This window comes from Oryx dammah, unplaced genomic scaffold (assembly GCF_014754425.2).
Source record: "Oryx dammah isolate SB20612 unplaced genomic scaffold, SCBI_Odam_1.1 HiC_scaffold_8, whole genome shotgun sequence".
Lineage (NCBI taxonomy): Eukaryota > Metazoa > Chordata > Mammalia > Artiodactyla > Bovidae > Oryx > Oryx dammah.
In genome coordinates this window covers 27,983,743-28,112,279 of record NW_024070192.1, presented here as the reverse complement: position 1 = coordinate 28,112,279, position 128,537 = coordinate 27,983,743, and the positions used below count along the sequence as shown (strand labels likewise).

At 54.1% G+C, this 128,537-nt stretch overlaps 4 protein-coding genes across 9 annotated transcripts; 2 read left to right on the top strand and 2 right to left on the bottom strand.

The window, feature by feature from the left end:
- Positions 1-17,511: 17,511 nt before the first annotated feature.
- LOC120867402 (GRB2 related adaptor protein) lies at positions 17,512-38,737 on the top strand. 2 transcript variants are annotated; one of them, XM_040245842.1, is made up of 5 exons: positions 17,512-17,681; positions 23,625-23,722; positions 28,189-28,311; positions 35,657-35,825; positions 37,602-38,737. In XM_040245842.1, exons 1-5 carry the CDS (start codon positions 17,604-17,606, stop codon positions 37,785-37,787), a joined length of 654 nt encoding a protein of 217 aa, XP_040101776.1. In that variant the 5' UTR covers positions 17,512-17,603; the 3' UTR covers positions 37,788-38,737. The 2 variants fall into 2 exon arrangements, with proteins under 2 accessions (XP_040101776.1, XP_040101777.1); XM_040245843.1 differs by lacking the exon at positions 28,189-28,311.
- Positions 38,738-38,757: 20 nt separating this feature from the next.
- On the bottom strand, positions 38,758-94,202 carry SLC5A10 (solute carrier family 5 member 10). The gene is made up of 15 exons (XM_040245836.1): positions 94,089-94,202; positions 91,083-91,154; positions 90,727-90,831; positions 90,366-90,425; positions 89,622-89,726; positions 85,152-85,257; positions 84,809-84,889; positions 83,057-83,262; positions 77,514-77,649; positions 45,618-45,725; positions 43,051-43,201; positions 39,705-39,873; positions 39,373-39,588; positions 39,176-39,233; positions 38,758-39,060 (listed from the first exon to the last, which is right to left on the bottom strand). The coding sequence occupies exons 1-15, from the start codon at positions 94,200-94,202 to the stop codon at positions 38,954-38,956; spliced, it is 1,794 nt and encodes a 597-aa protein (XP_040101770.1). The 3' UTR covers positions 38,758-38,953.
- Positions 54,525-83,505, top strand: FAM83G (family with sequence similarity 83 member G). The gene is made up of 5 exons (XM_040245835.1): positions 54,525-55,076; positions 67,698-67,865; positions 74,993-75,117; positions 75,772-77,017; positions 82,513-83,505. The coding sequence occupies exons 1-5, from the start codon at positions 54,570-54,572 to the stop codon at positions 82,918-82,920; spliced, it is 2,454 nt and encodes an 817-aa protein (XP_040101769.1). The 5' UTR covers positions 54,525-54,569; the 3' UTR covers positions 82,921-83,505.
- A 3,626-nt stretch (positions 94,203-97,828) lies between the features above and the next one.
- Positions 97,829-120,088, bottom strand: PRPSAP2 (phosphoribosyl pyrophosphate synthetase associated protein 2). 5 transcript variants are annotated; one of them, XM_040245837.1, is made up of 14 exons: positions 119,963-120,062; positions 115,457-115,551; positions 115,084-115,234; positions 114,174-114,226; positions 113,585-113,651; positions 111,638-111,810; positions 109,854-109,969; positions 107,137-107,192; positions 105,883-106,031; positions 104,783-104,853; positions 103,399-103,545; positions 100,164-100,275; positions 99,345-99,425; positions 97,829-98,799 (listed from the first exon to the last, which is right to left on the bottom strand). In XM_040245837.1, the coding sequence occupies exons 3-14, from the start codon at positions 115,200-115,202 to the stop codon at positions 98,780-98,782; spliced, it is 1,164 nt and encodes a 387-aa protein (XP_040101771.1). In that variant the 5' UTR covers positions 115,203-115,234; positions 115,457-115,551; positions 119,963-120,062; the 3' UTR covers positions 97,829-98,779. The 5 variants fall into 5 exon arrangements, with proteins under 5 accessions (XP_040101771.1, XP_040101772.1, XP_040101773.1 ...); XM_040245838.1 differs by lacking the exon at positions 119,963-120,062 and adding an exon at positions 116,864-117,066; XM_040245839.1 differs by lacking the exon at positions 115,457-115,551 and having other exon boundaries at positions 119,963-120,088.
- Positions 120,089-128,537: the final 8,449 nt, after the last annotated feature.

Below are 128,537 nucleotides of genomic sequence, written 5' to 3'. Positions count from 1 at the left end.
AGTCCACCTCCTCGGGGCCGGGCCACCACAAGGTCACAGCCACACAGACACCACCATGCAGCTCCTCTCCTGAGCCCTCCCCTATCATTCCACTGGACCTTCACACCAAACTTTCACACCAACCAGAAGGCACTCTTATGATCCCATTTCACCAACGAGGAAATTGAGGCACAGGCAAGCAAAGTGACACAGCTAGGAGGCAGCAGCCTGGAGCTAGGAGCCCAGTCTGTGCCCTTACCCATTCCCCCATAGACAGAGACTGTCAAGCCTGTCCCATGCTCAGTCTGGGCTCAGGCCGGGAGTGCAGTCATGACTGAAGGTCTGCATTGAACAAGGATTTCCTGCTTCCCTGCGAGGGAGGGTGGAAAGGAATCCGATGGAAGGAACAGCAAGTGCAAAGGCTGAAAGTCAAGAGGATGCAGGACGGCTTGGCTGCTGGACAGTGGGCTGGATCAGGAGGCCACAGAGGCTCAGGGCAGGGAGGTGACCTGCCCAAGGTCACAAGCGCTCACTTTGAACAAAGATTCCAATGGCAGTTGTTGGTTTGGATGTGACTGCAGGAGTCACCTTTAGGCGCATGAGGAAAGAGAGGGAGCCCAGGGCTGTGGGCGCCTGACCCTGCCCTCTGGCTGTGTGGTCCCAGACCAGCCACCAGCCCTCTCTGAACCCAAGTTTCCTCTTCTGTAAAGGAAGCCCCACTAAATATCTCCCAGGAGATAAAAGACTGGGGGGTGTCCTGGGACTGAAAAGGGTCCTGTCTGTGTTCCCAGCCCTGGTCCGAGCTCCGGGAAGCAGGCATGCCCCAGTGAGGGCTCTCTGTGGGTGCTGAAGCCACAGGAGGCAGGCAAAGTGCCCAGGCTGTTACCACAGGGGCCCCGAAGAAACCACATCACGGCCACCACAGCCTCCACCGACCCACGGCGACTTCCGCTGCTGCCTCTCTTAGGGCAGCATCTCCTCCCAGCAGTTAGCTGTCCCTCCATCAGTACCTGCCCCAGGAGGCTGTGCAGCTGCAGGTCCCCTTCAAAACACCGGAGAGACTCCTGTGGTTGAGCCCACATCCCTGCCTTCCAGCGCTTGTGACCTCGGGCAGGTCACCTCTCTGCCCTGAGCCTCTGTGGTCTCCTGATCCAGTCCAATGTCCAACAGCCGAGCCGTCCTGCATCCTCTTGACTTTCAGCCTTTGCACTTACTGTTCCCTCCATTGGATTCCTTTCCACCCTCCCTTGCCACCTAAGTAATGGCTGTTTCTGCTTCAGCAGTCAGGCACTGGCCACCCCCCTCAGACTAGCATGGGGCCCCTTTCACCTACTCTTCCTCGGTAGCTCTGAGCCCAGCTTGTAAGCTGGTGTTTACTCCTCTGATTCCCTCAGTGTGAAACCCAAGAGGGCACAACCTTATCTTGCCTCCTGCCAAAGCTCATGGCCTATGGGGGGACTGGCACCAGCAGGTGCTCAATAAATGCTTGTAGAATAAATGAATTCCTGTCTGGAAACACTTGTCCTTGGTCAATTCCTTGGTCTTCTGAACCAGACTTAAATGTCACCTTCTCCAAGCAGCCTTCCCTGGTTGCTTCCCTGATTCCTCTTCTAAGTTTTCAGAATTCCCTCAAGCTATTTCACAGTCACAGGTCGTCTTGCCTGGGTCCAGTTACCAGGACCCTAGCCGGCTCCCAATCCCCCTTCTGTAAGTGAAAACTGGAGGGGGAGACCTTGTAGAAGGCTGAGGGGCTGAAGTCTGGCACTGACCAGGGTGGAGATGAGAGCAAGACCTGTGACGGGAAGGAGGTGGGGGAGGGACAGGGAGGGGCAGGGGGAGGGTGGTGGCGGCAACAGGACTGCAGACAGCTTGGGGGATGGGGGTGGGTCTGGTATTTCCTGAGATCACCCGGAAATGCCTAGAGCGGACCTGGAGCACTGGGAGAGGACGAGGGGACAGCCCTGGAGGTCCACACCCTCACTCCACGCCCGCAGGGCTTAGGTCACTGCAAGCCTTCCTTCCCATAGCCTCAGGGTGCTGATTGATCAGTCCCTTCAATCAGGAGAAGGAAACAGGCCCAGAGGGCCAGGGAGTCAAAATGTCTCCAGGGCCAGGCTGTGCCCTCCAGGCACCTCCCCATCAGGGCTGCATCACCCACCAGCCTCCCCATACCACCAGAGGTGAGGGACTGGACATGGAGGTGGAAGAGGAGATGGTCACCAGGCTGACCTCTGTCTGCTGGGTCAGCAGAGCGCATCCCAGCCCCCACCAGGACCCACACCTCATTTCACAAGGAGACTGAGGCCCCAAGAGGGGCAGACAGAGGACTCAGAGTCCACCCTGGGCTGGACAGCTTCTGCCTGAGCTCAGGTCCTGTTGTCCAGCCTGTAGCTGTAGGGCCTCCGAACAATCTGCTTTGCTTCTCTGACCCCAGTTACCTCCGGATGGTGGGGATAAAGCCGGGCCTGGCTCAGAGGACTGTGGTGAGAAGTAAGTTGATCTGTGTAAATTGCTGTTGGAACACACAGCATGTGCACAATAAATGCTGGTTATTACAAAAGAAACATGCTTAGACCTCCCTCACCTCCAAATGGAAAGTCTGTCTCCTGGACCTTTACCCTCCAGACTCCTGCCCAGCCTCTTCTTTCCCATACCTTCTGAGTTCTATCAAATACACATTTTCTATACAGTTAAGAATGCATTGGACTACAAAAAAATGGAAAACGGATCAGAGTGGCTCAGGCAGATAGGAGTGCATTTTCCTCCATCCCAATGAACTTGGAGATCAGCTATGGTTAGCATCGCTTTACCTACCAGTCCACTGACGTCAGGGTTCATATCTCTGCAATTGCTTGACTTTACCCTCTTGTTTTCAGTATGGCTGCTACTGTGCCTGGCATCGCACCTGCATTTACATTTAGGACTGGAAGGAAGAGAAATGGTTAAGCTTAGGATGAACTGAAATAATCTGTCTCTTAGCATACAGAGAAATAATTTCCCAGAACTTACCCCTACCTCCCACCCCCCACCCTACAGATTCCTTAGATCTAATTGACCAGAACTATGTCACATGACTACTCCTAACTAACTGCAAGGGAGCCTAGGAAAGCCAGTCATTTCTCTTTTCCAGCCTCTTAAGTGGAAGGCCACAGGGGAGGGTGGGTTGGTGATGGCAGATAGCTAGGTCAGCCAGCTGATGGACCCCTCCCTCCAGCCTCGCCACCCCCCAGGCCGTGGAGCAGGGCCCTCCTGTCAGGTGGGACACAGACTGTTTGCCTCAGTCCCCGCCACTTCCCTTTTTTTTAATTTAAATTTTAATTAATTAGTTTGTTTGACTGTGTTGGCTCCTACTTGTGGCATGCAGTATCTTTCATTGCGGCATGCAGGATATAGTTCTCTGACCAGGGATCGAACCTGGGCCTCCCAAATCAGAAGCATGGAGTCTTAGCCACGGGACCCCCAGGGAAGTCCCTCTACCACTCCTTAATGTCTCAACATATTCATATTTCTTTCCTGATTCTTGTTGGTTCTGGAATTTGCACCCCTGAATTAGTGTATTTATTTTCCCCTCCCTGACCTTATTTCAGAGAAATAACACAGAAACACCCTTTTAGGTATTTCATAAGTGTGCAGCGAAAGTCTTCTTTCTACCACAGACCCCAGGCACCCAGTTCCTCTCCTTAGGGGTAAATAATACCTTGTTTGATTTTTTTAATGCACATATAGGCAATTCTACCTATATTTTCTATCCTTATGGACCCTTTTTAGGTCAAATGTGAACATGTACTATACATTGTCCTATACTTGGTTTTTTCCCCCATTTACAATATCTAACAATATCACTTAGAGATCACTTCCTGGGACTTCACTGGTGGCCCAGTGGTTATGACCCCGTGTTTCTGCTGCAGAGGGGCATGGGTTGGATCTCTGGCTTGGGAAACTGCATGCCATGAGACCAAAACTAAAAACACAAACAGAGGAACTCCCTCTTCAGTCCTTTTTCTGTCTGACTTGCTCTAGCAAGGCCCTCCCTCCTCCTCTTCTTTGAGCCTCTGTTTTTTCCTTCACAGCGGGGGTCTGATAAGCAATACCAACCCCAGAGGACCTGGGAGAATTCAGAAGTGCTGGTTTATGATGTCTCTGAGTCTGGGAGACCAGGCTTAGTGCACACCCTGCTGAAGGTGAGGTGAGAGTTTTCAAAACCAGGAGGGATAGAGCCACGCAAGGGGAGTCCCTGGAAAAACAGCAGTCAGTGCTTCATGCCTATTGTTTTCTCTTTCCTGGTGGCTCAGACAGTAAAGAATCCACTTACCAAAGCAGGGGACTCAGGTTCGATCCCTGGGTTGGGAAGATTCCCTGGAGAAGGGAATGGCTTCCCATTCCAGTATTCTTGCCTGGAGAATCCCACGGACAGAGGAGCCTGGTGGGATACAGTCCATGGGGTCGCAAAGAGTTGGACACGACTGAATGGTGAACACTTTCACATCACTTTCAATCCTCACAACAGTCTTCTAAAGGAGGTGCTCTACAGAAGGGGAGCCAGAGCAGCCAGGTGACTTGACTGGAGTCACACAGCAGAGAGTGCCTCATTTAGGGCTTTAGTCCACAGTGGCCCCTCCAGTGCCAGGACCCAGGCAGCTGGGCACCATGCCCGGACACAGGCCGACTGCCCACATCTGCTGAGCAGTCCCCAGGCTGAAGGGGACCCCCTCCCTGGGCCCTCCAGGTCATTCTGCCTGGGAGGAGACGTCTGGAGCCACATTTGTCCCTGTGCTCAGAGCAGGCGAGGCTCACGGTCTCTCTGTCCGCAGTGTAGAGCCAAGTCTGTTGAGGAACTTAGGGACCCAGAGGCCCAGGAGCCTGGCTGCTTAGCGGCTCTTTTCCCGCAGGGTCAGCCCGGCAGCGCCATCTGGTGGCGGCTGTCAGATCGCAGCGCCCTCCGCCCGCCCGGGACGCAGCCCAGCCCCAAGTTCTGGGCCGGGTTGGGCGGGGGAGGAATCCAGGGTCCAGACCATCAAACGAGAGGGGAAGCCTGGAAAGAGCATCAGAGGGGCCTGGGGTCACAGACCTTGCCATGCCCCTGTCCTGCCGCCTATTCTCTATGTAAGCTCGGGAAGATGGCCCTGCCTCCGTGGCCCGGCTCACTTTCTGCAAAACCCACTCACTGCCCCATCTCTGCATGTGCAGAGATCCCTCCTGGTGCTGATGCTGAGCTGGGCCCTGGGGTAGGGCAGAGCCCAGGAGGAGCGAAGCGGATGCTTCAGAACACAGATGAGAAGCAAGGACAGTCAACTGTGTGAACTCCTTGAGCTGCACATAGGTATATGCCACTTCCGCGGGAAAGTTTCCTGAGAGGATAAAATGAATTAAATACAGGACATGAGCTAAGTATTATAAAAGGAAATGCATTACATCTCCTACCAGTGTTTCTGGAAAAAGATGTTTCAGTTGGCTTTTTAATGGTTTGGCATGAACCACACAGAGTTCCAGGAAAGGCATTTGCATGTGAGCTTATTGCAAGGCCCCTCCCAGTACCCTGGACATCCGGGCAGGTGAGGGCACTGCAGCTTAAGCCTTCTTAGCTTCTCAGTGAACTTGCCCTCATTGCCCGACTGTCACCCCTGGCTTCACCCGACCCCTCCCCTAGCTCCCCCGACACTGGCCTTGTCGCTCCTCGTACCCCCAGCACACTCTCACCTCAGGACCTTTGCATCTGCTGTTCCCTCTGCCCGAAAAGCTCTTCCCCCAGGTCTTCCGGTGGCTCCCTCACCTCCTTCAGGTTCCTGCTCTTGTCACCTCCTCAGGAAAGCCTCCCCTCACCGCTCTACTTAAGGTAATGCTTTTCCTTCCTGACCACCTCTCCACGACATGTCTCATCACCTGCCAAGTCCCATATCTGACTCACCGTGCTCTCATCCATCTGCCCCATGAGAAGGTAGTCCTGTGGTGCAGGAGGTCCGTCTCCTTCACTGGAACACCGCTGTGCATACAGTAGGTGCCTAATGAATGCTTGATGATAGGGGGCTACGTGGGAGGCCACAGAGCCCGGGGAGCCTGATCAAGCCTGGGACGGGGGCAGCGTACTGGTTCCCAGACTGGGAAGTGGTGATGACGCGGACGGGCGAGGGCGCTCAAGAGCAGTGAAAAGGCGCTGAGGTTCTCGAGCCTCCGTTTCCCCACCTGCGGCACCTCGGAGGGGTGTTGGCGAGGAAATGCCTCTTGAGCAGGTGCCCAGTAAGGGCTCAATAAGTGTTAGCTGTGCTGGTCAGGTTGCTTCCCTCCACTGTGAGAGAAACTGTGAGTGGATAATTATAGCTACTACAACAGCTAACCCTGGTCAAGCTCTACTGTCTCAGTTTGTTGTTCATTCGCTCAGTCATGTCCGACTCTTTATGACCCCATGGACTGTGGCACACCAGGCTCCCCTGTCCTTCACCATCTCCCAGAGCTTGCTCAAACTCATGTGCATTGAATAGTCGGTAATGACATCCAACCATCTCACCCTCTATCGTCCCCTTCTCGGTTCTTCTACAGCAGACCTGAGACAAGAATTTCTTTGGGGGCGACCCTCAGAAGCCCTGGCAGAGGCGAGGGGACAGAAAAAGAGCAAAGGAGTGGGTCCTGCTTCTCAGGGCTACCAGGGCACAGGGGCTGGATAGAGCTCACCCCAGCATTGTCCCTCCCATCAAGGGCTGGGAAAGGTGGCCTTTGCCCTCATCGGATGATGTTTGCTCCTGTGCCCTTCACCTGGGCTGAGTGTCCTCAGTTGCCAGAGAAAGCCCTCAGGTGCTCCAGGTGGACTGCCAACTGCAGCCAATGAAAATACAGACTTCCTACTTAAATCTGAACTACAGGTTAACAATGACTGGTTTTTAGCACAAGTATATCCCAAGCAATATTTGAGATAGTCTGAAGAAGGACTTGTTTATCTGAAAATCAGATTTATCTGGTGGCCTGTGTTTTATCTGGCAACCTCTTGAGGTGGGAAGCCAAGTGCTTGTTTGGAAATGCGGGGCTGGCTTGGTGTTGGCAGGGCTGTTACTGGCCACTCAGCACTCCTCGTGTGTCTTCCCACTGCTCTTCCTCATGACCTGGCAGCTCATTCCAAGCACTATGAATCAGAAGTTTCTGGTTCTCTGAAGGTCTGAACTTGGAAGTCCCAGAACGTCACTTCTGATGCATTCTGCTAGTCTGGGCCAGCCTGGATTCAAGGGGTGGAGAAATGGGCTTCAACTCTTGTGGGAATGACAGGCATGTGCAGGGAGGGAGATGTTGCTGGTGGCCATTGAGGGGGTGGTCAACTGCTCTGGAAAAGCACTTCCTTCTTTAGGTCTGTTGATTATATCCGGGTTAATCTCTGTTGATCATGTCCAGGGTAAATTTCTGCACAGCTTAGAGTAATTCGAAATTTCCCAGTTATGAGTAGTGACCCCTTAGTGGGTTGTAAAATCCATGTATAGAATACCAAACTGATGAGTTTTTAAAATTCTTTTTAAATTTTAAAATTAATTAATTGGTCACAAAGCATGTGGGATTTTATTTTTCCCACCAAGGATCAAACCCGTGTCCCCTACAGTGGAAGCACAGAATCTTAATCACTGGACTGCTGGGCAAGTCCCAAACCAGTGAGTTTTAAAATAGTCTTTTAATTTGTAACTTCTGAACATGCACGAAAATAGAAAGTCTGAACCCCCTATACCATCACTCAGCTTCAGTCCCCACCAACATTTTTTTACACATGTACATCTACCTGCCTTTGAACATTAAAAAAATATATATTAAAATGGGGTGGGATACACTAGGAATTTGGAATTAACATATACACACTATTATAAATAAAATGAAAGTGAAAGTGAGGGCCTTCAGCTGTGCCTGACTCTTTGTGACCTCATGGACTGTATGTAGCCCACCAGGCTCCTCCATCCATGGGATTTTCCAGGCAAGAATATTGGAGTGGGTGGCCATTTCCTTCTCCAGGGATTTTCCCAACCCAGGGATTGAACCCAGGTCTCCCTCATTGCAGGCAAACTCTTTATGATTTGAGTTACCAGGGAATCCCATAAATAAAATAGATACATATATTTATACAAGGACCTACTGTATAGCACAGGGAGCTATACTCAGTATCTTATAACAATTTGTAATGAAAAATAATCTGAAAAAGGAATATATATATAAAGAATCCAGACTCCCCTGGTGACTCAGTGGAGGGGACACTGGTTCAGTCTCTGGTCTGCGGAGATTCCACATGCCAGGCCATGCTACACATGTGAGACGTGTGTAGCGTGTACATGTGTACATGCTAACTGGTGCACCACAACTACTGAGCCTGCCTGCTGGGATGAGTGAAGCCTGAGCCCTCTAGGGCCCGTGCTCCACAAGAGAAGTCCCTGCAATGAGAAGCCTGTGCACCGGAACACAGAGTAGTCCGTGGTCACCTAGAGAAAGCCTGAGCACAGCAACACAGACCCAGCACAGCCAAAAATAAAATAAATAAAATTAGATTAAAAAACAAAATAACTTCATTGTATACCTGAAACTAATACAACATTGTAAATCACCTATACTTCAATATTTTTTATGGGAAAAATAGAGTAGATAGAATAAAACAATAGAAAATATCAGAAAATAACGGTATTATTTTGTGAAATTTTTGTTTCATTTTTATGTATGAGTGAGTGAGTGAGTGAAGTCGCTCAGTCGTGTCCGACTCTTTGCGACCCCATGGACTCTAGCCCACCAGGCTCCTCCGTCCATGGGATTCTCCAGGCAAAAATACTGGAGTGGGTTGCCATTTCCTTCTCCAGGTTTTATGTATGGTGTAGGTCAAAATGTTAAAATGTGTTTGAAAAAAAAGCTTTTCTGATACATGATTTCCCTTTGAACAAAGAGCAGGCTATGCACTGGCTTTTGTGAGAAACAGTGTCCAACAGCATTTTATAACATTGTCTTGATTTTACGGTAATTTCCCTGTTATTATGTACAAAGTGACAAAACTTCCACTTAAGAGTAGCACTATGTTACTGACATTTTAAAAAGCGTCCTCAAAAACATTCATCTGTTCATGGAAATTTTCAGTTCTTGTTAAACAGTATCGTTCGGGAAGGTGAGGGGCAGGGATGATGCGAGGCAAAGGCCTCAGCCTGGACCCCCGCCCGGGCGGCTCGGCCCGAGCTGGACCCGAGGTCCGGACTCCGACTTGAATTGCAAGGCGGCCTGTAGTTCCGAGAGATGCCATGAGAGGGCAGACGCGGGGTATGCGGCCGAACCCAGAGGCTCTCTGGTTCGATCCCGGTTCTCCGTTCCCCAGGCTGCCCCTCGACCCCTCCCCCGGTAAAACGGTTTCCTGGAAAGGTTAACTGATGTGAATATGACATATAGTTTATGAATGCCTTCCCCGTACAGCTTCATCTCAGATGGGAACTATGGACCTCCCACAAGGGCCGTGGGCCATTTAATGAGAGGGAAGAATCCAAGGAATTTTTATTTAGCTTGTTTGCCTTGGAAAGCGTGGGAGCAGAGGAACTCGGTGATTAAACAATATGGGGTTGGCGGGGGGGAGGGAGAAAGGAAGAAAAAGGAAAAACGTGCACCTAATGAAAGCTACCTATAATTCTGTTTCTCATCAATAAACATAAGGATATTGGTATAAAGTTTTGCAGTCTTTTATTTTTTTTAACTGCAAACACATACACACATACATAAATATATGAATAATTTATCGATAAACTCAAGGGCATGAGCAATGTCACATTAGTTCGTTAAGAATTTTCCTTTACTTTAAATAATGACTTGTTTTTAGAAAAGTAACACATACTCAACAGAAAGAAATCCAAGCAATTTACAGAGACCATAAGCAAAACAACATCATCACCAGTGGGAGTGTGTATTTCATGACTGTTTCACAGATTTCTCCCTACCCAGCCTCACTCATCTCTATAGAATGAATGAATAGACAGATATGATCATGAAGACTGGGATCATGATCCGCAGCCTGTGTGTGGTTTTAAATTAATTAAGAGATTTGGGGGGAGGGGCAGTTTTAAGTTTATAGAAAAATTGAACCGAAAGGACAGAGAATTCTCATACATCACCTCACATTTTCCTTACCCAGCCATTTTCCTATTAAAATTCTGCATTGTGATGTGGTACATTTGTTACAATTGATGAGCCAATATCAATGCATTAAATAAAGTTCATAGGGTTGCACTAGGGTTCACTTGTTGTGTCGTTCTTTCTGTGGATTTTGACCAGTGTATAATGATATGTATTCACCATTATGATATCACATGGGCAAAGTTTCACTGCCCTCCCCCAAACCCCCATGTTCCATGTATTCATCCTTCCCTCCCTTGAACTCCTCTCCACCACAGATCTTCTTCTGAGTCCTTTCCTGGAATGTTGTATAACTGGAACCTAAAATCATCTAGATTTTCTCCTGTGATGTTAGCCTTGTTATTCACTCAGTCGTGTCCAACTCTTTGTGACCCCATGGGCTGTGACCTGCCAGGCTCCTCTGTCCATGGGATTTCCCAGGCAAGAATACTGGAGTGGGTTGCCATTTCCTTCTCCAATGATAGCCTATGCTTCTCTTAAAATAAAAAAACATTAAAAATAATTTTATTGCAATTTAGAATATGAAGAAGAAAAGTGAAATTGAGTAAATTCTAAATTTGAGATGCATTTTTTGTAACCATAAGAAATGTGAGTAAATGAAAGTAAAATGAGAAGAAGAAAAGAGGAAGAAGAGGAGGAGGAGGGAGAAGGAGAAAGGAAAGTGAATTCCTTACAAAGAATTCCTGTAGAGTTAAGACAGTTTGTGAAAGTCATTAACACATTGGAGTCTTTCTTTTAAACTATACATTTTAAACTTAGATATGAGTGTCTCTCTATAATAAAAGAAGGTGATCCCCCAATTTTTTTTATACTGAGCCCTGGCAACTTCTGTTGCTTTGACTTTGTTAACATGTATAATACATTTATGTCCTGTTCTGCAGCCCTGAGTCTCCTCATTTTGTTTGAGTTCTGCAAAAGGTAAAGAATCTGCCTGCAGTGTGGGAAACCTGGGTTTCATCCCTCGGTAGGAAAGATCCCGTGGAGAAGGGAATGGCTCAGTTCAGTTCAGTTCAGTCGCTCAGTCGTGTCCAACTCTTTGCGACCCCATGAATCACAGCACGCCAGGCCTCCCTGTCCATCACCATCTCCCGGAGTTCACTCAGACTCACGTTCATCGAGTCAGTGATGCCATCCAGCCATCTCATCCTCTGTCGTCCCCTTTTTCTCCTGCCCCCAATCCCTCCCAGCATCAAAGTCTTTTCCAGTGAGTCAACTGTTCGCATGAGGTGGCCAAAGTACTGGAGTTTCAGCTTTAGCATCATTCCCTCCAAAGAAATCCCAGGGTTGATCTCCTTCAGAATGGACAGGTTGGATCTCCTTGCAGTCCAAGGGACTCTCAAGAGTCTTCTCCAACACCACAGTTCAAAAACATCAATTCTTCGCACTCAGCCTTCTTCACAGTCCAACTCTCACATCCATACATGACCACTGGAAAAACCATAGCCTTGACTAGACGGACCTTAGTTGGCAAAGTAATGTCTCTGCTTTGGAATATGCCATCTAGGTTGGTCATAACCCACTCCATTATTCTTGCCAAGAGAATGCCATAGACAGAGGAGCCTGGTGGGCTACAGTCCATGGGGTGGCGAAGAATAGGACATGACTGAGCGATAAACACTTTCACTTTCCATTGGAAGATATTTAGTAGTTACCCTCAGTCCTTTTTGCATCAATTTTTTATTTCTGAGTTCTTTATATCAATTCCTCATATACTGACCAGATTTTATTATTGAGTAGTTTTTGTTTTTGTTTTTGTTTTAAGAAAGAACTTTTAAGAACTTTTTTAAGAAAGTCCAAATGATGTAGTGTCTTCTAGGAGTAGCAGTCAGAGTCTAGTCAGGAGACCACAGTTTAAACAGAAGTCTGGTGAATGAATGGCTAACTGTGATCAAAGGGTAACTCTAAGGAAAGCCTGTATGTTTCCTCAGTGCTGAGGGAGGGTACCCCAGGAAGGACAAATTTGGAAGGGACTTACACCTTCTTGGGGAAAGTGCATTTTGACCACTGGATAACAGAGGCTCTAATCTAGTCGGGCTGAGCTGCTGGACTGACAAGAGGGTGTTCTCTTTAATTAAAAAAACTTTTTTTTTTTTTAAATTCTTGTGATGGAGACTTTTAAGGTCTATTTCTTCAGTTCAGTTCAGTCACTCAGTCGTGGCCTACTCTTTGCGACCCCATGAATCACAGCATGCCAGGCCTCCCTGTCCATCACCATCTCCCGGAGTTCACTCAAACTCACATCCATCGAGTCCGTGATGCCATCTAGCCATCTCATCCTCTGTTGTCCCCTTTTCCTCCTGCCCCCAATCCCTCCCAGCATCAGAGTCTTTTCCAATGAGTCAACTCTTTGCATGAGGTGGCCAAAGTACTGGAGTTTCAGCTTTAGCATCATTCCTTCCAAAGAACACCCAGGGCTGATCTCCTTCAGAATGGACTGGTTGGATCTCCTTGCAGTCCAGGGGATTCTCAAGAGTCTTCTCCAATATCGCAGTTCAAAAGCATCAATTCTTCAGCGCTCAGCTTTCTTCATAGTCCAATTCTCTTAGCAACTTTCAACTATGCAACATAGTCTTATTAATTATAGTCACCATGCTGATAGTACATCCCTATGTCTTATTTTATAAAAGTGAAGGGCTATGGCTTATTTCATAGCTGGAAGTTTGTACCTTCACCCATTTCGTCACCTCCAACCTTCCACCTCTGGCAGCCACCAATCTGTTCTTGGCATCTACCGGCTTGAGGTTTTCGCTGTTGTGGTTTTGTTTGTTTTGTTTTTAATTCCTCCTTTAAGTGAAATTATACCATAAGGTATTTGTTTTCTTTTATCTGGCTTATTTCTCTTAGCATGATGCCCTTGAGGCTCGTTCAGGTTGTTGAAAATGGCAAGATCTTATTCTTTTCCATTTACGTGGGATGTCAGGGGACTTGTAGGGCTCTCTCATTCCTGGACCACATCAGCCATTTAACTCCACTAAGTTCCTGCTGTTTCTCTGTTGCCTTCCAAGCACACCCTGGATCATTTTCTACTAACAGATCCAGTCAAATTCTGGCTCCTTGGAAGGAATAGTGTGTGATTTCCATAGACAGAGAAGCCTGGTAAGCCATAGTCCATGGGGTCGCAAAGATTCAGACACAACTGAGCAACTGATACCTGTTTGATTATTTGCGCTGATCCCAGAAGGGCTCCTCCCTGGGTATTGTACTGACAACTAGTTAGCTTCCAGTCTAGCCTGGGTGTGGACTTTCCCCTCTGTATCTCCGTAATCACCACCATTCTTGACAGAACTTCAGGCTTGAATTTCTTCACTCTGTGTTGTTGCCAATGAGGTCAGTTCCTTTGGGAAGAGAGTGGGAGCTGTCCGTTTTATGGCCGGTTTCTAGCCCCAGGCAAAACCCAGGGAACAATGGCTATGTTCTCTCTGAGTAACACCCCTGCTTTAGGAGCTGGAGAGGGAGAGGCAGCCGGAGAGCCATGAGCAGCCACCACCTCAAGAGCCAGGGCTGGGGGCCTGGGGGCCAGGAACTCCGGCGCACGGCACTCTGCCTGGAGACTCTGTTTCAGGGAGGGGCGTCCATCTCTCCACCACACTCAGCCAGTCAGACTCAGTGACACTGACAGCCTGCTCCTCCCAGGAAGAGTCCTGACTGGGAGCGGTTGGAAGGGCCCCTGGGTCCTGGGCACAACTGTCTGGAGGCTCACCGGCTGTGAGGAGGCTGAAGGGAGAGAGTGGTTTTGGTTCAAATACCACAGACTCTCACTTTTCTTATCAAATTGTCATGAATGTTCTTGAACAAATGTTTCTTCACTTCTGTTCGCCCTTCGGGCCATTTCCAGAAACGTTCAATATTTTTATTTCTACCACTTTTCACCAGTTTCATGGGCAGCAAGTCTGTGGTGGAACGCTGAGCTCGCCTTGCAGGGTGCTGACCTCTGAAGGCAGAGTCTGTGTGCCTGTTGCCTCCTTGTCAGCATCTCACGCACAGGGCCTTCCTGGAGCCGGCACAGGTCGAGGCTCAGTGATGGGCAGAGGAGCACATCTGGTTTTCTCTCCACTCTCCTGGTAAACCTGTCCTCCCCGCCCCATGATGAAGCCCAGAGAGGTCACTTGGGTGTGTCCATCACTGTCAGATAACAGAAGGCTGCACCCAGCCTCTCTGGAGCATCCAAGGGTCTGATCCAGTCTCTGAACTACAGAGCTCCAGCTTCACAGATAGTGGTTCCTGGAGCCCCAGGCCCAGCTCAGGGCCTGGAATGGGAGTGGGGCGGTCAGTTCCTGCTCGCTGTCCTCATGGCCTGGTCTCAAGTTGCCATTTCTGACTCAACGCCGGGACGGCCCCGAGGGAGGGGGTGTGTATTTCCTGTGGCTGCTATGATAAGTCACCACAAGCTCAACATCACAAGATCACTCTCTACTGTTCTGGGGGCCAGAAGCCCCAGCTCAGCCTCGCTGGGCCGAGGAGAAGGCGTGGGTGGGGCTGGTTCCTCCTGAAGCCCCGGAGAGAGCCCCTTCCCTGCCCTTTCAGCCTCCAGAGCTGCACTCCTCACAGCCCCCAGCCACTCGTCCTTCCTCCATCCTCAGCCACAGTGATTGCTTCACCTATCTCCCTCCCCTAGGACACTCGAGATCACATCTCAGGCCCACCTGGATAACCCTGGACCACCTCCCCATCTCAAGATCCTCAACTTAATAATGTCTGTGAAGTCCTTTTGTCACCTATGGGAACACTCGCAGGCCCAGAGGTCAGGCCCTGGATGTGTCTGGGTGTTAATCAGCCTGGAACAGGGGGTTGGGGGCCTAAGGACCAGACAGTCCTAAGTGGCTGGTTCTGCTACGACCAGGCATGGCCAGTGGCCACCAGTGCTTGTTCCTTCAGGGGCCTCCCAAGGGGACCCGGCTGCAGCCATGATGGGACCATTAATGGTTTCCCAGCTGCCAGCTCTGCACCCCCTCATTTTAGGCCCCAGCATGCACCCTCAGTGGGATGACCTGAAACCCCAAAGGGTCCTCCCAGTCCAGTCCCACTCCCAGGGTCCTGCTGGGCCTCTGAGAGTTGGGCGCATGTGCCCTCCCACCAAGATTTGCTGCTTACCCGTCCACCCCCACCCCCACCTCCTGGCTCTAGACTGAGGCCACATGGCTCAGGGGTCGTGGCCCATGGGTCACAGCTCTGGCCTGGGCTCAGCTCTGCCACTTATCAACCGCAGACCTTGGGAGAGCAACTCACATTTTTGTATATGACTTGGCTCGGAATAAGCATTTTGAAAAACAAAATAAACCAGCCCCCCAGCCCCCAGGCCCCAGAGGACACTACTCAGCTTTATAAAGGGAGCCCTCCGCACTCTTGCCTCCAGGCACCTCAGACCTGGGGCTGGGTGGATGATCCCCCCGCCCCCACTCTCCCTCCCCACCACATTGCTCCATTCTGAGGCTTTGAAACCTCACCTGAAATGGAGCCGGAGCCACAAAGAAACACCTGCTAACATCCTGTCCCTGAGCAGGGGGCTGGAGGAAAGGTGAAGAGAGGCCCTGGAGTGGGGCCTGGGTCGCTGCTCTCTGCCCTCTAGGGGCTCCAGGAAGGCAACAGCTCTGCCAGATCCCTCTTCTTTTCCCTCAACTGTTGTTTTTTCTTTTTTTTTTAAAACACTAAACCTTTTATTTTGAGATTATTGTAGAGTCACATCTATCTTACCAACTTTTTACATGGAAAAATTTCAAGCCCTTTGAAAAGGTGGGAGAAAAACATGACACCCACATCCCTCTCATCTGAACTAGCCAATTCACATGTGGTTAAGGGTATCATTTTTAATCTATTATCCACAGCTTTGTAATTACACATAGAGGTAAATGCAGAAATATGCAGACACTAACTCTGTCTACTAGGAAATACATTTCTAATATATATAATGATTATATATAATTCCATGTTAGTCGCTCAGTTGTGTTCAACTCTTTGTGAGCCCATGGACTATAGCCCACCAGGCTCTCCTGTCCATGGGATTTCCCAGCTGATAATACCGGAATGGGTAGCCATTCCCTTCTCCAGAGGACCTTCCCCCTCCAGGGATCAAACCCAGGTCTCCTGCATTACAGGCAGATTCTTTACTGTCTGAGCTACTAGGGGAGCCCCATATATAATATATATAGTGATTTATTTAAATATATAGAATATATGCGATTTTATTATTTTTTTCCTGTCTCTGTCTGTGGAGAGGCCCTGGGAACAATGATACCTCCACAGTAATAAGCATACCCAATACCAGCTCAACCTTGGGTTCTAACATCACTTTCCATTAAAATCACCCTCCCTCTGCCCCTCAGGAAGGGCTGGTTCTGGGTCTGAGGCAGAAGTCCTGGAGGAGCCTGGGATGTGTCATCAGAGAGATGAGAGGTGCTCAGAAAACCACGGGGATTTGTCAAAAGGACAGGGGCATCTGGAAGGGGTCCCACTGACCAAATCTGAGACAATGTAAGCATCAACATAAATAATAGTAATGGATCATAATCTTTACTATCTGAATGTAAGATGTCACCTTATCAATATAAATAAAGGAAGAAAAATTCTTTTTTTTTTTAACAAAAAAATAAAACCAATCTGACTTCACGCTGATTCAGCCAGTCCCCGTCCAACATCCCAGGGCTCTTCTTTACTCTCTTTTTGGGACCGTGGTCACCCTCCTTCCCTGCACAGCAAACTCCATCCTCCATCCTTGGTTCTGACGGCTTCACTGCTTTCAGTGGTTTACGTTCTTTCCCAAGAGACTCAGCCTCATCCCAGAATTGCCGAACCGATCTCACCACCCACAGCAAACCTAAGCAAAGGTCCACACTTATTTTCAGTCCTTTTTGACCTTAGGCTCACCATTCCACTGCAGGTGCCCAGTGTTTAAACCAGAAGAGGCTCCTTCTGAGCTGGGTATTGATGGATGAATAGGAGTCTCCTGGGAAGAGAAAGGGGAAGAGAGGCCATGCGTGTGGAAAGGCTGGGGGGCCACTTGGACATGTGAGGTGTTCCCCCTGCTGTGGCTGCAGTCCAGTTTTGTTCAGAGGAAAGGGGAGTAACAAAGAATGAGTCTGGAGAGGTGGGGTGGGGAGGAGTAACAGAGAAGGCCCTGGTGGTTGGGCCAGGAGCTTCGGGTCAATAGTGGGGCATCAGAGTTTAGAAACTGTGGTGGATGGATTGGTAAATGAGTGGGAGTGGCTGCGACCACAAGTTCAGCATCCTTGCTGCTCTGGAGACTCGGTTTTATCATCTGTAAGGTGGGTGCAGGAGGAGGACCCACTCCCAGGGCTGCTGGGAGACGCCCTGGAGTCTGAGAGGGGCCCGTGGCTCACACCTCCTGTCTGGGACATCTCTGCTTCCTGTTTCTCCGTCAGGGGAAGTCTCGGTCTCAGCTTCAAAAGCACAACACGCTCTCAAAACAAAGGAAGCTGGTCCTCGACTGTGGAGGAAGCAGGAAGCTGCCGGCCCTGCTAGCAGCCCAGCTGCCGGGGCTTGGGGACAGCGGTATGGAGTCTGTGGCCCTGTACAGCTTCCAGGCCACGGAGAGTGACGAGCTGGCCTTCAACAAGGGGGACACGCTCAAGGTAGGGTGGCCGGGGCTGGCCGAGCTGTGCCTATGTGGTATGGGGGGGTGCTTAAAATCAGGGCCCGGATGGCCCTTCTAATAGAGTCTAGTCTCTGGAGGAAGATAGGCCCAGCTTCTCCAGCCATTGGCTACATGACTCTGGACAAGCCACCTTCTGCCTCAGATCCTCAGTTTTCCCATCTGAGAAATGGGGAGTTAGTTAGTGCTCCCTCCTTTAGGAGCCATTCTGAGAATTCAGCGTAGTGAGTGGCAGGGGCTGATTCAACACCCAGCTTCCCAGGAAAGAATTTGAAATGAGTTAGAGAGAGAGAGGCAAAGAGACCGAGACAGAGAGAGGGTCTTGGGAATTAAGTACACACACTAACCTATCGGGGATAAAACAACGGTGACTAAGGGTCTAGATGGGCCTCCCCACAGGTGAGATGAGCCTCAACGCTACGCAACCCCCTTGTGGAACCTCTGTGAGGAGCACACACCCTCCAGGGCAGAGGGATTTCCAGGCTCTCTCTCTCGGGAAGTGTCCCTGCTTACATGCCCGCATCTGGAAGCGGAGCTCAGGGTCCTGATTCGGGAGTGTCTGGCATGATTTGGGCACTGGAGCTGCCATTAAGTCCCGCTCAGGAAGCTCCCTGGGCCCCAGGCTCCACGCCGGCCCGGTGGGCATGAGACCGGCCATCCTTCCAGTCTGAGCCGGGGCCCTGCTCCACGCCGCCCCAAGCTTCAGGCCTCAGAAGGGACAGAACCTCCCGTAGGCTGACCATGTATGGAGCCAGGTCTGAACTCGGCAGTGTGCTCCAACGTCCGCCTAAACTGCTGCGGCCCCATTTTGCAGGTGACTAAGAGAGGCCCCCAGGCACCATGACTTGCTCAGTGTGGGGTCGAATGTGAACCCTGAACCTGGGCTGGGGCAAGAAGTTGACAGCTCTAAGAAGAACCACATCATTTTGAGGAAGTCCCCCCTTACCTGTGCTGGGATGCTGGCCCTGGGCCCCCTGGGTGGCCGGCAGGGGGTGTTGACCTGAGGACGTGTGGTTACCTGAGGGCGGGGAAGGCTGGCACCAGGACCAACCAGCCAGTGCAGGAGACTCTGAGATCTAGGTCCGGCTCACAGGCCTTGTTAGCCAGTCTGAGAGAGTTTGGGTCTCTAATTCCAGACTCCGGGGCTTGGGAGAAAGTGGAATCACAAGGAATTTGGAATGGGGTGGTCGGTCAGTGCTTTTCACCTGAGACCTGTGATGGGCAGTGTGGCGGGGAAGGATCTGTGGGGTCCCCCAAGGGAATCACTGTAAAAACTATGACACCCCCTTCCCTCCTGGATGCCTGGGCTCACTACCTACTCAGAGACTGGCCGAGTTCCCACTAACCCCGGCTAGAGCACTGGCATCTCCTGCTGTGTTTGCTTCTAACCCGGGCTCCTGAGGGCAGGGACATAAACCAGTGCTGGCACGGGGCAGGCCCTCAGCAAGACACAGGGTGTCAGAGGAAGGAAGGCGGGATTAAGATGTTAGCCAAGACCCAGGAGGGGACCTCTCAAGGCATGACAGGCCATGGGAGGGGCTGCCTTTTCCTTCTTTCAGGCAACAAACGCTTGCTGCCCTGTGGAGCATTGTTCTGAGTGCTGAGGCCACAGGCAGTGGACAAAGCCCAATCCCTGTCCTCCCAAACCTGACATTCCGGAGGGTGAGTCATGCCAGGAGGTGACAGATGGATGGAAGCAATCACCCGGGAAGATGGAATGCAGAGGGTGGGAGGGGCAGGGGGACAGCTTTAGACTGGGGTGGGGGCGGTCTGGGCAGTCTCTCAAAAGAAGTGACACCTCAGCTGAGATCTGAAGGATGAGCAGGACCCAACCATGCCGAGAAGAGGCGGGGGAGGAGAGTGAAGGAGGAGATGCGTCCAGCGGGGGTGGGGGTGTGAGTGAGTCTGCAGTGTGGATTCAGCCTAGCTCTGGGCTCCACGATGGCATAAAATATCACTCAATCCCTAAAAACGCCATCTGGGGAGGGGTCATTTAACAACGCAAAAATGCTCATGAGGCAACGTGAAGTGGCAAAAAGGCAGAATACAGAGGAATATACACAGAGAGCCAACTCACACGTGCTCAGTAGATTTGAGTTTTAGGGACGGGAAACTGACATTCCGCAGGTGGGAAAAGGAAAGCTAAGCCTCTTATAGGCACCGGATTCGTGCCTAGGAGAAAACACCAGAATATCCTGAGGAGTTAGTCCTTGGTCCTGGGAAGCGGGCCATCAGCAAGTCCCACCTCCTTGTTCATGCCCCTGCCTTTCCCTGAGGGACAGGGATGAGCAAGTGGGCCTTCCAGGGCCAGACCTGGCAACAGGGCCCTTCCTCACGGTGGTGCAGGTGCCAGGTCAAATTCTGCCTTGATTTAAGGTTTTGATGGATTTTTTTTTGTTTTAAATTTTAAGCAGTCTAATTTTTAGAACAGTTTGAGGTTTACAGAAAAATCAAGAAGATAGTACAGAGGGAGTCGCATCTGACATCACACGCCCACTCTCGCCCATGCACACTCTCTCCTGTGGTAACATTTTAAAGTATCAACTTGGTTCATTTGTTACATTAATAGACTGATATGGATACATTATCATTAACTACTGACAGCATGAAAATTTTTAGCATTGATTTTGATTTTTTAACATATTCTTTTAAAATACTATTTACGTTGATTAGTGACATCCTTGGAGCTCCCTAAAATCTTGCGCTCAAAGTGCCTCCCTCACCTCACGTGGTCTGGAGTCCGATTTCTGTAACTGCAAAAGTTTGACACGCAGCCCTGCAGCCCTGCAGCCTGGCAGCCCTGCTCCCTCTCCAATGCCCATCTGGTGACTGAGCATGCAGGCTGTCCATTCACGAGCGTGTTTCCAGCGCACCAGCTGTGAGCACCCAGTGGACACGCAGATCCCAGGCCCTGGGAGCTGGCAGGATGCTGTTCTTCCAGTCTAAGAGCTCTGCTCTTAGATGACCCTTTGGACAAGTAGCCCCAAATGTCACTTCCCTAAAGCATAGCCCCCTCCCAGGAGCAGGCTGCTTTGGGTGCACAGTACCTGGCTGTCCTGGCTAGAGGAAAGATGCGGGTGCTGGCTTACCTCTACCTCTTTATCGACAGCCTGGCCCCCAGAACCCAGACTCAGGGCGCCCATGGCCTCAGTACCTCCACAGGGACGGCCGGTGTGCCCCAGGTTGGACACAGCCAGCCCTCTGCTCCCCACCTGCCCCCGCAGCTGTTTCATCGCACCCAGCAGCCACACCTGCCCACCAGCACCCAGGCCCAGAACTTGGGGTGGTCTTGGCTGCTTTCTCTGCATCTCAGAGCCAGCCTGTCAGCAGTTCCCCCTAAACCATCCCTAATCTGACCACATCTCAGTCACCCCAGTCCAGGACCCCATCGCTGCTCACCTGGGCCCAGCTCCTCACATCCCTCCCTCCAGTCCACAGCCTGGTCTCCACACAACAGCCACAACCCAGAGCCTGACCTTCCCTCAGTGGCCCTCAATGGTTTCTCTTGTTTGTTTTTGTAAATAATTTTATTTATTTATTGGCTGTGCTGGGCCTTTGTTGCTGCGTGGGCTTTCTCTAGTTGTGAGAACAGGGGTTATTGTCTGGTTGCTGTGCTTGGGCCTCGCATTGCTGCAGCTTCTCTGGTTGCTGAGCACAGGCTCTAGGGCACGGGGGCTTCTGTACTTACAGCTCGCGGGCTGTAGGGCACAGGCTCAATAGTTGGGGTGCTCTGTGGCATATGGGATCTTCCTGGATCAGGGATCGAACCTGAGTCTCCTGCATTGGCAGGTGGATTCTTTACCACTGAGCCACAGGGGAAGCCCGCTTCTCTTGGTTTTGAAAATAAAAATCTGAACAGCCTCCTCACTCCCACCAGAGTACATTAACGTCCAGCTCTCGCCCTCCCTGTGCACCTCACGGCCTGGCCCCTGCCTCAGCTGCAGTCACACAGCTTTCCTTTCTGCTCTAAGGACAGCTCGCTCCCACCTCAAGGCCTTTACACTGGCTATTTCTTCGGCCATGGACACTATTCACCACATCTTACGTCCAGCCTTTCCTATAATTCAGGCCTCAGCTCACATGTCAGTCACCTCCTCAGAGATGCCTTTCTTGCCCACTCTCCCAGCCCTGTGGACAATCCCCTGCCCCAACCAGGCATCTACGTCTTCCTGACGTATATCTTGTGAGCACTCCCCACTGCATTAAATTATCTTGTTTATTTGTCTGTTTCCTGTTTCTCCCTCTGCCTCTGCCCACTAAAGTGTGATCTCCTGCTCCCTGCTGTGTCACTGGGCTGGACACAGAGCCTGCCCTGCAGGAGGTGCTCAGTGACCACGCTGGCCAGGGGATAGTGGCACAGGACAGCACCCAGGAGAAGGGGCTAATCTGGGGGCAGGCCAAGGTGGGAGCGTCACCAGGGAGGGTTGGCAATTCCTGTGTCTCAGAGGGTCTGGGGGCTCTGAGCAATGTTGACGGCAAGACCTCAGCTACCGCAACCCATCAGAACATTTCTGAGTCTTTCCCTGGAGTGGAGATGACAGGAAAACAAACAAAACTGGGATAGACAAGACGTGTTACAGCCTCATGTCTACACAGGACTTTGAAGGTCACAAAACACCACCACAAGCCATGTAGGCTGCATCTGTGTTATGGTTGCAGAAACTGAGGCCAAGGCTGCAGAGAGAGTTAGAGGCAGGCAGACTGATCTAGAGCCTAAGGCTCCCGGGAACCTTCACTGAATCTGTGTCCCATAAGCCCTGATTTTCCCATTAAGCTGGAGTGGCGGGGGGCGGAGGGGGGAGATTTGTTTTGTGTTGTTTGGTTTTTAGCAAAAGTTTTCCTGAGTCAGCCACCTGCTTCCGGCTGTCCCTGGGGACGCTAGCCTGGCCCAGACAGTGGAGACAGGAAGGAGGGGGCTCGGCGGGCCAGGCGGTCAGACGAGCTGCTGCCCCAGCCCTCGCTCCCACGGGGCCTCTGCTTGGGCAGCTCATCTGTGTCTGATTTTTTGTCTCAACCAAGCATCCCCACCGGGTTGGAGCTGATACGTGAACCTGCTCTAGGACGGACAGGGAAGACGGCCCCTGGGCAGGGTCCAGAGACAGAATGAAGGGGGACTGGCGTGAAGAGTGAGGGGGTGCTGCTCACCTCCTCTCTGGGCCTGCGCCCTCCTCTGTAAAATAGCTTTTGATGACAGCAACCCTGGGAGCCGGGGTGAGAAGAGGTGGCCATGGCGAGCCAGCCCAGCAACAGGGGAGGGAGCCCAGCGTCCCGCCGCCACCCACAGCGGCTCCCACCCACACTCGGGTTTCAGTTCCCCTTGGGCCACCTGCAGGGCGACGCGAAACCTGTGACCCGAGCCTTGTCTCAGCCCAAATACCTCCCATCTGCTCCCCAGGGTCTGAGCCCCCTACCCAACTGTCACCCCTTTCAGAAGTGCGGGTTTGTAAATGAGGGTGACCCCAGGTGACCACCACTTGGAGGGGCTCCTCAGACTGCCCCACCCTCCCCTGGGTCAGCAGAGGTGTCAAACAGTACCGTGGGCCCAGGCCCAGGGCCACAACTCAGGGACCAAGGGGCCGCGGGGTCTGCCCTAACCCCATGGGGTGCTGGGGGTCTGGGTGGCAGCACTTGGATATCCAGCTCCAGCCCCAAGAGCTCAGCCCATCAACCAAATCCTCCTCTAAGAAGTTCCCCGACATCCCCGTCTGCACTCGAGAGGAACACTGAGGGTCCCGCCACAACTCAAGAAGAGCCCGGCCCCCCTCCAAAAAAACGGGGCAGGGAAGAGCATGGAATCACATTGGATGGGGCCGGTGACCTCGCCTTCCTCTGGGAAGCGGGCCCCGGGGCTGGGAAGGGGGCCCCTCGGCAAGGGAAGCCAACACTCCTGGGTGACCGGGAGCCATGTCTCTCCTGCCCACAGATCCTGAACATGGAAGATGACCAGAATTGGTACAAGGCCGAGCTGCGGGGCGCCGAGGGGTTTGTCCCTAAGAACTACATCCGCATCAAGCCCCACCCGTGAGTAGCTCCCCCACATCCACAGGCCCCCTGCCCCGCTGCCAAATGTCCCCTCCCAGCCTGGCCCAGATGGAGTGACCTGCAAGGCCTCACCCCAGCCTCCCTCCATCCGTCTGGAGCCCCCTGTCTGTACCCTGAGCAGAAGTGGCGGACAGAGATGTGATGACTTGTCCCAAGTGGTGGTAGTCTGGGCCAGTCCAGGCCACAACATCGAGGACCTGGGACACCAGAGAGCAACCGGGCCCTGGAGAGGACGGGGCCTGGGCGCTCAACGGTGGGCCCACCAGCTGCAGCGCAGCCTCAGGCAGGCCCTGGCTCTCTCTGTTCTTGTTTCTCTGTCTGCAGTACAAGGAGGGCCGAGGCTTCACTCGTGGGGGGTCCTAGGAGCCTGTGCAGGGGTGGGGGTGAGGGGCCAGGGAGGAGAGGGGCAGGAAGGAGGCAGCCCTGAGGGCCCTGCCATTGGAGCAGGGGAGTGGGGGGAGCTGGACACTGGCCAAGCAGAGCTGGGACAGGGCAGAGCAGGAGTCAGGTGTGGGGCCCAGGCATCCCCAGGCCTGGGACCTGCTGGCCCAGGGAAGTCCCTGGTCAGGCTTTCAACGTTGAATGCCCTAGTCTCAGCTCCGGGACAGGCCTAAGTGGCCAAGAATCTGTGAAAGTGGATATGCGTGGAGTGAAGGCTGAAGTAGCCTTGAGACACAGTCATTCACCAAACACTGGCTATGGCCCCAGGGACCTGGCCCGGGTGATGCTGGAGACATGTGATGAGATGCTCGGGTCGGAGCACCATGTCCCAGGGAGAGACAGGAGGTAAAGAAAGTATGACAAGAGAAGGCAATCAGCATCGAGATAACTAACCAGGGAGGCCTTCTCGGAAGGGGTGACAAACTGAGGTTTTGAAGGATGTGTGTAGGAGTTAGCTGCGTAGAGTCAGAGAAGGGCATTCCTGGGAGAGAGGCAATGAGAACCCCTGGCTGTAGGGCTGCCAGCGGGGCCTCAGAGCTGGGTGGAGGGTGGGAGGAGCCACGGATGGGTTTCAGCGTGAATGGGGGTCCTGCATCTGATTCGGAGGCAGGTGACAGGGCTGGGCAGGCTAGAGGAGGCAGGCTGGGAGGTGTGACATGTGTGTGGTTGTGGGGTGAAAGGAGAGCAAGGTGCAGGGCCAGGGTGGGGCCTGGAGGCTGTTTCCTCTTTATCTGTCTTCGAGTTCTTTCCAAAGCTGCCACCACCTCCGGCTTCCTGTGTTGGGCAAGGCCTCTACCCACCTAGCTCCCCTGTCTGGGCTCCAAGCACTCCCACCCCACGACAGATCCTGTAGCCTGGACTCCAGGCCTGCAAGGTCTCTGGGCTGTGTGACCTTGACTTCTGTAAAGGGAGACAGATGGAGAGAACCTGCCAGGGCCACCAACCAGTGCCAGGTCAGTGAAAGACACAGTGGAAGTGGGACCCTCTAGGTGGAGGCTGTGGTCCAGCGAAGGCTGCAAGCCTAGGAGGTTGGAGGCCGCTGAGAAACCCAAGTAGAGGCTTTGGTTTACTCAGAAGGAAAGAAAAGCTGATGGATTTCAGGGCCATGCCCTTTGGCGCAATATGGTAGTTGAAGCCAGTCTCCACCAGGGCGGGTAGCAGCCGTGGAAGCTTCCATGTCTGATGGCCCTGGGGTCCCTGGGACAGATCAGGGACCAAGGGCATTTCCCCCACCTGACTGAAGCCAGGTCCAGGTGCGTTCTGGGCTAACTTCACCCTTGCCCTGGCTCTGAAATAGCAGTGGGGAAAGTCCAGCCAGCTACTGACTCAGCCCTTGGGGCTCCAGTGTGGGGACGTGGCAGGGCAGGGGTCTCGGGGGAGCCCTGATCACTGCCACCACCCTGCAGCCCAGGGAGCCTGGGGCAGGTGTGATGCAGGCCATCTACGCCCAGGGTCTCTGGGCCTCGTGGGCAGGGTCCATCGAGGGTCTGACCCAGTCGTGTGGGGGTCTAGGAGTGTATGGTCTGCTGGGCCTGGGAGGTAGAGTAGAAGTTTGCCAGGAGTGTGGGCAGACCAGCTAACGGTGGGGGAGGTGGGGTCCGCGTGGGTAAATGTTGGAGCAGTGGCAGTAAACCCCCGCAGGTGGCGGTGCCCTTGTCCTCCTAAGGGCTCTGCGAGCTGGGTGCTCTCATCACCGTCTTGTGGGCCAGGAGACGGTGGCACAGAGACGAGTAGCCTGTCCAGGGTCAGAGACGGAGGGAGGTTTGCCTCAGGTACTGTGGGCCTGGGCTGTGCCCACCAAGACGGAGTTGGGGAAATTTGCCAGGCAAATCTTGGGAGGGGACCTCTGCTCCTTCTTGGGCCTCAGTTTCCACATCAGTAAAATGGGGGCTAAGTGAAGAGTGAGCTGGGTTCTGGGGGTGTCAGGATGGGGAGGCTGGTTTCTCCCATCCTGTCCTTTGAGCCACTGAGGACCAGGAGGGGGCTGGGCAGCCTCCTCAAGACTGCGGTTGCAAAAGCCTTTGAGGGTGACGGCCGCCCACACGCAGACACCTCCTGTGGGGTTTTGTGGGTTCTTCAGAGACACCAGGCTCGGGAAACGCCCACATGGGGCCCCACTGGACCCCTGCTCCCCCCGCGGCAGCACCTACACCTGTTCCTGCTGGGGGCTTCCCGGAGGAGCTCTGTTCCAGGCACCCCCAAGCCCCGGGCCCTCCATGTCCCAGCTCAGCCTCCAGCCTGGAGGTTCCTCCAGGACTCCCAGAGACCCAGGCTGAGCTCTCAGAGGCAGCCTGGAGGCCCACCCTTGGCCACCACCTCCACCGCCTCCACTCCGGGAAAACCCACCGTGAGATGGGCCCAGGCCTCCTCATCTCCTAGCATGGGGGCAGTTGTGGGCTAGAAGCTCACTTTTGGGGTATGGGCTCCCAGGAGTGGCGTCTAGAACACAATGTCAGGACCAGGATTTTATTTTGGGGTGGAAGGTGGGGAGGAGCCTTGGAACTGCTCCTTCTGGCTGGAACCAGGGAGCCAACGCCATGAGCTGAGCAAGGTGCCTGTCCTGCTCCCCTTGGTCACCACCTGAGACGTTGGGGGCCCAACCCGCCCACACACAGGCTGAGCACATAAGTAAAAAGCCCTCGGAGGAGCTGCCAGCACTCACACGTGGCAGGCAGGGGAGGGGCAGGTGGGGCTGCAGGAAGGACCCTGTCTGCCTGCACCTGAGCCCCTGTGCTGGGCTTGCAGGGTTCTCTGTCAACATCCTGACATGACAGGAAATTCCCGCCTCGTATCCGCCCTGGCGCTCAGACTCAGGAAGGGGAGAAGGGAAACGGCTCAGGGAAGGGAGGCTTGGTGGCCTCGGGGCGCCAAGGTCTCACGGTGAGAGTCCAGCCACACTGGGCTTTGGTTTCCCCATGTGAACATCAAAAGTGGACTAAAACCCTGGGGCTGGGGAGTCAGCTGGAGATCACCTGGGCCCTTTAAGGGTAGGTGATTCCCAAAGAGCCAGACTCTGCCAGACTGGCTGGTGCATTTACAAGGAAACTTCTATATACCCGGTTCTGTTTGGTCAGAAGGAAGAGGGACTTGAACCTGTGAGGAAAAGTCCAGGTGGCCTCAGTCTGTGCATCTGTGAAACGGGTACAGGGAGGGACCCTTCCTCACCAGAGCAATATTTCTCTTTGGTGGTGGTTTACTCGCTAAATTGTGTCTGACTGAAAAAAAGACAAAATAAATTGTGTTTGACTGTTCACAATCCCATGGATTGTAGCCCACCAGGCTCTCTCTGTCCATGGAATTCTCCAGACCAAGAGTACTAGAGTGGTTTGCCATTTCCTTCTCCAGAGAATCTTCCCTACCCAGGGATTGAACCTGGGTCTCTTGCATTATAGGCAGATTCTTTACCATCTGAGCCACCAGGGAAACCCGTTTCTCTCTGGTCATCTTTAAAATGTTTTTTCACTTTTAAGAACCTACAATAGGAAATGTAAAAGCCCAGGTCTGGGTGGCTGGGTCAGAGTTCACTGAGGTGTGTGTTTGCCTGAGTCTGTGCGCATGTTAAGTCGCTCAGTTGTGTCTGACTCTTTGTGACCCCGTGGACTGTAGCTTGCTAAGCCCTGTCTATGGGATTCTCCAGGCGAGAATACTGGAGTGGGTTGCCATGCCCTCCTCCAGGGGATCTCCCCAACCCAGGGATCGAACCCGAGACTCTTGCGTCTCCTGCGTTGGCAGGTGGGTTCTTTACTACAAGCGCCACCTGGGAAGCCCCGTGTGTTTGCTTGGTGTGTTGGCAAAGGCTTGTGCTCGAGAGGCAGAATGCTGGGACTAGGTACAGCTCCTGTCTGCCACCATCTGTGACCTTGGGTACATGACTTCTGCCTCTCCGGGCCTTAGGTTGATAGTCTGTAAAGTGTGTGCAGTCACACCTCCTGTGTCCAGGACTGCTGGGAGGACCTGGCTGTGATGGGTGGCCGGCCCCTGCCCTCACCTTGCCCTCTCTGCAGGTGGTACTCGGGCCGGATCTCCCGGCAGCTGGCGGAAGAGATTCTGATGAAGCGGAACCATGCAGGAGCCTTCCTGATCCGGGAGAGCGAGAGCTCCCCAGGGGAGTTCTCTGTCTCTGTGAAGTGAGTTCTGACCCGAATACGTGGAGAAGGGTGGGCAAGGACAGGCCCTCGGAGCGTGGAGGGAATGACAGACCCCTGGAAGCAGATGACCGTCTGGGGGTGAGGCGACTGCAGGGCGTGGCCCTGGGCGGTGAGGATTGGAGGCTGACTGGGAGTCCTCCCATGCCAGGCCAAAGTGTCTGCCATTGTTCCACGAGCAGCAAGTCACCAGGGGAAGCTGATATGACAAGGCGGCAGGGGGAGAGCAGCAGGCCCCCCGGGGTGGGTGTCCAGGGTGTGCTCTAGACAGGGTCCCCCTTGTGCTACGCAGTCAAGAGGATGGACCCTGGGGCCAGAGTGCTTAGGTTCACATTCCAGCTCAGCCATTTCCTGTCTGTGTGACTTTGGGCAAGTCACTTAACCTCTCTGTACCTGTTTCCTCATGTGTAAAATGGGTTATTGCGAGGAGCAAATGAGTCATTCTATCGAGAGCCGTTAGAATAGTGGCTGCCACTGAAGCAGGGTGGCAGCCTCTGAGCAGAGCGGAACCTGAAACCAGAAGTCACAGTGGGGCAATGAGGAGTCCAGATGGAAGGAGGGGCAGGAACCGGGGAGGGGGTCGGGCCCCGCTTGTCTCTGTCCTGCCTCTTCTGCACCTGAAACAGGGGGATGTGGGAGCAGCAATTCAAGGACTAGTCGCTGAGTTGTGTGCAGTGTGCCAGGCAGTGTCAGGGACTTAGGAAGCAACAGGGAAAAAACAAAGTTGCTGTCCTTCAGGGTTTGTGTCTTAGTCGGGGAGACAGACCTTGAACAAGGAGAGAAACGAACACAGCAGGAGCCAGGTGGCAGGGGCTGATGGCCTCAGGTTTGAGCAGAGATCTGCAGCTGCAGTGCAGGCTGTCCGGGGCCCCGGGAGTGAGGACTGGGGGGAAAGCTTCCAGGCAGAGGGAACAGCAAATGGAAAGCCCCTGGGGTGACTGGGCAAAGCCAGTGCGGGGAGGGGTGTCAAAGCCAGAGAGAATGGCCTGATAGGTCCCAACCAGGGGGCGGGTTCCCCCAGAGCAACAGGCCCCCAGGGAGCATCCCCACTAGGGGAAGAAAGTGGATCCCTTGGGCTACCGAGGAGGAGGATGGCTGGGATCAAGGTGGGGCCTGGAAAGAGCCAGGTGGAGCCTCTGGTATTAGCACTGGGATGGGGCTAGAGGGTCAGGGAGGTGGCATGTGCCCGTGAACTGGGGACCACCAACAATACCACCATCAGGGTTGCTGAGGGCACTGGGCACGTAGCTGGATGGGATGGGTGGGTGGACGTGGGCAGTGTGGCCTCAGTGTGCTAGATGGCACCAGTCTTCTAGGACTTGGATGTGTCACAGCCAACGGCTGGCTGATTTTCCAAAGGATAAACGTACATAGGATGGCTTTGATGGCTTCTGATGGGGCACCAGGCTCAGAGGAGGGAAGAGCTCATGTCTCCCAGCAGGCCGGCCATGAGGCTCCTGTTTGCAGAAATGTGCCCCAGGGGAGGCCTTTCCTATCTGTTCTGTACAGAGCTTGTGGTGATGTGCAGTTGGCACACTGGAGCAGGTGGCTTCTCCTAGTCGAGGTCAGGAGGGCTGCTGGGGATGTTGGTCCCACATCAGGGGTCATAGCCGTCACCCGCCCCTCTCCAAGCTTTGTCACCAGCCTTGGCTTTTCTCACTTCCGTTTCCCCTGGGAACAGGCTGAGCTCCTGATCCAAGGCAATGGCTCTCCTCCTCTCTGAGCCTCAGGGGTGGTGAGACCCCAGTTCTTGGCCCTGAGCGTCTGGAGTCCCCTGGCTTGCCCCTCCCTCCACAGCCCAGCCCCTGAGGCCAGTGGGTCCCCCGAGGAACAGGAAGTGGCAGTTTTCCCTGTGCCAGCTCCCAGGGCCCGGTATCTCCTGGGAAAGGCGCCTGCCAGGCGGGGTGGTCTGGCCTCGCTCCAGGAATCAGCTCCAAGGTCACCGCTAAGGAGGGCACAGGGGCCTTCTTTGGCTACCTCTGCAGGCTGAACTGAGCTTCTACCCACCTCCCTTTCCCTTGAGAGTGGATCCCATGGCCTGAACTTCCGCCGTGGGTGCCCTGGCACCCTGCCCTCTCCTGGAGCCTCCCTGGGCATGCAGACCTGCCACCCCAGGCACGGGGTCAGGCCAGCCAGCTCAGCCTTTGGGGTGTGTGTGTGTAGGACAGGGGAGGAGTCCCTCGGGGAGTGAGGGACTGGGGTCTCCACGATGCCTGATCGAGGGAAGTTCGATGGCAGCAGACATTCCACAGGCTGGAGGAGATGACATCTGAGCTGGGCCCTGAGGCATGAGTAGGAGTTTGGTGCACGAAAAGGAGAGGGGATGCCAGGCCCAGGGAACAGCAAGTGTAAAGACCCACGGGTGGGGCGGAGAAGGTGGGCTTGGAGAGCAGTTTGTCTCTTTGAGAAGGAGGGGGATGGACAGTTTTAGGGAGCCAGCACCAGTGCTGTCTGGGAAAGGGGCCTGGAGTGTCCCTCAGAGAAATCCCTGCACACACACTGTCCCCCCTGCTCCACCCCAGGCATCCTGCCCAAGCATCTCCCCTAGCTCAGAGCCAGAACCCTGGGTGCCCGGGTTGTGGTGTGTACACGGCACCACAAGGTGGCGCCCTCCAGCCTCAGTTGCATCCCCCAGGGCCAGGATCCTGGGTCCTGCCCCTACTCTGGTCCATGCTCTGTCAGGTGGCCTTTCAGGGCCCTTGGAGGACCACCAGGCAGACCTCAGAGCAGGAAACAGACTCAGGGCATCTGTGCTAGGAGAGTGGCTTTTGAGCAAGAATATCAGCTGAGTAACCCTGGGCAAGGTACCCGGTCTGTTTCCTCGTCTGTGAGATGAACATCGATGTAAGGGGCTGAGTGCCAGCAAGCTCTCCCCAAGTGTTGGCTTCCCCAGTGGCTCAGCAGTAAAGAACCCGCCTGCCAGTGCAGAAGGCACGGGCTCGATCACTGGGTGGGGAAGATCCCCTGGAGAAGGAAATGGCAACCCACTCCAGTGTTCTTGCCTGGGAAATTCCACCGACAGAGAAGCCTGGTGGGCTACTGTCCATGGGGTCGCAGAGAGTCAGATATGACTTAGCGACGAACAACAACAATCCCAAAAGCCAGCTATAGTTGTCATTGCCATGTCAACTCTCCTAGGACCACACAGGGCCTCCTGGCCCCAGCCCCATGGCCCCAGGCTGTTAGAGAAAGGCCAGTGGCCATGTGGGGGTGAGCAGCCCAGCTCTTCCCTGTGTAACCTCAGCAGATCCCATCCTCCTCGGCTGTGACGTCCTTATCTCCATCGTGGAGACAGTAGCCAGGACGTCGTGAAGTCCAGTGACCCACAGCCACCCTTCTGGGTGATGATTACACGGATGCATGTGCAAGAGCGTTTCCACCTCACTGGCAGGGCTCCCGGGACCTCTGATCCTACACGAGTGGCATCTCCCACCCGCTCTCGCCAAGCCTCATAAAGCTGTCAGAGGTGGGGTTTACGGGCCTTGCACTGCCTCCCGGAGCGACGGTGGCCACGGCTGGGTGCCCTTTACAAGTTTACAGAGGGCGGTCACCCCCCACCCCCACCTCCGGGAGCATGTCTGAGCTGGCAGCCTGCGGGCCAGGGCAGGGGTGCACGGCCTGGCTGTGTAACTTTTGCCCCCACTCTGATACAGGCTGCGGTGGGCTCCTTGGTTGGAAGCAGTTTGTTCCCCAGTGAGACTAGGAAGATGCTTGCTTCTTTTCAGGCTCAGGTGCCTGGGGTCCCAACCTGTTTGCTCTGCTCCTCTGGTTGCTGAGCCCCTACTGTGCACCAGGTCCCGTGCCCAGTTTCAGGGACTCAGCTGCCAACAATTGAACAAAGCTCCCTGTCCTTTAGGCTCAGGTTCCACTGGGGCGACTGATAATTTTATACATGTATGTATGAGGAGATGTGTATGTATAATTTATTAAACAATTAGTAAATTATATAAAATCTTGGAAGATGAAAAAGGCTCTTGGAAAATGATGCAAAGAATCGGAGGAAGGCATAGTTTTATGCAGGCAAAGACAGGGAGGAAGTGACCCCAGAAGCCTGGTGTGCAAGTGAAGAAACAAAGGCTCAGAAACAGGCAGTAACTTGCCTGAGGTCACACAGCCAGAAACAGCAGAACTAGTGCCCATTGACACCCCCATGACCTGGAAAGACCAGGTCTGCCCTTCCGCTCTCCTTCCCTGAGGCTGAAAACCTGGTGTTGGGGGTTCTCTCTCCACTCCCTTCCCAAGGTCAGTTTGATTCTATCTCACATCTGCTGTAGAACAAGTCATCCACCCCCTCCTTTTTCACAGATGGGAAGACTGAGTCTACACAAGGGCCATGCCGTATCAGAAATCACCCAGTAGGCAGTCAGCAACCTGGCATCCACCAGGCCACCGACCTGGCCTCCAAGCCCTGACTGGGGGGTCCTGGGGACCCTGACACCGTACCCCTGCCTCGTTTATCCACCCTGGGCTACTGTCACCCTGGCTAATGCCGCCACCAGGCCAGAAAAACCTGCTGGGCAGGACCAGCGGCAGTTAGCATCAGGCCTGACTTCATCCTTTAGACCTTCCTGAGAGCCCAGGGGCCCGGCCCAGCCCTCACCCCCCTGGGTAGGTGGGCGTGGGGGTCACAAACAGGGATACATACACCCATGGCTGCTCAGAGACGGATGCACATGGCCGGCCTCCCAGAGCAGAAGGAGACACGCACACATCCAGGTGTGATGGAGAGACACTGGCACACGCAGGCCCAGACATCACACACATACCCCAGGCTTGGTGCCCCCTCCAGCTCGGGAGGGCTCACCCAGCAGGGTCACCCCTGCTAGCTCTGGGGCCACCTGGACTTAGACTCGGGCCTGGGGAGGTAGGAGACAGGATGGCAGGGAGAGAGAGCCTGCCCAGGTGCTGGGTCCTCAGCCCTGTCACATGGAAGAGGGCCGGTCACTCGTTAGGCCAGGGGCTGGCTCAGAGGAGGGTCACGCCTGCTCACAGACACAGCAGACCAGCTGCCCCCAGCCGTGGGCGGGCTCCTCTCCCCTTTGGGCCCTGCTATCCCATCTTGAGCCATGCACAGGCTGGGGACTGGACCACGAGAGCTTCCCAGGTTTGAGAATCCGCCAGTTGTCAGACTGATGAATTGGAGCAAACTCTGGGAGACAGTAGAGGACAGAGGAGCCTGGCACACTGCAGTCCCCAAGGTCACAAAGAGCTGGACTCGACTTAGCAATTGAACAACAATAAGGTTCTAGAACTTCTGGGTCCTTTGCCCCCTCCCAGGCCTCGCCCCTCCCCTGGGTATGATCAGGGAAATGCTCCATTCTGGGTGACGCCCAGGTGACTGAAGATAACCTTCAAACACCAGAGTGTTCAAAACTGTGCTCACTTGGAGCTGAGGTCTCCTCAAAATCCCTACACCCTCCTCCGCCCCTCACCCGGAGGACAGCTGCTGAATACATCCCCAGCTCTTCTTCAGAGATGGCACTGAATTAGGGCCTCTGCGTCCCCAGCACCACGGCCACAGTCCAGGGGCTGGGAGAACCCCAGGTTCTCCGGGACAGGGTACAAGGGAGTCAAGAACCGAGGCTGCAGCAGGCCGGACAGGAGAGAGGTACCTGCCTGCCCGCCTGCCCTCCTCCCATCCTGGGACGTGGACACACATGTCTTACAGCCGACAGCACAGGTGCTTAGTCACCTGGGAACAATGCTTGCTGACGGCACACGAGCGGCTTTGTCTCTTGCCGGGGTGATGGCTCCGGCTGGTCACAGAGCCTCCAGCATTTTCTGGCCTCAGTTCTGTAGGTGCAGCTGGCTGCCCTGAGAGTGACGTGTGTTAGAGGGGCTGGGACTACAGCTCAGAGCCAGCGGGGGTTGGGGGATGTCAGCGGGGTCTGGGAGTGAAACAGCCAGTGAGCATGGATGCCCTGGGCTGCCCCACAGTGCCCCTGACCAGATCCTCTCTCAACTGGGCTATGCCTGGGCCGACTCCTGCCTTCCTGCCTTTGGGTATCTGTGAGCAGCGGGTTGCAGGCAGGCTGCACAGGGCTGGGGAAGACAAGGAGTCCCCTGACTCTGACGGAGGGCATCTGAGGCAGCTCACAGAGCTTGGGCCATGTTACCCAGGCTTTGAAGCATGAATAAGAGTTTGACTGAAGAAGAATTTGGAAGAAATAATGTAGCAGAGGCCTGGAGGCATGCTTGAAAGTGGAGAGAGAGGTTATGCGTGGTTGGGATCCTTGCCTTGGGCGGGGTGGGAGGATTCCCCCTCCCCCAGGCCCAGAGACACAGAACGGAAGGTATTTACCTGGAACAAATCTCTCTTAAATCTCACATCTTACCTTTAACAAGGCAGCACGCCAGGCCTGGGGCTGACAGGTGGAGGAAGTGAGCTCAGACAGGGATAGGCAGCTGGGGGATGGACGCCAAGCTCTGGTCCAGGCCGTCGAAGCACTTGGACGGCAGCACTGCAAGAGCTCAGGCTGCCCAGGCATGTGCGGCCCCTCCTGGCGTGGGATAGACCGAGCACGGGGAGGGACCGGCATATCCCTCTGCCCTGTGGCCAGTCTGGAAGAGGCAAGCCATCCCTTCAGCTGGAAGGTGCTGGGCAGAGGGGTGGGATATAGTGCAGTTGGGATGCAAGGCTGGGTAAAGGGAGGGAGAAGAGAAAGGGGTACGTTGATCACATCAGAGTGTATTTGAAGAAAATTGAGGCTGGACAGGTCATCAGAGCCAGACCTTGAGATCAAGGTTTTAGGATTTTATCCCGAGGGCCGAGGGCCGTGGGGAGCCATGGGAGGTTCTTAAGGGGGGTGGGGGTGGACAGGAAGCATCCCACAGCCTGAGCCTCTTGCACACTGGCAGGCGTTGGTCTAAGTCGAGATGGTCTTAGGACTCGACCCTCAAGGGACTGTGAGAGCTGGGAGGGGATGAGGTCGGGGAGGGAAAAGAGAGTTAAGGCTGAGGGGACGTTGGAGAGAAGAGGTGCTGTCAACTCACCTCTCTCAGAGGAACCATGCAATATTGCCAATAAATGAGCACTCACCCAGAAGGGAGGTGTTACTATGAGGAAACTGAGGTTCAGAGAAAGTAGGTGATTTGCCTAAGGTCACAGAGCAAAAAGTGTCCTGATCCAGGCTCCACATCCTTAACTCCACACTCCACGGCCAGGAGATTCCCTGTGCCTTGCATGGAGCCTGTTGGTGGGGCCTGGGACCCCTTCCCCACCTTGTCTCCTCCTGACTCGGTCCTCACCCGGAGAGGAAAAGGCCAGGTTCCAGGGGGCAGGGGGAGGGCCCATCCGAGCAGCTGTCTGAGATGGCCTCTCCCCCAGCTACGGGGACCAGGTTCAGCACTTCAAGGTGCTACGTGACCCCTCAGGTAAGTACTACCTGTGGGAGGAGAAGTTCAACTCTCTTAACGAGCTGGTCGCCTTCTACCGGACCACCACCATCGCCAAGAAGCGGCAGGTCTTCCTGCAGGACGAGGAGCCCCTGCCCAAGGTGGGTGGGGTTGGGGGTTGGCAGGAGAAGGGTCTAGCACAGCTTCTCCAGTTCTGTTCTGGGGGTTGCTGTGAGGCAAGAGGAGTTGGGGGGCAGGGGGAGGCGGGAAGGGCGGGTAGAAACTGCCGGGCAAGCAGAGCCTGGCTTATTCTCAGCCAGAAGCTGTGCGTGGCACATAGTAGGTGTCCAGTAGTTGTGTGTTGAGTGAGTGAAGGTATGCCACCTGCTGAGCCTCCTGGGAGCCTGCACCTCACAGGTAGGAAGCAGAGGTGCAGGGAGCAACGGGACTCGTCCCAGGCCGCCTGCCGGATGGGGTCAGCACTGGCTTCTGCTTGCCAGCAGCTGGCCTAGGGTTGGGAGGTGAGGCAGAGGGTGCCCATGGGCCAGGTCCTGGCCTGGTGGAGGGGGTCTAGCCACCCCTTGTTCTCACAATAACAGCAATTTGCCAGCCGGCTCTTTCATCAAGTGGCCCTGGGACCTGATCTCGGTCTCATTAGGGTGATGAAACCAGCTAGTGGGGTTATTAGACCTGACATACTGTTTTCCTTGGGATGGGGTGTCAGCAAGGCCTGGGGCTAGAGGTCGGGACCCTGCACAGCCTCGTGAACTTGGGTTCTGTGGGGGAGGGAGAGGGGGCTGCAGGCTGTTGCTCCAGTCCTGCCTGTTCCTAGGCCCCCCAACCCCCACTCCTAGCCAGGTGTGATCTTAGGGCCAGTTCATCCCTCCCCTGGGCCTCAGTTTCCCCTGGGGCCAGTAGGATGAGCCCTGGGAGCTGATAGGAGAGTAAACAGTGTTTTCAGAGGACCCCCCTCCCCCGCCTTATGCACCCTCCTCCCATCACCACATTTAGTGCCTGGCCCACTCAGAGCTCAGTCTCAGGGATGGTTCCCCCAGTGGGTCTACTGCCCAGGCCAGCTCTGCCCTTGGAAAGTGTGAGGGGGCCACGAGGGAGCTGGGGGCTCCCAGAGGGCTCTCCCACACCCACCGTCTGGCTCTGAGGTCACCCACCTTGCGAGGTGACTGCCGAGCAGGCCCGGCCCCTGGGACCCAGGCTGTCTCCTCTGTCCTGGGCAGAGAACCGCTAATTACAGCCTGTCCATGATCCTATCGCCCGCCCAGATCAGATTCTGCAGGCTGGGAGCAGAGTGCCTGGTGGGCAGGCAGGTCCAGGGTGCTGGGTGTGATCATTATGGCGCCGGGCTGACGTGCCTCGGGGGGAGCTCTCATCCAGCAGCCATTCGCAAGGGACAACCAAGTCCCACAGAGATCAGGGACTTACCTACGGCCACTGGGGCATAGGTGGGACTAGAGCCCAGCCTGAAAGACGAAAGTGTGCAAAGTAACATCCTTTGCCTCAAACCCTGGCCAAAGGCAACACCAGCAGACTGCTCCTAGCCACACATCACTTTACAGTTTAAAGGCCTGTTCCCGTAGGTCTGGGGCCTGGAGTCAAAAGCTCAGGAGAGAGCCCCCAAGACGCACAGGTATCTAACCAAAGTCCCATGCTGAGGCCCAGGACTTGGTCCCTTGATTGCTGGCCATGTGGTCCCAGCTGGGCTGCCAGGACAGACCCTGTGGAGATGCAGGGTCTGTGCTGCAGATGTCCAGGGAGCGGGCAGTGGGAGGCCCGTGGCGGGGTGGGGTGGCGGGATAGCTGTCATCTGAACCTGGACACAGAGCTGGGTTCAATCCCAACTCTGCCTCCTCTTGGGGATTCCGTGGGGACAGCCCAGCTGGGGGCTCCTGAAGGCCCACTGACCGTCTCCTCCCTCGCAGCCGCCCCGGGCCTGCTTTGCCCAGGCCCAGTTTGACTTCTCGGCCCAGGATCCCTCCCAGCTCAGCTTCCGTCGAGGTGACATCATTGAGGTCCTGGAGCGCCTTGACCCCTGCTGGTGGCGGGGCCGGCTCTCCGGGCGGATCGGCTTCTTCCCGCGGAGCTACGTCCAGCCGGTGCACCTGTGACTGGAGTGGGCCCAGGGGCTGAGTCAGTGGATCCGCCGTTCACCAGGCATGTGGAGAGAGGACACTGGCGCCCCCAACCCAGGGCTTTGGACAGGAGCATGGGCATCTTGACTATCTGGCTGGCCTTTGGAGCTTCATGCTAACTGGGATGGGCCCAGTGCCCCGGAACCACTGCCACATGCAGTGCCCACCAGTCTGGGGGCTCCAGGGCCTCCACTGGCCTCTGACATCACAGGGTGGCCAGCACGGCCTGTCCGCTCCAAACACCAATGCCCTGCCCCAGGAGGGCTGAAGACTCGGGCTCCACCCACTGGGGGCTGAAGCCAAGGAACCACAGGCTGGGCCTGCCTGTCCCTCCATTCAAAGCCCCAAGGGCTGGCTACTGGGGAGGGGGCTAGGGCCCTGTGTACTGGTGACCTGGACTTGCTGGACAGACCCTGGTGGAAAGCGACTTCTCAGCTGTCCTTTGAAGACTCTGGGATCCACAGGCCTCCAACACCCCTGTCCACTGCAGACACTTAGTGAGGAGGGCAGGGCAGAGGCAAGGTCCCGAGGAAGGAGGGCAGGGGTGGGAGGAATGGAGGCAGCTGCTCCTTGCCACCGGCCCCATGGGACGGATGCACTCCAAGGGGGCAGCCCTGGACATGGCCCCCTAGAAGACACAGCTGTATCTGCCATATTTGTTGAGGCCCAGGTTCTGCCCAGACCAGGGCTTCAGGAAGCAGGGGTCACTGCAGACCAGGTGGGGAGCTGGGGCAGGAGCTGGGCTTTGAGGTCCAGCAGCATCCAGGATGCGGGCAGCCTCGGTGGGCCTGGCTTAAGGAGAGGCTGGGTGTCTATGGGGATGGCGCCGCCATACAACCCGGGACACTCAGAGGCCTGAGCTCTGGTGAATTCGCTGCTCATGACCTGGGCCCGTGAACTCAAATAAATACAGTAAAAGAATATAAGGATGTCCGTGAGAAATCTATTTTCTTTCAATTACAACTACTATTTTTAAAGTATCAGACATTCTTTTTTCCCCATTTCCTCCCTAATTTTTCAGAGCTCCTACTTGGCTGGCTTCGCCATTCTCTGGGCACTGGCCTGCCCTGTGGCCCAAGGCGCGCTGCCCTCCTCTGGCCCTCGGTGTTCTTGATGGGGAAAGGGGTGCTCTGGGGGCAGCGTCAGGCGAAGTAGGCGTAGAAGAAGATGTTGACGCACATGAGGAGGATGGCGTTGACACCGCAGACGCGAGCCCAGAAGGCGTGTCTCTGGGATGCTCGGCCATCACCTGGGGATGGTGGGAGGAACGGGCAGATGAGGGCACAGGGTCCCACCCAGTGCCCTTGCCTGCCGCCCTGCCACAGGTGGGAGCAAGAGGGGGGCCTAGGGTCACACACACACACCTGTTTTCACTCCCGAGGGCAGGTCCTGAGCTAGAGTCCACCAGGTCAGGCTCTGGATCTAGAGGGAAGGGCAGGGGTGAGCCCAGACAGGGGTCAGTGACGGAAAGAGGGCAGGGACCAGGGTTAGATGGGGTTACAGGTCAAGACCTAGAAGATTCCTGAGTCAGAGAGGGTCAGAGGGGTGAGGGCAGGCTCACCTGGACACCCTGGGGGTGTGGTGTCAGCAGGCTCCCAGCTACCACCACAGCCCCGCTGAGCAGGAAGAGGGCCACGGCGAAGTGCAAGTAGTGGACGCCATGGAGGATGGGGGGCCGCGTGTCAGGGTGGCCGCAGGGCGGGGCTGGGTGCAAGAACTCCAGCACCAGCCTCGTGGCACCCACTGCCAGCCCTGCCATCAGGCCCCAGAAGGCTCCCTGGAGGAGAAGGCAGGGCTGCTGGGGCCTCAGGAGGAAGGCCAGGCCTCCCCAACTCGGCACCCAAGCACTAGGGGAGATGAGTCCTGAAGCCTCCCGCTCTCCCCACATCCCACCTGCTCATTGGCCCGCCGCCAGAAGATGCCCAGGACGAAGACCGCGGTCACCGGTGGGGCCAGGGAGCTGGTCACCGACTGCATGTAGATGAAGAGCTGCCCACCGTTGGAGCCCTGCAGGACGGGGATCCAAGCCACACTCACGCCGATGAGCACCACGATGACCAGCCTGCAGGCGGCAGGGGGCAGGCCGTCCTCAAGACTCCCACCCCTCCCCACCTCCCCTGGGTCACTGAGGCTGGCTATCCGTCTGTCCCCTGCTGCCAGAGCTCTAGCCTCCTCCCCGGCCCCTGTCCTCTCCTCCAGGGATGTGGCTGGCCTTGCCCTCTCCAGACTCTTCCATGGCTCCCAGCTGCCTGCAGGAACCGCCCCTGACTCGGCCTGTGTGCTCCCGGTCATCCCTGCGGTCTCCCCCTGGTCTCCTGTCCATCTTCAAGGCCCGGCCCCGCCTCTCTAGGTTTGCTGCTGTCTCCCGCTCCTGGTGGCAGCAGCCTCATCCTTTAGTTCCCTGCTGCACCTCCCGGCACACAGTAGGTGCTCAATACACTTGTGAATGACCTGTTGCCCTCACATCCAGGCCAGACTGAACCCCTGGTGGTTCCTCAAACCCTGGTGGGCCTTTGAAGGAGTTGGGACCTCTGGTGGTACACCTCACCCTCTGCTGTGTGTGGTTTGAAGCCCCTCCCCCTGCCCCCCTGTGCGGACACCTCCTCTCAGCTCCTGCCTGCCTCTGGCTGGTGTGAGCCACCTCCGCCCCTCCCTCCCCCAGCAGGGATGTGTTTCACTCATTCCTCCATGAAGCACTCATGAGGAGCCTGCCCAAGAGAAGGACGGGGTGTTGGGGCTGGGTCTCGGTGAGGAGTGGGCCTGGTTTCTGTGCTGCGCCTGGAGTGGGGTATTCTGTCATCGTGTGCTCAGGGCTAGGCCAAGGGAGCCCAGAGGAAGCACCAATCCAGTGGGGCTTCCAGGAAGAGGGGGCCTTGCGGCATTGGGGGACAGAACTGGGGCCAGGTGTCCATATGCTCTTCTCTGCTTAAGGGCCCCTTGACTGTATCCTGGGTCACCTGGATGTCCCTCACCCCCAAGGTGGGTGACGGGTGGGACCCTCCGGGACCCTAGAAAGGACAGCAAGAGGCCATGTGTGCAGCTGGGCAGGTCCTCCCCTTCCCGGCCTGAGGGAGAGGGTGGAGGAAGGAGGCGCCCCCTTGATTAGGGCTAATTAACCCTCCGCTGGCAGGCGGCGGGTGCTGCCCTCTTCAAAGGCACGGGCAGGCTGCACCCCACCCTCCTTTCACAGGCCCTGCGTCTAACACCAGACTCAGCATCTCTCACAGGGCTGGGCCTCTGCAGCCGGCCTGAAGTGTGGCCCTGGCCCTCACCGGCCTCTGGGGTTTGCTCTTTTGACTCAGCCCCTACCAGGCTGCCAGAGGGACCCCAAACCCAGAGGCTGTTCCTTCTGCCTGGAATGCGTAATCAGCTCCTCTCCCAGCAAAACCTCCTCATCCTCCAAAGCCCAGCTTGAGGCCCTCCTCCTCCAGGAAGTCTTCCTGCCCCTTGCCACACACTGCATTCTGCTCTCAGGTGGGCAGGCCCTCTCCACTGTCCCTGGGCTGCAGCTGCAGTCACTTGAGGGGAGCCCCGCAAGGCCAGGTGTCTCTGAGACCTCTCTGGGTCCCAGGGAGGACCGGCGTTAGCGGACTGAATAGCAGGGGTGGGGGCAGGGAGGACCAGGGAGTGAGGCTCGGGATGCCAGTCATGAAGTGATCACACTCCGAGGCCTGTGGTGGCTCCTCCAGCCCCCAACCTGAGGCGATGCCAGGCTCCCAGGGGACCCCTGCTGCCCTGCCCTGTCCTGTCTCTTCTTGGACTGGGGCTCCAGAGACCCAGAGCCCGCATGGGGCAAACACAGCTTGAGCGGTGCTGTTTTAGGCAGGAAGCAGGCTGGAGGTATTAGGGGCGTGCTGGTGCTTCAAGAGGGCAGATGGTAGGGCTGAGCCCTGGGGCCTAGAGAGGGTGGGCAGCCAGGCCCACATCACACAGCTGTGCATCCACAGGCAGGCTGGCAGGGCCCAGGGTGGGCTTGCCTGGGTGGATGGGCGTGAAGGTGGGCCAAGGGTGCTGTGTCGGGGCTGGGCCACATGGAGGGGAGACCAGCTCAGGACTTTGGCCAGGAAACAGCAGGCAGGGGCCGTGGAGCCACAAAAGGGGCCCTGAGGCTGCTGTGTCCAGCCAGGGGGGCGAGGCACACCCTGGGCGGTAGGAGAATGCCCAGTCCCAGCATCTGGGAGATTGGAGCTGGAAGGGCTCAGAGAGTCACCTGGCTGGGAAAGGTGGCCCAGGTGCCGACCCTGGGAGTGGAGGGAGGGGCTCCCTGCCCTGGAGGAGGCCCAGGCCATGCAGGAGCCCACACCTGCTAGCTGGCATGTCCCAACACAGGCGGCTGTGCTGCGTCACAGGACAGCTGCCTGGAGCTCAGGGGACCCCACCCTGAGGATGGGTGCCACGTGCTCTCAGCTGGAGGGGGCCCTGCTGGGTCAAGCCCAGCACCAGAGAGCAAGGTCCCCGGGGTGGACAAAGTGGGGGTCACATGGCTCAGAGGGAGATAGGTGGGGGCAGGATCCCTGAGAGGGCACCAGGTCCCCTTCACCAATCACAGAGTCTCAGCCCGGGAGCTCCTGGGGACTTAGCCGAGCTTGGGGATGGAGGGTCAGGCCAGACACAGCTACACCCACAGGAGGGGTGTCAGAACACCAGCGGGACCTACAAGGCCTGCCTAATCTATGGGAGCCACTGGGCTCTAGTTCCTACAGGGGCCTTCCAGGGGAGGGGACTCAGTCCTTGCCCAGGGGTATCAGGTGGGCTGCCAGGAGGAGGCACTTGAGCAGATTCTAGAAAGATTAGATGAGTCATGGAGGGATAAGGATAGGACAAGCAGGGCTCAGAGGATGTGGGCAGAAGCTCAGTGGGGCCAGAGGGACAGCTACAGCCTGGGTGTGGCCACGCCCAAGTACTGGCTCCCAGCATCTCTGCAGCAACTGGGATACAACAAGGGACTAGGGGCTCAGGCCCAGGGAAGACATCTCTGGATGTTGGGGAAGGGGGCTTTCCCAGCAGACTCCCTCAGAGGTCTTGACTGGAATAAGAGAGCTACCCAGGATGGGCATGGCCAGGGGCCGGATATGGAAGGTGGGGGCAGGATGTTCTGGCCTCTCCTCTCCTCTCCTTCCTGGCATCATTCTATCCCTGACCAGCAAACTCTTGCTCATCCCTCAATGCCCACCTCTGGGGGTTCCTCCTGGGCTGAGGGTGTGCTGGGGAAGCCCTCCTCCCCGCCCCTCCCCCATACCGTCCCACCAGCAGCAGCTCCCGCTCGCCCGCACGGGGCCGCAGCCGCCTCCAGATGTCCATGGTGAAGAGGGTGCTGCTGCTGTTGAAGATGGAGGTCAGCGAGGACATGAGCGCAGCCATCATCACAGCGACCATCAGCCCCCGCAGACCTGGGGGAGGGGTACAGGCCACTGTGACCTCCCTGGGCTGCTCCCAGGCCCTGCTGATGAGGCCCCTCCAAGTGCCCGCAGGCAGAGGCCCAGAAGTGTGGGGGTGAGGGTGTTGAAGGTGGTGGGAGGAAGACCCTGACTTGGGAGGCTGGGGCTGACAGTGGGCTCCTGCAGCTGCAGGCAACGTGTCTGTTCTCAGCCTCTTCTTTCTACAGAGCTTGCAGCTGACAGGGTGCTTCCACACCCAGACTTCATCTGATGGGTGAGGAGGTGGAAGCTCAGAGAGGGGAAGAGAGTTGCCCAGGGAGGCACAGCAGGCCAGAGACAAAACCCATGGGGGGTAGTGGGGGAGTGACAAGGGACCCTCAGCCTGGAGCCTACACCCCGTGCAGGGCGCAGGGGCCCAGGGCCTGGGGTTTCTGCTACCTCTTGTGCATGGCTGCCAGGAAGGCTGAGGGCCCCTGTCTTGTTGGCTCCAGGGGAGAGGAGATAAGGCTGCCAAACTGGGGGATAAAAGCCCTTGAAAATGAATGAAGGGCCCGCATCGAGGTGGGCAAAGCCCTGCTGTGCAAGGCCTCCTGGGGTTATAGGCTCGAAAGGGGCTGAGGGTACAGAGGACTCAGTGCTGTGTGACTTTGGGTTGGTTGGCTCCCTCTCTGGGTTTTGCCACAAGTCTGTCTCCAAAGTTTCCTGTGCTTTTTCTTCAAGCGTCTAAGCACCTCCTCCACCTCTGCAGATTCCCTGTCTGTCCTCCACCCCCACAACACCTATACACTCCTCCCTGACCCCAGGAAACGCCACCTCATCCGAAGGCTCAGCCTTGGAGATGCCACTGCTTGCCTGGCCCTGGTTTTGTGTCTGACCTGCTGTGTGACTTCCAGGAATCTCATAGTTCTCTCTGCTCACTAGGCTGGCTGAGATGGGGCCCAAAGCAAAATGAGTTAAGTCATGGTTTCTCCCCAAACATTTCTCCAACCTCCTTCTTCTGCTCATGGAGGTGGATTACCCTGGTGTTTATTCTCCTCCCATTTCTCACGTGGGGAGCTCAAGACCTTGGAGCTGGATCTCTAGGGGTTGTGGTGAGCCCCTCAGAAGAGTAGAGGCAGACGACGCCCCAAGGTGTGAGCCCACAGGGCAGCCAACCCCTGTGCTAGTCAGTTTCCCTGTGCTGTGCTTAATCCCACAACCACTCTGAAGGGTGAGTAGGCATCATTATCCCCAATTTGCAAAAGAGGACACCAAGCTGTGAGCAGGGAAGAGGCTTGCCCCAAATATCTCTGCCAGCAAGCAGCAGAACCCAGGCCTGGTCTGGGAGGGAGGGAGGGAGAGAGGAGCAGGGCGGGGTCCGAGCTCCCACAGTGGGACGCTGAGAATCCAGAGGTGAAGCCAGCAGAGGACAGCCATCTCCTCCGTTTGCTTCAGTGGGACCACACCCCTCACTGTGCTCTGCTTTCACACCCTGTATCACACTGGCCAGGAATGTGGAAATGGCCAAAACACGCCCATGTTCTCTGGTCTGCAGGGTCTCAGGGAGACAGAAGCTGTAGGCTCAAGGCAGGGCTGGGTTCCTCAGGCCCCAGCAGAGTCAACAGCGGACTTGGGGGCCAGAGAGACTGAGCTCTGTGTCTTAGCCACAAGCTACAAGCCCGGGACGGGTCACCTTCATCTGTGTCTCAGTTTCCACATCTGCAAACACAGCAAAGAACTCTGCCTCATAACATATAGGAGAGGTCGTTTGTGAGTGAGCCTGACACCCAGCAGGCCTGAAAGATGATAGCGTGGCAGCCTTTCTTGGGGGCAGGGCCAGCACAGGCTAAGAGGATCCCCCAGCCCTGAGTTCAGACTCCAGCTTTGCAGCTCGCTTGTCACCTGACCTTGGTCAGGGCACCTTGGGTCCCAGTTTCTGCATCTGTAAAGCTGGGATGTTAAGGGACTTCCCTGGCCGTCCAGGGCACCTTTGGGTCCCAGCTTCCCCATCTGTAAAGCCAGGATGATAAGGGACTTCCCTGGAGGTCCAGGGCACCTTGGGTCCTAGTTTCCCCATCTGTAAAGCCAGGATGATAAGGAACTTCCCTGGAGTTCTGTGCTTCTACCGCAGTGGGTGCAGGTTCTATCCCTAGTTGGGGAACTAAGATTCCATGTGCCTAGCAGGGTTGCAAAAAATAAAAAACAAAAAACAAAGAGGGTGTGATGATTAGAGCACCAGGGTTCCTGAGAAGCAGGTGCAGGTCAGTCCTGTGCGGCCCCCTGGGCATGGTGCTTGGTGCATGGTGGGTGCCCTACGTGCTTTCTGATTCCTTTCCTCTCTTCCCCCAGGAGCGGAACATCCCACCCAGGTGTCACACAGCATCACGCTGGATCCAGAGTGGCCTCCACCACCCCCAGAGCCCCTTGTCAGACCCAGCCAGTGCCTTACCTGTGGGCATCAGCTCCATGACCAGCTTGGGGTAGGCGATGTTGGAGCAGCCGATCTCGGCTCCGCAGGCCCGCAGGCACTCGGCCGGCACCACACAGCCCACGTCATCTGCAGGAGAAGGATCCTCAGTGTCCTCGGCCTGCCCCCCACCCTGGGGTGGGCAAGGAACCCGGCTGGACCTGCTCTGTTACCACCTGCCATCAGCTGCTGCTCAGCCCTGGGCCTCAGTTTCCTGGCCAGGGCGACAGACAAGGAGGGGGCTGGTCTTGGAGCACTATTCTGTCCCTGGACACCCTCTCTCCCTGCCTCCCTGTCCATTTCCACAAGCCTGTCCATATCCATGATGCTGGCTCCCTGTCCCCACGTGGGCCCGGGGCTCCCCCGCAGGGCTGCCCACCCAAGCAGCGGTCAGCGGTCAGTCTACCGTCTGCTAGCTCCCTCCCCCTACCTCCTGCCCCCAGCCCTTCTCCCCAGAGGAGCAGGTGAAGGCCCTCCCCTCAGACTGTCTCCAGCAGCTTCCAGAGGACTCTTCAAACAAGAATGGAGTCCCCCACAACAAGACTCTCCAGATGCCAGGCTCCTCCAGGCTGATCTCCTTCTGCACCCTCCTCTCACGGCATCCCAGCCTCCCCCTGACCCAACCTCCCTCTCCCAGGCCTTCCCAGGGGGTGCTCAAAAGTCACCTCCTCCATCTGGGCCATAAGGATGGAACCCAGGTTTCACTGCAGACACTCCCCGTGGTGGAGACAGCGCCCACTTCATGCCCTCTGAGTGGACATCCAGGGCCTTAACCCAGATCCAGACTGAATCTGAAGTCTCTGCCTCCCTCCCAGCACCATCGGCCCTGACCCCTGGGTTTTCAACGGTGGCAGGGGCAGGGAGGGGGGCAGAGGAAGGCAGAGAGTGACCTGCGCTCAGAGAGAACAGGGAATGGGTGTGCAGCCACTCGGCACAGGGGTCTGTTTGGGGTCAAAATGTTTCCACGTGTAGCATCGATGTTTCTGTCACCGAGCCCTCCTCATGGACTGAGCACTCCTGGGTTAAGATCCCTCCTTAGATGCCCAACCCACTGTGGAGGGTCTTGGGTCTCCTCCCTTGAACCAGTGGGAGTAGCATCACTCCGCCCCCACAATCCTCAGCCAGTCTCCAGCCCGGCCTCTCCCGAGCGCCAGGCTCCTAGGACATCTCTAGGATGCCCCCACTGCCAGCCCACCAGCCTCCAGCCCATGGGGGCTCCTCCCGTCACCTGCCCCCTCCACTGGACTCCCTCCACCTGCTATTGTCTTCTCACTGGCCCTCTTTCACCCTCTGCAGCCTCATCCTTTCAAAGTCATGGCTTTGCTCTTGTCACTTCCTTCTCAGGAGCCCCCTCCCCAACCCTGGAGCCCATGGCTTCCTGGAAAAAAAATTCCTTTCCACATTTAGACAGTCAACATTTGAGGCCCTGGACAGCTGGGCCCAGGTCTTGTCCTCCCAGCACCGGTGCCGGCCACCCTGACCTGCTTGTATTTTCTCACACACACCCAGCACCCTGACGCCTTTGTGCCTGGGCAGACGCGGCTGGGCTGCCTCCTCCTACTGCTCCTGCTCTGTCCCTACCCTTGTTTGCCTCCTGCTTCACGCCTGCTGCAAAGGACTTGCTCTCAGAGGCTTTCCATAACTGCCCCCCAACCCCTCCCAGGCAGAGCAGCTTCCTCCCAAGGCCTCCTAAAGCCCAGGGTTGAATCACAATTATTTGTTTGCATATTTCATCTCCTCCACCAGACCGGGAGCTCCCCAAGGGCGGCGGACACTGGCTTTGAATCACCTCCGCTCCCAGGTATCACCCAATCCAGGGTTGGGCCCAGAGAAGCTACTCTGTGAACATCTGTGAATGAATGAGTGAGTAAATAAGTGAATGGTTGGAGGAAGGGGAAAGGCACAGAAGGCCAGGAGGAAAGGGAGAAAGGAGCCCATGAAGCCCTGGGGGGAGTTCAGGCACTGTTTGATCCAGCTGCCTTGCCCACCACTGTGCAGATGTGAGAACTCAGGACCAAAAAGGGCATAACTTGCCTAGGACACATAGTCAGACCCAGGATACAGCCTGGGGTCCCCTGGAGGGACTCTGGGTCCAGGTGAGGGCAGGTGACTGGCCCCTCCCAACAGGTTCTGGGCTTGGACTGGCTGGCTCTGGCACCTGGAGGACTCAGCCCTCCTGGAGGGACGGGTGAAGAGTCACAGCCATATAATGGCTTGAAAAGCCCGAGTCAGGAGATTCTGCCCAGGTTTACTCAGCCTGTCGCAGCCCATTGCAGGCTCCCGGGATGGGGCCCTGCCTCTGGGCACCTCAGGGTTTGTGCTGAGCATCAGGAAAGAACCTCCCCTCTTTTGTGACAGCAGCAGAGGTGTCGTCGCCACTTAAACACCAGCCCCCATTTGTGCCAACTCAGGACTGAGCAGCCCCAGGCCGAAGGCAGGGCCAGGGGCCTCGGTGAGAGGCTTTGGCCTTGTCTGGTGCTGGACTCTGCAGGCCTGCCAGGGTGTCCCCACGGGCTCCACCTTGACATCAGCACACCCACCCAGCAGGGGCCCACGCTGGAAGCCTGAGGGCTGCCTCCCTCTCTGCCCTCCATGTCCTCCCTCCCTTCGGCCAGTGCCAAGTCCAGTCACTGGGCTTGGGGACCAGGGGGGCTGTACCACCTAGCTCCTGTAACCCACGCCCTGTGGAGCTTCTAAGACCATCAGTCTGCCCACACTCCTTCCTGCTCACAGCCTCCTGTGGCCCCCATCACCCACAGGAACGACCCACACAGGGGTTCTAGCTGGGCACTACAGCCTCTTGCTCATGTGGCCACCCTAACTACCACCAAAATCTCACCCACAACTCCAGGCCTCTGTGTCTGCTGTTCCTTCTCCCTGGAACACCCTTCTGAAATCCTCCTGACTCCTCTCAGCTCTAAGGCATCATCCTCCAAGGGCGCCTTCCTGCCTCTCCAGAGACGATACCACAGGAGCCCCTTGGGGAGCCTGGGCCCCAGGCGTGCACAGCATAAGCCCACGTGTAGCAGGTTGTGGCTGTGTTTGTTGACTGACTGAATGATTCTCTTCTAGGCTGGTCACTTGACACACCACCCCAGGGAGTAAACAGGGTGCTCCCCACTCCCAGGCCAGCCTGGCTCATCCCTGGGAGCCAGTCTAGACATTGATGTTGCAGGAGGAAGAGGGAGAAAAGAGAAGCACACAGACCTGCGTTTGGGTCCAGTTCTCCCAAACCCATACTGTGTGCCTGCTCAGTCGATTCAGTCTTGTCCAACTCTTTGTGATCCCGTGGACTGTAGCCTACCAGACTTTTCTCTCCATGCAATTATCTAGGCAAGAATACTGAAGTGGGTTGCCATGCCCTCCTCCAGGGAATCTTCCTGACCCAGGGATCAAACCCGTGTCTCTCACATCTCTTGCTTTGGCAGGCAGGTTCTTTAACACCGAACCACCTGGGAAGCCTCCCGTACTGTGTGTTCCTGGGAAACTGTTCTCGGGCTGTTTCCTCCTTGGTAAAGCCCTTCTGGGGACATTCACAGCCAATGACTCAAGCTAAACTTCACACTTCACACAAATATTAACTCAAACTAGACCACAGATTTAAGTGCAAACTATCAAACTTCAATGAAAAAAAATAGGAGAATATTATCAGACCTTAGGGCAAAATGAAGAGTTTTTAGGCTTAACATCAAAAGCATAATCCATAAAATGAAAAATTGACAAAATAGAGTTCATCAAAACTAAAGCTCTGGGGATTTCCCTAGAGGTCCAATGATTAAGACTCTGAGCCCTCACTGATGAGGGCCTGGGTTCAATCCCTGGTGGGGGAACTAAATTCCACAAACTGCACAGTGTGACCAAAAAAACCCCAAACAAACAAACAAAACAAAAAAGAAGAAAAACAAACAAACAAATAAAACTAAAGCTTTTGCTTTGTATAAAACATCATCAGTGAAAAGGATGAAAAGAAAAGCTGCAGAAACAAATTCAATAAAGTCACAGGAAACAAGATCCATACTCAGAATCAGTTGTTTCTGTACGCTAAGAGTGAACTGTCAGAGAAATTCAGAAAACAATCTTATTCTTTTTTAATGCTATTTACAACATATAAAAATTGCTATTCATTTATGTATTGTAAATATGCTGTTTACAATACATAAAAAATTTACAATAGCATAAAAATATAAGATACCTAGGAATAAATTTCAGAGAAGGCAATGGCAACCCACTCCAGTACTCTTGCCTGGAGAATCCCAGGGACAGAGGAGCCTAGAGGGCTGCCGTCTATGGGATCGCACAGAGCTGGACACAACTGAAGCGACTTAGCAGCAGCAGTAGCAGGAATAAATTTAACCAAGGAGATGAAAGATCTGTACACTGAAAACTATAAGACACTGAAAGAAACTGAAAAAGACACACCAAAAAATGAAAAGATATTCCATGCTCACAGATGAGAAGAATTAATAGTGTTAAACTATCCATACTACCTACAGTGATCCATAGATTCAATTCAATCCCTATCAAAATTCCAATGATATTTTTTCACAGAGATATGAAAAACCATCCTAAAATATTTGGATGGAACCAATAAAAGATCCTGAGTAGCCAATGGAATTTTTAAGAAAGAAAAACAAAGCTGGAGGCATCACAGGCCCTGATTTCAAACCAAATCATAAAGCTGTAGTAATCAAAACAGTGTGGTACTGGCACCAAACAGACACATAGCTCCACGGAACAGAAGAGAGAGCCCAGAAGCAAAGCAAAAGTGAAGCTGCTAGTCACTCAGTCATGTCCAACTCTGTGGCCCATGGACTGCAGCCCACCAGGCTCCTCTGTCCATGGAATCCTCTAAGCAAGAATACTGGAGTGGGTAGTCATTCCCTCCTCCAGGGAATTTTCTTGACTCGGGGATCGAACCCAGGTCTCCAGACTTGCAGGCAGATCTTCTCACATACATGGTCAATTGATTTACGACAAAGGAGTCAAGGATATACAATGGGGAAAGGATAGTTTTTGCAATAAATAGTGTTGGGAAAACTGGACAGTGACATGCAAAAGAATGAAACTGGACTCCTGTCTCACACCACATGCAGAAATCAATTTAAAGCGCCTTAAAGATTTGAATGAAGACCAGGTACCATAAAACTCCTAGAAGAAAACATAGGTGGTAGCTCCTTGACATCAGTCTTGGGCATGACTTTTTGGATTTGACACCAAAAGCAAAGGCAAAAAAAAGTGAAAAGCAGAAACAAACAAGTAAAACAACTGGGACTACATCACACTGAAAAGCTTTTGCACATCAAAGGACACAATCAACAAAATGAAAAGGTATCTTGAAGAATGGGAGAAAATATTGCAAATTGTATATTCAATAAGGAGCTAATATCCAAAATATGTAAAGAATTCATGCAACTCAGTATCTAAGACTAAAACCCACAAACACAAAATCTGCTTTAAAGATGGGCAGAGGAACTAAACAGACCTTTTCCCAAAGGAAAAAAATGGCCAACAGGTACGTGTAAAGTACCTGTACAACATCACTCATCATCAGGAGAATGCAAATCAAAACCACAATAAGCTATCACCTCACACCTGCAAGAAAGGCTATTATAAAAACATGAGAGATAACAAGAGCTGGCCAGGATGTGAAGAAAAGGAAACATTTGTACACTGTTGGTGGGAATGTAAATTGGTGCAGCCACTATGGAAACAGCATGGACGTTCCTTAAAAAATTATAAACGGAACTACCATATGACTCAGCAGTCCCACAACTAGGTACATATTTTAAGGAAATGAAATCACCATCTTGAAGAGACATTTGCACTCCTGCTCATTGCAGCATTGTTCACAATAGCTAAGATACGTGAGAGTTGGACTATGAAGAAAGCTGAGCACTGAAGAATTGATGCTTTTGAACTGTGTTGTTGGAGAAGACTCTTGAGAGTCCCTTGGACTGCAAGGAGATCCAACCAGTCCATCCTAAAGGAGATCAGTCCTGAGTGTTCATTGGAAGGACTGATGTTGAAGCTGAAACTCCAGTACTTTGGCCACGTGATGCGAAGAGCTGACTCATTGGAAAAGACCCTGATGCTGGGAAGGATTGAAGACAGGAGGAGAAGGGGATGACAGAGGATAAGATGGTTGGATGGCATCACCAACTCAATGGAAATGGGTTTGGGTGGACTCCGGGAGCTGGTGATGGACAGGGTGGCCTGGTGTGCTGCGGTTCATGGGGTCGCAAAGAGTTGGATACCACTGAGGGACTGAACTGAACAATACTTTCGATGAATGGATAAAGATGGGATGCTCATATAGATATATATGAAAATATCATTCAGTGACTTCCCTGGTGGTCCAGTAGCTAAGACTCCACATTTCCAATGTGGAAATGTGGGGTGTGGGGGTTCCACCCCTGGTCAGGGAAATAGATCCCACATGCTGCAGCCAAGGCCCAGTGCAATCAAATAAATAAAATAAATATTGGAAAAGAAAATATTATTCAGTCATGAGAAGGAATGACATCCTGCCATTTGTAACAATGTGGATGGATCTCAAGGGTTTTACGCTGAGTGAAATAAGCCAAAGAAAGATAAATACCATATGATATCCCTTATATGTGGAGGCTAAGAATGCCAAACCCATAGAAATAAAGACTAGAATACCATGGAGTACCAGTCAGCAACAGAAAGGAATGAGCTACCGATATACGTTGACCCGAACGAATCACCAGAGAATAGATCAGTGGTGGCCAGAGTTAGGGTGAGATATTTGACTGCAGGGGGACAGTACTCTATCTAGATTGTGATAGTGGTTACACAAACCTACACGTGTGATGAGGTTGTACATACATGCACATAAACAAGCACCCGTCAGCTGGTGAAACTGAACCAGCTTTCTGGCTGTGGTTATCGCACTGTGGTTATGCAAGATGGCACCACTGGGGGAGACTGGGTGAAGAGTGTCTGCAAGCTCTCTGTTGGCTTTTCAACAGCTTCCTGTGATTCTAAAATTATGGGCAGGTAACTGGAGGGCTGGAGGTCCTTCAGCCCTGAGAGCCAGGACTCCCTTCATGAGCCCACGGCCTCCGAGCAGGGGAAGAACAAAAGGAGATGCCTAAGCCCAGAGACAGTCTTGTCTGGGTCCCCAGCTACAGAGGCCATTAGCCAGGCTTCAGGGCTCCCAGTGCCTCACCCTGGGGGCACCTCCCTCCCAGTCTGACTGTGTGGGGTGGGGGTGGGGAGGCAGGTGTGTGTGCACCTACCTGGGAGGTGCTGGGGGCACCTGAAGGGGCACCACGTTCAGACACAGTGTGAAGCCCCCGGGCCAGGGCAGAGGGCAGGACCCAGTGATGGGACCACAGAGACACTGGGCCGGGAGGCAGCACCACTGCTGAGGGGCCCAGGGCAGACGGCCTGACAGGCAGATGGGGTGGGGGCGGGTGGAGAGGGTCCTGAGGCAGGTTTTCTAGGGCCCAGGCCTAGAGATGTCAACAGCTAACCCTCCACAGTACAGAGCAGTGTCCTCAGCGCCCCAAGCCCAGCGGAGCACAAGCAGCCGGTGCATGGCTGGGAGGGGATGGGAAGGCTGGGCCAGATGCCTGGCTGACTGGCTGTGGCACGCGACAGGGTGGGGGTTGCGGTTGGCGAGGTTTAATGGGCTTTGCTGTCCCCACCCTGGCAGCCTGCTTTCAGATGTGGTCCCCACGCACCCCCGTCACCAGGGTCCCAAGCCCCAGGGACGCGGGGCAGAGAGCTGGGCCTGACTCCAGCCCACAGCTGCCCTCTCGGGCCCTCCTCGCCCCAGGGCCTTGGCGCGGTTCATAATGCAGAACCACTCCTGGGGGGTGGGGGGTGTTGTTCTCAGCAGGGAGCCGGGGCTGGGACCTAGAACTGGGTGCCTGCCCTGTCCACGCCAGGCTGTGGGAGGGCCCCTGAGGCTGGGTCAGAGCGGCCCCGCCCCTGCCGCAGAGGCTCCCAGCCCAGCACCCCAACTCTCCTTCCACAGCGGGTGAGCATCTGTGCATGCTCTCTGTCCCACCTGGGAAACTGGACACGGTTGGGTTGGACCAGGATTACCAGCAGTGTGGGGGCGTGTCAAGGCTATCGCCTTGCTGTGTGTCCTCAGGAGAACACTGTCCCTCTCTGGGCTGCAGTGGCCCAGAAGCGCTTGGATTTTGGTCCCTGAGCGGTTCAGAATTCGGCCATCTGGGGCTGGTGGCGGCGGAAAAGACACTCGCACACCCGCCAGACGTCGGTCTGTCGGGGGGGGGGGGGGGGGTGAATGTTTCCGGCCCCGCCCCCGGCCGCACGTGACCGCAGGTGGCGGCAGCGGGGTGGGCGGGGCCGCACTTAGTCACCGCCGCCAGCGCCCGCGCCGCCCGCGCGCCCGGTAAGCGAACCCCAGCCCGCGGCCCCGACCCCCGACCCTAGGCCCCCGGGAGACCGGCCCGCTTACGCGCCGCCCGGAACCTACTGCGCGCAGACCCCAAGGGTTGCCGATCGCGGCGCTGGGAGCTTTGGGGGCCCCTTCCCACCCCGGAAGCCCTGGGGATGCGGGGCGCCGCCGAGCAGGGCCAGAGGTCGTCAGAGAGCAGACTTCGGACCCTCCTTCTTGGGAACTTCTGGGGAGTCCCTTGCCGCCCCTAGTTCCCCCCGGAAGTCTCCAGGACCTCTGGCAACTCCAAAAATCCCCCGGGAGGCGGGCTCCCGCCCCCGCCCCCAGCAGGTACCGGCACCCGGGCTGGAGGCGTGCGCCCCCGCCCCCCGCCGGCCCCTCCTCCGCGCGGCCGCCCCTCCCCGGCCCCGCCTGCACTCTGACCCTGCCGGCCCGCCCCTCCCGCAGGTCCCGGGGCAGAGGAGCGGCGGCGGTCGGAGGCCCCAGAGCGCTCAGCGCCCAACCGGAGACGGCCCGGAGCTGCGGAGCGCGCGGCCGCCATGGCCTTCTCGCAGGTGCAGTGCCTGGACGACAGCCACGTCAACTGGCGCTCCAGCGAAGCCAAGCCTGAGTTCTTTTACAGCGAGGAGCAGCGGCTGGCGCTGGAGGCGCTGGCGGCCAGCGGCCGCGACGCCTTCTACGAGGTGCTGAAGCGCGAGAACATCCGCGACTTCCTCTCGGAGCTGGAGCTGCGGCGCATCCTGGAGACCATTGAGGTGTACGACCCCGGCTCTGAGGACCCTCGCGCTGGCGCGCAGCCCCGCGGGCCGGAGGATGGTGAGGCGGCCAGCGCGGCCGAGGGCACCCCCACCGAGGCCGAACCGCTGCCCTCGCTGGAGTACTGGCCCCAGAAGTCGGACCGCTCCATCCCACAGCTGGACCTGGGCTGGCCCGACACCATCGCCTACCGCGGCGTGACCCGAGCTAGCGTCTACATGCAGCCCCCCATCGACGGGCAGGCCCACATTAAGGAGGTGGTGCGCAAGATGATCAGCCAGGCCCAGAAGGTGAGTCGGCCGGCCGGAGTCCCCAAGAGACGCAGCCGGGCAGGCCTGACCTGTCCCGGTGTCTCAGGCGCCCACACACGCGCACTCAGCCCAGCCGGGGCTTTCGGCTGCCTGTTGGGCCACCTCCCTGCTGCCTTCGCCGGGATCCTCGGTTTCTCTGCAGGCCGGGCACCTGGATCCCCTGGCCGCTGACAACAGGCTGCTCCGGCTCAAAGGATCTTTGTGCATCGCTGGGGGGTGTTTCTGACTTCCTCAGACTTGGCGAGGAGGTTCCCCAGAAGAAGGTGCTTGGGTGGGGCAGGAAGGATCACAGGGCTTCCCTCACTGTCCCCGGCGATGGCTCTGAGAAGCAAGAGGTTCCTGCGCACACGTGCTCCTGAGTGCTCTGGTGTTGCTTTTGTAGATGGTGGAGACAGTCTGGGGCCTGGGGTAGACATGGAGACTGAGAAGTAGCCTGAGGCTGGCCTGGAGATCCAAGTTCAACTGTGCATTTTCCCTTGCTGTGCTGGGTGACTGAGAGCAAGTAGCTCTCCCTCTCTGAGCCTCTTTGCGAGCTTTGCAGTGGCAGAACCTTCCCAGAGTGGGAGGTGGGGACTGGTGATGGTGTGTTCCTGGGGGTGGAAGCAGAGCAGGTCCCAGTGAGGGTTGTCAACCTGGATTGAAGGGACCTCAGGCATTGTCTGGACCTCCCTGCCGAGCTGTGCCTTGTCCCACTGTGGATACCCATTCAGCTGACACACTGACATACCTTCTGAGAAGGGGTTTCTCCACTGGCAGCCAGCCAAGCCCTTGCTGGATAGCCGTGACCATAAGCGGGGCCTTCTCTTGCTTCCATGGGTTTCAAGGCACATTCTGAGATGACTGATAAAGCCTGCCTCACGAGCAGGGTTGAGGACTCAAAAGCCAGCTCTGGACTCAGTAGAGAGGAGTGAGTGGTCAGCAGCGTCTGTTCTGGCCTTGGCCCGGCAGGGCAAGGTATTTCTAGCTGAGTTGAACCCCTTCACTATTCTGGGCCTGCTCAAAACCTAGACAGTGGCCTTGGGGAATCATCCTGGCTGACAGGGCCCAGGGGAGCTCTTGGGCAAAGAGACCAGAGAAGTGGGTCAGGCACTGACAAGATGGCCATGGCTTAAGTTTCTGGAAAGGTGGAGTCCCTGTTTCCCGAGGGGGCTGGCAGGGTTGGATAGCCTGTCTTGGGGATCCTGGCTCTCGGCCTGATCCCAGGCAGCTTTGGGGCTTTGGGTTTCTGCTCTGTGAAACAGAGGTGGTGGGGATGAAAGCCGTGAGGATGGAGTCAGAGTGAGGAAAAGGTGGGGTGGAGGAACCATCAGTTTTCAGACTGAATAACCTGCTGTGGCGGAGGGGGGTGCTGCTGGCGTGGGTGCCAGGCTTGAGGTCGTGGAACCCAGTCCCCTAGGAGTGCCTGTTGATTCCCATTACCCAGCCTCCACCCCCTTTTTAAAAATGGAGAAATTGAGACCCTGGTAGAGGGGGCTTGACCTGCCGTGCTGGGGCGCCTCTCCTCCCCACTAGAAGTAGGAAAGAGGTGGATCCCAGATCCCAGACTGCTCAGGAACAGCTGGAAAGTCTTATCACCCCAAGATGGAAAGACAGATGGCCAGGTTCAGACAGGGGAGCCTGGGGCCAGGCTGAGCACCAGGACCTCAGGGAAGTGGGAGGGTCCCAGGCAGCTTGGATGAGCGGCCCTCCCTGCTCTGCCCCTCACTGTGTCCTTCCAAGGCCTGGGCAGGACAGGCAGGGGACCTGTCTAGAGTCTGAGGACAACACCAGTCTGGTCCCTTCCCCACCTCTCCACTCAAGAGCACCAGGACCTCCTCCCTCCTCTCTCGTCTCTGTGTCCGGGGCTGAGACCCAGCCATCCCATGCAGCCCATGCCCCCTGTAACTTTGTCTGCTCCCCACAAAGCCCTCCAAGCTTATCAGCATCACCTGTGTAAAGGGACAGAACGAGGAGAAAGTCCCACCCAGGCCTGCACCCTGGTCTGTGTGGTCCCAGTCCATGCTGTCCTGCAGCCCCCAACAGGTGGGCATTGGCCCTGCTTTCATCCCTCCCAGGGTAGGGGCTCACTGACCATGCTCATACGGCATGGCAGTGAGCCCTGGGCTCAACAGGAGGGGCCTCCTCTTTTGGCCAGGGACACCGAGACATAGAAGACGGGGGGGCGTTGTTCACACCTGATGGGGAGCCTTGCTCCTGCTTTCCAGCCCGTGTCTTCCCTGCCACGTCCATCCCAGGACCCATGGCCAACATAGTGTGTGGAAGGTGGAGGGGTGGCCCTGATGACCAGAGCTGCTGTTTACTGGGTACCAGGCACTTTATAGTCTTGTGCAGTGTTCTCTGCTCCATTTTCCAGATGTAGTCACTGAGGCCCAGCAGGTTAGCCCCTGCCAAGGTCACCTGGCTAGCTCTTGAGTGGAGAGAGGTGGGGAAGGGACCAGACTGGTGTTGTCCTCAGACTCTAGACAGGTCCCCTGCCTGTCCTGCCCAGGCCTTGGAAGGACACAGTGAGGGGCAGAGCAGGGAGGGGCCGCTCATCCAAGCTGCCTGGGACCCTCCCACTTCCCTGCTCTGCCGCCTCCCTGCTCTGCCGCCTCCTGGCTCGCAGGGCGGGGCCGCGATGCGGCAGGTGCTGACGGGTGCTGACAGGGCGCTTTACCTGGGCTGCCTGCCTGGCCGCCAGGAGCCTGACCCGCCTTCTCTCTCCCCATGAATCACCTCTCTTTCCCTCACCCCCGAATCCTCCTCTTGCCCCCAGCACCAGTGCAGGGAGAATGCCCCCTCTCCCCACCTGGGATGGAGACCCCGCGGTCCAGCTGCCTGGCCAAAACGCTGGCCCCCTGCCCACCTGGGCCCCTGGGCTGGGGCTGGTGGCGCTGAGTCAGGACAGCCCAGCCCACTGCCTCCTCAGCCCAGACTGTCGTCAGCACAGCGGGCCGACCCCGGGGCAGGGAAGTGACACAGCACACACTCAGCCCGTCTCGCCGGGAGTGGCCATGTTCCCATCAGGGCCAACACTGAGTTCTCCCCTTTTCCCAGGAGATGAGCGTGGAACTAATGGGCCACAGCATAGGAGCCACAAGTACTTGGTCAGGTCCCGGCTCTTCCTCCACCACCTGTGACCTGGCACAAGCCCCGGTCAAGCCATCTGTGAAATGGGCAAGGCACTGGGGCCTTTTAAGGATTTCTCCTGCTCTGACCTTCCTCTGGTACAAAGACTAGTGGGTCCAGGGTCTGACTCCACTGGCAGGTGGTCCTGAGCAGGCCCAGAGATGGAGGGTCATCTGCCTGCCCTTCTCCCAGCCCCTGGGAGCCAGGGATTTATCTGGGGAAAAACCTGCCATGGGGTTCTAACTGCATACCAGAGGCCGGGCCTGTAGTATCACGCCTGTAGCATCACGCCTGGGCGGCTGCAGCCTGTGCAAAAGGGGTGAGGCCGGGCTGGGTCAGGCTGGGGCTGTGGATGGCCCGCCTTGGCCGGCAAAAGGGGAGATGCTCTAGCAGGTTGCTCATTCAGGGATGCCCCCCCGACGGGACTTCTTCATCAGGGGCCCCGAGGGCAGGGCTGGATCATGTGTGGGTGAGGAATTGGTGGGGGGCACAAAGGAGAGTAAGGGGTGAAGCCTAGACCTGAAACCAGATCTCATGCCTGCCAGGCCAGGGCCAGACCCAGAAATGTTGTTTCTTGCTTGGGGCCACACAGCAAGAAGGAACTGGAACCAGGTTCCATGGTGCCCGAGTGACCCCACGTCTTTTCTGTCTGGCCCCTGCCTTCCCACGCTGCCATCCTAGCTCACAGCTTGGCTCCAGGAGAATAAAAGAGCTTAATGAGGCATTTATTAAATGCCAGCTGTACCCCAGGTGCTGAGCGGGCACTTTGCCTGCCTGGATCCTCCCAGCTCCACAGCATAGGTGTGGTCCCCTCTGTGCAGACGAGGGGCTCGCAGAGGGCAAATGACCTGTCACTCAGCCAACACTGGAAGAGCCTTCCTAGGACCTAGCTCTGGGGGCTCTAAGCCCCCTTTCCCTGGAGGAGCAGTGTCTTGGCTGTTCTTTCTGAGCCCTCCTTCCTGGCAGAGTTGCTCCTCACTCTCCTCAACCTCAATTAAGACACAAATGCTGCTGGGTAGGAACCTCATGAGAGCCGTGGAGCCTCACTGCGGGCCCTCAGCTTGACTCAGGACAGTAAAAGTATTTTCACGAGGCTCCTAGACTCTGGGTTCCTGCAGGAGCAGAAGTCTGACTGCCCCAAGGCCTGGTGAGCACAAAGTGACGGGAAGCCAAGGCCCCTGAGGACCAGGAAGGGACTCTCACTGTCCCCAAACAAGGCGGTACCCTCACAGCCCTGACAGTGTGAGAGGCCTTGGGGTGGCCCAGTTAGCTGCTTCCAGGGGCAGCACCACCCAGCCTCATGCAGTGGATCTGGGGAGCACTTCCCAGTCCAGAGCCCCAGGTGGGGAATCATCTGATAATATAATCCCAGGTGCTGGCTCCTGTCTTCTCCAAAGGTTCCTACCCAGCAGCATTTGTGTCTTAATTGAGGTTGAGGAGAGTGAGGAGCAACTCTGCCAGGAAGGAGGGCTGGCACCACTGGGCTGGGTGCACGCCAGGCTCCAGAGCGCCCGGGCAGGTTGCCCCATACCAGTCGACCCTGCCCTCCCTCCACGACCCTGGGAGCCAGGGCCTGTCATCACTCCCAGGTCACAGGTGATGACAGCCGAGGTCCAGAGGGGCCAGGGCCTGCTGAAGCTCCACCAGGGTCTTTGTTTTTCTAGCTGTGGCGTGTGAACTCTTAGCTGGGGCATGTGGCATGTGGGGATCCAGTTCCCTGACCAGGGATTGAGCCCAGGCACCCTGCACTGGGAGGGCCGAATCTTAGCCACTGAACCACCAGGGAAGTCCACCACCCCAGGGCTTTGAGTGGCAGGCTTGCACTGAGCTTCTGGTCTTGGTGGTCCAGCAGGCCCGCCCTGCAGCCAAGGGTCCTTCCCCTGGGCCCTCAGAGGTGGGCCGGGCCAGGCCTCTCAGAGGGCCCCCTTGCTGAATGACCTTGGGCCTTAGGTTCTTTGTTTGTAAGATGGCGATTGGGGCCTGGTCTTAATAAGGCAGTCATATCCGTGAGAATGCTCAGTGCGGGGGCTGGACTGCCCCCTACTGGGGCCACACCTCCTTCATCCCGGCAGGCCCTGGCTGGTGGGCTGCACCAGTCTCTTTTGTGAGGTCCAAGTGATCCCCCAGATTAAACGCCACATGGGGCTGTGGGAAGACAGTCTTCAGTATCGGGGGGCCCGTGCTTGAGCCCAGCTCTGTCAGGCCATGCTGCCCAAGGTAACCACTCCACCTCTCTGATCCTCCCTCCCTTCCTGCTCAGCGCCATCTGATGCCAGCACCTGCCCCAAAGGGGCTGTGAGATTTACATGGGAAAAGCATGGTGTCTGGCACAGATTCAGTAAATGCCAGGTCTCTTCCCTCAGCCCTGTCATGCTGATGGCCTCTCCCTGAGGGTGGTCTGGCTTGAGAAGTGGTGAGCCCCCCAGCCCCCATCCTGGAGGAGTTCAAGCAGGATCGATGGAACACAGCAGAGAGGACACGGGCCTCCAGTGGCTCAGGAGCCTTGCCCTGCGGGGCTGGCTCTGTGACCCAGGGCAAGTCCTTTCCAGGCCCCCTAAGCTGAGGGGTTAGGACACTCCATGACCCCACCGTGTCTGTTGCTCCTAGATCCTGGAGAAGCTGAGCTCTTACATGTTTCAGATTGATGAACTTGAGATTTTCCAGTTTGAAAACTTGGCTTGTGTGGGCCTCAGTCTGGATCCCGCACCTGGAAGCTGGAGGCCCCTGGGAGCGGCAGGAAGAGGGAGGGGCTTGTCCTCTTGTCCTGTCCACCGGGCACAGCCCTGGTCACCTGACCCCACGCTCTGCGGCCTCTGGTCTCTGCAGCATTCCTGAGCTGTGGCCGACGTCTATCAGACTGAGGGCAGGGCCCACGCCACTGGGCTGGGTGGGACCGGCATGCGCTTCCTGACCCTGGCCCACTGCAGCCATTTGGCGCTTGGGTGGCCTGAATCTCCTTTAATTGGCCTTAATGAGGCTTCTGTCTTAATGGTGCAGAAGGAAGGTGCCAGAGCTGATGACTGTCAGAGGGGAGGGACCGCAGGTCTTCCAGTCCACTCCCCCTGACTGAGGAGGGAAGCGCTGTGCCATAGCCTCCCCTCCCCGACCCCCCACCGCCCCCCCCCCACACTGTAAAGTGTAGCAGAGCTGGGCAGCCCAGGCAGTGACTCTCTGGGCAGCCCAGGCAGTGATTCTCTGGGCAGTGCTGATTGCCAGGGCTTTGTTCTAGGACCCAGGGTGGGCTCTGGGAGGTGGCGGGTGGAGTCACAGCTAGAATGGACGCAGGATCCCTTCTGGGAGAGGAGCCAGGAGCAGGAGGCCTCTGTCACCAGGCAACTGTGTAACCCTGGGACGGTGACAGCACCCCTCACCCTGCCCCCTACCAGGAAGAGACAGCGGTACGAGCATCAGTAAGCTGGCTCTGGCTTGAGCTGGCATTGTCACCCTGTATACAGACTTCCTCTCCGTTTGCCTGGGAGGCTGGGGCTCCCAGGAGGCCTCCTCCCCAGGCCTTGCAGGTCCTTTCAACATCAGGGTATGGAGGGGAGAGGCACCATGTCGCATCGTGGGAAACTGAGGCACAGCAGCCAGGTCTGCCCAACCCTGCTGGTGGGAGCGGGGCTGGGGGCAGGTGCTCCACACCCCAGTGAGCGAGGGCAGCCTTGGCTTCCCCCGGGCCAGGCCTCAGCCCCTCCACCCGTGTAGGGCTGGTGACAGCCGCAGTGCAGGTTAACCAGAGTAAATTCAGCACTTGTGTCCCTGAAAAGTCCTTATTTCATCTTTGGTTTGAGAGCTGTTTTCACTGGGTAGGGAATTCCAGATTAACGGTTTCTCCATTCAGTTGCTCCCGTGTCCTCTGGTTTGCGATGATTCTGAGACGTCTGCTTTGTTCCTCACTGCCTGATGGTCTTTTCCCTTCTGGCTGCTTTTAAGGTTTTCTCTTTGTCACTGATGTTAAGTGATGTGATTATGATGTGTCGTGGTGTGTTTTCTTCATGTGTCCTCTGCTTGGAATTCATTGAACTTCTTGGACTTGGGGATAAATGAAAAGTCTAGTGGAAGTGTTAGTTGATCAGTGGTGTCTGGCTCTTTGCGACCCCATGGACTGTAGCCCACCAGGCTCCGCTGTCCATGGAATTCTCCAGGCAAGAATAGCTAGAGTAGGTAACCATTCCTTTCTCTGGGGGATCTTCCTGACCCAGGGATCGAACCCAGGTCCCTACATTGCAGGTAGATTCTTTACTGTCTGAGCCACCAGGGAAGCCCAGTGGTTTCCATCAAATGTGGAAATGTTATGGCCTTTTATTTCAAATGTTTTTCTATCCTCCCTCCCCCACCCTCTGCCTCAGCACCGGCTGAAACTCCAGTTACACATACTCTAGACTTTGGAGTTGGTCCAAGTTCACGGACACTCTGGCCTTGGTTGTTCTGTCTTGTTTTTTTTTTTTTTTTCTCTTTTCTTTTCTGTGTGTGTCATTTTGGATAATTTCTACTGATAAGTGTTCAGGCTCACTAATCTTTTCTTCTATAGTATCTAATTTTCTATTAGTCCCATCCACTGTATTTTTCATCTTAAATGCTGAAACTCACCTCTTGAGTTTCAATTTGGTATTTGTTTAAAAAAATCTATGTCTCTAAGTAACTTTTTGAGCATATAGGATGACGTTATAACTGTTCACACTTCTTTGTCTGCCAGTTCTAACATTTGTATTCATTTTGGGTTCACTTTGATCGATTTTTTTTTTCCTCTTGAGGCTCATTGTTTTCCTGTTTCTTTGAATGCCTGGTAATTTTTGATTGGATACTAGACTTGAAAATTTTATGTTGTGGGAGTTGTTTTTTTTTTTTTTTTTTCCTTTAAACATTTTGGAGCTTTGTTTTGGGATACAGTTCTTGGAAACAATGTAACACTTTGAGGCTTGCTGTTAAGCTTTATTAGGTATGGGGTTGCACAGAGTCAGACAGGACTGAAGTGACTTAGCAGCAGCAAAGCAGATTTAGTCTACTATAGGAGTTGGCTAACAATGGACCAAATCTGGCTTACAGCCTGATTTTGTAAATAATGGAATGGAGATGTATACATTTGTTTATGAGTTGTCTGTGTCTATTTTTGGAGTTGAAGGGGGTGTCAGAAACACATGTCTTGCAAAGCCTGAGACATTTGCTGCTGCTGCTGCTGCTGCTAAGTTGCTTCAGGTGTGTACAACTCTGTGCGACCCCATAGACGGCAGCCCACCAGGCTCCACCGTCCCTGGGATTCTCCAGGCAAGAACACTGGACTGGGCTGCCATTTCCTTCTCCAATGCATGAAGGTGAAAAGAGAACTACCTGGCCTTTGTAGAAAAACCTCATGGCTTCGGTTCCAGGGCGTGTTTGCCCATCATGTAGGTGGCATCCTTCTGGGGACCCTCTTGCAGGTCCTTAGAGCCTGTACTCTGTTCGGGGAACGTAAGTGACTCCTGGTCCTGTGTGATCACCAGCCGTAGTTCCAGCCGCTTCTTTCCAGCAGTTCTGTTCCAGTCTTGGTGGTTTCCTCCCATGTGTGTGCATCTCAGTCTCCAGTTGAATCCTCAAGAGTCAACTCTGTGGCATTTGCTCTGTGCAGTCCTCTCCTCTGTCCTGAAATCGTGGTTTCCAGGCTCTGAGCAAACTTCATCTCCTCAACTCCAGGAGCCCCCTGGACTCTGCTGTGACCTGGAGGTGGCTGGGGCAGTCCTGCGCTGACCTCATTTGTCTCCCTTCTGCCCAGGGTTCCTGCACTTACTGTGCTGCCTGTTGGCCACGGCTTCACAGATTTTTCTGCCTGGTGTTTATTGCTAAGGCAGGTGGGTAATTGCAAGCTCTGATATTCCCTTGTGGCTGGAAGTGGAATCCCAGGTCTTGAAGGCACTGAGCCCACTCTTAGGACAGTCTGCAGCAAGCCCTAAGTGTTCCTATGGGTTGCCCTCCGGTTGGCAGAAAAGGAAGCAGAAATGGTGGGCAGTGATCTCCAGCCTGTCCACCTGAGGGTGCTGTGGGTCTGGAGGGCTGGGGTTGGTTCCGTCTGCTGAGCACAGCTTCTGGACCCTGCATTGGTTCACTTCACCTGCCAATATGCAGGTGGGCGCTACCATCACCCCACGAGGAAACTAAGGCCCTTCCTGAGGTCACACAGCTCTCTGGGAGGACAGTCTAGAGCCCACGCTGCTACCATCCTGTGTCCACCTGAGCCTTAGTGACAGACCCAGAGATCCAGACCCACCTCTTGCTTTTCGAGGTGGTGAAAGTGCCCAGTGAATGCTGGGGACTTGCCTGCCGTGCATCATGTCTCTGGTGACCTCTGGGCTCCAGGGCAGGTGGGTGTGACTGTCTCCCCTTCCTCTGGGGAGCACTTTGAGGGGAGAGACCCCTGCTGGCCCCTTAAGCTTCTGCAGGCATCTCTGTGGTTTTGGAGTGGGGGGCAGGCAGGACCAGTACAGAGGGAAACTGCCCATGCAGTTCTGGGTCTCAGGCTCAGGCCTTGGTGAAACGGCGTGCCACTCAGTGGGTTGCTATGGCTTCTCCAGAAACAGACGTGGGGCCTGCTCACGGCAGCCTTTGAGTCAGGGTTTGAAGGATGGGAAGATGTTACCGGCGTGGAGGAGGAGGGGAAGGCGCCTGGTCAGGAGGACCGTGGGCACGGCTGAGGCGAGGTCTGGGGTGTGAAGGGAGGGGTCAGTGGAGTAAGAGCCCCTGTGGCTTCTGGGCCTCTGGGGAGAGATGCTCAGAGGCTGGGCCGTGGTCTTCCAGCGGCGTGGAGACCCCGGGTCGCCTCACCACTGCCCCTTCTCCCCTGCCCTCCCCTGCCCACAGTGCACCTCTGCCCCAAGAGGAGTTCTGTGGTCACGGGGGTGGGGTCTCACGAGCAGTGGCGGGGGTGCCAGAAGCCTCAGGCTGAGAGTCAGCCTGTGAGGCAGGAGCCCTGAGCTGGTGGCGCAGAGGGAGGTGGGGCAGCAGTGGTCAGAGCTGCCTCTCAGAACCCGTGGACACAGCGAGAGGCTGCGGCCTGCCCAGACGGGCTGTGTGGCACACCCAGACATAGGAACTTGGGGTTGCTCAGCAGGCACAGCCTTGGGCATCATGCCCACCATTGTCCCCATTTCACAGATGAGGAAACTGAGACCCAGAGAGGCTGCAGCTCACCCATCCTGGACGGCAGGCTGGGGTCCAGAGCTCCATCTCTCTCCCTGCCAGGCCACCTGAGCAGGTCGTTAGGCAAGTGAACGAGTGGCTCTGTGCCTCAGTGTCCTCGTCTGTAGAACGGGGGCAATGACCCGCTCCTTGCAGCATGTCTGAGGACTGGACGAGGTAGCGATTGTCAGGCAGAACTTGCTTCGGGTGGGGCACAGGGCCCCGAGTTCTCATCTGGAGTCTCTGACCCTAGGGACAGACACTCAGGTCTCCAGGCCTCTGAGAAAGGTGGTGGCCCCCATAGACAAGCCTCAGACCCCACTCTCCCGAGCACCAAGACCCCTCTCCAGCTCTGCTGGCACCTGTACAAGCCCTCCTTTGACCCCTGGCACTGAGCCCAATGCCTGGGACCCCGTGGGGCTCCCCTGGGGAGACAGGCAGGCCCCAGCAAACCCAGCCCGACAGCAGGTGGCCTAGACCGGGCACCTACCTGCCCGGGGGTCACGGAGAAGGCGCGTGTGGGGTGGGTCCTACTGGGCCATGTCCCCCAGCCCGGGCCCAGGGCACGTCCCCTTCTGGGAAGGTTGGTGGAGCTTGGACCTAGGTTGGCACGTGAAGCCATGCCTGCAGAAGGGCTGGAGTCCCCGTGGGGCGGGGGGTGGGTGGTGTCCAGGCGAGAGGGTCCCTGCTGCCACCCCTACCCCACCCTGGGTCCCGTCACCCTCGACTGGTGGAGCTCAGGGGTGTGCTGAGCCCACCAGCTCTGATGCTGCATCCCATCTGTCCTCTCATCCACCCTCTCAAGCAGTCTCAGCCTTTGCACACATCCAGGGACGGGGCGCTCACTTCCTCTCAAGACCCCAGCCTATTTGGGGTCAGAGAGCATGTCCCTCAGCTGGTGCTACCACTGCCCTGTGGCCCCTCAGCCCTGCACAGACTATTTCTGCTCCCCGGGCTTGCCTGAAATACCCCTGAGGGACTCAGATGGCAAGTTGTGGTCCCCCAGGAGCCCTGGCTGGGCCCATGTGAGGAGGGTGCGTGTCTGTTGAGAGAGGGCAGGGCAGGGAGGGGCCCCCAGAAGTACTGGCTCTGGTGCAGATGTGTGACCAGCGTCAGCAGGGGCCCGGGGCCCGGGAGGAGCCCCGCTGGGCCTGCAGGGGCCGTGTGAGCTCACAGGAGTGTGCGGGCATGTCTCCAGCAGGCCCTGGGCCACCTGCCAGGTCACCCTCCTAGCAGGGGTGGGGGAACTCTGGCTCCCCTGGGCCTGCTTGCTTTGAGCCTGTCTGTGCCCAGCTCACTGTGCGGCCCAGTGCACAACCCTGCCCGCCTTTCGATGGGAGACTCTTCCAGGGGCTCTCAGACCCAGGATGGAGCCGTGGCACTGGCCTTAGCAGGTGGGAGGGCTCAGCAGCACTGGTCCCTGGTCTGCTGTGTTCCCCTTGCTGCCCAGTGGGGCGGGGAGGGCAAAGGAGAGAGACTGAGTGCCAGAGCCTGCTGACCACTGAGCCCTGCCAGGCCCGGCACCTGCTGACCACCTCACTCCCTGGCCCTGCACTGCCAGGGCCCCTGCATGCCAGGCCTGGGCGTGTCTCAGCTGGACTGGGCTGGGTGCACTCTGACCTCTCGGTCCTACCCAGAGCCAGTCCCGAGGCTGAGGTCTGCTGCTGTGGCACAGATGTAGTCAGAGGACAGGAAGAGCACATGCACTCTGGACTCTGTCCAAACCAGACTGGAGAGGTGGCGGCGAGGGAGCCTGTCCAGGGACCAATGACCGGTGAGCGGCCGCAGCCCCCGCCTTCCTCCCTGGTGCTGACACGTCTGGCTCATCTCAGCTTCCTGAAGTGGCGGGCGGAAGGCATGGCGTGGCCTGCCCGCCTTGGGAAAGCAGCCCAGGAAGGGAAACAGGACTGAGCTCTGAGCCCTGGGAGCAGGGAGGGCCACCCAGTTTTGTGGGGGTGGCCAGGGCTTGAACTCCAGAACTTGCCCCCTTCCCACTGCGGGGTCTTGAGTTAGCTCCTCTGGGCTCCTCAGCACCTTCCCCTTCCCTCCACATTCCTCACCTCCCAGTCACTGGGCTTGGTTTTCTGCAGTCTTGTGTTCTGGAAAAGGCAGACCTGTGGACTGGGCCTGCCTCCATCCCCTGCTGTCCAGAGAGTCCAGCCTGTGCCACCCACTGGGCATCTTGCACCCTGAGTGTCGGTCCTACGCCTGCAGCCTCAGGGCCAGGAGAGCCAAGGCCGCAGGAAGCAGAGCCAGAGTGGGCAGGTGTGAGAGAGGGTGGTGGGCATGGAGGCACCTGTCCTCCTGGCTGCGTGGCCTGACGGTCTCCCTTCCTGTTCACAGGTGATTGCTGTGGTCATGGACATGTTCACCGACGTGGACATCTTCAAGGACCTGTTGGACGCTGGCTTCAAAAGGAAAGTGGCCGTGTACATCATTGTGGACGAGAGCAATGTCAAGTACTTCCTGCACATGTGTGAGCGGGCCCGCATGCACCTGGGGCACCTCAAGGTGAGCTGGCCGGTCTTTCAGTTCATTGACAAATTCTTGGAGTAGCTGCCATGTGGGTTGGGGCCGAGCATGTAGAGTTCTGTGTCTAGGGCCGCCCACCAAGTGGTCACATGGTCTCTGCTTCAGTGCCCTGGGGACAGGACACTACCTGCCACCAGGTGTCAAAGCCCACGTGAGGTGCTCCTTCACCAGTGTCTCAAAGCAGCCCATGCCGCAGTGGTTGTCTGTCTCTGCTTGCTCACCTCCAGTGACAGGGTGCTCACCTCTTGGCTCTGGCAGCTCACACGCCAGCTGGAGAACTTCAACTCAGGAAGTCCTAAGCCCAAGTCTGTCTCCACATCACATCCACCCATAGTCTTTAGGACCCAACAGAGGAAGCTTCCTTGGGTTGAGGTCAGGGAGGGCTCCCTTGGAGGCTGCAGAGTTGAAACAGACTTGAGGAGCCAGTGGAATAGAAAGGGCCTTCCAGGGAGTGACACCGGAGATGGAGGTGGAATTCTCAGGTTGGGCCTGGGTTCCCAGCACTGCTTTGCTGAGTGTGGCCTGGAGCACGTGACCTCCCCTCTCTGGGCTCCAGGATCTCAGTGGTCCAATGGAGTGGTCGATGGCCCGTGTGGCCGGGCTCTTCTGCTCAGACATCCTGGCATCTGGTGCCTTACTTGAGGCCTTCCTGGTGATTCAGACGGTAAAGAATTTGCCTGCAATGTGGGACACCCGGGTTCAATCCCTGGGTCAGGAAGATCCCCTGGAGAAGGGAATGGCAACCCACTCCAGTATTTTTCCCTGGAGAATCTCATGGACAGAGGAGCCTGGCAGGTTATAGTCCATGGGGTCACAAGAGTCAGACATCACTTCGCGATGAACACTTTGGGGGTGGAGGGAGCCATTGCTTGGCACCTGTGTGCAGCTCACTCCCCAGGGTATAGACCAATGACAGCGGATCCTGTCACATCCCTTGTCCTGGGCCCTTGATATGGTTACTAGGCCCCCCTCTTGGCAGCCGGCAGGAGGGGTAGCCGTTCCACGTTACTGATCAGGGATGTGGGCACTGCCAGGTGTCACCCCTGCCAGTGAGCAAGGCGTAGGCGCAGGGCCAGCACAAGCCCTCTGGCTGAGAATAGCTTCCGATGGGTCAGAATGCCATGGGCAATGCCAGCCCGCTTAACAAGGGGCTGGGCTCCAGCACCCATAATTAGTCGGCTTTGTCCAGTGACCCCTGTCCCAGCTGAGTCCTTTCAAGTGGGTGTGAGCTCTCCGGGCAGTGCGAGTCTCTGGTTGTTGGGATATTTTTATGTGGTCTTGCTGGTGGGTTGGCCTGCTGTGCTGCCTGCCGTGTAATTAGCACCGAGTGCCAATTCCCGGGGTGGACAGCTCAGGCTGGGAGGTCCAGAGTGTGGAGGAGGTGGCTTCTGAAAGGTGACCGCAAGGGCCTTGTCCTGTGGGCAGCAGATCACAAAGCCTCAGGGCTCTCGTCTGGCCCACTCCTGTGCTCAGAGGCCAACCAGCTCCCTCTTGCTGCACCCCTGCCCCGTGCCCAGCAGGGACCCTGAACACATCACAGCTGTCTACCCTCTGAGTACCTCCCTCCACGTACAGATGAAGAAACAGGGAGGAGGCTAGTCTGTGCAGAGGCTCTAGTGCCCCTGCTCTTTCAGCAGGGAAACTCTAGATGCAGGTTCCTGGAAGTGTCCAGAGCTCCCAGAAGTGGGCAAGTGAGGCAGGCCATCTAGACCAGGCTTCCCAGGACGCTCAGGGAAACTGAGGCCAGAGGGAGCCTGTGACTTGCCCAGAGTCATTTCACCAAGTTGGAGCTGAACTTAAAAGCCAGTGATGGGAGGTCGGTGCAGACGGGGCCATACACCCTTGGTGCCCAGTGTCCTGGACTGAGGCTGCACCTGGCAGGGGTCACCCTGGTATTGGCCATGCAGCTGCCAACCTCCTGGTGTGAGGCCCACCTTCTGGAGCCTCCAGGGCTCCGTGGCCACCAGGATGCCTTGTTGGGTGGTTTGAGGGTGAAAGCAGATGAATGATGGCTCTGAAGGTGCTCTGAGCGACGGGTAAGCACATGGCTGCGGCAGCAACAGGAGTTACAGACCCCCGGCCCTGGGCCGAGGGCAGGAGGCTGGGAATGAGGCTCCAGCCCAGAGCAGAGCCCAGCCTGCCCCTCTCACCCCTCCCTGCTCTGCAGAAGGTGGTGGGTCCACAGGATGACACACTCAGGAGCTAAACACTGTGGGTCGACCGGGTATTTTCACTGGAAGGAATGTGTGACCCTGGCCACCTCATTCTCGCCTCTGAGCCCGCCCCCTCCCAGCCCGGGCAGGTAGCCAGAGGCTCCTGTGGGCCCAGCCCTGGCCAAGTGTCACCTTGTCGAGAGCCTGCCTCCCTGCCTGCAGGCTGGCTGTGCCCAGACCTGTCCCAGGAGCACTTCCTTTGCCGGTAATCCCGGGGCCCGCCCTCGGGCCCGCCACTCCTGCCCAGCTCTGCAGTGACCTGCCCTCAGGTCATGGGACCCAGGGTGCAGGTTGTCCCTGCTAGGGTCATACTCACGACCATGGCGATGCTGGGCACCAGTCTGAGGGCAACGCCAGGAGCCAGGCCTGGGCCACAGCTCTGCCCTCTAGCACTATAACCTTGGGCAGAGACACTGAGGTCTCTGGGCCTCAGCCTTTTGGTGTGAAAATTGGGAATATTGTCACTTATTTGGCAGGGCTTCCATGAAGAGTTAGGTAGGCCTGTGGGGGCAGGGCACGGGGTCCTGAACTTCCTTCTGTCCCGTCTGCAGTTGGGGCAGCCATGGCCCCAGCTCTGGTGTGAGTGCCATGGGGCTCCCAGCGCCCCTCTGAGCTGTGGTCTGGCTGGTGACCCCTCACGTCTAGCTCTCAGGGCAGCCCCCTAGCTGAACCCCTGAGCTGACACAACACAGTCTGAAAACAGCTGCAGTATTGCTTGGACTCAGCCCACTCCCGGGAGGTGGGAGGGTTGGGCCAGCGCCTCCCTGGCCTGAGGCTCCCAGGTGTCCCCAGACCCCCGCCCACCTGCTCAGCTGGGCCCTGACTCCCCCAGGCACAAGGGACATGGGCACAAGTGCCCACACTACACATGGGAACAGGCCTCGAGAAGACAACCCCAGCCTCTGACCCCATGCCCAGGGCTGGGGACATCTAGGGTGACTCTGGGTGCTGAGGGGTGCCCAGGCCAGGGAGCCAGGCCTCGAGGTCACCACTTAGGATGGCACCAGAGCTATTAGATGCCTGGCTGCTTGGAAAAGCTAGCTGGCTTTGTGCAGCTGAACTGGAAAAACCAGCAGCCGCCTGGGCGAAGGCTAGACCCATTTCTGAGGAACAAAGGAACCCCAGGCAGGGTGGCCATGGGAAGGTGCCGGGTGAAGATGTACGGATTCCAGCTCCTCCTGGACAGGCTGGTCCCCACCCGCTTCTGGTACTTGGGCCTCCCCTTCTCCTGACCTGCTTTCTTAGACCCTGGCCTGGCTCTGCAGGGGACTCAGGGCACTTTTTGCTGGCCATGACCCAGAGTGTGGCCCAGCCTGCCCCTCTCAGGCTGTGGTACCTGCATCTTGCAGGTGGCAGCCAGAGATGCTGCTCAGCGATCACAGGACAGCCCCCAACAGAGAGCTGCCTGGCCTAGAATGTCACGAAGCCAATCGGCTTGGCCCCAGGGAGGAGCCAGGAGCACCCAGCCCCTGCTCTGTCCCCTGCCCCCAAGGTTGTGTCCCATCCCAGCTTCACTATTCTGGGGGATGCCAGGGGGAATATTGGTTCCCCATGCCCCATAAAACAGACCTTTTAGAAGAAGGCACCTGGACACAGCTGTCTGTCCCCAACCTGGCCTGAACTTGCTGTCACCCATCAGGCCTGCTCAGGGTGGTCTCTGGACCTCCCCATGCCTCCTCCAACCCAAAAAGTGCCAGCAGGGCCTGGAGGGTGAAAGCCGCAGGGTGCAGGTGCGGGCTGTCCTCAGTCCCTGGGGGCTGGACCCTGTCCTCTGGGAGGCCTTGGGCAAATCAGTCTGCTCCCTGAGCCACGTGACCCTTCTGTATGGACAAGCATCCCTGCCTCCCTGGGCCCGAGTCCACACCGTTCCAGATGTTTTCCACTCCTCTGTGTCCCTCCTGCTTCTTCTTTCTGAGTGGAAGGGAGAGAGAAGAGAGATGCCACTCCCATTGCGCTGCATGGCACAGCTCCCCTTGTCCCCTCCAGTTTAGGGAGCAGCCGCTGAGCACCTAGCCCCTCCCGCTATGCACTCAATCTTCACAGCAGCAGGGGGTGGACAGGCGCATTTCACAGCTGAGAACACTGAGGCAGGGGGAGGCCAGCTTGCATCCCTTTGCACCAGGACTTGGGCTGTGTTTGACCAGAGCTCAAGAGTGACCCACTTGCTCAGGGAGGGGGGTCTGGGCTGGTCCCCCCGCCTTCCACCAGCCCCATGTGTACACAGGAGACTCCGTGGAGCCCTCGTGCCCAGCACACCCTGCCCCGTCCATCCACCCTTGGGGCGGTGGCACCCTGGGAGTGGATGAAGCTCTGCCCAGCCATCTTCCTCTTCTGGCCCATCACTGCCCCCGCATGTATCAGGAAATAGGCTCCCGAGGATCCGGGGATCACCCAGGGCCAGGGCAACCCATTTGTGTCCCCCGCCTGCTGTGTGCTCTGCTGGGGGCATCCCAGGCTCAGAGACAATGCGGCTTTGTGGATCCTCCACTTCTGCTCGCCCGAGCCCTGGCTCCTGAGACGTTACCTCATCTGGGCCCGGCCCCACAGGATGGGACCGGACCCACCCCCACCCAGGACCAAACAGCCAGGCGCTGCCATGGGGGGAGCCACCACAAGCCCCTGCCTGCTGCTGGGCCCCAGGGCTGGACAGGCCTGGAGTGGTAGGCCAGGCCCCCATCATGCAGTCAGGGAAACTAAGGCCAAGAGAGGGTCAGAGAATCACTTAGAGTCATACAAAGCATTGGGCGAAGCTGAGGCCTGCCTCCCCCACGGATTGAGTCACTCTGAGCTGTAGGTGGTGACCTTCTGAGCCCTTCATGGGGCAAGCTTTGGTGAGGGTGGGGGCAGACGCTGGTGGGAGGGGAGTCCTGGCTGGGAGGGGAGTCCTTCAAGTCCTCAGTCCTTGAAGGCTGAGGAGAAGCTGCGGCCTGAGTGTGCCAAGCTCTGGGCCAGGAACCCACAGAAGCTGTGGAGCAGGGCTGCGGTCAGGAACAGGCGACAGGGGAAGGCCTCACACCGCCTCCAGGAGCTTTGTTCAGACTTCTGGTCCCTGAGCCTGTTTCGTGTTTGGTACAAAGTCACGGGCACTAATTGTCCTGGGCCACGGCCAGCTTCCTGCTGAGCTGGCTGTATGCAGACAGGCAGTAGGGGAAACCAGCCTGGGAGCAGAGGTTTCTCTGCCTTCTGGGCTGGGCCGCACGGCCAGGTGGGCATCCCTGGAACCTGCCCCTCAACCTCTGCGGGTCCTACCCTGGGGCTCCCCAGGCGGGGGGTCTGCGACCCGTCACAGAAGGGACAGACATGGAGTACCCAGGGCCGAGGGCCGGAGTGGAGACAGCCTCCAGTTCTTTTGTGCAGCTGGACTCAGGCCCACCTCCCTCAGGCACAGAACCCTGCCCCCGCAGCTGTCAGCCTCTGCGCCCTGTGAATGCATGCATTCTTCCGGGAGGGACACCCCCCCGCCCCCCTGCCTTGTTCCCTACTCTCATTCCTCTGTGGCTCTCTACTGCCCCATAGGGTCTTTCACCTGGCTGGCCCCACTCTGCAGGCTCCGTAGCTCACCCTTCTCCCCCAGAGTCCTCCCGGTTCTCAGCCAGAGCTTTGTCATCCTGAGTCTGGGGTGCCTCCCCCTCTGCCCACCCTAACTAGCTCCTCCTCATCTGTCACACATCAGCCTGGACGCCAGCCTTCCCGGGAGGCTGCCTACAGCCGGGGTCATCATCCGCCTGCTCCCCTCTCTCCAGTATGGGGTTGTCGTCACGGTCACCCCTTTGTGGGCTGGGGACCTCGGCAGGGATCAGTGAATGACTTCGTAAGCTGTCACTGGGCAAGGGCAACAGATGGGGGTGTCGCAGAAGGCGTGACAGGCCAGCACCCCCGGTGTGAACAGGGGCCCCCCACCGGGGCACGCAGAGGATTTCAGGCTCAGGTTCCCTGGGGCTTGTGTTAAAAATGGAGTTCCTGAGCTCAGTCCTCCAGAGTGGGAGCTGGGTGATGCTTGCACCCCCTGAGCCCGTCTGCCTCTTGCCCTGAGGTTTCACGTCAGGGTGCCCTCAGTTGTCCTCTCAACCCCCAGGTCTCAGCCAGGCCTGCCCTGCCCACCCTGGGGTCTCCCCACCACTGGGCTTTCATGCCTGCTCCCCCTTCCAAACAGGAAGCTCTCCTGACGAGAGGGGAGCCTGTCCCCAGATCCCGGCATATCCACAGACTTGCAGAGAGGGAGGGCTCTGACGCCCAGAGAAAGGCAGGAGGAATCTAGCCTTGACAGGGGGCTGGGCTGGACCTGGTCTGCCTCTGACGCCTGGGAGACCCTCTACTCCCTCTGGGTCTTGGCTCCCCCTCCGTGGTGTCTTGGGACCTCTCTGGCTGGCTCCTGAGCTGACTGTGCCAGCCCAGCAAGGGGGGGTATGGCCATTTCCTGAACCACCCTGGGAACCAGGTAGGGGGTTGGCTCTGCAGGAAGAGGGGGAGGTTGCCAGGATCCTTGGCTCCAGGGCTCAAGGGACAGGGACACCGTGGTGAGGGGGAGACGGGGGTGGGGTGCGGTGGTGGGCACGGTGGGCACCCATGCTGGGAAGGCCACAGATCTGCCTGAGTGCAGGACCCAGGTCCCTCAGGGCAGCCCCATACCCCACTACACAGCCCCCAGCCATCCGCTGGACCTTCTTGAAACGTGTCCACCTCCCCCTCCTGCTGGAGACCTGCAGTAGCATTCCCCAGGCTGGACCCACCTCCCCTACCCACCTTGGCCAGGATCCATGCATGCACTACCCCTTTCTTTAGGCCCTCCCTCTGTCTTATCCTTCCTGTCCACGCTCGCCTGGATCCCTCCCCAGGCCCAGGTAGGGTGCTCAGTGCTGGGTCGTGTAATTCCGTCTCCTGTCTCCAACCCAGAATCTCAGGGTGCGGAGCAGTGGAGGAACCGAGTTCTTCACGCGGTCGGCCACCAAGTTCAAGGGCGCCCTGGCCCAGAAGTTCATGTTCGTGGATGGCGACCGGGCCATCTGTGGCTCTTACAGGTGACTCAGGCTTTCTGGGGGCTGGGGGAGAGGCGGCTCCAGTTCCCAGCTGGTTTCTGCCCTTAATCCTGCCTGTGATACCCCGGTTATTCTGGTTCACTGGTCCCCAAACTGCTGAGCTGTAAGTGGCACTGGGCCCGCCCGCACACCACCTGGCCGTCTCAGAAGCAGGCAGAATGACACTTTCCTCCGCCAGACTGTTGTTCCAGCCTTGAGGTGTCAGCAGCCTGGAGGTGGAGTGTGGGCCGGGCTCACAGGGCGGTCACTCTAAGAGCTTCTCAAAGGTGGGGGCAGAATGAGGCTGGCGGGGCCCAGCTCTACTGGCTCCATCAAGCAGGGACAGGGAGCTGGGAGGTGCCCACAGCCACACAAGGTGGGCGAGCAGATACTGATGGTGGCACAAGTCACTGTGCTGGACAACACACCCTGTCCAGGCTGTACCTCCAGGAGGGGCTTGGTGCATGGGACTGCCTGAGGTCCCACACCAGGCCTGACCCTGGGGCTCCAGCCCCCTCCTCTGCCTCTGCTCCCTTCTCCTGAAACCCTTCTGTGGCTGCATTCTGATGGACACTGGCCTCTGGGTGCACCGGGGCGGGGGAGGACTCCCTCATCCAGGGCCCAGACCCCACACCTGACCAGGTCTCTGTGTTGCAGCTTCACGTGGTCGGCCGCCAGGACGGATCGGAACGTGATCTCTGTGCTCTCGGGCCAGGTGGTGGAGATGTTTGACCGGCAGTTCCAGGAGCTGTACCTCATGTCGCATAGTGTCTGCCTCAAGGACATCCCCATGGAGAAGGAGCCTGAGCCCGAGCCCATTGTGCTGCCGCCCTCGGTCCCGCTGGTGCCCTCGGGCACCGTGGCCAAGAAGCTCGTCAACCCCAAGTACGCATTGGTCAAGGCCAAGAGCGCCGACGAGATTGCCAAGTCATCGTCCGAGAAGCAGGACACTACAAAGCCTCCGGGGGTGAGGGGCGCGGCCCTCGCTGAGCGCCCAGGAGACCTCTCCGAGCCTCCCCTGCCCGTGCACCCAGGGCTGCTCAACCTGGAGCGGGCCAACATGTTCGACTACCTGCCCACATGGGTGGAGCCCGATCCCGAGCCTGGCAGCGACATCCTGGGATACATCAACATCATCGACCCCAACATCTGGAACCCTCAGCCCAGTCAGATGAACCGTATCAAGATCCGAGACACATCCCAGGCGGGGACTCAGCTGTGGAGGCAGAGCCAGGACCCCGGCCCCGCCCTCCAGTCCAGCGCCCTGCCGGACAGCGTCCCTGCCAAGAACAGCCTCCCCCAGGGGGACGCCCAGCCACAGCCGCCTGTGCCCAAGCCCCGGACAGTCCCAGTGGCAGACCTGCTCGCCCAGGAGGGTGGTGGTGCTGGCTGGGCCCTGGAGTCTCCAGAGGAGGAATCACCCCACAATGGGATGGACCACGGGCTGCCCAGGACGGCTGGCCCAGGCCACGCCATGCTTCAGCGGCAACTACCTGTGACCCCGGATGACCCTGATGGTGGGGGGCAGGTGGTCCCCAACGGGCTGGATGGGGAGGAGGAGGAAGATGATGATGACTACGTGACCCTGAGTGACCAGGACAGCCTCTCGGGCAGCTCCGACCATGGCCCTGGCCCCCGGCGGGCCTCACTGGCCTCCTCCTCCGTGTCAGATGAGTATTTCGAGGTGACGGATCGCTCGGCCTGTCTCCGGAGGCGTCACTCAGAGCAGGTCGCCAACGGGTCGGCCCAGCCCCCCCGCCGACAGCTGAGCGCCCCCCATATGACCCGTGGGACCTTTGGCGGAGCCCTGGGTGGCTCCTCATGGGCCCAGGGTCAGGAGAGAGAAGAGGCGGGCACCCAGAGGAGAATGCAGGCCGCACGCCCTGTGGACCAGGAGGCACAGGTGGGTCGGGCTTCTGGGAGCCCCACCCCCAGGACTGAGCATCCTGCCGGGCATCCATGGTACTGATGGCTCTCTGGGTTATGGGGGAATCTTACAGTGGGAGGGTGGTAGCAACCAGGTAGGGCTTGCATGCGGCAGGTCACTACCCAGCATCCCACAGAGGCAGCCTGAGCCAGGGACCAAGAGCCAGAAGGAGACACTTGTAGCATGCCCAGAAGTGACAAGCGCGCAGGGTCATGTGGGTGGTCTGCTCCCGAGTTTGCGATGAGGGGATGGCAGTGTACAGAGGTGCTCCTTCACACCCTGAGGTCACTCAGCAGTAGGTGGTCTTTGTCCGGACCTCATATCCAGCTACCTCCGTGTGGATCCCTTTGACTGTGGCCCAGGGACCACACCCCTCACCGCTCCCCTAGGCCGGGAAACAGCTTGCCTGTCCTTGGCCTCTCCTCCTGGTGCCCTCCGGATCCTGCAACCCTGCCCCTGGAGCGTGTCCTACCTGGGAACAGCACGCGGCTGATCATGCCCGGCATGACGATCAGGCCCATGGGCAGCATCTTGAGATAGCTGGCCAGGATGGAGCCCCCCTTGGCGTGGTTCAGGTCCCGGGCGGACAGTGACCGCTGCACGATGACCTGGGGGCAGGGGAGGGGGTGAGTCTCAGCTGCCCCGGATTCCCCCTTCGCGGGGCTCAGGGAGTGTGTGAGATAGAAGCTGACCTGTCAGCCCTGGATGCACCCTCCCTGACCCCTGACTGCACCCCTGCTGGTTGTCTGAGCATCTGGGGCCCAGGTTCTCCCCAGGACTCAGTCTTCCCATCTGTCGAGCAGAGAAGTGTTGGTCCTGCCCAGCCTGTCACTCCGGCAGTTGTCAGGGCTGGAGAAGACCATGGAGCAGTGTCAGCGACCACCCCCCCACACCCTCCCACCACCTCCTGCGTTGCATGAGAGGCCGGCAGGCTCATGCACGTGTCAGGAGTAGACACTGGTTCCAGCTGTGTTTTGTGTCCCAGGCAGAGGTCTGGAGCTTTAGGACCTGGGTTTGGGGAAGCTTGCATGTCAATTGTGGAAGGATCTAGAAGCTGCAACATGAGGGCAATTTTTCATGCAGCCACAGGCGACGCCTATCTGGGCCTCAATTTCCAGATCTGCAGAATGGGAGGGGGTAGTTGGAACTGATGGCATCTGAGATCCTCCCAGTTCTGACACCACGATTCTGCTTGTTAAGAACAGCAGCATTACCAAGATACGATTCACACACAGTTCAGCCACGTAAAGCATACGACTCCATGGTTTTTAGTATGTTCACAGTTGTGCAGTCTATAACTTTCAGATGCAAGTATTTTTCAGTTGTTGTTCTGCAGTTTAAATCACTTCCTGCAGTTCAGAAGTAGAAATTCTTTGTGATTTTCACTTATTTTCCAAACACACGAGTTTGACAAGTGGCTCCTAGCAGTTGCCTCTGACATGGCTGTTGGTGAAGCAATTAATTACAGGGTCCCAGTCAGGGTGAGCTCTAAAATAGATGTTTTCCTGCTAAATCAGGTGGGGACAGAGCAATTTACAAAGCTCTAAGGGTGCAGCCAATGGAATCCACTAGAACATTCCTTGGGTTCACTTGGTGACTCCACCCTCCCTGGCTCATCCTCCAGCACCTTTTCATCAACTGAAGAAAATTACCTATGTTGACATCAAAGCAAAGGGGCGGGAAGGACACACGTGGGAAATAGAGGCTTGCAGACTGTTTTTTTGTTTTTTATCTTTGGCTGTGCTGGGTCTTCATTGCTATGCTTGGGTTTTCTCTAGTTGCCGCGAGACGGGGGCTACTCCTGTTGCGGAGCACAGGCTCTAGGCGCATGGGCCTCAGGCACAGGCTTAGTTGCTCCGCAGCATGTGGGATCTTCCTGGACCAGGGATTGAACCTGTGTTTCCTGCATTGGCAGGTGGATTCCTAACCACTGGCCAGAGGGAAGCCCCTATAGCCTGTTCTTCACCAAGGACCTCAGGTGCTTCCTGCATGCAATCTTTCTCCATCTTCTCCCAGGTTCTTGCTTGGGGGAAGGTAGTAAGTACCTAGTAGTTAGGTGCCTACTGGTCCCCACTTGATCTAATGTCTGCTGCTTGGGGACAGTTAACATCCTGGGGAGCAAGTGCAGAATCACAGGGTTGTGCATAGGCATGGACACAGCCTTTGTTTTAGGGTAAACCTTTGCTTTGATGAAAGTGGATTTTCTAAAGACTAGAAATTGCAAATGTCCATCCTAGAGGCCTCTAGGTGCCCATTTGGGTTTGGCGCCCTTAAGAGAAACTGCCATGAGCTTCTTCAGAGCTCCCTCTAAACATCTCAGAAAATGCCCTGAAGATTGTAAACTTGCTTGATAAAGGAGCTCTGGATCAGAGATGGTGATCCCTGAAAATTTAGGCTTCGGTGCAATTTTCTTGTTATAGTCACCTCCAGATGCAAAAGTGAAAGCATGTCCTTGGAGGCATACTCACACATACTAACTGTGGAAGCCCATCCCATACAGACTGAACAGCGCATGGACGGTGGCTGGGCTGCATACAGAAACAGAACTTTGTGACTTCCCTGGTGGGCCAGTAGTTAGCCCTGGATTCAGGCCCTGGCTGAGGAACTAAGATCCCACAGCCTTGTGGCTCGACCAATAGAAAAAAAAGATAGTACTCTGATCCACGACCTGAGGCAACCTGCCTGGGAAACCACTGCCCTGATGTCTCTCAGAGGCAGGCGGGAAGGCAGATGGCTGTTTCCATCACCCGCCCAGGAAGCTGCACGGTGACTTTGTAACGATCAGCCCCAGGTGTTCAGGACCTAATTAATAACTAGCAGCTTCTCTAACTGTTGTCTCCAACTCGTCCCCCCACCCTGACCGTTCTCACAGGCGTCCTGTTTCAGTCCCTGCCTCCTGCGTCCCCAGGCTGGTGGCCTCCTCTCAGTGCCCGCCCCCCCAGCCTCCCCTCTGTGCCTCTGAGAGGCTCCCCCTCCTCTGCTTGCCTCTGAGTTTCTGCCAAACATGAGGGACGGGAGCCGCCTCCCCTGCTGCAGCTCAGAATAAACTGCCTTTGCTTGTCTTAAAACATGGCCGGTGCCAGGCTGGCAGCACGGGGGCTGCAGGGCCAGGCTGGTTCCACCTCCTCTCCACCAGCTCTGACTTGGGACAGTCCGTTCCTCGCTTTGGGCCTCAGTTTCCCTGTCTGCAGTGAGGGGTGAGCTGTGGTTCTCTGTAGACCCTCCCCTTGATGTCCTGTGATTACGAGAGCTGGGGCTACACTCCTCACAGGAGCGTTTCCCTGAATCCCTGCCGTCTTCTGTGATATCACTCCATACTCTCTTGGTGGCCAGGCCCAGGTTGGGGGCGGGACAGTCATGGTTGCCCCACTCCGCAGCTGGAGAAGTGGTGCCCACGCAGCCCAGGTCAGGACCACCACCCCGTCCCCAGCAGCATCAGCACCGCTGCCACACAGGCCCCGCCTGAGGCTGCTCCCTCTCCCCGCTCAGCCACGGGACTGCACCGAAGTGCTGTGTCCTCGCCTGCAAGGTGGGATGTGACCCCCAACCCTCACAGTTGCTGCACATCCTGGATGAGGCCGCTTGTGGACCGCCAAGCCCAGTTCTGGCTGACTGGCGGCGAGTCATGGAGGGCGGGCGTCTCTCAGGGTCACCACAGGGTCACCCGTGGCCCTGTGCTGGCCCAGGAGCATTTAGACGCTCGGTTGTGAGATGGGGACAAGAGAGGATTTCGTGGGAACGAGGGTGACAGGGGCAGTGCACTCAACATGGCACCCGGTCCGCAGCAGATCCTGGAGGTTGTGGCCTCTGCAGACAGACCCAGCTGCTGCCCAAGAGGGACGGTCCATCTGAAACTGCAGCTGCGATGGGACCAAGTGTGCTCCAGCACCGCCGGAGTAGGCAGGCCCAGGGCCCTTCCTGTCTGTGTGCCTCCCCGCTGTGCAGACAAACAGCTGCAGTGGGAGGGTACGGCAACCCCCAGAGAGGAGCCCAGTGCCTGGCCAGCCCCCACCTCCTGTTTCATTGGTTTTGTTGGGTTCTGAGTGTCACCTACACGCTGCGGCTGAGCTGGGAGACACTGAAATGTCTGAAGAAGGTGAAAAGCATTCATGGCCCCAGCACACAGATCTGCTATGTGGCACTGACCACACCGTGGGGCTGCCTGGATCAGGGGCTGAGTAGGACCCAGTGGACCAGTACCTGGGTGGTTGGGGATCTGGTCCGAGGCCCAGTGGTTCCCTGGGTAGACCCAGACTGAGCAGGAGGGGGACAGGGAGGTTGGGCTGAGGCCAGGCATGGCCCCAAGCTCCTGGCACTCTAGACCTCCATGGGGTCAGCAGTGCCTCTGCCTCCCCATGTGACCTTCTTATCCAAGAAGGGGCCTGATCCAGCCCTGACCTCCAGGCCAGGCTGAGTGCTGACTCACTCGGCCTTCATGGGAGAATCTCCTGAGTGCTGTCCCGCCCTTGGACTCAGGGCCATGCCAGGCCCACGCTGAGCGAGGAGGGAATGAGAGGTGCCTGGTGAGGAAGGGGCTGCGACTGGTCCACAGGACTGCCAGGCACCCCCTGCCAACCCTCCACTGCTGGCCTTTCATCCAGACCCTCACTCACCTGGGCTGGGCCTCAATCCTCCCAGGTGCTGGGCAGACGCCTGCAGTGGGTACAGCCTACAGGGACTCTTGGGCATGTGACCATGTCACATGTCACTTATCACAGGTGGGGAAACTGAGGCCCAGGGTCCTTCCCACCTCGATTGCGTCCCACAGTCACAGCCCAGACAGGGTCTCCTGGCGAGCACATGCAACGCCTATACTTGGGAGATGCAGATTGCCCCTCACCGGCTGGCACCCACCCTGGCCTCAGTGTCCCGTCCTGTGGATGGACTGCCGGGCCCGCCTCCCAGGAAGTCTGTCCCCGTTCACTCCACTGTGACTGGCTGGGTCGACTCCCGGCCAGGTGGCCTCACTCCCAGGGTGGGGTCCTCGGGCCATGGTCCAGAATCAAGGACAGTGGTGAGGCCAGTGCCCCTGAGGGCCCCTCCCACCTGAGAGCTGCCTGAAGGTACCCACAGCCCTCAGGCAGGCAGGGCATCATCTGCTTCTGCCCAGGGAGGGAGCGTGGCCCCTTGAGGCCACCTGGTGCCAGCTTGGGAGGGGGACTCCGCCCCTAGGCACCAGAGACCTGGCCCAGGTGGAGGCCTATCTGACCCCTTACAGATGGGGGAGGTGGGCAGGGGCTTGGGGAGGAGCAGGCGCTGGCCTTGATGTGACCATAAGGGCAGGATCACTTCCGTAGTACCTGTGGGGAAACAGGCACGGAGGAGGGAAGGAAACGTGTCCAGGACCCTCAGCTGGCGTGGGCAGGGCCAGAGAACAAAACCAGGTGTGCTCGCTGCAGGCCAGAGCCCTCACGAAGGGGTAGAGCTGCCTCCAGCCCCCGGGTCTCACCTGTGTGCTCTCTCTCCACCAGGGCCAGCGGTTTCACCACTACGGAGCCCCTGCCTCGGGCACCAGGGAGAAAGACGGCTTCCCGCGGCCATTGAGGACCCTGGGATCCCCGCGGTTCCGCCCCACTGCCGATGGCACCCAGAGCTCCAGCAGGAAAGCAGGCCCAGCTGTGGCAAGCCCCCAGCACTGGCAGGCCAAGAGCGGCCCAGGGCCCCGCATGTTGCCGGGTCCTGGGAGCCCAAGGCCAGCCCGAAATGCCAGTGCCCTGACCAACAGCAGGGCCACCGAGGAACACCCCAGCCCCTTGGGAATCCCATACTCCAAACTGTCCCAGTCAAAGCACCTGAAGGCCAGGACGGGTGGCAGCCAGTGGGCCCCATCTGACTCTAAACGGCGAGCCCACGCCCCCCAGGACCACAAGGACCCCTAGCACCCCGTGCCCGGGCCACACCGTCCATGGCCTCTGCCCAGCCTGGGCTCACCGTGCAGGGGTTCCTGGGCCACCCGCACCTCCACAGGCACCCTGGAAGGCAGGAATGGGGGAGGGGGGCAACATGGACCCTCACCTGGTCAGTGCACCAGTACCAGGCGGCCATGATGGTCAGGCCGAAGGTCATCCCAGTCCACGGGAGGTCCCCAGTGTAGGGGTCTCGGAACATGTGCATGGCGTCTGCCCGGGGCACGTGACACGTGGTATTGGAGATGGTCCTGGATGGGACAGCCCGGGCGTAGGCCTCTGCCAGCTGCTCGTACCCACCAATCTGCTCGAAAGCTGCAGGGGCGGGTGGGATGGTGATGGTCAGCGGCTGGTGGCTGTGACTCGCGGCCCTACTGCCCTCGTCTCACAAGTAACTCAGGAGTCTCACAAGTACAGGAGACTCAGCTTTTTCCCATTACCTTTCCCAATGTCTGGAAAGGTGTGGAGATAGAGGGTTTTTTTAAAAAAGTGAATTCAAAAGACTATTTTATTTGTATTTAAAGTAATAATATTAAAGGAACATTTTGCACGTGGGCATCCCATGTCCTGCAGCCTCTGGATGCCCGTCGGTCAGGAGGGGGCCCCCTGCCAGGCTCACTGTTGAGTTGAGGATGCAGCCGCGTCTTTTCCTTGGCACTCGAGGACTTTCCCTGGTAGTCGGAAGGGCTAATGTCCTGACCCAGGGGCTTCCAAAGGATGAGACTTTGGTGGAGCTGAGAGTGGCTGGGGGGCAGGGTGGGTGTGGCTCTGAGATGGGAAACAGGGTCCTGAGAGGGCAGGGGAGCCGCCAAGGCCACACTGCCAGCCAGCTGGCCGGAGCCGAGATCATGTTCACCACTCACTGTTCTTTGTCTGCCCTGGGGTCTGGGCCAAAAGTGAAAGTCCCTCAGTTGTGCCCAACTCTTTGTGATCCCATGGACTATACAGTCCATGGAATTCTCCAGGCCAGAATACTGGAGTGGGTAGCCTTTCCCTTCTCCAGGGGAATCTTCCCAACCCAGGGATTGAACCCAGGTCTCCCGCATTGCAGGAGGATTCTTTACCAGCTGAGGCACCAGGGAAGCCTGTGGCTTTTGCTTTGTTTGTGATCACTGCCCCAGCACCCCTAACCAGACTGGGCCTGGCTGCCCAGGTGCTTTCCTGCAGTGGGCTCTGGGGACACAGGCCCCTGGTCTGTGAGGAGGCAGGTACACAAAGCCCAGACAGCCCCAGGCCCCGCTCCCCACCCCCTCCCCACAGCCCCCAGCATCATTCCCACCCGGAGCCCAGGCCAGGCCGAGGTGAGCGCTCAGAGCAAAGGTACAGACACTAAACAAGGGTCCTAGAGTCTGAGTCTGGAAAAGACTGTAAAGGCCTCTGTTTGCCCTCTATGGGCTCCTCCTGGCTCTGCTTGCATGCTTCCCAGGTTGAGGAGCTCGCTACCTCCGGGAAAACCCCAAGCTTACCCCTGTTCCCCCTTCTTCCCACCCTGCCTTTGTCCTGCCTGCCACAGCACTTCTTGGGGTCTTGTACAAGGTTTCAAACAGTGGGGGGCAGATGTCCAGGCAAGTACGTGGTCTCCCAGTGGTGTGGGGGCACACCACCCACAGCCCCACCTCCCATAACTGAGCCAGCATGGATATGGATGGCCCTGCTTCCTGCATCAGCTTTGCAGCCAAACACCAGCCGGCTTGAGCTGGTGACAGAAGTGCCACAGGGCAGCTGGGGCGAGAGGGGAACAGGCTTCTGCCACTCAGGGGAGGCTGGCAGGGGGCTGAGGGCCCCACAGCCTGGCCTTGTGAGGACACCCACCCCTAGGCCGACATGGGGGCCTGCTACTGGGTAGGCCCATGGCCCTCACCTTTGATCGTCAGGATCACGGCCCCCGCCACCATGACGAGTGTCTGCAGGGCATCTGTGTAGATGACAGCAGTCAGGCCCCCTGCAAGTGGAGACGACAGAGCTAGAGGCACCTGGCCTCGATGGGGGAGGAATGGGGAGGCAACCGAGCTCTGGGAGGGATAGCTGTCCCACACCCATGCCCCTTGCCCTTGCATAGGTGGATACAGCAACCAGGCCGGCTGAGCAGCTGCAGAGGCCCATGTGCCTGGCTCAAACTGGCCAGGTCCCAGGCTACAGGAGGAGGTGCCTTGAACCCCCGCCAGCTAGCCTCCCAATTTCCCGTGTGTCCCCGGGTGCTGTACCTGTGATGGTGTAAAGGGCCGTGATGGCGAGCATGATGACCGTGGACAGGTAGAAGTTCCAGCCCAAGCATATGTGCACGAACAGGGCCCCCGCATACAGGTCGATCTGGGGAAGTGAAAGAAGCATGTGTAGAGGCCCAAGGTGACCCCAGGACCCAGAGCACCACGCATCTGCCCAGTGGCCTTGGTGCCTCGTTGACAGGGAAGGGGAGATCGCCTCACCCACCAGGGGCTGTCCTGAGCAGGGGTGCATCCTGGCTGTAGACAACGGTGGGCAGGGGACATTGCGGATGTTAATAAAGTCCTAAGCGGCCTCTACCCACCAGGGAGCAGCTTGTTGTTCATTTTGGCTCCTGCCTGAGGATGGAGGAGAGTCCTGGAGGGCTTCCTGGGGGAGGAGTGGGTCTCAGAGAACAGGACCCTGTGTCTCAGTCTCCAGACCCACGTCTTTCTGTGTAAAATGGGTCCCTATGGTCTGTTCCTTGTTAGGCAGGGCCCCCGAGAAGAGACCAGACTTACGCCGGGCCAGGCTGGGGGAACAGAGGGGCGCTCTTGCTTATTGAACCCTCCCCATGGGGTTGAAACTGAAACCAGGACCACGTCTCAGGCTGGAGCTTGTTCCCAGGGGCTGAACTGGACTCAGTCCTGCCGTCCCAGACTCTGGGGAGCACAGGACAGTCAGGGCTCTGGGGTGAGCCTGAGAATATCAGTGCTGGAACAGGCCTTACAGACCACACACAGACACCTTCACTGTGCAGTGGGTGCCTGGAAAAGGAGGGAGGACCCCGTTCTGCAGGACCTAGGGACTAGACCAGGGGCCCCACCCCCCAAGTGTCCAAACCTGCTTCATGTCAGGAAGATACCCCAAAACACAGCCTGTGGGGCCAAGAGGCTCCTGAGAAGGCTGGGCAAGGCCACGGGTCAGCTGCCACATGGGGGACAGTCTGCGTGAGACCAGAACACCGGCCCAGCTAGGGCCCCAGCAGTCCTGTTGAAGTCAGGCTCTCAGACCCCTGCTTACCCAGGCTCCTCCCCTCCCCTCTCCTGGAGCAGAGACCAGCCAGTGTGGGGATGCTGACAAGCTGCTCTCAGAACAGTGGCCCCTCACTCTGCCCCCACCCCTGGCAGCGAGCCAGTGCAGCCCAAGCTGAGGAGCCCAGAGCTGTTGAATATAAGAGCAGGAAGGTCTCTCCAAGCCCTACCCCTCTCATCCCACTCCATCAGACCAGGAACAGGGAGGTGAAGGGACCTCCCCATGGTCAGGCCCTGGCAAGTTATCAGAGATGGGAGTAGCCACGCAATGGGAGCAGGGGGCGGGTTCTAGAAAGTAGAGGAGACACAGGTTCTATCCCTGGTCAGGGAAGATCCCACAGGCCTCAGGGCAACTAAGCCCTTGCACCACAACTACTGAGCTTGTGCTCTAGAGCCTGTGAGCTGCAACTCCTGAGCCTGCGTGCCTAGAGTCTGCTCCACAACAAGAGAAGCCACGGCAGTGAGAAGCCCATGTCCTGCAACTAGAGAAAATTTGCACAGCAACCAAAATCCAGAACAACCAAAGAAAGAAAAAAAGACCCCTCCCCAGACCCTAGTCACCTCGGAAGGGAGCCCTGGTCCATGTGCCCAGCCTTCAGGCTCTGCCTTTAAGCCCAAGTGACTCTGGTCACGCCAGACTGGCTGCTGTTCCATGCCCAGCACTTTGCTGCCTCCAGGCCTCAGCTCAACCAGGTCCCTCCATCCGGGAATGTCTCTGTATCTGCATCACTCAGGACTCAGCCTGCCCCAGACGCCCTGCTTCCCAAACTGCTCTGCAGACCAGGGACTTCCTTCCGAGAGTAATGGTTGGGCGGCGGGGACAGCACAGGCATGGGTGTGGAGGTGAGATTCGGGGACCCTGCGCGGCCTCTGTAAAGGCTCCTGGTGCTGCTAGAGGCCAGGTAAGTGTGCGGTCAGCTGCAGGCTCCAGGTTGTCCCCCAGCACCATTGGACCTCTCCTTCTGCTGAACTCTGTCCTGGGGGCCCAGGCGAGCTGCAGCTATGTAGGAGCTAAGAGGCCTGGGTCTGTGACCCTGGGGAGCAGGTCACCCTACCTCCTGAGCCTCAGGGACCCTGTCTTTAAAGTGGGGGGTGGGTGTGGAGCACCACCAGCATGGTGCTCAGCCCCCACCAGCCCCCTGACCTCTGCAGACCCAGAGCAGGGGAAGCCAAGGTGGGGCAGGTGGGACCCCTGAGGGAGCCTCTCCACTCCACAGAGGGGCACACAGGTGCAGAGGTTTGAAGCAACTGGCTTCGAGCTCCTGAATGACCCAAGGCATCAGACCGGGTTTCTCTACTGTCTAGAGGTTAAGTGACTGGCCTGGAGCACACAGTGATGGAGCTTGGCTACCCTCCAGACTTTAGGCCCCCTGGGGTCATTTGGCGGTTCTCTCTGCAGACTAGTGTCCCTGCCTGGGGCAGGCAGCAGGTGGGCCCTATGGTCTCTGAGCAGGCTGGAGCTGGGGTGAGTCCTGGGCACGTGGACACACAGGGCATTCCAGGGGCTCTGCCCAGTGAGGTCAGGGCCTCAGGGGCCCTGCTGGGCTCCAGAGCTGCAAATAGCTTCAGCCCAAAGCCTTGGTCAGTGGAACCCAGTCCCTCCAAGGCCTGGCCTGGCAATCAGCATTCCCCCTGCTTTCCTCCCACTTCATCTGTGCAGCCCCAGCCTCAGTGCAGAAGCCCCAGCCTTGACATCAGCGGGTTCCCTCCCATTTTATAGGTGGGTAAACTGAGTCACCTGGGGCTTCCCCAGTGGCGCTAGTGATAAAGAATCCACCAGCCAATGCAGGACATGAGGATTTGATCCCTGGGTCTGGAAGATCCCTTGGAGAAAGCAATGGCAACCCACTCCAGTATTCTTGCCTGGAGAACCCCATGGACAGAGGAGCCTGGTGAGCTACAGTCCATGGGGTCACAGAGAGTCGGACACGACTGAGCGACTGAATGATGACAACTGAGTCATCTCATCACAAAGTGGGGCAGTGATCAGCCCTCTGGACTTCAACCGTGGTCTCTGTCTGATTCATAGGACAAATGGGCTGGGGGACCCTTACGCCCAGAGGTTGGCCTTGGCAGACCCCACCCTGGCCCCTCACCTCTCACCCCCATCTGCTCAAGTGCATCCTCCGGTGGGGGAGGATGGTGGCACTAACACAAGCCTGCTCAAAGCCCCTGGGCCCCTTGGGCACTCACATCCCTTCCTCACCTCTCACCAGCCCTCTGGCCTGGGGTAGGAGGGGCCCCCGAGAGCGACATGCAGCCTTGGTCTGGCTGTGTGACTGCTGGTCAGTCCCAGGCCCACTGCTCCCTGTCACCCCCAACCGGCTCCTCCTCTGGTCCTGAGGTGTCTGACCCCTGGGGTCTGAGCCCCCCGCCATGACCACCCCCAAAGCATCCCACACCACCCCCGCCTCCTTGGCGTTTGCCCTCCCCATCAGCATCCTTTTCTCCACTAGACCCTGGCTCTGTGCCACCCAGCAGGAATGCTGCCTTCTCTTCTGAGGTCCATCCCCTGTGTTACATCTGTACCCCCCACCGTGCTGAGTCCTTGCTTCCAGAGGGGCGGGGGCTCAGGAGGGGCAGGAGAGGGAGGAGGAAGCACATGGGAGCTGTCCTGGAGGGCAGCAGCGCCCCCTCCAGGAGAAAGCCCTGGGGGAGACCCTCAGGAGAAAAGGTGGGGCCTGCTTACTAACCAACCCCCCTCAGAAACCCACTCCCACCCAGCAGGGTCCTGGCAGCCCAGGTGGAGGCCTGGCCGAGGAGAGGCTCCCGGGGCTCCTGGGGCTCCCAGGGTAGTGGAGGAGGAAGCCCTGGACACCCTGCAGAAGCTGCCAGGCAGGAGGGAGCAACCAGGCTCGGTCTGTGCAGGGACCGCTGTCCACCTCTGAGCCTTGCCAGAGCTGGAGTGGCTGGATGGCCTCCGGGAACAGGCTGGTGATGGGGACTCAGCAGGGAGAACACAGGCCTGGAGTGGCCATGGAGGCCCCATGGGCTTGGGACCAGCTCCCCCCATCCTGGCCTCAGTCTCCCTCCCTGTGAGACCCAGGGTGTGGACATGATGTGCCCAGGCCAGGCCCCCCAGGGAAAGGGGGGTCAGCCTGGCAGTGGAGCTGACAGCCACTTGCCACCTTGGGCCAGAGACAGAAGGCTCTGGGCGCCCCCTAGTGGGCACTCTTGGCTGGCCAGAACCGGGACCCAGAGCCCAGACAAGAACCCAGGGGCAAAGCAGGAGTCACAGGGCTGCATTCTGCCCCCTCCCAGGACCCTGGTGCAGCTGTGTGATCCTGGGCAAGTCAATGTGCCTCTCTGGGCCTTGGTCTCCCCAGCTGTCAGACAAGGAAGAGGCAGATCAGGGGCTGTCAGGTCGCTTTGAGGGCCCCAGAGCAGGGATGTTCCGGCTAAGCTGGCCAGAAGCTGGTGGGGGAAGGGGTGGCTCACCGATATCTTGGTGAAGACGGACAGCAGCAGCGACAGGACAGACAGGTACATGCGAATCCGCTGGCCCCCGTAGCGCTTCTGCATGTATTCAGGCATGGTGACGATCTAGGGGCACAGGCCGGGGGGCTAAGCTCACTGGTGCAAGGCCACAGCTAGCAACTGGGCCCGGAGCATCTCACAGCCCCAGCACCAGGCCTAGAATTCCAGGCTTACACTTCCGATCACATGGTGAGGGGCTTAGGCTGGGCCGTAGCGGGCTGAGACTGGAGGGGAGCATGGGGGGCTGTGGCTGGGGGCAGGGAACAAGTTGGAAGGCTGTTATAACAAATTCAGATGAGCTCTGGCTAGATGGGGAAGTATGAGACTGAGACATCCAGGAAATGTGAACCACCGGACTTAGTGACGCCGGCTGGGACTAAAGAAGCGGCACAATTGAGGATGTGACTTGCAGCCCAGGTGTGCAGCCTGTGTGCTCAGGTAGATGGAGCATCCTCCTCCAGATGCAACATGCAGGTACAGTAGAGACCAACAGACAAGGCACCTGGGCTGAGGGCCCAGGGGACCTGACTCCATGGGTTGATAGGAACATTAGGCAGGACTAGAAACAAACCCAGAGCTGAGACTTGTGGTTTCACTTACCAACTCATGTGCGAAGCCAGGGGTCGTGCCCATTGCCACCACCCACTCCACCCCAGGCCCAGCTGTCCCAAGGCCCCCAGCTGGGCTGTCCCTGAGCAGACTCACCTCCGAGGACAGGTAGATGGGCACAAACACCCATGCCAGGGCCAGCAGCACATAGGTAGCCTGTGGGGGACAGAGGCAGGTAAGAATAGGGACATACAGGGTCGAGAACTGTCCTTGCCTCCTCTCTGCAGCCCTGAACACTAAGGATGATGGCTGAGGCTCAGGGCTCCCTGCCTGCAGCATTCTGTAGACCTGACTTCCCCATCAACCCTGCCTGCCTGGATCTTGCCCTTCTGGGTTGCTGGGTACTGCCTCTGGCCATGGAGGGGTGGGCTCTGATAAGCATCATCCAGCACCTATCAAGGTTGCTGCCCACCCCACCCACTCCCACCCACGGTGGACACCCTCCTCTGGAACTCACATTCCACTCGAAGCCAGCCACTGCCAAGCCTCCAGCCGCTCCCGAGCCCGCCAGTCCAATGAAGAGGCCTGAACCCTCGCTGCTGGCAAAGAGGGAGGCTCCAATCTGGAGGAGAGAGAGGGGAGGAGCTAGCATCGACCCTGCCCTCTCCATGCCTTCTACCACCTGCCCCATCACCGCCGCTCAGGGACCCCTGCCGGCCTAGGCCCCATCTCTGCCTCCTTGGCCCAGCCTGGGGGTGACCCTGGGTGTGAGGAGGACACAGGCAGTGATGGCAGGGATGCAGATGCAGGCTGACCTAGGGGTCAGATGTGGCCCCAGTGCAAGGAGGGGTGGGAGGGGTTGGGGGCACTCACCGGCCACCACGTCATGTCCCGGCCGGCCAGGAAGTAGCCGCTCACTGTGTTCCTGCTGGCCCGGCAAGAGGACTGCAAAGACAGGGGCAGAAACTGGAGCCTTCACTCGGCCAGAGGCAGGGGACAATGGGCCACTACTGCGGAAATAGTGCACTGGCTCCCCAGAGAGTGGGACACACAGGTGAGCCCAAGACCCAGCAGTTACATCCCGGCTACATCTGGGAGAGTTGAGAGCAGGTGCTCGGATGACCCCCACAGGGCTGCTCACAGCTGTGTAACGGACCGCAGCCTGAGGGTGGAAGCAACTCGAAGGCTCATCAGCTAATGGATGGATGGACGGATGAACAAACGTGCAGCCACACCACAGACCATCGCCCAGCCCCCAAGAGGAAGAGGCACCACTACTTGCTGAAACACGAGTCCATCAACATGCAGGCCTGGTTCTCCCAGACTCCACCTGCCTGCTCTCTGCTGCCCAGATGGTCAGGATGACTGAGCTGGTTTGTCTGGGCCCACCACTCGAAGCTTCTGATATGACTGCTGGCTGCCTGTCCCACTACACCCCGCTGACCTCTGCTTTCTCTCTGTACTCATGATCCAGCCACACTGAACACAGTGCAGTCTGAGGACTCTCACCATCTTGCCAGGATGGCCACGTCCAGCTGCGTAAGTGGTACACTGCACAACCTCCAGAGCCACTCTGGTCTTAGCTCCTGCTTTTCTCTGTCGTGTTCTCTTATCCTCAAGGATGTAGTAGATGTTGCCAACAGCATTTTCATATCATTTTCCCTTCCTACAAGGGCCTCATCTTTCCCAGCGGTTGACTGAGTGGTCCTGACTCACTCCAGCTCCAGGGGTCCCAAGCCACCTAAGTCACAGAGCCTGTCCCATTCCTCATGTACTCTGCATGTACTCAGATGTACTCTGCATGTAAGTTAAATAAACAGGGTGACAATATACAGCCTTGATGCACTCCTTTCCCAATTTTGAACTAGTCCATTGTTCCATGTCCAGTCCTAACTGTTGTTTCTTGACCTGCATACAGGTTTCTCAGGAGGCAGGTAAGGTGGTCTGATATTCCCAACTCTAAGAATTTTCCAGTTTGTTGTGATCCACACAGTCAAAGGCTTTAGCATAGCCAACGAAGCAGAAATAGATGTTTTTCTGGAATTCTCTTGGTTTCTCTATGATCCAACAGATGTTGGCAATTTGATCTCTGGTTCCTCTGCCTTTTCTGAATCCAGCTTGTACATCTGGAATTTCTTGGTTCATGTACTGTTGAAGCCTAACTTGAAGGATTTTGAGCATGACCTTGCTAGCATGTGAAATGAGCACAATTGTGTGGTAGTTTGAACATTCTTCAGTATTTCCCTTCTTTGGGATTGAAATGAAAACACCTTTTCCAGTCCTGTGGCCACTGCTGAGTTTTCCAAATTTGCTGGCATATTGAGTGCAGCACTTTAACAGCATCATCTTTTAGGATGCGAAGTAGCTCAGCTGGCATTCCATCACCTCCACTAGCTTTGTTCGTAGCAGTGCTTCCTAAGGCCCACTTGACTTCACACTTCAGGACGTCTGGCTCTAGGTGAGTGACCACACTGTTGTGGTTTTCTGGGTCATTAAGACCAGGAAATAAATTAATAAATAGTAATGATAATATTTTTTTAAAAGAAAGCCTCCACTGCAGGGGCCCCTCCTCTGACCCCCAGCACGGTGCTCCCAAGAACACAGCACACTATAGTTGGAATGGATTTTCACATCCACTGGGCTCTTGTGCTCCCTGGAACAGCTGTGAGAGGCGAGTGTACAGATCTACAGGGTGTGTTTGATGAAACAGGAGGTTAAGTAACTGTTCCCAGAACACACAGACCCAACTTTCCTGACACTCAGCACTGGGCTGCCTGAGAGTTACTATTTAATCACAGGAGAATGAATTCCAGTCACTGCAGCTGTTACTTCCACCAGCCCCTCCTCTGCCTCCACCATCATCTCCACCGCTCCCCCACCCACCACCTCCACCTCTACCTCCACCACTTGCACTTTCTACTACAGGATCGACAGCAGCAGCAGGGTCCCTTACATGTGGTCACCTCAGGTAGAAGACCTCTCCCATTTGGGAACTTGGGACCTAGGACCAGGCAGGTGATACATGTCTTACAGATAAAGACCCTGAAGGTCAAAAAGCTGAGCAACTTCCAAGGATCCTAGAACTGGGGCCATGGCCGGAGAAGATAAGAGGGGCCCTTCATTCTCCAGCTGGAGAGGAAGAACACTGCCAGTCAGGGCTCAGGGGTGCCAGCCGGGTGAGCTCTGGAGACAGGACTGGCTGGCTTGTGTCCACCTCCCACCCAGGAGTAGGAGTAGATGGAGGAGGCCCTCCCCTCTGGGCAGGGTCCTGGGTTCACTGCCCAAGTCCCTGCCCCCTGAAGCCCTGGGATTCACCTGCAATGGGGCTGAGGGGTGCAATGCGCACAGCATCTGCATAGCAGTGGCCCCACTGCTGCTGGAGCCTGTGGTGACCTAAAGCCCTTCTCTCTTCTCAAAGGCCGAAGAAACTGGCTTATTAACTAGGCAAGGCTGGCGGACATGGTGTTGTTACAACAGAGACCCCAGGCCCTGCATGCCACTGCCCCTCCCTGGATTTGGCTCAGCTGGTGTGGGCACAGCAAAGAACCCCTATGATTCTGTGAGCCCATCTGACATCAGAGGGGAGGCCAGAAGACTGTGTGCTGTGCCAAGCGCCAGCTTATCAGCCGCACAGAAGCCCCCAGCGTCCTGCTCGACCTGCCCTTAGAGACACTTCCTGTTCCTCACTTTAGAGACTTGAGAATCTGTCGCCAAAGAGAGAAAAGGACTTGGTCAAGGTCTCCGGCAAATCTCCCTGGGGCTGGGAGGAGCGCCCAAGGGCATCAGGCCTCCAGAGAGAGGATGCCATGCCCAGGGACATCCCGGATGGTTCCCACGCCCCAGCGCCCGCCCCAGCCTGTGCCACCACTGTCCTCTCACCCATATGCCCACGGCCACGTTCAGGGCAAAATACACGGTGATGATGGCAATGTCCACTGTGGTCAGCTGCGGCCTTGGGGTATGGGGGTCGCTGGTGGAGTTGTCCACAGCCATCCTGCAGCAGGGCCAGCTCTGAGCGAGTGGGACTGAGGGCTGGACCAGAGCAGAGGGCTTCCTGGCAGGCAGTAAATTTATAATTAAACCAGCACGGCGGTGACATTCCAGCCCATGGTGCACGCTTCAAAGTGCAGCTGGGTCTTCTCCACCCTACCCCCTCCCCTGCCCCGTGGGGACCGCTGGGGGAGGGGCACTTCTTTACACACAAGGAGACTTGGGAAATGTAAAGGGGTCTAGTGGACCCAGAGGAACCAGAGTTGTCCCAGAAAGAAAGGGCTTGTTACCGAATGCATGCAATTCAGGTAAGGAGCAGGAGGGTTGGGGGCAAGTGCCCCTCCTCTGGGGATACTGCCAAGACAGTATCCCTTGGCAATGACTTGCATCTCTTGGGTCACTTCCAGCCACAGCAGTCCTGGTCCTAGAACGTGCTCTGTTGGACACTAGAGGCTTGTCACCACATTTCCTGTCCTCTTTTCTAGACCAGGCCCAAGAGCCCCTTCCTGATCATCCCCTTGGGTCCCCTTGTCTCCCAGTACCACGGATACTGGGCCCCACATTGAGCAAGCATCTGCCAGAGGCTGGGCCACGCTTAACCTTTCTGCTCACTGACCCGTTCTGCGCTCAGAGTAAGTGCTGTGGGTCACAGTCAGGGAAGGAGGCGGGAGGGTGGCCACCTGCCTCCATCCAGCCACTTGAGGGCCAGAGCTGGGCTTCGGCCCTGTACCCAACCCCAGATGCTCCTGAGTGGTGGCAGTGATGGCTTGGATCCACTATGTCCCTCCTGCTCAGATGCTTGCTCACTGATTAAATCAGTGTGTGCAGCTGGGCAGCTCTCAGTGACATGGCCCGTGGCTTCACAGAGCATTTGGAGTTTACCCTGACATGCAGCCCTTCCAGAAGTGTTAATGAATGAGTGGCTGGCACTGGGAACACGGGCCTGCAAAGCCAACCGTGACTGTCACTTGGTAACCGAGGCAGAGGGTTTGAAGATTAATCCCCCTCACATGCAGGACTCAACCGGGAAGAAGTAAGTCGCTGCTTACGGTAGACTCAGGCAGGCCCAGACCATCCTCCCCAGCCACCCCCACCTTAGGCCAGCTAGGTTCTCAGATGTCTTACTCATTGTTGGAAATGCATCGTGACTCAAAAGGTCACTTTGTACTGCAGAGGGACCCAACTGGGTAATGTCCAGATTTATTAAACTGGTCTCCTAAAGAGGAAGTAGTTGAAAGAACAGTCTTTGGTCCCCTCTCCATAGCCTGGGTCTCAGAAGGAAATATACCACTTAGACAGAGTCCTCCACCCCCTCCACTGTCTGATCAAAAGACCTGGGGAGAGACGGCCGACATGAGCTGATGGATGGGGCCAGGGGGAAGGTGGCAGGGGAGGGAATGGAGAAGAAATTCCACACAGCAGTCCAATCACAGTCTACACTCTCCTCCAGCCTCCCCTGACCACACTCGCAGATCCAACTCCTCTGGGCCAGCTCACCCAGGACAGGAAGACAAACAGCTGTCCAGCCAAAAAGTCACAACTGGTGACTGCACATGGACACACCATCACCATCCAGAGTCCAGAGTTTACATTAGGGTTTATTCTTGCTGTCATGTGTTCCATGGAGAAGGCAATGGCACCCCACTCCAGTACTCTTGCCTGGAAAATCCCATGGACGGAGGAGCCTGGTAGGCTGCAGTCCCTGGGGTCGCTAAGAGCTGGACACGACTGAGCGACTTCACTTTCACGTTTCACTTTCATGCATTGGAGAAGGAAATGGCAGTCCACTCCAGTGTTCTTGCCTGGAGAATCCCAGGGACGGGGGAGCCTGGTGGGCTGCCGTCTATGGGATCGCACAGAGTCGGACACGACCGAAGTGACTTAGCAGGAGCAGCTTTTTTAGATTGTCTTTCACTTATTAAGATTCATTTTAGTTTCCTCCACATTGTTTCATGGATTGATAATTCATTTCCTTCTGCTTGAATAATATTCCATTGTCTGAAGGCACCACAGTTTATCCATTTACCTGCTGAAGGACATTTTGATGGGTTCCAAGTTTTGGCTATTATGAATAAAACTGCTATAAAACTCCATGTGCAGGTTTTTATGTGGATATAAGCTTTTTATTCCTTTAAGTAGATACCAAGGAGCATGACTGCTGGATCACACGGTAAGTGTGTTTAGTTTTGCAGGACACTGCCCAACCATCTTCCCAAGTGGTCATTTTTGTATCCCCACCAGCGATGAATGAGCTCCTGCTCTCCATCTTATCAGCATTCGATGCTCTCAGTGTCCCAGATGTCGGTCTAAGAAGTGTGCAGTGTTTCTCGTTGTTTAAACTTGTAGTTTCTTGATGGCATATGATTGAAGGCATCTCTTCATATGCTTCTTTACCATCTGTATATGAGGTGTCTGTAAGGTCTTTGGCCCTTTTTCAATATAAATTCAAAAGGTTTCCTGTCCCAAATGCCACAGAAAAATGTATCAAAATATGTGAACAAGTTTTAAGAAAAAAGAATTCTATATGTTGACATTGATGTCTATTTAACTGATCAAAACCAAAGTCCTATTACTTTGTCTTAGTGGAATTTCAATAACAACAAATCAATCCCGGAATTTTCTCCTTTCTAAAAATCACCTAAATCTAAGCATATTGTAATCTCACTTCCAAGTTTTATGGTTCACTTTTAATCAGGTTTTTATTTTCTAATGGAGATTAATTATTCTTTTTACTAGTCCTTTATCAGATGATTGTTTACCAAAGACTTGTCCTAGTCTACGACGGGTCTTTTACTCTTAACACTGAGTATCACAGAGCAGAAGTTTTTAATTTTAGTGAATTCCAGTTTATCAATTCTTTCTTTCATGGAACATCCTTTGGTGTCAAATCTGAAAAAAACCATTGCCATAACCAAGGTCATCCAGATTTTCTTCTAGGAGTTTTTTACATTTAAGTCTGCATTCCTTTTTTTTTTTTTCCTGCATGTGAATATCCAGTTATTGGTGGCTCAGATGGTAGAGAATCTGTCTGCAATGCCAGAGACTCAGGTTTGATTCCTGGGTTGGGGAGATCCCCTGGAGAAGGGAATGGCTACCCACTCCAGTATTCTTGCCTGGAGAATTCCATGGACAGAGGAGCCTGGGGGGCTACAGTCCATGGGGTCCCAAAAAGCTGGACACGACTGAGTGACTAACACTTTCACACTGTCATCCAGTTATTTAAGCCCCATTTGTTGAAAATATTTTTGGTCCACTGTGTTGCCTTTGGTCCTTTGTAAAGATTGGTTAACTATATTTCTGTGGGTCTGTTTATGAGCATTCTCTATTCTGTTCAATTGATCTGTCTTTTCAACAATATTTTGTTGTTGTTGTTTTTGGCTTTGCCATAGGGCATGTGGGATCTTAGTTCCCTGACCTGGGGTCAAACCCACACCCCCTGAAGTGGACATGCAGTCTTAAACCACTGGCCCACCCAGGAAGTCCCACCACACTCCTGATTATGGCAACTTTACAGCTGGCTTGAAGAGAGGTAGTATGAATATGTTCTTTTCCTTCAATTATTGCCTTGGCTATTCTGAATCTTCTACCTCCCCATGTAAACTTTAGAATCAGTTTGACAAAATCCAAGAAATAATCTGGTGGAATCTTTACTGAAATTTCACTGAATCTTTAGACCAAATTGTAAAGCACCGACATGTTGACAAGTCTTCCTATCCATGAACATAGGCTATTTCTCCTTCTAGTTTTTTAAAATTTATTTCATGTTTTGTAGTTTCCCTTACACAGATTTTATGTCTACTTTATTAGATTTATACTTAATATTTCATTTTTGTGGTGCTAGTGTATATGGTTTTGTATTTTTGTTTTCAAATGCCACTTGTTCTTTGCTGGTATACAGGAAAGCAATTGACTTTTATCCTACAATCTTGCTATAATCACTTATTAGTAATGAGTTGGGAGAGTTGTTCTTGATTCATATTTTCTACAGAGCTCCGTGCCACAGGGTTGGAAGTATAGGTCAGGTATCGGCAACTTTACTAAGAGCTGGATTTGACAAAAGTTAGCTACATTTACTGTCTAACACTTTCCCTGGAAGTTGCAAACCTTCAAGACTCCAGAGTTCTAAAATTATTAAATGGATTTACCACTGTTTAGATGGGGACAGATTCCTGGTGCTTCCTATTCCACCATCTTCCACAAATCCTCCCCATTTGATTCATTTTTATTATTCCTCTATATTGATATCCTCCATTCGGTGACATATAATTCCTATACTTTCCTTTAGTTTTTTGAGTATGTTTAAAATAAATGATTTAAAGTCTTTGTCTAGTACGTTTAAAGTCTGACCTTCCTCAAGGAAGACCCTGTATACGGGTGCAACCTTGTTTCTTTAGATGCCTCGGAACTTTTTGTTGTTGAAAACTGCTATTTCTAATATTATAATGTGATGGAAATCAGGGTCTTCTCCATCCACAGGGTCTGTCTGCTCTTCTCAACTGATTCTGTAAAGTCTGCATTCTTCATTGTTTGTGGCAACTGAAATCTCTGGACAGTCAGCTTAGTGGTCAGCTAGTGAGTCATCACACACTTCCATAAAACCCTGAAACCAAAAAAGAAGAGAGAGAACAGCATTCCCAATCTGTAGGCGGGCTGTGAATCCTGGGCATGCCATCAACGCTCAGCTAGGAAATCTACAACCCCACTGGGGCTCTCACTTCTTGCTGGCACAGAAACCCAAGGTCAGACAGAGGTGCAAGTTTATGGCTTTCTCAGGTCTTTCTGAGCACATGCTCAGAAAGCAAAGGTTTAAGGTTTCTTAGAAGAAAAAAAGGCAATTTTTCTCTTTGTAAGAAAGTCTTTTTTTGTGTACATGAGCTGGAGGGGACTGTGGTTAGATGACCCCAGTACCTCACAGCCTGATAAACTCTAAGGCAGAGTGCTGGGCTCTGAACTCTGACGGACAATACGAGATGCTCGACACTGACCGGGGTCACAGCGCTTGCCCTTGGGAAGCCCCTCCCTCCAGCACCTCGTCATCCAGAGCATGCAGCGGTGCGCTTTGTTCCGAGTGTGACTGTGCTATCAGACAAGGGGCAGAACAAAGCCACGCCAAGATGCAGACGGCAGCTCATGCCGACTCCTGACCTGACCCCAGAGGCTCATGCTGGTGTCCCAACTCCTCTCCTGCCGCAGTCAAGTGACTATGTGCCATGAACGTGCAGGGCCCTGGACAAACAGAACAGGGAACATTACATCCCAAAGACACAACTACACCACGCAAAGCTGCAGAAATCCCCACAAGCTGACCAACACTTCAATATCCACACGTGGATATTCAGCTTCCACTTTATTTTAGTTATAAAACAATTGCCAAAACACAAAATTAAAAAAAAGCACACACAAACACAGTATGTTTTTATTCCTTCTTTTGTTGCAGAAAATAAATAACCATCACATATTCCATATGCTTGTCTATAAAAGCATTTCTAAAAATGTAATTTACTGGATTTAACAGCATAATCTTTTTGGCTTTTCAATTGCAGTATCATACAGCAGATCATTTTATTTTACTAACTTTTTAAAAGCACTTGGGCTGCAGCAACTTTCGATAAAGGCCGTTTGTGAGCTTAAAAATCTTTTTCCAAGTTATTTTTTAAACGGTTAAACTGAATACAACCAGGTCTTAAATTTATTCTATTTAAGAGGAGAATATAGTTTTTCTTTTATAAAAATTGCCCCTCAAACTCACAAACACCCAAATGGACATAAAAAGTGGGTCTGTCTTCATAGAAATTAACAAAAGGAAGGAACAAGACACAGCCGGCCCCCCTGAAATGCATCCAGCCGGGCATGCGCCTCAGAGTATGGACACTCACGACTCCAGTGTGACCCTCGGGACTTTTTAAAAGAACAGTGTTCAGTCATCTAAACCTATGTTTCTGAAAAGGTAGGACATAGACTCCCCATTGTGAATCCGACGGATGGCTTCTGAGAGGGTCATGCTGATATCCACAGTTTTGATTTTGGGGCACTGGAGCTTCTGGATTTCATGTGGAATTGTATTGGTAACCACCACCTGCCAATCAAGAGGAAGAAAGGAGAGGTCGTAACACCAAGTAGTCTCCTGGATGGATCTGAAAACGTGACACATTCTCACCCTTCTGAGTCCTACTTCCAGGACTGGGGTCTACTCTGCCTTCAGCATGAGTTCAGTCAGTGTGAACACAACCTGCATCTGAGGTTAAGGTTTGCACCCACTGTGACAGCTATACAGACAGATGACAGCAAGTGTGGGCAAGGACGTGGAGAAACTGGAAGGCTCACTCACTGCTGGTGGGAATGCAAACTGGTTCAGCTGTGTCGGAAAACAGCCTGGAGGTTCCTCAAACGGTTAAACATAGAGTTACCGTGTGACCCAGCAATTCTTCTCTTAGGTAGACACCCAAGAGAAATGAAAACATCTCCATCGGAAAACCTGTACATAAAAGTTCATAATAGTGTTATTTACAATAGTCAAAAAGAGGAAACAACCCAAATTATGAATAGAAAGCAAAATGTGCTACATCCAGGCAATGAAATACCATTAGGCAAAAATAAGGAATGAAGTACTGACACCTGCTGCAACACGGGCGAACTTTCAAAACATTATGCTAGTGAAAGGAGCCAGACACCAAAGGCCATGTATTATACAATTCCATTTACATGAGAAGGCCGGGTTAGGCAAACCTGTTACAGAGACAGACAGCGGATTAGCGGCCACCTAAAGATGAGTGGGTTGAGAACTGCAGGCAGACAACGGGTAAGGCATTCCACTGTGGCAGCCTGAAAATGTTCTAAAAGTGAGGGTGGTAATGGTTGCACAATTCTGTGGAAAAATTGAAGATTATTATATATTTAATTTTTTAAATGAATTTGTATTGGAGTACAGTTGACTTATGATGTGTTAGTTTCTGCTGTACAGCAATAGTGAATCAATTATGCATATGCACATATCCACTCTTTTTCAGCTTCTTTTCCATACACGGCATTATAGAGTATTGATGGGTAGAGCACCCTGTGCTATACAGCAGGTCCTTGTTGATCATCTATTTCATACATCATAGTGCGTATATGTCAATCCAAATCTCCCAATTTATCCCTCTCCCTCTTACCCCCTTGGTGACCACAAGTTTGTTTTCTATATCTGTGACTATTTCTGTTTTGTAAATAGGGTCATTTGTACCATTTTTTTAAGACTCTACTTATAAGCAATATATGACATTTGTCTTTCTCACATACTTTAAATGGGCCAGTCATAAGGCATGTGAATTACAGACCTTCCTCCCACCCACCATCCAAGCTTTCATTTTACATGGTTTCAGTTACCTCTGGTCAACCTCGGTCTGAAAACATTACATGGAGGGTTCCAGAAATAAATAACCCATACATCTTAAATCATGCAGAGAGCCGAGTAGTGTGAGAAAACCTCACACCGTGGTGCCCCATCGGGGAGGGGGCTCATCCCTCTGTCCGGCAGACCCCACCCCGGCAGTGACTCACAGTGCCTGTGACCAGTGGACCCTTATCTGGCTTAATAATGACCCCAGAGCACAAGAGCAGTGATACTGGCAATTCAGATACACCAAAGAGAAGTTGCTAAGTGTTTCCTTTAAGCAAAAAGGCAAAAGTTCTCAAAGAAAGAAAAAAATTTTGTGCACTGAGATTGTGAAGATCCATGGTAAGAATGAATAGTCCATCTGTGAAATTGTGTAGAAGGAAACAAATTCATGCTGGTTTTGCTGTTGCACCTCAAACCACAAAAGTTATGGCTACAGTGTGTGGTAAGTGCTTAGTTAAGACGAAAAAGGCATTAAATTTGCACAATAAGGTATGTTGTTATAATAGTTATATTTTATCATTAGTTATTGTTAATCTCCTACTGTGCCTAACTAATAAACTTCATCACAGACTACACACAGGGTTCAGTACTATCCTGCACAGTTTTGGAAATCCCCTGGCAGGCCGTGGAACCCATCTCCTGTGGATAAGTGGGGACTTTGGACTTCCCTTGTGGCTCAGCTGGTAAAGAATCCACCTGCAATGTGGGAGACCTGGGTTCAATCCCTGGGTTGGGAAGATTCCCTGGAGAAGGGAAACGCTACCCACTCCAGTATTCTTGCCTGGAGAATTCCATGGTCTGTATAGTCCATGGGGTCACACAGAGTAGGACACGACTGAGTGACTTTCACTTTCTGGTATATCTCAATAAAGCTGATATTTTAAAAAGTTAAGATTTGATAAAACATCTAAAAAAGGAGAAACAAACATTTTTCAAAAGCTATAAAAAAAAAACAAACTCAGCCTTCTTTAAAAAAAAAACAGAGGATAGAAATACTTTTCAAGTTATTATTTATAATACATATTTCCTACTTCCAAAATAAGCCTCAAGACAGTTCATAACAAGAAAGTCTACACACGAGACTTGAATGGGACAGTCAGGGATCATGCCAAACCAGCACCAAGAATGCAATCACCTGGCCACCATGAGGACTCAGACTGGCTCTCTGCCTGATCTTCCAGGAATGTACAGGAGACAGCACTTTTATTTCTTAAAAGATAAGCATGTGATTCACACAATCGCTGTCTAGCCAGCCAGGGCCTGGGCCGAGGTGGACAGAGCACTGGGCCGAGGCAGACACAGCAGGGCAGGGATGCCTGCTCGGTTCACTTCACCAACCGGGCGCTGGGCCAAGGTGGACAGAGCAGGGTAGGGATGCCTGCGCAGCTCACTTCAGCTGGGCGCCACAGGCACATAGGAAGATGGCCAGCATGCCCTCCTCTCTGTCATGTCACGGGCATCTGTCCAGGGGGAGTTGGGCCTCAGCATCAGGCAAATAGGGTCTGAACCCACGTGCACCTCATGGCTGCTCAACCTGAGGTCCCTGCATGTCTCTCACTCTCCCCACAGGGGTGTGTTGGAGCTCAGGGTGGGTGTGTGCCTGACCCCAGGCAGTACTTGCAGGGACCGTGTACTCCATCAATAGAAGTTACTAAAACTACCACCCACTGCCACTGTCAGGAGCAGAGGCTACAGCCAGTGACCAACAAAACAGAACTCATGCCAGGAATCCACTCTTAACTCTCCACCTACTCTGGTGACCTCAGGTCAGGGGCCCACGTGCGCCAGCAGCTGTGCTCACACGTGGCCCGGCTCTGTTACCTCATCGATGGCAGACTCCTCGATCAGCCGGGGGGCGTCAGAGGACAGCAGGCCATGGGTCGCCATCACGAAGATCTTATATGCACCCCTCTCCTTTAGGGTCTCTGCGGCGGCCAGGAAGCTGTCTACATCGTCGATGATGTCATCCTGGCATTACAGACGCAGCAAAAGACATGAGCACTTGTGCAAAGGTGAGTCTAGACCATGGGGAGAGAGGAGGGACTAAAGACTTGTGCAGAGGTTAAGTCTAGACCATGGGGAGGGAGGAGGGACTGAAGACATCTGCAAAGGTGAGTCTAGACCATGGGGAGAGGAAAGGGGCTAATTCCACTATGACATGCTCGCTGTCCAAGGGGACCTGTCCAGACAGTGAGGTCACTGGCTTCCGTGGTGTTCCCTCTGGGCCTCCCAGCTAGACAGTCATGACAGCTGTCACTTCATGGCCCCTGGGCCCTTGTCTTTCTGTCCCTACTTTCCAGAGCAACGCCCCACCAGGCAGGGGCTCCAGGAACACGCACCTGTACTTTCATGCCCAGTATGGCACCTGTTAGGAGATGCTCTGACCCCACCACATTCTTTCCCCTTTGGTGCTACTTTTCCTTATTTTCTGAATTTTCTCCACTGGGTGGATGGGAAATGGGGTCTTATATATATTTTTATAATGGGAAGACAAAAAATACTATCAACAAAATACACAGTCTAGTGGTTTCTAATCTCACAGACTCCCAGTACGAGGTAACAGAAAATACATATGGTGGTTTCTGTTCCTGGATCCTGACAGCAGGCTTCTAAAGCGGTTGTAGATGTCTCAGTAATGAGAGCACGACAAGAGTCTCTTGTCTTTACTCGGTGACTCTGGAGGGCTCCTGGGCGAGGGCTGGTCCCAGAAAGACCAGGCCTTGATGAGAAGCCTGGCATTTTCAGCCCCCTCAACTCCTCCAGAGAGGGAAGGGGGCTGGAAATACAGTTAATGACCCCCTCACAGCGTTCAGGGAGCTTCTGGGTGGTGTGCCCCAACTCCACGGGGACCCTCCCAGCTCTTGCCCTGAGCATCTCTCCCTTCCTCTGGCTGCTCATCTGAGTCCTACATCACATCCTTTAATGAACTGGTGAACGTTAAGTTAGTGTCTGCCTGGGTTCTGAGAGCTGTTCTAGGACATGTCCGAGTCCAAGGAGGGTCCTGGGAGTCATGTCAGACAGAAGTTGGAGGTCACCTAACAACTCCCAGTTTTTGGACCAAAGCAAACATTTAGCCTAAGACACCCAAAAACTTAAGTGAGACTTACCTGGCCATAGCACGATCCTCAGCACAATTAACAAGGTGAGCTGACAAGCTAACGAGGGTAAATACGACAACCAGTAGCGACAGAAGAGGTGCACGTACCACAATGATGGCGATCCTGCCTCCCACGTCACCAACAACTGTGATCGGGGGCTTTTCTTTAGGAATCAGCACTGGTCAGAAGAGAACACACACACGTTTCTGCATCTGATTTCCTGACATCCCTTTACCTGCCTAAAAGCAGAGCCCCCAAAAGAATTCAGTTGCCATAAATCCTGATCCAGGAATAACACAGAAGCCTGGCTCTCATCAGCCAGATCAGGGGTCAGTGCTGCTCCTATATGGACATCGCCATGGAGACAGACACGGCCCTGTCTCTCCCAGCCCTTCCTGAAAGAGCCACTCATCCTCCCTCAGTGCCCCTGCCCTACTCCCCTTCCCCTAAGCCCCAAATTCCAACCTTCTCCTAAAATCTGTCTTCTCTCTTGCTAATCTGTCTGTTGACAGTTTTATTTCACTGCAGCCTCCTGAGCAGTGAACCTAAAGAGGCTAGAGGAAAAGCTTTTTCTCCCTAACAGACTCAAACAAAAGCAGTATTTTCTTTCCATTGAAAAGGCGTTATTAAAGCTTGAAAGAAGTTTCTTAAAAACAAAAACAAACTTATGCACCACTCCAACAGCCAGTCACAGCCACATTCCTCATGTTCCCTCCTGGCCCAGGCAGAAGACAGTGAATAAGACACTGCCTTATTCACACACATTCCTCAGGTTTTCTCTTGTTTCCAGTCAATTCTTTCAATGGGCTGCATAATGAGTTGTGCTGATGAGACATTCTTCACCAAGGCCTCCCCTCTGAACCATTTACTTGTCTAGTATTTTACACCAGAAATACCAGGACCATGAATAACTTGTGCACCTAGAGCTTTCTGCCCGTGTTAACCTCTGCTCTAGCACATACTACTGAGTGGACAAATGTGATCCCTGATGGGCCACAAGTGAGTCTAAACTAGGCATGTTCATGGGTCTTGCTGGGATCAGACAGGCCGCGTTGCTAAGGGGCCATCAGAGATGCACTTATCACAGCCAGAAAAAGGTACCAGTTTTTGCCAACTTAAGAAACAGACAAGAAGTACTTCACATTCAATAAAGAGATTAAGTCAGCCTTAAAGGCAAAGAGGAAGTGACCCGGGGCTGCATGCTTACTGGGGATCTCCAGGCTGGGGTGGATGGCGGCTGCGCTCCTGACCATGGGCGGGGAGTGCCGCCCGTCCACCAGGTCAGACTCGGCGTCCTGTGCTTCTCCGTGAATCACCGCAATGCCCAGCCGCAGGCGCTCGGCGAAAGACTGGGCCCTAGGGAGAGCAGGAGATGGGTCACAGCCACACAAAGTGGTTTCTACTCATGTCTACGGAGAAGTATCACAGGAACTCAGAAAATGAAGTTTCTGAAAGGATTAGTGAAAAAGGAGACTGAAACAACCTCAGCTTCTGGGAATCCAGGACAGAGTGTGGAGAACCCACCAGACACACGTCCCCCTGCAGGGCCTGTGGGCATGCAGCCAGCGAGTGAGCCTGTGCTATAGGCTAGTTCACCTCCCTGAAGCCTCTGCTTCCTCACTTGGAGCTATGCACTCTCCCTGCTCACCTGGTTAACAGTGAGAACCAACACGTGAGGCAGAGCGCGCTAATGACTCAGCAGAGTAGGAAGGCTCAGATGACGGGGGGCATTTTTTAGCAATAAAGTATTTTTAGATGCAGGGATGTACAATGTTGGTGGTACATACCTCTGCTGCACACTGAATAGACTGCGGTGTAGTATAAACGTAACTCTAGATGCGCTGGGAGACCAGACGTCCATGTGACTCACTTTACTGCAACACTGTTTTCTGGAACCCACACCACCCCCAGGGTGTGGCTGTGTCTGACATCCTTTCAGTGAAACACAACTGCAGGTTCTGCGCCCCTGTCTCATCAGTTACTCCAGTTACATGGAACTCTCAGCACTGCCCCATTTGCACACCTGTAGTGTCTGAAAGTTTTGTAAAATGTCACTTTTTAACACATACCAATCAGTGGCTTCTTGGCTGGATAGAATTATCTGTTAATAAATTACTGAGTTCTCTGAATAAAAGGCAGTAAACAACCTCAAAATGTATTTGCTGGTGAAGATGTGAAGATGAACCACCAGCAGCTACCCCAGCGCAGGGCTGGGACTCTATAGTCCTGGACACTCCCTGGTAGGAAATGTGACCGGCAGTCACAGATGGGAACTGGGACAAGGGAGGATGATGAAGCATCACCTAATAAATGAAATCGGCAGACAGGCTGTGCACTGTCAGCTCCCAGGTCAAAAAGCAAGGGCCAGAGAGGGAGCTGCTGCAATGCGACCCAGAACACTGGGATTCAACGGGCTGGACGCAGGTGTGGTTTTACACAGCAGCTGTGAGCACCCACCTACCTCTTGGCTGAGGCCGGAGACTTGGCCACGATGACGGCGTTCCTGTAGTCTGGGATCTGAGAAGAGGAGGGGCTGGGTGACTACCATGTCTCCAAAGGCTGCTCACACCAGCTCCATAGTCAATAAAAAGCAACACCCCAACACACTCAGAAATGTCAGCTGGTCACTTGAACGTTTTCCAAAAAGAGAGAAAACTCAAAGTAAATTTCCTCTTTGGAAAATGAAGAAATGCCTACCTAAGGAAAAAAATTATCATCAAGACATGAATCTCATAGACTTATTTTAAGAAAAAAAAGTAGAGTTAATCAGTAATAAGCTCATATCTAAGTGGCAGCAAAGATGTTTTTATAAAGTCAACAGGAAGTCCTCTCATGGACCCCTGTTACATGTAATTTCACAGCCCAAGGATGATACTCACTGGACCTGAATCGAAGGCATTTGTCAATTTCTAAACAAGTGACTACTTAATGTAACTGTCACAGCCGATGAAGAAAGAAACCAGCCTGCTAATGGAATCAGCTCAGCACTCTTTACAAAGACACTAAGAGCCCTTAAGAAAATAAGCAAATGTCGGTCTACATTGAAGCCCTTCACTTTGAGCATCTGAGAGACCTGGATGAAGATGATGACAACTGAAGAGACACCCAGTACCAACTCCTCAGAGCTCACAGGACAGGACTAGCAATGCTTTTCAGCTGAGCAGTAGTTTGCTGCTTCTGATTTCATCTGGGCAATATTTTCAAACCATGTGCTTAAAATCTAATCACTTCATTAAATTATGTTATTCCATTCAGATATATCCCATTGATTTCTCACAATTATGCTAGCTTGGTGAACTGGAACATAAGCACTCACCACCATCTAGCACACTGCACAATGCCTAGCATGTGGAAAAAACTAAATAACCAATACTTAGTAAACAAACAAAACCCTGATGAATTTGAAGAAGGTTCTATTATAGATATACCTAATTGGATAAGATGTCTCTCCATCTGGTCCATCTACACACATAAATAGCACAAAATATTTTCATTTTCACGTGTTCCTCATCTTTCCTGGGAGTCTTTATGAACTGTTTTATGTACTTCCATGCCTCACTGAACATCATCAAACAGCACCAAACCCAACCAAGAGGAGAAATAACTAATGAAGGAACAGTTACTAAAGCAAAGAAAAGGAAACTTTAAAAGAAAGGACTTTTTAAAATAAAAACAGGTCTACTTCCTCCTCGGGACTCAAAACAGGAAATCATATGCATAAAGAAAGAACAAGTTGTTATGAAGGTGGAGGTTATTATGGTCAAAGTAAGGTCAGCAGCTGGCTGGTTCAGGGGCAGGATGGACGCGGCTGCAAGAAAATGTCAGCAAGAGCAAGGCATGGAATTTTCCCACCAATTTAGTACAGGAGAAAGCAAAACTTGAACAAAAAACAGTTAAATAATATATAGACTAGATACAAGATTTCAACATCTAATGGCTCCTGAAGAAAGAAATGAAAAATCCAAATTACAGAAAACAAAATTCGTAGGGAATGGAAAGGCCCCACTGAACATCCAGTGAGATGGATGAAGATGGTTCATCTCACTAGATGCTGGTTCATGGGTCATAGATGTCCACAGACATGCCATGCGGAGATTTCAAAACCACAGCAAGAAGATAAACCATTATCTCAAATGGGTAATTCTGTCCAAGTGCAGATTAATACAGCCCTTCAGACAACCTTAATTTTTGCAGTATCTAGTAAAATATTAAAAATGTAGATAATTTCAATCATGATTCCACTTCCTAGTATATTTCAGAAGTGCACTTGTTTAAGTACTGAGAAAAGCAGATACTGCTTTTAGTACTTGAAGTACTGAAAAAAGAATTTTCAGTGCAACATTACTTAAAATTTTTTTGAAAATAAAATATTTCACTTAAAAGAATGAAAAATTAAACTACCTAATATCCAGCCAAGAGGGAAATGGATGAAAAACCTGTGGCTCATTTAAACTTGTGCTTTAACACCTAAACAGGCAGCTACTTACATTTACATTAACTAAACTCAAATGAAATCAAGGATTCCATTCTCCAGTCACACTGGGCACTTTAGCTGCCATTCTGAAGGCAGAGTGAACATTTTCACTGGCATAGAAAGTTCTATCCATTACAGTTGGTCTGAACTTTGGAATACTGTGAAGCAATCATGAAGAAAGAGGTAATCCTATATATCTAAACATGGAAAGACCACCAGACACCAGTTGGGGAAAGGAAAGAAAGTTACAGAACAACAGGAAAGGAAAGGAAAGTTTCAGAACAACACAAACAATATATCAACTCTTCCCATCCCAAATTGATATCTGCTTCTATGTATATATTGTAGAGGGAGAGAGGGTAAACTCAGAAGGTACTAAGAGGATTCAGGATTCAGGACACATCCCAGGCTAGAGGTAGGAGGTGCCCTGCAGAGGGTCCGGCCCAGGCTGGTGATTCTAGGCACCTGAGGTCCAAGAGAAAAAGAGCAACTTCAGAGCTCCACAGATGAAGAGTCTCAAGTACACCAGTTACATTCATAAAGTCATCAGAGCTCCACAGATGAAGAGTCTCAAGTACACCAGTTACATTCATAAAGTCAACTTTAAGCAGAACATGTCAATGTTAATTCTTCATTGAGCCCAAGGAGATGGAGATGCATATTTCAGCCTTAAATAGAAGGTTGAGAAGTCTGAGCTAACTCACCTCCTCCTGAATGTACTGTAAGAGGAAGGGAGATGCTCTCAAGTTGTCAACAGGTATATTGAAGAAGCCCTGGATTTCCTTCTGATGTAAATCCATAGTAATGAGATGAGTCAGACCTTTGAAAACAAAGCAGACACACACACACAGATTGTTTCATGACCAGCTGCACTGTATGAATAAGAACTACATAAAATAAGATACCATATGGAATAAATTACTATCTAAAATTACTCTCTCATCAAAAACTCAGCATCTTTATTCCTCAGATTCTTAGTACAATGAGATTATGAGATAACAGAAAATATAAACGCTGGTCTCTGCCCCCAGGATAGAACTCCTAACCCCTTGTTACTCCCTCAATGCTAAGAGCACCGGGAGCCTGTCTTGTCACATCTGGTCTGTAACCCCGTCTCTGACACAGAGCTCCTAAAAGCTCTGAGGATGGGCTCCTGGACATGGCTGGTCACCTTGACAGGAAGCTTGGCATTAATTACCAGGCTTCCCACCCTTACTGTCCAGAGAGGGGAAGGTACTGGACATGGAGCTGATGAATGACCACGCCTCCCTGAAACCCCAAGAGCAAGGGCTCTGGGGAGTATCCAGGTGGTGAACACGGATACTCTCCTAAGCATGTGGGGACCAGGGCTTTCCCTCCTCAGAAGGGAAAGACTGATGATTCTTCTTACAGAGAGATGCACGGTTTTCACACCAATTTAAAACAGCCAAAATCACAGCGATGAAGAAATGCCTCTGATAATTCTATGAGAGAGATTCCCTCTTCCTGAAGTTGTGTCAGTAGGCATGAAAAAGCCAGATTAAGACATAATGTCTTCAGATATTAAGGTAAACCTCACATGCCTGTATCTGGAAAAAATGAAGAATCTTCATCCCACTGGCTCCTTGAAGGATATTTGAAATGGAAATACATACACACACATACACACACATATATATAATTCAATTGGAAAAATTTTTTAAAGCAATATTTTCCCAAAAGAGCAAGAAAGCCTGGCAGCCCATCATGAGCAAGACTAGGAGGGCAGGGGACCTTCTTAGGAGCTTGATGGCCCATCTGCTCCCTTCAGCAAAGTTCTCAACAGGGTGTGCCTGGAGGTCACTGGGGTTCAGGTCTGGTCATTTTCTGTTTTGGTTTTGCCTTCTTTGAAATGCTATAGGAGAAATTTATTCTGCAGTAAATGTGTTAAAAGGTAGTATATGGGGACTTTTTATTCTTTTCTCTCTGTGCAAACTCTTTGTGATGTGTGCCTTCTATAGTCACATACACAAGTACGCATTTGTGTGCATGTGCACACACACAAAGTAACAACTCTGAAATTATTGAGAAACAAGGGGAGACACTTAGGATGCTACTGAAAAATGCACAACACAAAATAACACATAGGATTTGCAAAATATGACAAGCTGTCATGGGAAAGAGAAGAGGTGAAAATAAAGAGAGTTGCTGTGTTAGAGTAGCTGATTCCAATGCCTTTTCTACTTTAAAAACAGCCTCAATAGGACTGCCACCTGCCATTTCAACTTTTTAATCTTTTAAACAAAGAATTTAGGAAAAAATAAGTTGTCCTCATGAGCTTTGTGTTCAGAGAGTTTGGACCAGAAGCAAACTGTCAGCATGGGCGTCTGTTACAGATTCACCATCTGGAAGCGACATCACTCTGGGCACTCTGTCCAATGCTCCGAGTAAGTGAAGATGAGGCTTTACGATTCCTCAGGTAAAAATGCAACTCCCAGACCCCCATCAACCATCAATGCCCGCCCCTCACCGGCTTTGCACATCATGGAGGCCAGCAGCTTGGAAACGATGGAGCCCCTCTTCCTCATCTTGCACTGCTTGCTGTAGGGGAAGTAGGGGACCACACCGATGATGCTCTTGGCGCAGGAGGTCTTACAGGCATACACCATGATCAGGAGCTCCATGATGGTGGTATTCACATCCCTGCAACCCAAGGGCAAAGACCAGCAGGGAGGGTATCAGACTTGCCGCGACCTCTCTCAGTCCCAGCTAAGCATCAGCAAGATGCCACGCCCGCCTCGGCCAAGACAGGCTCCAGACACACAGAAGAGACAAACACCACTCTTCTCCGGCCTCTATCAGAAGCCCCCACGCTGCCTTTCAGCCAATGGCTCTACTTCCTTTCCCACCAAGAACAGCACTGTTCACTCCAGTTTACTCAGGACAGAGTTCCAGAGGCATCCTTAGCTGCCCTCCTGTCCAGACACTGGCAGCATCTCACACTCCACTGCTGCCCGGGCTGAGGCCCACCTCCCCAACAGACGGCAACAGCTGCACCCATACATTCCCTGCCCCTTCCCCCTGTCCCTGGCACTCTGTCTGCAGCCACTCTCTGAATAGTACCTGGCTGATCTCAGAATCACGGTCAGATCCACAGACTCTCTGCCCAGACCCAGGGATGGTTTCCCACTTGGCCTGTGGCAGATGCCCAAGGCCCCACAGGGCTCCTGAGGCTCCTTCTGGATCTGCCCCACTCCCTCTCTGCACCCTACTCCTCCTCCATGCCAGTCCTCATAGCCACCTGAGGGCCCTCCGTCTAGGGCCCCCCATTCCTGCCTGGAATGACCTCCTTGCCAGCTGGCACCAGCTTCCAGTGTTTGTCAGAGGTCACCCACCAATCGACTCTCACTCCAGCCTCCTGCCACCGTCACAACAGCTTCCTTGCACACTGTGCTGGTTTTCCCCTGAGCCCTCATCACCTCCTGACAAACTGGATAATCTACTTGTTCATTACGTCACTTGCATGTCACAGAACACAGGTTCCATGAAGATCAGGATCTGTGATCTATTCTAATCTTTTATGCCTCTTGCACATCTGTGACAATGGCTGACACATGGCAGACACGTGACACCTGTCTGTGAATAAGTGAGTACATGAAAGAGCAATGGGAAGCCTGGAGCTTTCAGGCGAGCAGCTTCTCTGGATTACAGAAAACTTAAGTCAATGGACATAATTTTCTTCACTTAAAATTTTTCTTATACTTTTAGTAAAAAGAGGCACTTATTTTACATATAAATGCACGTTTAGCATGCAGCAATTTTTGGAATCTCTAGGCTAAAAACTGATGTACTATACAAACTCATTTCTAGACATTATTAAAAACTGCTGAGTTAAAATTTTCATCTAACAGGCCTTCAGGGACATGTGTAAATAGAGTGGCGTTTGATCAAGGACTGGTGCAGACACCTCCCTGCACTGAATCTTCTACCTAGTGCACACACCTGTGGCTCGACAATTTCTAGAACACATGGCTCCCAGACGTCACGGCAGACAGAGACACATCTGCCTTCACTACCGTCTCTCTTCTCCTTTAACTTATGATGCGTCAGGACAGCACACAGTGACCACATTTAAATTATACGCAGGAAAAGCTTTAAGAACCCAACTAAGTGAACATCTCTCCTGCTGCTTATTCTTTTTGGGAACTAGAAGAGCTTCCCTATAAGCTGCGTGAGACTTTGGCTCCGGACAGTGAATGCCACAGGTGCTCACTGTCCCATGCCTCTCCCCCAGCGCGTGGCTATCCCCATACCTATAGGAAAGTCAGCAGCTATGTCAGAAAGATCAGCTGAGTAAGACTGGGCTAGTTTTAAAACAATCTTAGTCCTTCTTGTCTGGGTAACTCTTATTATACTAGACATTCAAACCCAAACAGACCCAGAAAGCAACAACATTTCTGGTGGATAAGCTACTCACTTTGAAACAGTCTGAATGATGAAAACATCTTTTCCCCTCACAGATTCTTGAATTTGTACTCTTGTTTCTGGCAGGAAAAGGGGAAATGAGAAGAAGGGTGAACAAGGCACATCGTTTTAAAAAAACACACAAGAAAATCTGCACCATTCCCCAAGGTTATAAACTATGGAAACTGGAACTGTTACAAACTCACTACAAGGCTTTAGATTCCATGGAGGATAACAAACACTGTGATTAACACACTTTGAAAATGCCACCTGACACTACGGCCACACCAGACACACGCACTCTGCCTCAGGGGACAGACTCAACCCAGGCCAAGCTTATGCTTCCGTCAGCTGACAGCAACTGCCTTTGGGTGAGGTCTGAGGATGAGCCTTTAAGTCCCCAGCTGTGATCTGCCCCATATTCTCTATGGAGCTGGTATTAGTGGGGGTGGGAACACCATGATGGCCCACCCCTGTCTGCCTTCCTGCAGACAGAACTCACTGGACACTGAGGCTGACTGCTCAGTTATGGAGGGTGAGGGCCAGGCTGGAATGGCAGGTACCACACAAAAAAAGCCACCACAGGGCACAGGATCACTCACCTCGGTCAGGCTCCTGATACACCTGCACTTTGCCCATCTCCACCCCCAGCCGCCTAGAGAAGAGAAAGAGGGACAGAGCGGAAACAGTAATAAAACAGACAACATCTTTACTATTAAGATGGTTTAGAAATCGATGGAAATAAAACAAATTTTAAAAATAGAGATATTACTATTATCACATTTAAAGCGAGTCTCAAACTGTTTGGTCACCTAGCCCATCACACCTCCACCCCACACCTACCCTGTCCTGGGGCTCCCTACGCCCCGGCCACATTCCTGCTGTCTCCTTTCTGCCTGGAGGACTCTGCCCCAACTCCCAATTGCTGCCATTTCCTGTCTCTCAATTCACATTCCACCCACAGGTTTACAGGCACTTGAGCACCTGAGCTAAGGCGGCACAACCTGCCCCATCTCTCTGATTTTCCTGCGCAGATCACTACCTGAAGTTATCCTGTTTGTGTTTGTTGACTTTCTCCTTGTCTGGCGCCTCCACTAAAGAAGGAAGGATTCTGACCGGCTTGTTCACTCTTATACCCCAGTATCTAGATCAAAGTATAGTACACAGCAGGGGTTCAATATTTATTTAATAAGTTACTAAAATTATACTGAACTGTAACCTGTGAACTACCTTCATATAGCGTAGACCCTTCATTGTTCTCTGTATTCAAATAGCTCTATACAAGTGTAGCACCTCACACAATCCCTGGCACTCAGGAGTTCCTGGTAAATGTCTCCTGAATCCATGTGTAGGAGTGATGACAGTTTACAAAAGGTGAATCCTTGGTGCACCGATGACATGAAGATTCACTGTAAAATAGCTGCTGTCAAAGTTAACACCAGCGCCAATATGCATGTCAAACGTAAACCAGCACTGAACAAGCACAGGCTTTCACAGCGTGATTATACTCACTCAGCGATCTTCTTTGAAAGCTCCATACATGATGAATTCGAATTTGCTGAAAACAACACCAGACCTCCTTTGGTTATGTTCATCTTGGCTTCTGATTCAGGTGGCGCCACACAAAACATCAAAACCTTCTTGGTTTTCCAATTCTCAGCACCTAGAAAGATACCAAATATGTTAAAAATTGTCATATGAGATGAAATACACCTGAATATTTCTGAACAGCAAATGAGCTGAAGGGAATTAGTTTTTATCATAATGGAGTCTTTCACATTGAACATGTATATGGACAAGTAGGGAGTCTATTTGAATTTATGGAAAGATGTCATCGTACGACTCAGTTATTTTCATGACTACTGGGAATAAATGATAAACTTACAAGAAAGGTGGAGCTGAAGAGCTCAGTGTTTTACTGTTTGCTGCTTAAAGTCAATTACGACAACCTCCTTTTAGTTTCTGACAACAAAATTCCTCCTGGATTAACACACAGAAAAATGGCAGAGCCATTAGCAAGGACAAGAACTGACTGATCCTTAAACAATGAATAAATAACCCATCCACACCCAGCTTTCCCTGTAATACCTGTTCACTCCAAACTCCCACCCCCACCCCGCCCCCGGCCTTGCAGCTGTCCTGGGTCCTGTCTAAGCCTGACCTGGTCATCAGCACTTTCCTCAACTGTAACACAAGGTTGAGCAGATTACAATAATCTTGAAGGAAAGTGACTCAGCCCCATAACTGACCAGCAGCAGGGCACACAGAAAGACCCTGGCCTAGAGGCCTTCAGAGCCATCCACATGTTCCTCCTCCTTCCACTCTAGGGCGAGTGTCCTGATGGAGAAAGGCAGGCAAAGGACTGGGTGCAGGATCAGCAACCCAGGAGGCCTGGAGGGATGGAAGAGTCTTCAGAGCAAGCCCGCTGCATTAACGCAGCTGTTATGTTTATGCGGCTGGCTCTTGGAAGGCTGCTGGAGGGAGGAGAAGTCTGGAGCCCATATTCGTTATTCTTAAATTTTAGTTACACAAGTACATTCTCCTTGTAAAAAACTGAAACATGAGAGTTTAGACTAATGTCACCAGCTCGGATCCGATCCCAGGCTCCTCCCACCCACCTCCCTGGAAGAGACAGTTCTTATTACTGGTTTGATACAGATACCATCTGGCTGTTTACACATTCATACATGTGATCCCCATTTAAAAAAAAGGTATAAAAATTCATTTGTAACATAAAAAGGGACCATCATACAAATCTATCTCTAATCTGCTTTATTTTGAAACAACATATTTGAGAACCCAAGGAGAAAGCATAGACCCATTGTGTACTTTTTAACTGTTGCCAGTGCTCCCTGGTGCAGCCAGACTGCACTTGCAGGTCACTAACCCAAACAGGCCCCCCTGTGCATGCGTCTCCCTCTGCAGTAACTGCCAGGGGGAGCCAAGGGGCCACAGGTGGGTGACTCATGGTCCCACAAGCAGGCTAGGAGAAAACACTTCCTCTTCAGAGGCCTTCCACAATGGGAAATGTGGGCCATCCCACTGGACTTGGCCTATTAATTACAAACAGAAACGTGAACAACTGGCCAAAGCCCTAAGGAGACCAAGAAGGACCACTGGTGTGTATAGCAGAAAGTGGCTTTGGAGCAGGGATGAGCAAGGTACATGCAGGCTAAAACAGGTTACTTCTGTAAATGAAACTATACTGGAACACAGCCATGCTCACTGTTTACAAACTGTCTGTGGATGCAATGGTAGAGTTAGGTGTGGGCTGCAAAACCTAAAATATTACCGGGCCCCCTACAGAAAATGCATGCTGACCCAGCTTTATAGCATAGAGTCGGGCAGGGGGGCTGGTGCAAATGAAAGAAAGAATACTATTTAACCCTCAACACTCAGAATTGGAGGAGATCCTGGTTGTCTTCTATCACCATCTCTCAACCCCTCTATGGCTGTGTTTAGGAACAGAGGTCTGGAAAAGGAAACCACAACAAAAATAAAACTCATCCTCCTGTAGTTATGAACACAGGCTTTAGAGTCAACCCAGGTTTGCATCTTAGCTCCTATTTGCCCTCAACTTACTGCAAGATCTCACATAAACTAACCTCTCTCACCCTCATCCATGCCACTGAATACTGACCTTATAGGGTCACTGTAAGATTAGCTCCTGTACAGCACTTAACACACTGCCCCACATACAGGATACCCTTGGTAAATAGAAGCTAGGAGGAGTCAGCTTGTAATATGTTCACTATCTACTGAACAAGCACGTAATATGCATGGGGGTGGCAACCTTTATACATCCCCCAGTCTTCAAATAAGAAGCTTCTTAAAGGAAAACAGCGTTCTTGAGTGGACGTGTAACACTGAGAATCACAGTGTCTGAAGGGTAGGAAGAGTCCTCAGAAATAACTCAGTCCATCTCTAGGACTCCTACCAATGAGCCATTCCAGACATCTGAACAGCTCGGACCCAAAGCCCACACCCTGAGGGATGTCCCAGCCATTCCAATCCTTCCTCAGAATACACAATGATTGCTTTCCTGGCAGCTGCCACCTCTGGGCTTTGTCCTTTCCTTGAAGATTTATGGGAAACCTCAAATTCCTTCTCCCCTAGGCAGTCCTCAGCCTATCTCAAGATGGCACTCTTGGCCTGGGCCTGGCATTACTGATCATGGTTTAAGTCCTTCATCACCGACCATGCTCTCTAGGGTTCCAGTCCAGGCTTCAATAGTGGAAACCTAAGACCCCCAACATACCATAGGCAGGGAGATTGTTTGGGAACAGGTATCAATACAGCCATGTTCTCCGACTGTCCATCTCAAGAGCTTGTCAAACAACAGAACTAGCTGTTAGTTTCAGTTCTCCTTTTCCTATTGTAAATTCAAATTGTGTTCTTTACCAAGCTTCAGGAAGAGTTTTAAAGAGAATCCTCAGAAGCAAGATAATCACCGGGATGGGGGGGCAGAAAGTTCATTAGCACAAGGCTTTAAACAGAGTGTAGACAACATTCCCATTTCTGCCCCCCTAAACTTCAGTTGCCCTTACATTTATCCTAAATTAACTCTGGAATGTGTGAGAATTATATATAACACATGAAAACACACTCTTTCCACAGAATCTCAACACCTCACACAAAGTGGGTCGTACTTCTCTTTGAATGAGACGGGGCAATCTGCTAAATCTCATGAACCAAACCTCACTGAAAGACCACTTGCTCTGTAAGTGCTAGCAGTCATCATTAAAAAAAACTGATCCACACCTCAGATGAGAAAGGCTGGCATCAAGGTGTGTAAACACCCTCCATCTGAAGACGGTTAGAGCCGCAATGTCAATACCCAATTTGTCTCCCCAGTTACCAGCTACGCGTTCTTGGCTGTCCCCTCTGGACAAGAGATAGAAGCCTGTTAAAGACAGCTTCCCCAGCAGAATTTAAGGCTCAGGACAACAGAGACTTTTTCCACTATGCTTTTCTCTGCTGTATACCCAGGGCCTAGAACAGCACCTGGCAGACGGAGAGGCTCAGTACACGTCTGCAGATAACACACGTTGGTCGGATAAAGCCTGCCTCATTGAGCTGCACTGATTAACACAGAGTTGAAAGTAGTTTGCAAGCTCAAAGGCGCCATAAAGAATTATTATTTTTATTCTGATGTTCTTCACATTTTGGGGATGTGAATTCTAAGAGAATTAGAAGGGCAAAGCCTGTAATTAGATGTAATCAAGTCCCCAAGCCTCTGGGATCCCAGGCACTCTGCTGTCTCTCCATCAGAATGTTTTCTTTCAGCTAAATACCATTTTCTGAGTGCTCTGAATTCTTATGACAACTCAATAAAGCAGGTATTACACTACAAGTCGACCCCTTTCAGACACTGTGCTAGGGGGCAGGGTGAGGCTTGGAGATGAAGATACTTCCTCCAGGTGGCCCTCCTGGAAGCAGGGGACACCAGGTCAGCTTCAGCTTGTCTCCCAAAACCAAGGAGGGTGACCTAACACTCCGCGTTACAGGGGGGTAGGACCTGACAAACACCAGGTTAAAAAAACGTCTGTAGAAAACTCGCCTTGTTTGGAGAACAATTTATATCACGTGCCAAAGAAAGAACACATGACTCCGTATTTCCCCTTTGGAGAATTTATTGTAGGGAAAGAAGGAAAAAGCTCAATGATGGCCACTGCATGGTTTTTCTAGGAGGACGACCGTGAACATATGGAAAAGTTACATAATGGGGGCAATTAAGTAAAACTCTGAATATACATTCAATAGAATAAAAAACGGTATATATCCGAGACTGTGTGAAAGTGCTTATGTTAAGCGGGTACAGAGCGGAACTGCATCTCCAAGCTGAAATGGGTCATAAGGGCAATGGACCAAGTCGGGACAGGAATAGGGAGGAGACGGGCAGGACTTTGTGGGGTTCAATGATGTGGGCGAATCACTTTACTTGTGTACGGAACATCTTCACACATGAGAAATCCAAATCTCCATCCCGAATTTCTTACTCCTTGCAAAAGCCACACACCCAAACCGCGTCAGTGTCAATAAAAGGGGGAAAAATCCGCACCATCACTGTGCAGTCGGGGTGGGGGGACCCTGAACAGCAGAAGCCTGCCTCGCAGCCACATCCCGGCCGCCCTCAGGCTCTGAGCGCCGGCCGAGGAAGAAAGCATCTTTCCGGGCGACAGAGGCCGGCCCGCACCGCGCTTCCGCCCGCGGCCGCAGGTTCCGGACCAGCCGGACCGGCCTCGCGCCAGGCCCGCGGACCCCGACAGACCGGACAGCGCTGAGGGCGGCACGCGGCCGGCCCCCGCCGAGCCCCCCGCCCCTGCACCTGCGCCCCACAGGCCCGGCCCGCCGGCCGCGCCACCACCGTCGCCGGCTCCCGCCCGCCTACCTGGCCCCGACCCCAGCCCCGGCCCCGCCGCAGCTTCCGCTGCCGAAGGAGGAGAGCGCCGGTCCCCAGGCGGCCGGTCCAGGAGCAAAATGGCGACTCGAAGCTCGAGAACGGCGTCCGCGGCGACAGCGAGGCCTGGGGGCGGGGCCACGTGGGCGGGGCCTCAGGAGAGACCCTCTGCGGGGGCGGGACCCACCGAGGGGAGGGGGGGGTGTCTTCGAGTCCAGCAGGAAGGTGCTAGGCCGGACGAGGGGCGGGGCGAGGTCGTGAGAGGGGCGGGGCCAACTGGATGGGTGGGACAGGATCAGGCGACGGGCGGGGCAGAGCCTCCAGTACTAGAGGAATGCGATCAGCACGGACGCGTGAAAGCAGGTGCGGACTTGCTGTTTGGAATTACAAATGTCTGGGTTCAAGTCTTTGCTGGCCTGTAACCTTGGACTCCAGTACTCTTGCCTGGAAAATCCTGTGGACGGAGGAGCCTGGTAGGCTGCAGTCCATGGGGTCGCGAAGAGTCGGACACGACTGACCGACTTCACTTTCACTTTTTACTTTCATGCATTGGAGAAGGAAATGGCAACCCACTCCAGTGTTCTTGCCTGGAGAATCCCAGGGACGGGGGAGCCTGGTGGGCTGCCGTCGATGGGGTCGCACAGAGTCGGACACGACTGAAGCGACTTAGCAGCAGCAGCAGCAGCAGCATCCTTGGGCAAACTCACTTCACCTCTCTGTGCCTCAGTCTCCGCATCTGAAAAGTGGAGATGATAGTAGCACCCATCTTAGGGATTGTTGGGAGGAGTAAGCAAAATAACACCTAGTGAGTTTCCAGCACAGATCTTGGCGTATAGTAAATCCTCTATTGTGGTTAATTACAGTTATTTGCTTTGCTGTCCTTTCTTCTTTTATCATACAGTAAGGAATTGGTGCTTGCCTGAGTTCCTTATAATTTGAGCATGTTTTATATGTGCATGAAACATAACAATTGCAAACACATATGGAGTGTGTCAGGTGAAGTGCTTACCACATATTAAACACTGTAGCTTATTTAACCCTCACAGAAGTATGAGATGATCTTATTATTTTCATTTTAATAGTTGTGGGAACTGAAACACTGACATTAAACAAATTACCTAAAGACAAGGGCTTCAGCTGTAAAGAATCCTCCTGCAATGCAGGAGACACAGGTTCGATCCCTGGGTCTGGAAGGTCCTGGTGAAGGAAATGGCTACCCACTCCTGTATTCTTGCCTGGGAAATCCCATGGACAGTGAAGCCTAGTGGGCTACAGTCCATGGATTCTCAAAAGAAGGACACAACTGAGCGACTAAATGACAAAATAACGAACAACCTGAACAAGAACTTCAATCCAGGTGGCCTGGCAGCATGGTCTGCATTAAGTCAGGCCTTATACCATGTCCCAGCTCCAGTTCTGCTTTGACTTTTTAAGTAGAGTGAGGCTTGAAATCACTCACGAGAGGCAGCACAGCCAGCTAAAAGCAGCCGGTCCTCACAGTCCAACCTCCTAATTTACAGTGTGGAATACAAGCATCTCTATTTACAAACTATAAATTAACTATAAAATGCTTTCTGATACGGAGTCATTTCTTTTGCCTGACAGCTTTACAGGGTCTTACCTCTGTGAACAACAAGGCCAGTGAGCCCACAGACAGATTCGCGTACAAAACTGAATCCCCTTCTAGGGTGCTTTGGGTTCACGCACTGCTTCTGCACTGACCCAACCCTGACGCATGTCACCTCCTGGTTTGGGTCTGCATTGGCTCCTCCCAGCATTCCACGTTCCAAGTGACTGGATCTGACCAATCAGGGCCACTCACCTCTCTCAGCTCGATGATTCTCTCCAACGGCAGGCCTCTGAGCCAATCAGTTCAGTTCAGTTCACTTCAGTGACTCAGTTGTGTCCGACTCTTTGCGACCCCATGGACTGCAGCGCACTAGGCTTCCCTATCCATCACCAACTCCTGGAGTCTGCTCAAATTCTTGTCCGTGGAGTTGGTGATGCCATCCAACCGTCTCATTCTCTGTCATCCCCTTCTCCTCCTGCCTTCAATCTTTCCCAGCATCACGGTCTTTTCAAATGAGTCAGTTTTGGGCATCAGGTGGCCAAAGTATTGGAGTTTCAGCTTCAGCATCAGTCCTTCCAATGAATATTCAGGACTGATTTCCTTTAGGTTGGACTGGTTGGATATCCTTGCAGTCCAAGGGACTCTCAAAGAGTATTCTCCAACACCACAGTTCAAAAACATCAATTCTTCAGCGCTCAGCTTTCTTTATAGTCCAACTCTCACATCCATACATGACTACTGGAAAAACCATAGCTTTGACTAGATGGACCTTTGTTGGCAAAGTAATGTCTTTGCTTTTTAATATGCTGTCTAGGTTGGTCATAGTTTTTCTTCCAAAGAGCAAGCGTCTTTTAATTTCATGGCTGCAGTCACCATCTGCAGTGATTTTGGAGCCCCCTAAAATAAAGGCTGTTACTGTTTCCACTGTTTCCCTTGTTTCCCCATCTATTTGCCATGAAGTGATGGGACCAGATGCCATGATCTTAGTTTTCTGAATGTTGAGTTTTAAGCCAACTTTTTCAGTCTCCTCTTCCACTTTCATCAGGAAGCTCTTTATTTCTTCACTTTCTGCCATAAGGGTGGTGTCATCTGCCATCTGTCATCTGCACACCATCTGTCATCTGCATGCCATAAGGTTGGTATCATCTGCATCTGAGCCAATGGGAGCCCAGAAGATGCTCGAGCCGCAGTGGGCTACCTCTCCAGTTGATGCAGTCAGAATAACTAGAAGATCCTGAATATGGAACACTGAATTCCTTCCCTCCATCCCTGAAGTCAGTGTGGACTGAGTTTCCATCATCACAGGGGACGGGCTGTTCTCCTCTGTTTACTTCTTATTGTTCTTCCCCACTAGCCTGTTCCCCTATCCCTGAAATACAGGGCCTTTGCATATCTGTTTCTGCCGCTGGGGACAGGTTCCCTCTTGCTGCCCTTTCCTCCATCAACTCCTACTTAAACTACATCTCAGTGCAATTGTCATTTTTAAGCCTTTCCTAAACCACTCACCTTCTCTAATAAAAAAAAAAAAATCGTGCACTTTTCCTTCCTTAGGCTTATTGTGATTGCTAACTGTGTATTTGTGTGTATGGTCATTTTATAAATATTCCCATCCCAGACCCGGCAGGCAAGTTCTGGTCTCTTTTGTTGATCACTGTTTCCCAGTACCCAGCACAGTGTCTGGCACAAGTGTAGTACTCAAGAAATGTCTGAGGGTGACTTCAGAATTACCTCCACTCCTGATGGAAAGGAGGTGGGCAATAGCACCACACAGGGACAATATTCCTGATAATTTAAAAATCGTCTCTACTAAGTCAGTATGAGCTAGCTCCCACATATTATGCTCCCAGGATTTGGCAATGAAATTGCCAGTTTCTCATTAGTTTCTCCTCATTGCAGGCATGTAGTTTTCAGTTTCCTTTCTCTATTATATCAGTTACCACTTATCCATCCACTTTCCATTCTCCAAACTTTTTTGAAATCCCTCATAGGCTGATGCCTTATTTCCTCCTCCTTCTTTATCCTTGGGGTTTAGGCCATGGGAGGGAGCCATGATGGACATCCAGCCCAGACGACCCACTAGTGACTGCAGCCCCAGTCAATACCTGACTTTAACTGTATGAGAGACAGAAATGAGAACCACCCAGGTGAGCGAACTCAAGCCACAAAAAATTGAGAGATAATGATAAAACTTTGTACTAAGTTGTTGCCTTTGGTGGTGTCTTTGTGTGTGTGTGTGTCTTTTTTTTTTTTTTTTTTGTCAATGTCTTGACACACCTCTATGGGTAATGAGCAAGAAAGGAGCAGACCCAGAATCTAAAGATTGTGGTCAGTTTCACTGTAATGAAGTTTTTGGTTAGTCTGTTTCCAAGCTTGATAATCGCTTGCAGAGCCTGCACATGATGGATCCTCAGTTTGCCTGCATTGTGTCACTGACCACATTCAAGGGCACATAGAATATGAATCAAGACACTCAATCCTAAGACATTGCCCTTCAACATTTTTTTTTAAGGAACTGAAAAGCATCTTTGCTAAGGTTTTATAGAAGGTTTTCAGCAGGGTGGTAAACCAGAAAACACAGACTTCTTCAAATGACTATTGAAACAAAAACAGAGGGACTTGACTGTCAGTCATTTTGACCAGTGTCTGTACCCAGCTTCCTCCACAGAAATGACCTCAGCCAGAGAGCTGAAGACACCTCTCTCAAGGAAGGTTTCCTCATCTGAGAAATGGGCACTAAGATTAGCAGTCACATATGGATTCCAGGTGGAGGATGACTTTTCCATGGAATCAGAGAGTGGAGAGGACACCAGAGGAAGCTGTTGTGCAGCTGTCTCCCCACCCTCATATCTCTGGCCATCAGGAATGAACAAATGAAGCTTCAGTTTTTCCGCAAGTGGAGGAGGATGGCAGCTTGTTCAGCCAGGGTAGGCTGCAGAGGCCAGGGGCCTGGTCACTAGATAAGGGAAACTTGGAAGTTTCCATCTTTGTGTCCTTTCCTTCATCCTCTGGATTTTCTCCTTTTTAATTCACAACCCCCCATGAGGGGGGGGAACGTCTTCCTTATCTTTCATGATGATTAATATTTACATATTATAAACAATTCAAACAAGCCAGAAGAAAAAATTTAAAAGATCTTTGTCATTATCTCATCATGGAGAAATAAGCGCTTGACTTTTTTTTTTAGCCTCCTTTTCCCCCTTAATGATCCCTGGTCAGGGAACTAAGATTCTACAAGCCATGAGGTGCAGCCAAAAGAGAGAAGGAGACTGCAGACTGTGTGATTCCCTTTGGGGGGATTCCCTGGAATACTAATCCATGGTGACAGGGGCAGGTCAGGGAGGCCTGCAAAGGAACAAGAAGGGATTTTTCACAAAGACGCAGAAGTTCTACACATCATATAGCATGACAGCATTTCATACAATGGTAATACTGTATTTTATGTAGAGTTGTTTGTTGTTGTTTAGTCAGTCAGTCATGTCGGACTCTTTGCAACCCCATGGACTGTAGCCCTCCAGGCTCCTCTGTCCATGGAATTTCCCAGGCAGGAATACTGGAGTGGGTTGCCATTTCCTTCTCCAGGATGTCTTCCTAAACCACTGATTGAACAAGAGTCTCTTGTGGCTCCTGGATTGGCAGGCAGGTGTTTTTTTTGTTTGTTTTTTTTTTTAACCACTGGGCCACCAGGAAAGCCTTTATGTAGAGTTGTTGTTGTTCAGTCGCCAAGTCATATCCGACTCTTTGTGACCCAATGGGCTGCAGTATGCCAGGCTTCCTTGTCATTCACAATCACCCTGAGTTTGCTCAAACTCATGTCCATTCAGTTGGTGATGCCATCCAACCATCTCATTCTTCTCCTTCTGCACTCGATCTTTTCCAGCATCAGGGTCTTTTCTTTGCATCGTACGGCCAAATTACCAGCATCAGCATCAGTAGAGTACACCTCCAGAAAGTGTATCTATAGAAACCTGCTGGCCCCAAGGGCAGACCCTCTGCCCTACATGCTGGTCCCAGTGCGCTTGTCCCCACGCATTTCCTGCCTGTTCCTTCCACACATACACCCCACCTCCACCACTGGCTTCCATGGCCTCCGTGGCTTTCCCTCTGCGATTCTTGTTCATGCTCATCCCCTCCCTGCTCTGCTCTCCAGGGGGGTCTTCCTGACTGAGAGACTGAACCCAACCCCATTGCGAATCCAGGTCTTCAGTGGTTCTTCATCCCACATGACTTTCCTGTCATGAGACTTTCACTTCTCTCTGGGCACTTACAGGCATAACCTGCCAGCCAGGCCACCTCGGTGAGTCAGTTGATGGGGCAGGAGAGGGAGGCCCTAGCTGAGAGGCTGGGCTACAAGGGACCCAGAGCCAGGTGCATGGAGGGACAGGGCAGTAACCATCCTGTCATCCTCCCCAGAAAAGCTGCAAGCTACCCGACAGTCAGGTGCTCACGAGGAGCAGGTTTGTGTCCAGAGGCGCTCTCCCAGCCCTCCCTGCTGAGTGTGGTGTCCTGTGGCATCCACGAGAACACCTTCAGCTCCATCACTAAGGGTAATATACAAGTCCAGAAGGACCTGTCTGTCTGCACTGAGCTGTCTGGTGGGACCATGTACATCGGCATCATGGATTGGACGCAGAGGGAGATCAGAGTCCTGGCCCCCAGCAGGATGGAGATCATGAACCTCACTCCTCTGGACACAAGTACTTGGTGGGGAGTGGGCTGCACCCCAGCCTCACAGTCCATCTTCCAACAGATGTGGGTGGACCACCAGAACCGGCCTCTCCACAAACGCTTCTAAATAGACTGTGAGCAGATGCATAGCACTCGCTGTGTAAGTTCATTCAGGATAAATTTGCCACACACCTTTGCCAGCCTCCTGAAACTGGAATAACTCTTTGAAAATAAATTTGTCCTTGAAACTTGTATCTGAGACTGTAGAACTTACTGCTGATTTTGACCTTGTATTCAACACTTCCCCTGGTGTATCTTTTCTTTGTTTGTTCTTGGCTGTGCTGGGTCTTCGTTGCTGCACGCAGGCTTTTTTCTAGTTGTGGCGAGAGGAGCCTGCTCTCCAGTTTTGGTGCTCAGGCTTCTCACTGCGGTGGGCTTCTCTTGTTGTGGAACACTGGCTCTAGGCTTCTCAGGCTTCCGTAGTTGTGGCCCACAGGCTCTGGACCACAGGCTCAGTAGTTGTGGTGCACAGGCTTAGTTGCTCTGCAGCATGGGGGATCTGGGATTGAACTCATGTCTCTTGCATTAAGATCCCTGGATCAGGGATTGAACTCATGTCTCTTGCATTGGCAGGTGGATTCTTTACCAGTGAGCCACCAGGGAAGCCCCCCTTGGTATATGTTTAATACCTTGTGTAGATCTTTGGTTTAAGACCCTAGTTACATGTGATTCCATCACTTCGTGGCTGAAATGAAAACCTGTTTCTGGAAGAAGTATCGTTGGCTGGATGAGAATCTGTGAGACCTCGAATCTCTCTATCTGTGTAGAGGATTAATATGTCAGAATTGCCGATCCCAAGGACTTTCTTGGTTGTCCAGTGGCTAAGACTCTGCGCTCCCAATGCAAGAGGCTGGGGTTAGATCCCTGGTCAGGGAACTAGATCCCACATGCAGCAATAAAGACCCAGTATAACCAAGTAAATAATTTTCTTTCTTTTTTTTCTAAAGCCTCTTATTCCAGGATTTCTCTAGAGGCTGGCAAGAGTCCTGAGCCAATCACTACTTCTGTCCTGCCGGCCTGGCAAGGTTCGGGAAGGTCTGAGCCTCAGGACCCGCTTTCCTCTCATACTTGCTTTTCCCTCCAGTGCACCATGGACTGTTATCTGCCTTCCCTTGGAAAAAGGCTTTCATTTACCACTGTAAACTTTTTCAACCTTTTAACTTAGGCAAGATTTTTGTACTCAATCCTCAGTTCTTAACAGATGACAAGAAATTTTGATGTTATATAGTCACGTAAGAACATGAGGCCCAGCAACACGTCACTGTGAAGACAAGTGCTGCAGTAAACAAACAAAAGACTTTCTTTCAAGGCTTTCCCTTTGGACATTTGCTCCACATCCGCTATTGAATATGTAAAAGTCACCCACACATTGCAGAAAATATAACCCTTTGCTGCAAAATAAAATTTGAAAGGATGTTTATGGTTTTGCTTCCCAAATCATTTGGTCCAATCAACCTATGACTGACTGTGATTTCTAAGTAAAAGGAAACATCTTTCCTTTTACTTTATGAGGAATTCTGGCAATGTGAGAAAATCTAAGCCACATGTTTTTCACTGTCCTGAAAGTTTTATGAATATGAAATTTAATGATGAGAAAATTGACTATAATGTTATATTTTATAGGCATTTAATTAAACATTTGTTAATCTTGGTTTTTCAGTTTCTTTAAAAAAATTCATATGTGTAAATATTTTTAGATATCAAATATAAATGAAAACTCTGAAACGGTCATCAAGTCCTGGACTGGGTGCCAGAAGAGCTTGCCAGATGAACCGGGAGCTTATCCCAAAAGCAGACAGAGGGGGCGCACCATACAGAGACTCCTTCATCACTGCAGGGCGATCCCATGGGAGGGAGCAGCTGGGTTCTGTTCATGGCCAGGGCTGGAGCTGGGGCCAAGGCAGAGACTGCAGGGAAACGAGTTTTGTCTCAGCCTCAGGAAGGTGGTCACAGCAGCCGACAGAAGGCCTGTCCTGTCGAGGAGGCACCACTGGGATAGAAATGTAGATTTCTGTCTAGGTCAGGAAGGGCTGGGCTCTGCCACAGTAACAAATAAGCCCCAAACCACTGTTGGTTTCTACCAACCAAGAGTCCTTCCTTCCCCACACTCTGAGTCCATCATGAATCTCCTGGGAGCTGAATCCACATCACCTGCACTCAATGCCCAGTCTGAAGGAGCAGTGGAGGGAAATGAGAGAACTGTTGCTAGTTGTGGGTGGAAGTGATGCATGTCACATTTGCGCACATCTGTCAAAGATTCTCCCCTTGACC

Excerpts from the sequence above, each read along its gene's own strand:
- LOC120867402 (XM_040245842.1), top strand. The coding sequence starts at position 17,604 with ATGGAGTCTGTGGCCCTGTACAGCTTCCAGGCCACGGAGAGTGACGAG. Across the intron at positions 23,723-28,188 it reads ATCCGCATCAAGCCCCACCC|GTGGTACTCGGGCCGGATCT; the intron begins GTGAGTAGCTCC and ends CCCTCTCTGCAG. Across the intron at positions 28,312-35,656 it reads GAGTTCTCTGTCTCTGTGAA|CTACGGGGACCAGGTTCAGC; the intron begins GTGAGTTCTGAC and ends CCTCTCCCCCAG.
- SLC5A10 (XM_040245836.1), bottom strand. The coding sequence starts at position 94,202 with ATGGCTGTGGACAACTCCACCAGCGACCCCCATACCCCAAGGCCGCAG. Across the intron at positions 45,726-77,513 it reads CAGCCGCGTGCTGTTCCCAG|ATGACGTGGGCTGTGTGGTG; the intron begins GTAGGACACGCT and ends CTTCTCCTGCAG. Across the intron at positions 39,061-39,175 it reads GCCCTCGGGAGTGAAAACAG|GTGATGGCCGAGCATCCCAG; the intron begins GTGTGTGTGTGT and ends CACCATCCCCAG.
- PRPSAP2 (XM_040245839.1), bottom strand. The coding sequence starts at position 115,202 with ATGTTTTGTGTGGCGCCACCTGAATCAGAAGCCAAGATGAACATAACC. Across the intron at positions 114,227-115,083 it reads CTTTCAAAGAAGATCGCTGA|GCGGCTGGGGGTGGAGATGG; the intron begins GTGAGTATAATC and ends TCTCTTCTCTAG. Across the intron at positions 100,276-103,398 it reads AGGAGTCTGCCATCGATGAG|GTGGTGGTTACCAATACAAT; the intron begins GTAACAGAGCCG and ends CTTGATTGGCAG.
- FAM83G (XM_040245835.1), top strand. The coding sequence starts at position 54,570 with ATGGCCTTCTCGCAGGTGCAGTGCCTGGACGACAGCCACGTCAACTGG. Across the intron at positions 67,866-74,992 it reads TGCACCTGGGGCACCTCAAG|AATCTCAGGGTGCGGAGCAG; the intron begins GTGAGCTGGCCG and ends TCTCCAACCCAG. Across the intron at positions 75,118-75,771 it reads GCCATCTGTGGCTCTTACAG|CTTCACGTGGTCGGCCGCCA; the intron begins GTGACTCAGGCT and ends TCTGTGTTGCAG.